Genomic DNA, 144,179 nt, shown 5'->3' with positions numbered 1-144,179 from the left:
CAATTTTTGTAATCTTAGATCTTATATCAGGCAGGGTTTTAAGAGATGTTTTTTCCTGCCCCTTGTCCCTCTCTGACTCCGAGAGAACCCACACAAAGAGACAAAGCAAAAACCTTCCCCCACAGATTTGAAAGTATCTTCTCCCCTTATTGGTCCTTTTGGTCAGGTGCAAACCAGGTTATTTGAGCTTCTTAACCCTTTACAGGCAAAGGAGGTATTTTATGCTACTCTTAGCTGAAATGTTTATGACAGCTCATCATCCCATACCCGCAAAACATGCGGCCCCACTAGTCAGTGCTTGTTTAACGGGACCAGAAATGGTGCTCAGAGTGAAGCTGCTCTGTGACTGCCATCAGTAACTGTGTATTGTTTTTTTCAATGGCTTGCAGCAGGGCTTCTTGCAGGACATCGCTATGTTTCGTGCGGTGGACCCTACTTCGGCTCTGGAAATACTGCAGGAGAAGGCATGAGGTGTTTGAGATGCTCACAGCTAGTAAGGAGACTCTCCATCGGCACAATGAGCATGGTGTGGCCATGCACAATCGACTTCATTAATTCGGGGGCTCGAGGTTGAATTAGATAAAGTCAACTTAATTTTGTAGTGTAGACAAGCCCTGAAGTAATCAAACTGAGGCTTCATTTAACTGCAACAGCATTGAGGATAAATAGATAGATCTATGCATTCTGGGGGACTACTGCTTAAATATGAGAGATTTTGTATTTATTTACAGTATTTGTTTTGGAAATTGGGTCTCCTTCAAGAATTTACAAGGAAGAAGCAAAGGAGTGAAAACTGGACGGTTTCTACATAAATAAAGCTGAATGCATAACAGTTCTGGGGGAAAAAACCCATCACAACTACACAACACATGCTACCACAAAGCATTCATAACCAGAAATAATAATTTATGTAAGGAGAGAAAAAAAGAAATGACAGAATATGGCACAATATTAAAGGCCTTTTAAAGAATGACTATATTTCATTATTAGTGTCATTTATTGGGGTAGTGCATAGTATGCAAACTTGCCAACAATAAAATCCAACTACATTACTCAGTTCTTAAAATTCTAACATCAATTGCACTTCAAGATGTCTGTGAAGCCCTAAATATTCAAGCTTGTGTTGTGAAATGGTAATAATCTGTATGGTTCTGTTAAATGTGTTCCCTAACTTGGTTTGTTGCTATGGTGGCTATTGATATGTTTGACCTGATCTATAACGCACCAGAGCAGTACAGCACAGTATAGAGGGATTTTTTTGTTCACCTCCATTGAAAAACAGTACTGAGAACCCTATTTGATGTGTAACATGGAGAAGACTGATGCTCTGTATACCTATTCAGGATACAAGACCTCATCACTTTCTACTACCCTCCTCTTCATTTTTGATCTGTACCTGCTCTTTCATGTTTTTTCTGACTTTTTTCTTTCACGTGCTTGTATCTTGCACTGGCAGACACTTTCCTTTCCAAGAGTAATTCAAGAGGATGTTAAATAGCACTTATTAAAGTTAGACATTTTTAAATCAGCAGGTCCAGATAACTTGCATCCAAGAGTTTTAAAAGAGCTGGACAAAGAGGTCGCTGGACCATTAATGTTGATTTTTCAATAAGTTTGGAACACAGGGGAAGTTCCAGAAGACTGGAAGAAAGCTAATGTTGTGTCTATATTTAAATAGGGTAATCAGGACAACCCGGGTAATGATCTGACATTGATTCTGAGCAAAATAATGGAACAGCCAATGTGTGAGAATCAATTAATAAAGAAGGAAAGGATAGTAATATCATTCAGTGTTTCCAAAATGGTGCGCTGAACATACCTTAAAAATTTTCCCCCTACCAGCATTCTAACTTCCTCATGACAACAGGCATCAGCATAGAGAGTGGGATATGAGCAGCAGCAGCAGCGTGGAGCCAGTGACGAGACAGTCAGTAGCCTGGTAGTAATCACAGCCCTGCCCTGGGGATGGATGGGCTGGCTGAGAACTCCAGGATGGGGCAGGGCTTACAGAACAAGAGCAAGGAGGCTGGTGGGAGCTGAGCAGGGGACTTGGGGGCTGAGATGGGGAGAGGAGAGCAGGGGGCTGGGGAGATGTGGGATCAGGGGGCTGACGGGCTGAAAAGAGAAGCGGAAGGAGGAAGAATGGGGCTGGGGACAAGGACCAGGAGGTCTGGGATGGAGGGTATGGGAGAGGATGGAGAGCTAGGGCTGGAGGGGGGAGGGTCAAGCAGGAATAATGATGGCTTCCCAAAAATCACAAAATGCAGTGTGGTGAACCACAGATATAGTTCATGCCAATCAACATGGGCTTATGGAAAATAGAGCCTGTCAAACTACTAGAGGTCTTTTTCTGATGAGATTACAGGTTTGATTGATAAAGGTAATAGTGTTGATGTAATATAATTAGACTTCTGTAAGGCATTTGACTTAGTGTCACACGATGTGGCATTCCAATAACTTGAAGACCACTCAAGTTTAAATGCAAACAAGAACAAACTTTTATGCGAGGTATTTTATGGGCACCCTCTTTCTAGGTCTTTCTCCATGACCTGCTGGGGCTCCTCCTCTTCCCTTTCCAGATTCTGTGTCCTGGTTTCTTAAAGGAACCATGCCTCATAAGCAGCCATTCCCAAATACTACACTCCCCTCCAACCACTTCTCTCCTTCTAAACATTTTTTTTTCGGTATAACCATACAATAGCAAATTACATAATTTAAATTCATAATTCCAGTAATTCCTTTGGATGTTACACTACAACATGCTTCAGCCAACATGGGGGCCTACAGGAGCATAAAGGTAGAACTATTTATTTGGAACTTCAAATGTGTAAGTCCAGAAAGACGCAATTGGGTTTATTTCTGTTTATTTCTTATGGCTAGTGGACTCCTCTGTGCTAACGCCAAATGCTTTTCATTTTGCTTGTAACCTTTAACCTGGACCTCCCTCAAGAAGCTTATTCTTGATATTTAAATTTTGTAAGTGGGTTTTTTAAATCTAACAAAAGCCTAAGTTCCAGATGTATTTTCTTTCTTTTCAATTTTAATAAAATTTACCTTTGTTAAGAACAGGATTGGATTTTTGGTGTCCTAAGAGGTTTGTGTATATGTTGTTAAATTAGCTGGAGGCAACAGCTGATTTCCTATGTTTTTCTTTCTCAGCTCTTCCCCGGGGGGTTGGGGTGGGTGGGTGAAAGGACTTGAGGGCACCCCACAGGAAGGAATTCCCAAGTGTGCCTTTCTGGTTTCAAAGGGTTTTTTTGCATTTGGGTGGTGGCAGCATCTACCCATCCAAGGTCAGAGAGAAACTGTAACCTTGGGAGTTTAATACAAGCCTGGAGTGCCCAATATTAATTTTTAGAATTCTTGTGTGCCCCCAACTTCAGCACTCGAAATGCCAGAGTGGGGAATCAGCCTTGTCATATGTGATTTATAAGTCTACATAAGAATTTTTACATAGCATACTACCTATGATAAAAAAAAATCTTGCATGTTCCAAACCCACCAAGCAGAAAATCCCCATCTTTTTTCTAGGCAGACATCTCTCTTCGCATTCACTTCTCTCTCCTCTGTCTCCCCCAGGATCACTAATTAATTTCGAGTAAACATCTAGAACCCACAGAGTGACAACAAACTAGATGTGGGAAAGAGAAATAAAGAATTTATCAGAAAAAAGATAATAATGAAAAAAGACTGGTAATCTGTAGACAGGCATTGAGAAAGTTAGAAAAACTAGCCTATATTCAAGCATATATAATGAATATTTAATAGCCTATAAATCATACATGTACATAGTTTGAAATAACTTGTTCACCAAGTACTCAGAATATTTTGATATATATGTATATCTTCCTTCATTTCTCTCAAAGCTCTCTTTTTATCCTTTCATCAGCACTCGCTGACATTTACTGTGAAGATTCCCAAAACTGATGGAGGGAAGCAAACACAAATTTGTCCTGCTCAGATCCACTCTACCCAAGTCCATAAGACGATCCCTGCAAACTCAATCATGTGAAACATGGATAGCACATGGAGCAGAAAGTGGCGTGTGCACTAAAATACATATGTATGAGATCAAAAGAAGAAAGAACACACTAGCACTTAAGAAATCAAAGAAAAACAGGGGCGAAGGCACTATATGACTGCGCGTGCTGGACCGTAAACAAAAGATGGCAGCCATCTATTACCAGCCAAGGGGGACACTATAGATGACGTCGCTCCTAGGACGAGGCCCATACGAGTATGAGCTTGGCAGGATTGCTTCACAACACTGCCCTCTCTGACCTCACATTTTTCCCAATTTTATCGGCCGTGAGCTGATTTATTTAAATAAATTATGATGGTAGTGTCAGAATTTTACCAGTAACAGCTGACCAACGAAGCCCTGCCTTAGGAGACTGATAGCGGACTTACTCATAGAAATACTAATTTTACAAGTGCAATTATTTTTTCTCAGCCCTGGTCTCCTGCCCGCCTCCTCACCCTGCTGTGGCTTGCCACTCACCTCCTTACTCCCCCACCAGACCACCAGCAAGAGCTGGTGGCCGCATTCTGAGGCCACCACAAACAATGGTGCGAGAACCCCTGCCCTAAACTGTAGCTTAGTAAGTTATGTGTTAATCCGGAACTGGTAACATTCTGAGAAGTCTTACTTCTTTAGCTGCACTTTTCTATTTCATTTTGCCCTGTGACTGGTGATATTCTTTCTGTAAAAAACAATCTATTTTTAAATCTTGCTAGACATAGGGGAACTCACAGTGAGGAAAGTGATTCATTTAGCTGGTCTGTGTGGGTGTGGGAACCTATGGATTTAAAAAGCCACAAGGGTCCAGAGAGATAAGGGGGAGGACAAATTGCACTGCAGCAGGAGTTTGTTAGTTTCAAAAGTAGTGCACCCAGTTTCAGCTCTGGGTAACTCTACCCAGCTATGCCAGTGAGAACTAGTATTAGAATGACAGCTAGAGGTTTCAGTCTTTGTAGGATTTCCGTCAGCTTCTTATCATATTAACAAATTATAGTAACTTCTCCCCATCAAGTGGTTAAACATTTCTGTGGTGTAAATGTCAAGAAATGCCAGGACAACGACAGCTTTTAGTTCTGAGGTGTGACATCTGTGGAGACCCACATGACTCACTCTGTTGAAAATACCAAGGTTATAAATTCTAGTGATAAACTGATTGTCTGGATAACAAACCTTAGTGGAAGACTGGGTAGAAACAGTGTATAGGTGTGTAACGATGCTGCCTTTGGTGGGACACTTCTGAGAGTACCAATTCAGGACAAATTGCTTAGAGCACGGCAGTCACAGCCCAAGGCTGGGGTTCCTTTGCACACCAAGGCAAACCAAACCAGCCAAACAGAGAAGACTTTGGTTTTATCCCACTGGCTAACCATAAGTCATATAAGCAATTCCCTTAGATACTCCAGTTTTCCAGTATTACCACCAGAGCCACTCATTATGAAGATGAATGATTATGAAAACCAATACCCCAGCAAAAGAAAAAGGGTTCTCCTGATCCCAAAGGACCAAGCCCCAGACCCAGATCAATATACAAATTAGATCCTACCCACAAATCACACTGTTGCCAATCCTTTGGAATCTAAAGTCTAAAGGTTTATTTCTAGAAAGAAAGAAATATAAACGAGAGCTAAAATTGGTTACATTGAATCAATTGCATACAGTAATGGCAAAGTTCTTGGTTCAGGCTTGTAGCAGTGATGGAATAAACTGCAGGTTCAAATCAAGTCTCTGGAGTACATCCACAGCTGGGATGGGTCATTCAGTCCTTTGTTCAGAGCTTCAGTTTGCACCAAGGTTCCTCCAGAAGTAAGAAGCAGGATTGAAGACAAAATGGATATGAGGCAGCTGCCTTTTATAGTCTCTTCCAGGTGGAAGGATGCCTCTTTGTTCTTACTGTGGAAAATTACAGCAGCAAGATGGAGCTTGGAGTCACAAGGGCAAGTCACATGTCCATGCATGACTCAGTTTGCAGGCCGAGTCATTGTTTACATGTTCATTTGAACGTTCCCAGGAAAGCTTAGATGTGGATTGGCATCTCCCAAAGTCCATTATCAGTTAAGTGTTTCTTGATTGGGCACTTACTGAGAATAGTCCCTTCTCAAGAAGCTGACCAAATGCATCACTGAGGCTACTTAGAATCAAAACACATTGATATACAAGTACATCGCCAATATTCATAACTTCAACTTCAAAATTGATACACCCATACAAATTGCATAATCATAATCAGCAAATCATAACCTTTCCATAGACACCTTACACGACAACCTTTGTACAATATTTGCTGCAACTATATAACAGTGGTTGCAACAATTATCTATACTGTCCTAGTTTATGTCAATAACGTCACAAGGCATGAAATATTTCCAGGTAAATGCATGCAGTGGTCTGTAAAGCTGACCAGTTCTGTAAAATCAGCAGCTCTGTTTTTAAGAATAAATTAGTTTGAATTTAATGTCTCTGAAAGGCACTATGTTGACAGCTCTGTGGGATGAATCCTTTAGTTATCTACATGTAGCAGCAATGCAAGCTTTCCCACATTGCATTGTTAATATGCCTGACTCTGATTGTGACAGCCTGGGGGGGAGCTGCACCTGTAATCGCTCTCTCTCTCTCTCTCCTGTGGCACTGTTTCCAAGTGACAGGTCCCTACGTGCTCTCCTCCCAAAGTGGCATTCCATAGTTCACACCACTTGAGATGGGATTACCAGGCTGCCACACCCCCTATTCCTACCACAGAGGTGACAACTTTTTCTGTTTTCACTTCTCTGAAGGTGGAACCCCGCCTGCACTCAGAGACTGGATCTTGGGGTGGCAGTGTCCCTGTTTCCAGCTGTGTTAACAGTACAGGCCAAACTGCAGCTGGTACCTGCAAGACTTCTCTTCAGGTGCTTATCACCAGCAGCTGATAAACGTGACTCAGAACAGCTCCTTCCAAATATGCATATTGGCACTGAAAATGATTAGGGGGCTGGGGCACATGATTTATGAGGAGAGGCTGAGGGAACTTGGATTATTTAGTCTGCAGAAGAGAAGAGTGAGGGGCGATTTGATAGCAGCTTTCAACTACCTGAAGGGGGGTTCCAAAGAGGATGGAACTAAGCTGTTCTCCGTGGTGGCAGATGACAGAACAAGGAGCAATGGTCTCAAGTTGCAGTGGGAGAGGTCTACCTTAGATATTAGGAAAAGACTATTTCACTAGGAGTGTGGTGAAGCACTGGAATGGGTTATCTAGGGAGGTGGTGGAATCTCCATCCTTAGAGGCTTTGAAGGTCCGGCTTGACAAAGCCCTGGCTGGGATGATTTAGTTGGTGTTGGTCCGGCTTTGAGCAGGGGGTTGGACTAGACGACCTCCTGAGGTCTCTTCCAATCCTAATCTTCTATGATTCTAAATTAAGATGGAGAATTTTAAGATGTCCACACCTGTCAAATAGGAACTAGACTGACCACAGAAAAGACTTGGTAACAAGTTTTTGTCCCTATGAGCCAATTCTAGATTTGACCCGAAGATGAAAAGGTCTGTTGCTCCTGAGCCATCCAGCCTCCCAAATAGCTGTATTACAGACTTCACGAAACCCTATAGTATTATTCCTGTTGTTTCCCAGTTACTACAGTAGACAATACAATGCAATTTAAGAGTATATGCCAATTGTTGCTCTTCAGAAAACCAAGGAGTGATTTTTCTACAACAGAGAACTTGAGGGCTGAATTAGAGGGACACAGGTCATATATTGTGTTTTGCTGAAGCAATCAGCCATATAAAGGCAACACTGTAGAGAAGACGACAGATCTGGCTTGGGAGGCTAATCTCAGCTCAGTGTGTGTGCAATTATATACACATTTTAAAATAGACAAAACAGGAAATAAATAATTTCTCAATCATCCTGCACAAAATATTCCATTTATCTCATGCTGCACATGTGCTTTTTAAGTAACTTTAACTTGTTTTAGGGCCAAATGCTGTTTTCCCATGCAAAGTTAGGGTAGATAAAAATATGGAACCATTGGGGCCAATTCTGGCCCTCCACTCAGGTCCCTAAACATGCATGGCCATTATAAAAGGGGATGCTATAGGCTGAGAGAGAATTCCCCCTATGCTGCGTCAATGTAGGGAGGATGGAAGTGGCATTATATTGCCATCCCTCACACATAGTCCCCAGCTGGGAGGAGGGCTGCCAAGGCAGGATGGGGCAACTGATCACTGCATGCACCTGGTTCTCTTTGGCAGCAAAACAGCTCACTGGTGGCTGGGTGAGTCTGCCACTAGTAAAAGCAGCTCCTGAGTTGGCCTAACTTACGCTATGCTCTTGGTGTCGGCCAAATCCAAGCCGCACAAAGTAGCAAAGAAGCACTGTATTGTGAAGGTAATGCTGAAGTTTTACAACCAAGTGGTTTAGAGGGTACTTTGCTCATTCTGAAAACTGTGGTTAGAGGACAGGTTTAGAGCATACTGTGTCTTTAAGTAAGTGGAGGGAAAAAGAAAGCTGGAGGACTGCCTCTGACATTGGTGCTTTTCAAAGTTTCTGGTGCATGTGTGGCTAATGCCATTTTTGGTAAGTAAAAATGGATATCTTGTCTTATCCTATTGCCATTTTTTTGCATCAAGCCCGGCCCTTTTGAGATCTTGGAATCAAATGGCTGTATTTACTTGTTTTGTTTGATTCCAAATTCCAGATACCTTTAAATTCATTCATTCTGATATTAATGGTGATGGCTTAACCTCAAAAACTTGCATAAGCCCCAAACATTCAAATGCTTATAGAAATATTTGGAGTGTTACCTTCTTTTTGTTATCTTCCATTCTTAATCCTCTCTTCTGCCCACTAAACCTGATCCTTCCCCCATCACAGCTGCTCATTCTTCTGACACACAGTTACATCCTTCTGTATCCCAACTATCTCTCCGGCTTTCTCAGTGTCTTCAGCTTGATTCCCGACTCCCGTGCTATCACATTAGGAGGAGCTTGAAGGCTTGCCGTTCCCTCTGCCAGGCTTGGTTTTGCTGTTCGGTTTAATTGCAGCACTCTCCATGCTGGAGTCTTGCCCCTGAACTAATTGAAAATCCCAGAACTTGCAAAAAGGCTGTAATTGGCCTGCGAGAGATTATCATACTTACCCAAGTGCTAAAATTGATTCCAGCAAAGGAATGAGAAGGGGATAATTATCCATATGACTTCAAAATTTAAAAGGGAAAGGGATGAGTTTATTTTGTTAAAATGGTAAGGTTTGAGATTTGGCCTGAGGTTTGGAATTGTTATTTATTCTGAATTAGCTCTTCATAATTATATTTTCTTGACCTTTACAGTCTGTATAATTTTGTAATTGTAGGCACATCCAAACCCTTTTAGTAGGCCTGTATTTCAAACCAGTTATTTATTTCAGCCTTATAACAAAGCTTATAGTTCTGATCTGTCATGCCCATTAACCCAGGTGATATCCAGAAATTACAGGAAGTGGTAATGCGAGTGAATTATAAGTACTAGAGGAATTATGGACTTCCAAATATATCATATAGAAACTTTCCCAATAAAGGAAAGTGCCAATATAAATGTTGGAGGCTCAACCCTTTGGTGATAGCTGGGCGCATGTGCCAAAGAATGCTATTATGGTCACATACCAGTTGCCCATGATGAACATTCTGGAAGTTTTCATCAGAAGAAAAGTCAGTTGAAGCAATAAGGATGGAGACTTCACGTGGAGTGTAAAGGCTCATCTGATGAGAGTATTGAAAGGCTGAGTGTTTAACTTAGAGGCTCCTTTGTCCCTCCTGGAAGCTAACAGCAGGTCAGGCTGTGGTTCTAGACACTGAGGCTACGTCACAAAGGGCTGGTCTACACTACCGTGATAAATTGATCTCAACTATGCTACTTCCGTTATGTGAATAACCTAACTGAAGTCGATGTTTCTAGATCCACTTATTGTGCTGTGTTGACGGGAGACGCTCTCCTGCTGACTTATCTTATGCTTCTCGGGGAGGTGGAGTACATAAATCGAAGGAGGAGCACCCTCCCAGCGATTTAGCATGTTTTCACCAGACCAGCTAAATCCATGCTGCTGCTCCATAGTGTAGCTTTGGATTTAGATCCATAGTGTGGACATGGCCTATATCTCCAATGATGACGAGTAATAAAAACCTACTTTATAATTTGATAGAGACATGTTGCAATCACCATTCAATAATTTTAGTTTGGTGTTTCTAGATCTACTTATGTGTTGGTTCTTATAGCAATTTCATCATTATATTCTCTCAGGCCTGGTTTTGTGTTTTTGTACATTGCTATATACCGTAGCCCATTATTAGTGTTAAACAGTTAATTTGATCCTTTTTATCTGTTTTTCTCTGGACTGCAGAGACTGCTTTTATTTAGAATGCAGTAGTAATATAAAAACAGTAGTAATATGTAATAGAACAGGGGGAAGACCTTCAAAGCCTTCTACTGAATGTTAAAACAAGAACCCGTGGGATGACACTTACTCAAAATGTAAACAATTTACAAAAGGGTGATTTTGGCAGTAGTAAGAATATAATGCGTTCAGCTCTCTCTTGACTAGATTAATTAAATTGCATTTTGTTGCTGACAAGGAAAAGGCTGGCTAGGGATTAAGTAACTGTGGTTTATTCACAAGTGTCTTTTATCTAACACCAGTGGACAGAGCCATTCACCCTACATTAAAATAATTACTAAAGTTCCCTTCAATATTGCAGATCCCAAATTAATGCTTCTGACTGCTGTTGTACATGGATCCAATATTTCTAGTAAGTTAGCCATGTGACAGAGTTATGTCCATATTCTCTTGGAACTAAATAATATAAATCTTAGTGTATTCATCACTGACAATGTTATCTTGCTTAATTGAGATGCTTTTTTTATCTCAGCTTGATACAAAATTGGTTTTTAGAAAATTATAATGTTTCCCATCACTGATACTCCTGGCGTCCTCTTTTATCACTTTATTGTGGCACAATGTGATTTGCCATTGCTTCCAACACAACAATCATATGTTCTAGCTTTTCCATACATTTATCCATACAAAGTCACCTCCAGTCCTGCAAAATTCTAGTTTTAAGTCTGATGCCCAGTTTATTTCAAGTCTTTGCCAAAGGTACCACTCTTCTCCACACAGAGCAGCCATTCACCAGCTGCCAGATCCAGAGAACACTTCCCAGATGGTTTCTTTTCTCAAAATGACTAACTTCTATGCCAAATTCATTCTTAATTTTGTGGACTTCATCACTGCCAATTGCGCTTTCTCTTCCAGGCAGTTGTTTCTTGCCAGTTGTCCCAGAAGCCAGTGTCATTGCCTTTGAAGAATACTTGGTATATTCTCTTTTTCTCACATATTTCTCCTGGAATATTTATCATTCCTAGCCAAGTTTCAGTATAACTACAGAATTGAGGAACTACAGAATTGTGAGTTTATGCATATTTGAAGTGGCCACCTCTATAATCTGCCAAGACTATATTCCCAACAGCAGTTGGATTAGGTCAGTAAACTTTATCAGTATGATGGGGCATAAGCGTAAAACTTATAAATAACAAGAGTGCCCACTGCAGGATTCTGTATGCATGCTGTTGAGGCTCAGGGCTACAGGCTGGCATCTACAAGGCTCAGAAAAAGGCACAGAAGGCATTCTGCTCCTTTGTGCATATGCATTACAATACCATCTTTAACCACATGGTTGCATACTATTTTTGACACAGGAGACCTTGCCTCATTTAGAGCACAGAATGGACACATGAGTTAAGGTTGTGCAGGGAATTGTAAATCTGGTTATATCGAGTGCTTGACTTTGCAACCTAAAACATTCTTTTGACACGCTCCAAGAGCACAATACTGTTCCTTTTAAAATTGTAATTTAAGCTGCTCCTTGGAAGTTTTTTGACAGGATGTTACAGGAATGCTGTTCATGCTGCACGTACATGGTGGGCCTGATTCTAATTTGCAGTGATCTCCTTTCTCTTCACACGTATAAAGGCTAATTACAGGCTGAAAACCAGTTGACCTGGTCCTGCATGACCTTGGAACAGGGGGAGAGATAGGGAGTGCGAGGAATCCTCAACTGTAGAAACCAAAGTAGGGAGAGAAATGGCAGAATTCACATATTTAAGACCATAGCATACCACTACCAAAAATTTACTTACAGACACCTACACAAATATATTGAGTCAATGCCTGCATGATCCTTGCCTAAAATGAGGAGTGCAGAACCACTGATTATCAAACGTAAATTTTTTTTTAATAATCAGTTTTCCCTTGCTATACACTGCTTTTTTCGTCTTTATATCAAGTTAATGAAGTTGCACTGTATTTATTTTGCAACAACCCATCATTCTACCATGGTTCAGTTGTGTTTTTATAAACTGCCTGGATAAGAAAGTCATCTGAGAACATGTCACAGCCAGTTACATGGTTTATTGCATAAACAAGATCAGGCGACAAACCTGGGCAGTTTGAAACAGCGTGGCCTATCACAACATGGGCCCATTAATGGGATCTTGTGGCTATATATGAAAATGTATCTCTTGGTTTTACTTCTTAAAATCGTTGTAAGAGGTATATATTCTTTCTTTATTAGACTTATGTATACTGCATGTATTTTGGCATATCTCAGATATCTATATCAGTGGTTTTCAAACTGCAGGTTGCGACCCAGTACTGGGTCGTGGAATGGAAGGCACTGGGTCGTGGCGGCTCTGGTCAGCACCGCCAACTGGGCCGTTAAAAGTCCCGTAGGCGGTGCTGCCCGGCTAACACAGGCTAGTTCTGACCTGTTCTGACACTGCGCTGCACTCCAGAAGCGGCCAGCAGAAGGTCTGTCTCCTAAGCGGGGGGGCCATGGGGCTTGGTGTTCTGCCCCCGCCCCGAGCACTGGCATCGCACTCCCATTGGCCAGGAACCAGCCAATGGGAGCTGTGGAGGCGGTGCCTGTGCATGAGCGCAGCGCACAGCCACTTGCGCACCTCCACCTAGGAGCCGGACCTACTGCTGGCCGCTTCCAGGGTGCAGTACGGTCTGTGATGCCAGGATAGGCAGAAAGCCTGCCTCTGCACCCCTGCTGTGCCGCTGACTGGGAGCCGCCCCAGGTAAGCCCATGCCCCACCCCCCTGCCCCAGCCCTGAGCCTCTGCCAAACCTGGAGCACCTTCCCAAACCCCAAACCCCTCATCCTCAGCCCCATCCCAGAGCCTGCACCCCCAGCCCTGAGCCCCTCCTACACCCCAAGCCCCTCATCCCCAGCTCCATTGGGTCGTGGGCATCAACAATTTTCTTCAGCTGCGTTGCCAGAAAAAAAGTTTGAAAACCACTGATCTATATCACTTTATTATCTGATAACACTCTCTCTGGGGACTGTCCCTTGTCTTGGCAGAGGGCTGGACTCTCAGATCTCTAATCAGTCTTTCTGAGCTCTAACTACTGTGATTAAATAAAATTTCCACTGCTTATATGTCAGTTATTCTTCTTAAGGTTTAACCCAAGAGACACTGAGGTGGCAATTACAGGTGTTGAGCACCTCTCAGTTAAGAGAGGTTTCAGAGTAACAGCCGTGTTAGTCTGTATTCGCAAAAAGAAAAGGAGTACTTGTGGCACCTTAGAGACTAACCAATTTATTTGAGCATGAGCTTTCGTGAGCTACAGCTCACTTCATCGGATGCATCCGATGAAGTGAGCTGTCTCTAAGGTGCCACAAGTACTCCTTTTCTTTTTTCAGTTAAGAGACTGACCATACCCAGTCTTTCCTGTAAATGGAAGAAAGAAGGGGAGAGTTTGACAAAAAAATAATTTTACTAATTTTGTCCTTGTCTTAGAAAACAGTGATATCTTTTCTAATCCAGAGATAGAGATGACTCTTGTAATGTGGGGCAAAAGGTATGTTTGTAAGGACTCATGGCCCAGAACCCAGGTCCATCAAGTCTGGGGTGGCTGATAGTCTCACAGGGCTACTGGAAGATCATACAGAGGTACAGCAAGGGAGCACTTTAAAGAGTAGGCACCACAGGAAGTACCTCCCATGAGATCCAGAGTAACAGTACCCTGCGGCCCTCTGATTGGCCAAGTGCCAATACTTAACCCCAGGTGTTGGCCCAGGAAGTTGTCTGGGCAACTTTTCAGACTTTGGCCTGCTCTAATGCTAGACTTTACCTTGTGTCCTGATCTCTGGTCTCTGACCCAGATTCCTGCCTCTTGATTCTAACCTAGTACCGCCCGATAGTCTGTCTTCCACCCGGCCTGACTCTGACCCTGACTCTTGTTTATGGGACCTGCGCTGTGATTCGTCCAACTGTTTCCTGGTGACTCCTGTCCCTGGTGGACAGACCTCAGCCCAGCTGTGACTGCTAGGCCAGACTGCCTATGCCATGGTCCCTTGCAGTATAGTATGTTCATTTTGACAATTCACAAATTAATTGGAATACTATCCAATACATTGCAAACTTTAGATCTAAGTCAAGAAACACTCAAGCATGTTCTTCAGTCCATCCCTGTTCAGGAAATCATGTACCTAAGTACCATGTTCTTCTACAGGCCAAAGCGTACACTTAGAGATAAGCGCATGTTTAAGCACCCTTCCTGAATAGGGATGATTTCCTGAATCAAGGCCTTGAGAGGTGGGGTTGTGGAATCTATGGTTATTAAGTGACAATGCTAACATTTTAGAGTTCAAATAACCATTAGATTTATATTTTACTAGAAATGGGCCTAAATCACAAAATTCAGATCCAATTTCCCCCTAAGCATGAGCATGATTGGAGCCAGTGTTTTTGGTTAAGTACATTAGATGTATAGGCCCAGCATTCATTGTTCAGATCTGGATTTGAATTTCACCAAAGTTTGGGTATGTTTGGATCCAGGGTTTTCATCTGAGCCTTTTCTAGCTGTTATGTCTTGCTGAATGTTGTGTCTGTTTATCATCTTGCTGTAACATCATATCTTTTTGGACCATTTTACTGTTTCAAATTTTTATATAATTCTTTCCTACTTGGCCTTTTTTTTGTTCCTAAACATCTTCTCAGTTTCTGGATATTTCTGTTTTTCAAAAGAAAAATAAAGAAACCAAGGTTGTGGCCCAGACATGCTCTAACATTTTTTTTGAGACACCAAGTCAGATGCCTTCAATGAATTTACTGTAACCTGAAAGATTGAACCTCTTCTTGGAACTTTTATGAATTAAGAATCTGTAAAATCATAACACAGTAACTACTGGCATTGTTGCTGAAGAAAGAATAGCTGTGGATCTGAATGCTAACTTGGCTTGCCAGTCTTGTCAATGGCCGTGAGAGTTATCTTGGATGGACTCTGACCGAGTAGAACCAGGAAGGATGGAAAATGAAGAAACCTGACAAACTTCCAGAAACAGAGCTTGTTTAATTATTTTTTTTCATTTTTTTCCTTTCATGTTTGTTTGTTTCCCCTGGTTTTGTCATAATAATAATAAATAATTGAATACTATCACATTGTTTACACCTTAAAAGGTAGGTTTTCTTTTTTTTTAAATGTAACAGAATTTAATACGAATAAAATAGTGGGTTTTTTTCCACACAGTGTCACTGACAAACATGAGAGACGGACTAAAACAGGGTCATGCTAATAACTGAGACCCTGAAATGTCAACTCACGTGCACGACCGCCGTATTTTTTCCATTGTAAAGGCTCGCTGAAATCTGAAAAAAGTAGAGAGACTATAAATGATGGAAAGGAAATTAGACTTCAAATACGTACTTTCACTTCTAATAATCTAACATCTTATTGCTAACACACGTAGCAAATTTTGTTTTTAACGGATTAATCTTTCTCTTGGAACTGTCCCATTTGGAGCATGTTACATAATTTACCTGCACAGGAAAAGAGACTGTTTTTACAATCTATTTAAGATAATGAATCCAAAATTAAGTGAGACTTTGCAAGTTTGTTACTAGAATGCCAGAGGTCATAGAACATTAACAGATTTGTTTAATGTATTCCACTAATGTAAACATTTATTGTTATGATTATATTTGTTTAAAAAAATCAGGACTTTCTTTTCAGTTAGATAGCGCACAACTCTAAATTGTTTTCATGCACAGTAGCTTTGATCAACATGTTAATGAATTACCATAGGTAAAGAAATGTAAGTAGAGTCATTCATACCTTATCTTGCTATTTACTGCATAATAGCTGCAAATGCTTCTTAAGGCATCATATGCAAACTCATTTTATGAACTCTTTTTGGTTTAGAAAGCATGATTAGCTGTGCAGGTTTCCATTTCACTAATTAATTTTTTTCTTATTTGTAACATTTTCTAATACTAATTCTGAATTTTATATTCAGAATGTAAAAAACCCTATAATATTATGATAAAGTACCCAAAATATTAAGTCCACTTTTGGGTAGGAGTGTATTACAGTAGCTTTTTGCAAAGGGAGAACTTCGCATCTGTGTTTGAAATTGTATTTTAAGTGATTGTAAAGGTTACTGAGACAAATCTTGTTGCCTCTTGACATACTGGTACCTTTGAAATATACTTAAAGAACAGAAGTTACCACCATCGTCGAAATGAGGATATTTACACATCATGGTTTATATGAGGAAAAATTAATCTTCACATTTATAGGACTAGGTATAGTAGCTATGCCGAGCAGTGCTATATCAAGCATTCAGCTCATTAAGCCCAAGGGAATTACATATTATGCCAAGGCATTAGATATAGCCAAAGGACAGCAGAGACCTAATGAAATAAGAGCTTGAAGTGAACTTTTGTTAACTGTAATGGAGCTTAATTAGACAAAAATGTTTTTTAGGACACTTCTTTTCTTCTTTAAATCTTTTTTTAAACATTTTGATGTCTATCTGCTCTTGTACTGTGAGACTTTTCTACCAGTTAAGTCAAAAGCATGAAAGGTGAATAAACTTTCCAGGCCAAGTTGAACATTCAGACACTTCATTTTATACTTAATACTTAGTTCATGGTCTCTACCAGAAATTGTGTTTCCTAGGTTATATGCAAAATGTTTAATTAAACTGAAGCCATCTGAAATTTAAATGGTTTGGGACAATTGACTTTAAGGCTATGTATGAATTGCTATATGAGAAATAACACCTACTCACTGCAGTCTGGTGTCCTGCTGCAGCACAAACTATGAACAGAAGCTGGCTCTGATTTCCTAAACATAATCTGAACTTGAAGCAAGTGCAAAACCTACAAGTCTGCTGCTGGTCTGCTGCACATTGAGGAGACAACAGACGTGACAATGAGTTGTAGTAGCATCACTGAAATAATAAGTAGGCACATGGAACAAACCAATGAATCCCACAGTGGGAGCTAGGTGAATTGGAATCAGCACCTTGAATTCACACAGACCTAGAAGAGCAGTGTGGTCCAGTGGATAGGGCATCACACTAGCTACAGTACATTCACTTTCAGTGTCCTTGCTTTTAAAAAAAGTAGATAACCATTTCATCCCAACCCTCTATGCCATATTTATTCCTCCATAGATTTTAATATTTCCTGAAAAGAACAGTTCTGCCAAGACTAAGGATCATCATAATTACAGCATTACACACCCTCTTTTCTTGTCCACTCTGCCCTTCGTGCCTTGTTCTACATGGATCTTCTCTGCAAGATTTTGCAAATAGTGTGCATATATTCATTTTGAGACTAAATTCTACCTTTCTTTCCCTTTTAATGGCATCCTGCTATGTATATTAAGTGATCTCTTTCCCCCCTCTTCCTATTTTATGGCCCGATTCTGCTTCTATTAAAGTGAATGGCCTGGGTCTCATTGACTTTAATGGTATCAGGATGTTACCTTCAATATTTAGTGGAACATTCCCATCTCATTTTTATCACTTTCCATAATGTGCTAACTGTACAGTAGAATATAGGTTTACATTAATCATCATTAAGTTAATCATATTCTTTGCTTCATTGGGAGGTTGTTCTAAGGCTTCTTCGGACATCCCCCTCCCAACATTAATATTAGAAGTTAGTTATATTTAATGTTGTCAGTCTTCCCTCTGACTCCTAATTCCTATCATTACTTCGCTATTGTGTATTTTTCACTTTACAATAAGATTGTATAATATTTGTAGTTGTTTGTTATACTTAGCTTTTTATTTCCTCTAAAGGACTTTGCAGGGACTTCAGTTGGTAAGGATGCATGTACTTTGTATTAAAATTTGACAGAACATCTTTTAGACTTTGTTCTCCAAGTCAAAATCACTTCACCATGAGGTTCGGATGTTTACTTCACAAGATGCTTACCCTGTGTTACTGTATGATTGTATTGTTGGTGATGCAAGCTTCATTATGACTATATTGCATCATCTTTGAAGATATTTTGGGACTGTGGTAAATGTCTTGTGTGCTAGGCTTGTAAGACATGGGACGACCCTGACAGAATTGTAACATCCCTAGGTTTCCAGTTGATTCAATTTACATATGAACACATCTGTTCACTTTCTCTGATGTGTGCTCTTCTCTTTCTGCATGTAAGAGCTCACAGAGATGCCTTGGAGCAGATCTTATGCTGTGGGAAGCATTGGATCTTATACTTTGATTCAGTGGCAGGTTGGCAGGAAAGAGAGAGGAAAGACTGGTAGTTCAAATGAACACAGGACACTTGAAAGGTATGATGAGAAACCACTGGTGTAAAATCAGCCTCTGGACAAAGCCCATTCAGTATAGACATGCAATGGAAACGTGTGTACTGAAAATATAACAGGTTTTTTAAAATAAAAATACAGCTTTCATATGATTTGAGCTCACTATCACTAAACTATAAAGCAAACACATCCCCTAGTTTCCCCCCTCACCTACACACTAGATTAACTAACCATTGATTAATACTAGAGCTGTGTGAAATATTTGCTTTGAACCTCAAGCCGAACCTCAAGCCTACTTGAACTTCACATTGGGTTTGAGGTTTGATGCATTTGCAAATCTTAGCTAATTCTTACATAAGCTTGAAAACATCAGCTGAGATTGTTCAAACAGATGGGAAACAGGTGAATTCCCTCCATTATGGTTGATCTCTCAAGCTCCCCTCAACAGATCCTAGAACCTCTCCTTAAGACCTTAGATGTCTACAAGAAGCATCTCTATGCTTCTGCTTCCATGACCATCTCTATGCTTCTACTTCCATGAGGGTAAAATGAGCGGGAGGAGTTGACTTTAGAGAATTTCTCTTGGAAGTGCAAAATTCAGTGAATGTGAACCTATAACCCATTTAACTTAGGACGCATCTACACTTGCAAAGTTACAGTGCCGCTCAGAGAGCGTCGAAGGAAAACCTCTGTTATGTGTTCATACTGTCAGCTGCCTGCACAATAGCGTGTTCACATTTGTGGCACTTGCGGTGCTATTCAGAGTGCTGCACTCTGGGCATCTATCCCACAGAGCACCTCTTTCTCTTTTGTCGCTAAGACTTGTGGGAAGCCAGAAGGGGTTGCAGGGCATCCTGGGTCCTGTACCAATGTCCCATGATGCATTGCTTCACATCCCAGCAATCCCTGAGCTTCCGTTCACATTTGGTGCCATCTTTCGATGGTCTATGTACTGCGCACCCTGCCCTGCCTCTTTCGGGCTGCAGGAATGGATACCAAACTGTTGACTAGTATGCTGCTCACACTGATTAACACGTCACGAGTGGCAGTGGAGTTATTCCTTAAAATACAAAGGCAAGAGGAGTGCGACATTCATCTCACCAAGCATATTCGCTACGATACGAGATTGCTTGTGGCATTCATGGAGGTGCTGACCACAGTGGAACACTGCTTTTGGGCTTGGGAAACAAGCACTGAGTGGTGGGATCACATCATGATACACGTCTGGGATGATGAGCAGTGGCTGCAGAACTTTCGCATGAAAAAGCCACATTCATGGGACTGTGTGATGAGCTCGCCCCAGCCCTGCCACACAAGGACACAAGAATGAGACCTGCCTTGTCACTGGAGAAGCACGTGGCAATTGCACTGTGAAAGCTGGCTACTCCAAACTGCTACCAATCGGTTGCTAACCAGTTCGGAGTGGGAAAGTCGATCGTTGCAGTCGTGTTGATGGAAGTGTGCAGGACCATTAATCGCATTCTGCTCTGAAAGACCGTGACTATGGGCAACATGCATGACACTGTGGATGGCTTTGCACAAATGGGTTCTCTAACTGCAGAGGGGTGATCGATGACATGCACATTCCAATTCTGGCACCAAACCACCTGGTCACCGAGTACATTAATCGCAAGGAGTATTTCTCAATGGTTCTCCAGGTGCTTGTGGATCACCGTGGGTGTTTCACAGACATGAACGGTCCAGAAAGATGCATGCCGCACGCATCTTTTGGAACACTGGCCTGTTCAAGAAGCTGCAAGCGGGGACTTTCTTCCCGGACCAGAAGATCACTGTAGAGGAAGTCAAAATGCCCATTGTGATCCTGGGAGACCCCACCTACCCCTTAATGCCATGGCTAATGAAGCCATACAGGGGCAACTTGATAGCAGCAAGGAGCAGTTCAACAACAGGCTGAGCAAGGGCAGAATGACTCTGGAGAGTGCATTTGACCATTTAAAAGCCTGCTGGCGATGCCTGTATGGGAAGCTGGATGACAATATTCCTATGCTTATAGCTATGTGCTGTACGCACCATATTTGTGAAGGGAAGGGTGAAAGCTTCACTCAGAGCAGAGGCTCAGCGCCTGGAGGCTGAGTTTGAACAGCCAGAGACCAGGGCTGTTAGAGGGGCACAGCGCGGGGCCATAAGTATCAGGGATGCTTTGAGGCAGCAATCTGAAGCTGAAAGTGACTAATATGTGTTGCTATGCTCAGGATTGCAGTGCTTGTAATGCTAGGAGGTGATGGGTGCACATGATGCAAGAAGGGGCCTTAACATAATTGTATGTTGCTTTGCAGTGCTCTTTTTGCTTTCACTTAATAGAATAAAGATTGCTTTCAAACAAACACAATTCTTTTATTGAAAGACAACAACCAGCGGAGAGAGTCTAACAAAAAAAATCAACAGCGGGGGGGGGGGGCAGGGCGGGAAGGTCTCAAGAGGAGGAGGGGTCCTGGGGCAGCTACAGATTTGTGTATGTCCAGGGATCATACCCAACCTTCTCCTTTGGAGTACAATGCAGCGGGTGCTGTACTTCAGCAGGGCCAAACTGCAGATATAAGGGTGTTGAGTGCAGCGGGTAGTGGGCGTCCACACTGCTGGACTGTGAGGAGGGAGGAATGGAATACTGCAGGTAGAGAGTGGAGCCAGGAGGTTGATAAGAGTGTGTTGGCAGTGTGTGCGTATGGGGGGGTGGTGCATGGTAAAGAGTTTTGCGACAGTGGCTGCAGGGGAGGGCGGGCACAGAGCTGCTCAGTTTGAAGAGCTGGTATCACCTGGAGCGTGTCTCCTTGGTGATCCCTAACTGTTAAGAGCTGCTCTGTGGCTTCTTTCTGGTGTGTCGTGTTCTTCTTTCGGTCCCTCTTCTCGCTGTCCCACCACTCCTTCAATTCTTTTTTCTCCACAGTGGAGTGCATCATAATCTCACAGAGAAAGTCCTCCTTAGTTCTTCTTGACTGCTTTCTAATTCTGCACAGCTATTCTGCTGCCGATAACAAAGAGGGAGGCTGTGCTCCCAAGGTCATCTCTGTGAAGTTTAAATGCAACATTTTACAGAAGCAGTATTGTTTTCAACACAGACAACACTGTTTCAGTGCTTTAAACCACAGCCAGTACTCACACATCTGTCACTAACTGGCTGACCCCAGGCAAGCACACATGAGCCACAAGACCCCCAAAATGGTGAGTAGCCACAGAGGCAGGATAAATCACTGTTCCCGGACCCTGCTGTACACATGACTCTTGGGGAGAGACAGCATTGTAGGGTGGGCCTGATAATCATTCCTGTTCCCACACTTTCCACAGGAGGTGATCATTATGGAAGATATCTTGCTGCTGAGGGTGACCAGGGAATCAAGGGAGGGTCTTCTCCAAGCCTGCGGCTTCCACTCTGGCCTGTGTGCAGCAATGATCCCCCCCACCACCAGTCATGGCAAAGTGGCACGGGAAAGTTACTATTAATGGAGCAAGAAACAAAGAAGCTCTGTCAAGGAACCTGCAGCAGCAGATTGCCAAGTATCTCCACCAGAATTTCCTGGAGGTCTCTGAGGGAGATTCCCGTGAAGTGAGGGAGTGTATCAACAGCCTGTTCTGCTGCTCAGACTAGGCATGCAGTGGGAGACGAGCTGGCTTTCTGCAACCCTCCTGCCCCCAACAACTCGCTTCAGCAATTCCCAAAATCAGATCCACTTACCAAGGGCCTCCTCTCCTGTTTGCGCTTCTCCAAGATCCACCTGCTGTGTCTGGCTAGGCTCCCCCGGGGTAGAAAAGAGCTCCTGACTGCATGCATCTCTGGCCTCCTAGTCATCCTCTGCCTCTGGGTCCCCTTCCCCCACTTCATCCAAGATTGCCTCCTCCTGGCTCAGTCCGCTCTTGACTGGCACATGAGCCAACAAAGTATCCACAGGGTCCTTCGCAGTGAAGGTGGGATAGCCTCCGAGTATCGCATCCAGCTGCTTGTAGAACCGGCAGCTCGTGGGCGCAGCACTGGAGTGGCGGTTTGCCTCTCGTGCCTTGTGGTAGGTGTTCTGCAGCTCCTTCATTTTGATCCTGCACTGCAACGTGTCCCGGTCATGGCCCCTTTCTGTCATGCATTTAGAAATCTGTCCGTAGCTATTATAATTCCAACGGCTGGAGCGCAGCTGGGACTGTGCCGCTTCCTCTTCCCAAATGCCGATGAGGTCCAGCAGCTCGGCATTGCTCCAAGCGGGGGATCGCCTGGTGCGTGGAGCAGGCATGGCCACCTCGAAAGATGCCCTGAGACCACTGCATGCGTCACTGAGCAAACAGGAAGGGGACTTCCAAATTTGCAAAGGAATTTAGGGGGTGGGGATGACAGTTGGTCACCTGAGGGCAGGGCAGTAGAGTTCAAACCGATGGCCAGAGAGGTGAGAACAGGCACTGTGGGACACCTCCCGGAGGCCAATCGCAGCGCTGTAATCACCCTGGTGTCTATGCTGGCACCACAGCACTGTAGCCCCAGCGCAGAAAGCTCTACGCCTCTCGGCAGGGTGGCTTTTTTAAAGCACTGCATCTGCACAGTTTCTGAGCATGAAGTGGCTTGGCCGCGTGTACATCTTGGGAGTTACAGCGCTCAAAGCTGCTTTACGCCACAGAAACTTGTCAGTGTAGACGGGGCCTTAGAGAGCTCTTCTCCAGTCAGAGCTTGTACAATACTTTTCTCTATCTGGGTTTGATGATTATTTTATTACTGTTGATGTTATTATTATTTGTATTATGGTAGCAGGAACCGCCTTGGACTAGGTTCCTATTGTGCAAGGCACTATACAAACACAACAAAAGAAACTTGATACATGTTAAAGCTGGGTGAAATTTTTTGTCTGAAGCTTTTGGGGAGGGGAAGGCAAAAATGCAATTACAGCAACACTGAAACGTTTTGCAAATTCAGGTCGGTTTCACCAATATGTTTATGTCTTTTAAAATATTCTGAAAACTCCAGCCGATTCATTTTGACATTTTTGACATGACATATTTCAGGTTGTCAGTGTGAAATGACTTTTTGTTCAGAAACTTCCTTCAAATATATTTTTAAATCATTAAAATGTTAAATGCTCCAAATCTAAATAAAATGTTTAATTTTGAACAAAACTTTTTGTTCAACACTGAAACAAAAAAAATCAATTTTTGATTAACTGAACATTTCAAAAAAATAATTTTTGGTTTGACCCTAAATGCATTTTTTTTCAGTTTTTCAGATTTTCCAGTGAACCAGAAAATATTTAATTTTCACAGCCCTATTCCTTGTCCCAATGAACTTACAGTCTAAGTAATTGATGGTGTGTACACATTTCATTTGCTTTCCCAAATTCATTAGTCTTGAGTCCTGACCTATGCTGAGGTTTTCCGTGGCCTGGTGGAACTTTCCCTGACAGTTTCTGAGTGCCTGTGATTTCCACAAGCAGCACTGCTAACAGAGATCTTTAATTAGGCATCTTTGCTGCATGCTTCCTTGTAAGTTACTTAATATTCAGCCTGAAGAGCATGACAGTTTCGCTAGTTGAACATATAAATTGTTTGCATTGTTGAGATTCAGCTTGTAGAGCTTACACAATCTGCTGGCTTTGCCAGTGTATTGTAATATCACATCCATAGCAAATGTTTCAGGAAAACAAGTTTTTTAATAAAGAAAGAGGAGTTCTAGTGTGTATTCATGAAATTACCAGCTTTTAACATTCCTTCCTTTAGAACGGCTAAATAATGCACAACAAGATGCTGGAAAGAAGGATTTTCTGATCTTACTCATGCCCACTTCTCCTCCGATCTCTCATACACACAAAACACATCACCCAGTCTCCCCTTCCAACCACATCAGATTTAAATATCTTGCCCTCCCCTTCAAGGCACTTCATATCTCTGACATTTCCTACTTATCTGATCGATCGTGTTTCCTGTTGCATCATTATTTCCCCTTCTGCTCTGCCAGCCTCATCTACAGCTTTTCACGCTTGTCTCTGTACCTTCTTCCATGCCACTCTTTACTTACAGAATGCCCTCCCTGAACTGATCCATAAGACTGCACTTTTTACTCCTTCAAACATAATCTTGTCACTGTCCCACATGAAACAATGTTAAGCAGGTTCAGGGTTTGGTGTACAGAGAACTTAGTCTGCTTAGGACCAAAGCAAACACATTATGATATTCATGCCAAAGATTAGCAATCTATTAATTGAAACACACAAATGGAAAAGAAATAAATCAAGGCACAAAGCATTGAAACTGGAATTGAGTGATTATGCAAAACAAGCTTAATCAAAACCCTTGGAAGTCTCTTGTTATAGAAGGAATATTGGGTAAAGTCTCTTGTTCTGACAAACTTATTTTGGGTTGGAAATGATAGCCACTTTCCTGCTTTAGACCAAACATACAGACAAAGAATGGGGAGAAGAGAGAGGATCGTAAAGATGGGGGAAATACAGCATTTTGTTGATGTTCTCAGGATACTGTGTGGCTGGTCAGTCATGAGTGGATGCTTTAGGCTGGTAGGTCAGCCATAACAGCTATTGCTGGGACCTTGGCTAACCTTCCATTCAGGGACATCATCTGGTTGGTTCTTCTCTGGTCCTTCTAAGGACAGGCTGTCTCATCTCCACCATGCTGGTGCCATACAGTGCAGTTGATTTCTGGATGAGGTGAAAAGTGGAGAGAGATAGGGCAGGAGGAAGATTGTGTAGGGAACGGAAAGGAATACATGAGAGAGGTGAAAACCGAGCAGGAGCTCACATTTACCAAGCTGGTGCAGCAATGGTGGTCAAGCACAGGAGCAGCAGAAGTGCCCTAAAAGTGTGTGTGTGGGGGGGGACATAGGCACCTGAAACATGGCCCCGCACCCCTCTGTGCTGCACTGTGCTGTGCAGCGCCCAAGGTGCCACCCCCACACCACCCCTTCTCCCCAAGCCCCCGCCCTCACACCACCCATTCCCCTTGAGGCCCTGCCTTCGCACCACCCCTTCCCTCAAGGCCCTACTCCCATGCCTCCTCTCCATTCGCCCCCCTCCCATATTGCTCGCCCTTACAGCTGGTAAAAAGGGGGGGCATGGCCCCCTGGCCCTCCCTGTTCTGGTGCCACTGGAAGCATTCCCACTGGAGTATCGAAATCTGGTGTCACAGAAACTATACTTCCACTGCAGCTACAGTGAAAGTAAAAAGTTCCCCTTTTCTCCCCCAAAGCTTCTTTTCAAGGGCCCCCAGAAGGGCAATGGATGGAATGGTCCATCTTCTTCTTATTTTGTCCACCAATAAGGCCTAATTTCTGAAGCACCAATTTTGATCCATTGACTTCCACTCCTCTTGTTTACTAGTCCTAATCTTATCAGAGTCCTTGAGTGGTGTCAGTAAAACCCATTCTGTTTAAGTTAGTTCAGTCTTTGCCTCCTTCTTATATCTTTTCTTAAATAATTTTATATAACAGGTCATTGTGACAATTATTACAACATCACTAACTTGTCACAATTAAGTATTTCACTCAGATTACAACTAGAGAACAGTACAGAATGGCAATGTGGTGACTGGCAAGAGAAGAGTTTTTGGACATATTTAAAAGTTAGCACTGAAGCACTGATACTAAAATGTTTTGAGATTAACAAATTTTAAAATCTCATTTGATGCAAACTCACATGAATATGGGGGCTGAACTTCTGAAAAAGGATTGTCCAGTTCCCAAAACACTGCCTAAAACACTGCAAAACACTTCAGATCACTAGGGCCTGATGAAATGCATCCTAGAATACTCAAGGAGCTGACTGAGGAGATAATCTGAGTCATTAGCAATTATCTTTGAGAAGTCATGGAAGACAGGAGACGTTCCAGAAGACTGGGAAAGGGCAAATATAGTGCCCAGCTATAAAAAGGGAAAAAAGGACAACCTGGGGAATTACAGACAAGTCAGCTTCACTTCTGTACCTGGAAAGATAATGGAGCAAATAATTAAGCAATCAATTTACAAACACCTAAAAGATAATAAGGTGATAAATAACAGTCAGCATGGATTTGTCAAGAACAAATCATGTCAAACCAAGCCGACAGCTTTCTTTGATAGGGTAACAAGCCTTGTGGATAGTGAGGAAGCAGTAGACGTGGTATATTTTGATTTTAGTAAGGCTTTTGATACTGGCTCGCATGACCTTCTCATAAACAAACTAGGGAAATACAACCTAGATGGAGCTACTAGAAAGTGGGTGCATAACTGGTTGGAAAATCATTCCCAGAGAGTAGTTATCAGTGGTTCACAGTCATGCTGGAAGGGCATAATGAGTGGGGTCCTGCAGGGATCGGTTCTGGGTCCAGTTCTGTTCAATATCTTCATCAATGATTTAGATAATGACATAGAGAATACACTTATAAAGTTTGCGGATGATACCAAGTTGGGAGGGGTTGCAAGTGCTTTGGAGGATAGGATTAAAATTCAAAATGTCTGGAAAAATGGTCTGAAGTAAATAGGATGAAATTCAATAAGGACAACTGCAAAGTACTCCACTTAGAAAGGAACAATCAGCTGCACACATACAAAATGGGAAATGACTGCCTAGGAAGGACTACTGCGGAAAGGGATCTGGAGGTCATAGTGGATCACAAGCTAAATACGAGTCAACAGTGTAACACTGTTGCAAAAAAAAGCAAACATCATTCTGGGATGTATTAGTAGGAGTACTGTAAGCAAGACATGAGAAGTAATTTTTCCTCTCTACTCCACATGGATTAGGCCTCAGCTGGAGTATTGTGTCCAGTTCTGGTCACCATATTTCAGGAAAGATGTGGACAAATTGTAGAAAGTCCAGAGAAGAGCTACAAAAATGATTAAAGGTCTAGAAAGCATGACTTATGAGGGAAGATTGAAAAAACAGGGTTTGTTTAGTCTGGAGAAGAGAAGACTGAGAGGGGACATGATAACAGTTTTCAAGTACATAAAAGGTTGTTACAAGGAGGAGGGAGAAAAATTCTTGTTCTTAACCTCTGAGGATAGGACAAGAAACAATGGGCTTAAATTGCAGCAAGGGAGGTTTAGGTTGGACATTAGGAAAAACTTCCTAACTGTCAGAGTGGTTAAGCACTGGAATAAATAGCCTAGGGAGGTTGTGGAATCTCCATCATTGGGGATTTTTAAGAGCAGGTTAGACAAACCCCTATTGGGAATGGTCTAGATAATTAGTCCTGCCATGAGTGCAGGGGACTGGACTAGATGACCTGTTGAGGTCCCTTCCAGTTCTATGATTCTAAAACACAACAGCACTATGCTCAGACTGAAGAAAAAAGAAAGCCAGCAGTTGTTTTTGGTTGTGAGCACTTTCACAAATGTTTATGGGCAGAAATCAGTAAAGGAAGAGACAGCTGATGAAACTGTTACAGAAACCCTTAAGCAAAGCGCCAACTAATGTAATTAAACTGCAAAAGTACTCATTAAGCACTGGATCCTGCCACCTTTACACTGAGTAGTATTCTACTCCTTGTCTCATTAAGTAGTCTCATTAACTTCAGTAGGACTATTGGCAAAGTAAGATACTACTACTCACTGTGAGCAGGAGAAGCAGAATCTGGCCTTAAATAAATTATTTCTGTGAATGAGGGGAATTAGAAGTAAGATACCATAGGTTTCTGCAGGGGGATAATAGCTATGCTTTTTCACCTCATGTTACCTATAAAATGATCTCAGTTACAAGAGAAAACATGGGTAGGGCCACCCACTTGGTCTGATTATTTTTTTTAAGCAACAAGCTTGAAAAGAACAGATTTGTTTGCATCTGTGTGCCTCTGTACTTATGTTGAGCTACACAGATTGAAGGGATTGAGAAATACTACTGGACTAAACACAAATAATTTCTATGCTTTTTATAGATGCATGTGATCTAACTACTCAGAGTGGAATTCTTTTGCATGCAGGAAATCAGGGGGATGTGGTGTGGGTTATAATAAGGAATACAGTTCCAAGATAATTTTATCATTTCTCTCATTTTCATATGTGAGTTTTATAAATATTATGCGCATGCATCCGTGTGTGTTTCTGTGTGTATGTGTATGTCATGCCCTCAGTGTGGAAGAAATTAAATTGAAAGTTGTACAACATTCTAAATACTGGTAATACTGCCTGCTCTTAGGACATTTGAATACCAAGGAAGTCAATTAAATGCATACAAGTAATAATATCATTAATGGCTACAGAAATATTATATTTACTTTTTCCAAAAATTTTGGACATAAATCAGGAATGCATTGGCAATGAGGGGATGTCCATTTGTTGAAAAGTCTGCTCTAAGTCACGTCTCTATACAGAATGCTGGTTGACATTAGAAGAGTTCAGATTATTTTTTCTTTTCCATTTGAATGTCAGCACATATTAATCAGTGAAGTATGGCTTGTTACATATACATCATGCAGCTTATACTGATTACAGCCAGCAGTTACAATAAAGCTGGAATGGACCAGAAGAAGTTATCTGACTAGCATTAATTTAAATAATCAACAGTTTCAGAATCAAGATTAATGTCACTAATCACTTGTGTAAAAAATGTTGTTATTGTAACAACTACTGGTAAGGCCATAGAAGGATATCCGCTAGTCACAGCCAGACCTTTATTTAGGCCAGGGCTATACTAGGAAACTAGGTCTGTATAACAATGTCGAAATGAGTGTGAAAAATCCACAGCCTGACACGACACAGTTAAACCAAACCAACCCCTGGCGTAGACAGCACTAGGTCAATGGGAGAATTCTCCCTTCAACATAGCTACTGCTGCAGGGGAGGTGGAGTACCTATGCTGATGGGAGAACCTGTCACCTGTCGGCTTCGGTAGTGTCTCCACTGAAATGCGACAGTCGCACAGCTGCAGTGATACACAGTATATGCAGAAAATACCCCACCCTTTTAGTTTGTTCTCAAGTTTCCTTTACAACAAAGCCATTGTTTTTAGCTGGTTGCAGGGGGATTCACACCTGGGGAGAGGCAGATATTTTTCCATGCATGCCTCCCCCTGAAGGTTCTACTGAGAGAGGGCAGTTTTTAAGTTTCACCAGATGATCTTTGCCATTAAAGTGCCACTGATGGGTGCTACCAAGGGAGATTGTCCCCTGACCACCAAATTATTGTCCCTCCTTCCCCCAGCCTCCATTTTTTCTGGACTGCACTGACTGGCTGTGGAGATTGGAACAGCTTGTGTTGCTACTAACCACCCTACTGCAGACTTTGCCTTAGTGGGAGTCTCTATCAGGTCCTGTGCAGGCTTTCCTATTTGAATCTAGCTCTGTGCGTGAAATAATAGTCTCCATCAGTCTGTATGCTTCTACTGAAATTATGTTATATTTTCTTTTCTTTAGTGTTTATTTGGTTTTTCTTCCTTTTCAGCCTCCTAAGGAGACAAATTTCTCTAAATCCTCAACTACTGTCATTCCCCATCCTCTCTTTCCCAATCACCCTTCACTCTGACTCGATGATCACTTCATCTCTCCCCTGTCCTCCATGCTTGTTTTCTTTATGCGTTGTCTACCCTATAATCTAAGGTCATGGGATGCAATTCCAAACCTATACTGACTTCCTGCTCTGGAAGTTTGTTCTTTCACTCTTTCTTCATCTGTGCTCTGTTCCTGGCTAGGCAGTTCCACTTCTAATACCCTTATCCATCCCCAGGCTTCCACCCCTGCTCCATTTGGGTCTCCGTCTTTATCTGTCCTTATTTATCTATTTAGACTTTAAAAAAAAAACAGTGCCCAACACAGAGGTATCTATATTGTCATTTGCACCATGCCACTAATACTTCTTGTGACAGAATGGAAATTTTCTGTAACATTTTGTTTGAATACTGTGTATGACCCAGTTTCCACTATATGCTGTTTTGTTAACTAGGTGGTGGGAAAGGGTTGTTTACTCTCTGCAGAGATCAGAGATACAGGTGTGACTGATACCTAGCTGACTGCAGCCTAGGCCCCATGTCCATGGAGAGTCAGAAGGCACTGGCCACTCCAATTGCCTGGACATTTGGTACCTAGCAACTGATGATACTGGATGGCCCACCCCTCTGCAGGAAGCCAGCCATGTTTGCTCATGAATAACAAAGGACTGTGGACTGGCAAGGTGGGGGGTTGTTAAGTGTGGGCTGCTCGAAGGTTGAGTCTCTCCTGAACTGGGACAAAAGAGTCGTCAGAGGGCTCTTGGTTGACCAAGATAGACCATGCTGTAACTTTCCACTCTCTGTGCTAACCAAGGACTTTTTACACTCTGTTCCAGACATCTAATAAACCCTACTGCTTTTACAACACTGGCTGAAAATCAATACAGATGCTGAAGGTAGGGTGCATTGCTCTCTGTGGGTGTACAAGTCTCTCTCAGGTGCCCAACTCAGGAGGAGTTGCTGGAGGGAGCTCACAGTGTGAAGCGGGGGTGCTGAAGGCATTTAGGTTCAGACCAAGGAGAATGCGAAGCCAAGTGGCTAACCCTAGTGAAAGAGTGATATACTAAGGGGGAGGGGGATCTGGAACACTACAGGAGTCCTCCCAGGGACTGTCCCAGAGTATCAGACCTGTGGATCCATGACTGATTCAAATGCTGTTTCCCAATAATTAAGCAGTTGAGACAATCCTAAAATATATGAGTTAAACATATAGCATATTAATCAATTCTGAAATATTAGATACATTTGTTTTAGTCTATCCATTTGTTTGTAATACAGATCATGTCCTGACCTGTGTTTAGTAGGTATGAAAATCTTTTTAGTTAAGAGAAAAGGTAACACACTTATTTGGGGAAGTAATATTGATTGGGAAAGCAGTTCCCTGTGTGGCAAGACATATCAGCTTTTGAGACATACATTCTTGAAGAATTGGGTGTGCTGTTGCACCATTCTAAATCATTTCAAAGAGGTTCTGATTATCAGGAAAGTCTTAATGGGTCATACTCCTGTGCATGAAGAGAAAAGTGGCCATACAATTTTTCATTTTTAACTGCTGAAAAAGTTGTTTATCCAGCAACATTAATCTTTCAGTCAGTTGATCAAAACATTTGTCTTGAGAAGTATATCTTGAAGGAATGTGTGATGGGTTCACGGGTCTTGGTTCAAAGAATCCAGGACACAAGATGTTTAGCCAACAAACACAGACACTTTATGGTGTTACCAACAGCATGGGCATAGAGATAATACTGCTGTTATACACTTGAGAGTATATAAGTGCTGTTATATACTTGAGAGTGTAATCAGTGGCAGATTAGCCACTGGGCCAACGGGTCCCGTGCCCAGGGCCTGAGCCAATTGGAAGGCCCCAGAAAAATAGGTGCTCCAGCGCTCCGACCTGCTCCGCACTCCCAGTGCTCCTGCCGGCGAGCAGGGTTGTGGCACAGGGGCTTGCCTTGCTCTAGCTGCCCGCTTGCCCAGTGCTCCTGCCATGGCAGGGCATGGGAGCACTGGGAGGGGAGGGGGTCAGGGCATGGGAGCACTGGGAGTGGACGGGGAGGGGGGCTGCAGGTGGAAGGGATGGGGAGGGGCCCCACAAAACCTTAATCCACCCTTGAGTGTAATTTATCCTGGCTTTATGGGGTCCAGCTCCTGGTCACTATTTTCTTCCATCAGGGTCCCACCTTGCCACAGCTACAGCAGATAGGAACTCTTTTCCTTCTGGCAGACTCCCCAGCTTTTTATCAGCCTCTCCCTGACAAGCTTCCATAGCCATGTGAAAAGGTCATCTGTCTTTCAGCCAGCTAGTCAAAAGGTAGATCCCTCCCTAAAGGTGCTCCTGGTTTCTCTTTCCCAGTTGCTTTCTGGGTACCTCTAGCAGTCGAGGGTTTGTCCTCTGAAGGTCTATGACTGTCTCATTAACTTCCGGAGGTAAATGTATACTTTGAACTCCTAGGGTCTGAAATTTCTATCCAGCTGCATGAAGGCTTTGACCTTTTATCTATTTATATACACACAAACTCACTGTTATTCAATGTAATCCATCCTTGAGGGCAGGAAACCTCTTGCATGACAAAATGAATTTTAAGGCTGAATTCCAGACTGTAGTTATTGGGATAGTTTGGAATGTTACAATGCACATGATCCTAGTTACTTCTTGCCCCTACTCAATGGTGGGGAATCTTTCTCTCACAAAGTCACTCCTTTCAACTCCCATCCCTTGAATGCAACTTTTTGAAGAACTTCAGGTATGTTAAAAACTACTCTCCCTCACAGAAGAATCCTAAGAGCGAATCCATAATAAAAGCAGATATGATACATTTAAATGCTTATAAAGTTCCTTACTATTAAGTGTTTTTGAGAAATTTCTCATGATTGTGTTTTTACATGAATTTATGAGCATCCTTGGGGAAAATTATCAGGATTAATATATTGCGGTAACTGAATGACAGTGCATTTTTGAGAAAAGATGAGAGAGGTCTCAGTCTACAGGTCAAAAGCAGCCATGAAGGTGCCCCACTACTTCCTTGTCTGCGTATGCTGCCAAATTGTCACAAAAGATCACAATAGAAAATAATGCTATATATTGTATATAAGTTATAGACTCACATAAAGGCAACCATTTGGGCAACATATTCACTTTATCACACTGATATATCCTAAGAACGGAAAGTTGAAGGTGGCCTATCTAGTTAGATCTTTGGTTATTGCATATATTAACTATTTTGTAAGTCATAATGTTGAGATAGAAGTCATCACAGATCTATGCCCAATTATCTGAAAGGAGATTGTCACTTATAGCAGGAATACAGTGGCATCCACCCGAACTGTTAAAATAATCTGTTTTCTTCAATTTGTCTTTGAACTAAAGATATTGCTGAATCTGTTGTCTGTGACTAAAATTTCAGGTCAGAAGATACTGAATTAATAGAGCTCTATCAGCAGCATAAAGAAAAATATGATGAACAGACTCATTATTTGTAGTTCCACATATTTATAAGGCCATTGGGTAAAACACTATAGGCTACAGTGTTGTTAATATACCTATGACTCCTAGATCTACATCATCTTCTCATTTAGCATGGATAATATTGTCTTCTTGATTTTGTAGTCTAGAGGGAATTAGGAGACCAGATGAAAAATAGGAGGCTCACACTCAATCTTCAGAAAACAGCATTGACCTTGAATAGAGAGAGGAAGTATGACAATCTCACAGAAGCAGTGACCTCCCTGCTCAGAGTACCTGGCCTCTGGTTTTCAAAGAAAGAGGAGCGTAACCTCAGGGTTCTTTTAGACTCATTCTCAAAGATACCCAGTGACAAAAAAAAGAAAAGAAAAGAAAAAGAAAACAAACAACCTCCCCCACTTTTTCCCCCATCTTTTTTCCTATGCTGTAATTTAATTGTTAGCAAAAACACTGCATGGAGTCTGAGAATGAGGTAGAGTAAGACTGAATGATGCAATATAGTAATTAATTACAGAACAGACTGACTCTCTTAACTGTTCATTTCCAGACATTCTAATATTTGGATTTTTTTGAAAAAGAAGTGTAGAAATTGCGTTGGTGTATTAGCTGGATGCTAGCACATTTTCTTAAGTCTCTTTTAGTTATTCCACCCCACAATATATAAACACTTTGATTATGGAACAAAAGCTTTAATAAACAGATGGTTCTCACAGTGTGTTTTCAGTTTTTCTTTATATATCCTATAGAAATTTTTTAAAGGACAAAACATTTCTTTTCTTTTTTTCAGGTCAACTTTAGAGGCCTGGAATGTGATTAGCTCATTATGGAGTTTATGGTCTACTTTATGATATACATTACTATACTTTGGAAATTTCACTATTGGTGAAATTATATGGATTACTAAATGATAGACTGGACTCTTTATTCTATTTTGAATACATAGACTGCTGCAGAAACCTTCAGAAAATGATAGAAAAGGAGACACTAACTTCACTAATTGATTAGTACACATTAGTCTGGACATTGACCCCGAGATTAAAGATAATTTGAATTAGCAAGCAACAAAATAGTCTGGCTATCTGCTTTATTATATATTAAATCCTCTCTTAAACGTTTGTGTCTAATTTCTACCGTACAGCTAATTCTTGAAATCACACTTCTCAAATAAACATTGAGAGTCCACATTGAAACCAGTACAACTCATTGTCCAGTGATGCAAAGAATCAGGAAAATCATGTTAGCTGCAGCTGGGCAGTTGAAAATTCCTCTGCTGTAGAGATATGTGGATTAGAAGGCGGCCAGTGACTGATTACATGGGAGAGAGTCAAAGGACACGATGGGTAATGAACAAACTAACCTCAAACTACACTATCTGAACAGAGGGTGTGGTATTATAAAGATACACCCATCTGTGATGAAAGTATACACCCATCTGTGATAAAAATTTTGGTATTAATGTAAAGTTTTGTGGATAAGAATTTTGACATGGATGTTTAACCGTATGATAATACTACTTTTCAATTAATACCTGTAAACAGGTTTAAAGATTATCACAGCAGAGAAACCATAAAAAACGTGGTTTGCCCTGTGTGAATGGGGAACCAAGGCACACTGCCTCATGGCCTTAATGGCTGGATGCCTAGAGAACTATAACACAAACTGCCTTTGAGCTAGTCAGTGACTAACTCTCTTGCAGTTAACTAATGGGGGAGGTGTGACATTCTGTACCTCATGGGAACACTCTATATCCCCATGTTCATCCTTATAATATGATTGCGTGGGATCTAATGCAAAGTTTGTCATGTCAGGTGTCTTCAGAAGGCTCATGATGTACTGAGCATTGTTGTTATGGTAATGTTATAGTAATCATTGTTATAGTAATATTATAGGTTGTAATTTCATGTGTATAATTATGAGGCTGAAAATGTGTCCTCATGGCTTAAAGCAAACCCAGGCAAAAGCTCCCCAAGAGCAGAGGGGCAGTTCACACCTCTTCAGGGCATGTATGCGACAAACCCAGCCCAGCCTGACAGGAACAAAGGACACTGGCCTAGGCAACAACAAAGGATCTGTTGGACTCTTGAGTGAGTCACCCTCCTTCTTTTGGTCAGTTTGGGACTGAGATGAGGTAATGCTCACCTGACTCTGAAGGGTGGGGGGCAAAGCCAAAAGGGAAGAAAGAACATGATAAAAGGGAGAGATATTTACCATGCTCTTCCTCTCTCTTCCACCTCCATCTACAGGCATCACCACAAGAGACTGAAGCGCTGATCAAAGGGGAGAGCCTGGCTGAAGGGCAACCAGCCAGCCTGTGGTAAGAAGCGTCTAAGTTTGTAAGGGCATTGAAAGTGTTAAGATCATCTTAGAATGCATTTTGCTTTTATTTTATCTGACCAAATCTGACTTGTTATGCTTTGACTTATAATCACTTAAAATCTATCTTTGTAGTTAAAAAATCTGTTTGTTTATTTTATCTGAAGCAGTGCATTTGGTTTGAAGCATGTCAGGGACTCCCCTTGGGATAACAAGCCTGGTACATATAAATTTCTTTGTTAAATTGACGAACTCATATAAGCTTGCAGCGTCCAATGGGCATAACTGGGACACTGCAAGACGGAGGTTCCTAGGGTTGTGTCTGAGACCGGAGATATTGGCTAGTGTCATTTGGTTGCACAGTCCAAGCAGCTTACGTGCCGGATGCTGTGCATGAACAGCACAGGAGTGGGGGTTCTCACAGCGGAGCAGGATACGGCTGGCTCCCAGAGTCAAGGATTGGAGTGACCTAGCAGATCACTGGTCCAGATAACACCACAGGGAAACATCACTAAAGGGCAGCTGCATCACCTCCATTTTGTCTTCAATCCTGCTCCTCAACTCTGAAATAACTTCTCTGCAAACTGAAGTTCTGAACAAAGGACTGAATGACCCATCCATGCTTTGGATGTGTTCCAGAGGGACTGTCAAGCTAGCATACTCACCAACATTGCTAAGAACCTGATATATGCTCTGTGAAGTCTTATGCATGTATCTGATTGCTTTGCCATTGAACAACTCTCTCCTTACTCTTTTCTTTTTTAATAAACCTTTAAATACTAAAGGATTGGCTGGCTGAATGCTATTTTGGATAAGATCCAAACTAATATTGATCTGGTAATGTGGCTGGCCCTTTGGGGTCAGAAGAATATTTTGTATAGTGAGCAGAATTTTTAAATAACTTCTCACTGTATTGGACCTATGTTCTGACTGGGAGCCAGAGAACTGGAATGCAATAGAGGGTGTGTGTGATTCCTATTTTAGCTTCTTAATAACCAGTGTGGGAAATCAGGAGCATAGTTTGTGATTGATTTGTGAGTCTAACTTCAGTGCTAACCACCACTTTTGGGAGAATCTGCTTTTCCTTTTTCAGCCTGCCCTGACCTTGGCATTTTCAGTGAGGGCTATCCCAGGCACCATGGATCACTGTACCCACCATCCATGCCAGAGAGTAGCCCTACTGTACAAGGTACTATACATACACAAAAGAAGGTCCCCACCCCAAAAAGTTTACTATCTAAAGAGTATCTTCTTTTCTAGAGTCCCAGTTATCATCTTCAAAAGTTCCAATTACACCTGCCTTTAAACAAAATAGTTATTCAGAACTGACGGATCCATGGACTTGACTCCATGGTGATTCTGATACCTGAGAATTGTTTTTCTCTGTTCCTAAGCAGGCTGTTTCCTCTATTCATCTTCTTCAAGTCACTCTTTCTTGGCACTCCTCTCAGGTAGGTAACACACTGAGTACACTTACCATATTATAAAATACCAATGTTTAGTTAGGTTTTAGGGCTGGTCCCTATGGATTACATCTTTATATCTATACAGTATGCAGTGTTGTAGCCATGTTTTCCCCAGGATATCAGACAGACAAGGTAGGTGAGGTAATATCTTTTACTGGACTATCTTCTGTTGGTGAGAGAGACATGCTTTCAAGCTTACTAGTTAAAGCTTGTTTCTCTCACCAACAGAAGTTGGTCCAATCAGAGATATTAGCTCATCTGACTTGTATCTCTATGTCTATATTGTCATTTTCCCCATATTCTCACTTTGGATATTTACTTGTTTGGTTTCATATGAACTCCAGTAGAAAACAGACAATGTTTGTCATTCATACATTACCTGCAGTTTGTGATACTTCAATTAACAAAATTTTACTATAATGGTAATCATGGTCAGGTTAAAATTCATGAACCTATACTATAATTAGTTAAATTAGCTCAGGTTTGTTGTTACAGAAATGAAACACCAGGATATTAACTACTTTGTCATTTCTAATTTAGATAATTATTTTTATATAATTAATCTTGCTGTGTGTTATACACTTGCCTCTTAATGAGAGCAGAAAGGAAACTGCAGCCCACTAGTGGGACATCATAAATGTAAGCTTGTGTTAAACTCTCTAAGACACATTTTGTCAAAGTTAGAAGCCTACTTGGCAAGAAAGCCTTTTTAGTCAAAGTAATTCAGCAGTATTTTTAAAGCACAAAATACAAATAATTGCCATTACTGATGTATCTTGTTGTACAGGTTTTTGGTACAGCAGCGCCTGAATCATATGTTGCTCATTAATTGTTGATAGGCCTAATGATTTTACTGTTGTGATCAAATGCTTCTGGTTTCCACACACAACTAAGGCAGTTGTCTTCCTCCCAATAAGGTGTCTTCAGCCCCCTGGTTCAGGAGTCCTCAGGACAGATCTGTCTTCCTTCCCTTCTAACTGAATTGCTCACTTTTAAGGTTCCTCTCCAATTGACACATGCTCTGCGCATCTGCAGGGGCGGGGTTATCTGGGCCCAGTATTTAATTCCTTCAGCACTACTGAGGGATTTATACATCCCGTCGTGCTCTCCCATCCTCTTACCCCATACCTCTCCTCTCCATAAGTATGCTACTTAGGGCTTGTCTTCTCTACTGGGGAGATCCACGCTGCTGCATTCGATGCAGCAGGGGTCGACTTAGCGGGTCTAGTGAAGATCTGCTAAATCGACGGCAGAGCGCTCTCCGGTCGACCCCGGTATTCCAGCTCTCCGAGAAGTGTAAGGGAAGTCGACCAGAGAGCATCTCCCGTCGATGCAGCACAGTGAAGACACTGGGGTAAGTGGACCTAAGCTATGTTGACTCCAGCTACATTATTTATGTAGCTGGAATCACATAATTTAGGTTGACTTACTGCAGTAATGAAGACAAGCCCTTAGTTTTGAAGACAACAGACATTATTTTAAATATTGGCATATGGGAACTGCTTTTCTCCTGTGCCCACAGAAGTGTGATTATCTTAAAAATTCATGACTATATAACTTACACAAAAGTTGCTTATTTTGCAATCTAACTATTATAAGAGATTCTATAAGGGAAATAGTCATAGAGCAACACAGTACAGTGTAGTAGACACATCAGTAAACTTGTTTGTTCCTTCACTTAGAGAAATCTTTCTACCTTTAGATACACATCTTTTTCTTTTTTAATTTTTAAAATTAAAGGTTCTAGCCACATCCCAGATGACTCAATAAGCTTAGGGCTTCTGGGCCTGGCTCTCGGTTACATTAAGGGTCTTTTACAGTGTTTGGGAGTATAAAAGGAACTAAAAGTGTTTGTAAATGGCTCTTGACAATCCTCCTTGAACAAAGGACCTCCCTGGCTAGTGCAGAAGTGGCATAAAGGTTCTGGCCTGGCCCTGCTTCCAGCCCATATCCCTGCTCCTTGAGTTGGGTGTGTGTCAAGGGAGTGACCAGAGCCCACCACACTATAGAAATTCTCTGTTTCTCAGGTTCCATGGAGAATAGAACATAAGTCAGATATGTCCCAAGATAGCCCCAGCATACGGGGAGCACAACGGTGGCTTAAATTCACCTTGGACCTCTCTCCCCTACCCGTTTCCTATGTGCTTAGTTCTCCCCACCATGGCTAAAATGGATTAATTTCTATAGCTTGCATTATGCTAGCTGGAAGAAACAGATATTTGAATGTGGCTTGGATAAGTAGGACAAGGGTTACAGATGAGTCAGTTACAGGTTTGAGTAACATGGAGAATGGTAGTGATACTGATGGTGACAGAGAAAGCACAGCAGACAGGGTTTTGGAGGCATGATAAGGAGTTTGATTTTGGACATTTTAAGCTTAAATTGATTGTACTCCTTTTCTTTTTGCGAATACAGACTAACACGGCTGTTACTCTGAAAATTGACAGTATGCTTAGTCCTGTACAAAACAGAGGAGAAAATATAGACCTCGTACTGATGAAATTGCGATCTAAATAGCACAAAATACATGAGTCAATTATCAGTCTTTTTTGATGGCTCAATTGTTTACCTCTCAATCTATGTCTGAGGCAAAATATAGTGAAGCCACTATATTGATTTGATTGCTAAAATAAAATGAAAAAGAGGCAGCAAATTCCAAAGTAAGTTATAAAATTATGTTTAGAAAAATATATATATGGCAAATAAAGCTTGCAGAAACTTAGTTTAAATGAAGTATAACAGAAGAAAAAGTGTTTCCTGAGCATAAGTTTGTTCTCATCTCCATTAGTTTTGTCATATTCCTAGCCAAACAGACCTATTTCTCCACTCAAATTGATTGCCATGTCCATGATAGCTGTTTCCTATTTACCACCTTCTACTTCCTCCTCAGACCCATTCACCCATGTCTCTCTCCACACAAGATCTTCCCAAGATTTTTCAATGAAAAGGTCAACAAGATGCACTATAATCTCCTTCTTTCCTCGTCTCCCACCTCTTATACCCCTTTCTCTTTCACCCCGTGACCAAAACTGAGGTATCTTACCCGTTGTTGTCCTTTAAACCCTCTATCTATCATGAGCCACCCCATTCCTTTCAGCCTACTAAACTCCAATATCCCCCTTACAGCCTTCTCCCTCATCATGAGCCCCCCCATTCCTTTCAGCCTACTAAACTCCAATATCCCCCTTACAGCCTTCTCTCTCCTTAACCTTTCATTATTATCTAACTCCTTCCCCTCTAAATACAAGCATACTGTGATCTCCCCCATCCGCAAAATAAATTCCTTGACCCAACCTACCTCTCAAACTACCACTTTATCTTCATTCTCCTCTTCAACGCTAAGCTGTGGTTACAATCATTGCCTTGAACTCCCTTCCTCCAACTCTTCCCTTGATCTCTTCCAGTCTATTTTCCACACTCACTCCATTTAAACTGCTTTCACCAAAAAGTCTCTAACACCCGCTTCTCAGCTAGGTCCCAAGGTCTGTACTCCATCCATGCCCTTCTTGACCTCTTCGCTACCTTTGACACTGTCAATCACACCCTCCTTGTCATCCTTCATCCTAGTCTTCTGCAATTCTGTTTTCTCCTGGTTCACCTGCATCTGACTGTTCCTTCTTCATCTCTTTGAGTGAATCCTCCTCTCCCACTGTTTGTAACGGTATCACAGAGCTGTGCCCTGCACCCCTACTTTTATCATTCTTATTTTTTTTCTTTTTGGGTGATCTCATGTACTCATATGGTATCAGCTGCCATGTCCATGTAGACAACTCTCAAATCTACCTCTATACTCGTGCCTCTTTCCATCCAATCTGGCATCTCAGTCTCTCTTACATTGCTGGCACATGATGGCATATATCACATTGGTGGATGTGCAGGTGAACGAGCCTCTGATAGTGTGGCTGATGTTATTAGGCCCTGTGATGGTGTCCCCTGAAGAGATATGTTGGCACAGTTGGCAACGGGCTGTTGCAAGGATAGGTTCCTGGTTTAGTGGTTCTGTTGTATGGTATGTGGTTGCTGGTGAGTATTTGCTTCAGGTTGGGGGGCTGTCTGTAGGCAAGGACTGGCCTGTCTCCCAAGATTTGTGAGAGTGTTGGGTCATCCTTCAGGATAGGTTGTAGATCCTTAATAATGCGTTGGAGGGGTTTTAACATCAGCCACACTATCAGAGGCTCGTTCACCTGCACATCCACCAATGTGATATATGCCATCATGTGCCAGCAATGCCCATCTGCCATGTACATTGGTCAAACTGGACAGTCTCTACGTAAAAGAATAAATGGACACAAATCAGATGTCAAGAATTATAACATTCATAAACCAGTCGGAGAACACTTCAATCTCTCTGGTCACGCGATTACAGACATGAAAGTTGCGATATTACAACAAAAAAACTTCAAATCCAGACTCCAGCGAGAAACTGTCGAATAGGAATTCATTTGCAAATTGGATACAATTAACTTAGGCTTGAATAGAGACTGGGAGTGGCTAAGCCATTATGCAAGGTAACCTATTTCCCCTTGTTTTTTCCTACCCCCCCCCCCGACATTCTTGTTAAACCCTGGATTTGTGCTGGAAATGGCCCACCTTGATTATCATACACGTTGTAAGGAGAGTGGTCACTTTAAAGAAGCTATTACCAGCAGGAGAGTGGGTTTGTGTGTGGGGGTGTTTGTGTGTGTGTGAGAAAACCTGGATTTGTGCTGGAAATGGCCCAACTTGATTATCATACACATTGTAAGGAGAGTGATCACTTTAGATAAGTTATTACCAGCAGGAGAGTGGGGTGGGGAGAGGTATTTTTTCATGCTTTGTGTGTATAAAAAGATCTTCTAGACTTTCCACAGTATGCATCCGATGAAGTGAGCTGTAGCTCACGAAAGCTTATGCTCAAATAAATTGATTAGTCTCTAAGGTGCCACAAGTACTCCTTTTCTTCATACTGTCAATACTGAACAAATATTGTACCAACAATCAGCTACAGGGAAGCTGTAGGATTACTGAAACATAACTGTGCAGTCTTGCAGTTATGGAATTCCATGCATTGATTGGTTCTGGCTGTCTGATTAGCATAATCATTGTATCATTATTTCTCAGTAATTACACAGCATATTAATACCTGTACTATAGCTAATTACATCTATCAGCCAATCCAAATAGAAGGATTTGCATAATCTTGTATTGTTTTTAATAACCATCGAGTGAATATGCAGTTGTTGTTACTGGCTGTTTTTGCCCCTTACACTCTGGCTGGTTCTTGTAGTCAGATTTAAGCCATTTATCCAGCACACACACAAAAAAAGACATTGCCTCAGCTTCTCACTCCTTGTAGCTGAAGTAGAGAACTCCAAGATGAATAGTGCTGGGGAAATCCAAAGGCAAAGAAAATTTCCCTCCAAGCTGCTAAAAGGGAAAACGTGTTTCTCTTTGACTCATTTCCCTCCTTGGGGCCCAGTCATACTTCCACTGAAACTACTGAGAAATTTACAGGTGATTTCAATGGGAGCAGGACTGGCCTCCTCTTCTCTCTCCCTACAGGTCAGCAGGGCTTTTGTTTCAGCAAAGACTTGTATATATTTTGTTTTACGTTGGGAGATTTTTGCCCCTGCCTCAGAGTTCTGACACAAACTGTATTGTTACCTAGGGGGAGAAGAACCTTGCTGAGCTTTAGCGAATGAAAAGATGAAAATGAGGAGGAGGGAAGAAAAAATGATCAAAGTTAGGGCTCTCAATTAATTGCAGTTAACTCAAGTGATTAACTGAAAAGAAACTAACTTAACTACAATAATTTTTTAATCAATCAGTTTTAAACACACTGTTAAACAATAATACAATACCAATTGAAATTTATAAATATTTTGGATGCTTTTCTACATTTTCAAACATTAATTTCAATTACAACATAGAATACAAAGTGTATAGTGCTTACTTTATATTATTTTTATTGCAAATATTTGCACAGTAAAAAGATAAACAAAAGAAATAGTATTTTTCAATTCACTTCATACAAGTACTATAGTAATCTAGCAATAATCTCTTTCTCATGAAAGTGGAATTTACAAATGTAGTTTTTTTGTTACATAACTACACTCAAAAACAAAACAATGTAAAACTTTACAGCTTACAAGTCCACTCAGTCCTACTTCTTGTTCAGCCAATCGCTAAGATAAAGAAGTTTGGTCAAATTTACAGGAGATAATGCTGTCCACTTCTTATTTACAATGTCACCTGAAAGGGAGAACAGGCATTCGCGTGGCACTTTTGTAGCCAGAGCTGAAAGGTATTTACATGCCAGATATGCTAAACATTTGTATATCTCTTCATGCTTCAGCCACCATTCCAGAGGACATGCTTCCATGCCGATGACACTTGTTTAAAAAAAAAAAGTGATAATTAAATTTGTGACTGAACTCCTTGGGGGAGGATTGTATATCTCTGGCTTTGTGGTTTTACTCACATTCTGCCATACATTTTGTGCTATGGCAGTCTCCGATGACGACTCAGCATATGTTGTTCAATTTAAGAACAGGTTTCAGGGTAGCAGCCGTGTTAGTCTGTATTTGCAAAAAGAAAAGGAGTACTTGTGGCACCTTAGAGACTAACCAATTTATTTGAGCATAAGCTTTCGTGAGCTACAGCTTAGGAACAGTTTCACTGCAGAAGTGACAAAATGCAAAGAAGGTGAATGTGAGATTTCTAAAGATAGGTACAGCACTCGACCCAAGGTTTAAGAATCTGAAGTGCCTTCCAAAATCTGAAAGGGACGAGGTGTGGAACATACTGTCAGACGTCTTAAAAGAGCAACACTCCAATGCAAAAACTACAGAACCCTAACCCCCAAAAAAGAAAAACAACCTTCTGTTGGTGGAATCTAATTCAGATGATGAAAATGAATGTGTATCAGTCCCGCACTGCTTTGGCACATTATTGAACAGAACCTGTCATCAGCATGGAAGCATCTCCTCTGGAATGGTGGTTGAAGCATGAAAGGACATACGAATGTTTAGCATTTTTGGCATGTAAATACCGCCCATGCTGGATACAAAAGTGCCATGGGAACGCCTGTTCTCATTTTCAGATGACATTGTAAATAAGAAGTGGGCAGCATTATCTCTCATAAATATAAACAAACATGTTTGTCTTCGTGATTGGCGGAATAAGAAGTAGGAGTGAGTGAACTTGTAGGCTCTAAAGTTTTACATTGTTTTATTTTTGAGTGCAGTTTATGTAAAAATAATAGTGCAACTTAAAAATGTAGAATTATTTTCACGCTAAAGAGACTGCACTACAGTACTTGTATGAGGTGAATTGAAAAATACTGTTTCTTTTGTTTATCTTTTACAGTGCAAATACTTGTACTAAAATAATAATATAAAGTGAGCACTGTACACTTTGTATTACTGTGTTGCAGTTGAAATTAATCTATTTGAAAATGTAAAAACAACCAAAATATGTAAATAAATTGTATTCTATTATTAACAGTGAGGCCAAAACGGCAATTAATCATGATATTTTTAATCTCACATTCATGATTATTTTTTTTTTAATTGGTTGACTGCCCTAGTCAAAATGCATGATGATTCTGACTGAACAGCGGGACTTAGCAGCACTTTAGCAGCCCACGTCGCTTGTAATTTTGTTTTTCCTTTAAAATGTAGACCGATAATGGCCTTCCCCCTTAGCAAGACCGTAACCATATCCTGGGCTCTTATCTTGCAGAATTTCATAGGTGCAGTCACGGGTTGCTCGTAGGGAAGGGCATGAGCCGCCCCCACACTCCTCCTCCTCCCCTCAGGGCAGGTCCAGGCCTCACCAGCACCCTGCTCCTTCCTCCCTGCGGTGGGCTCACACCTGCTGTCCCAGCGGCGGGCGGCCCCCGAGTTAATGTAGGCGGGGGTGAGGAGCGGCGATGCGGCTCTCCCCTTGCACCCAGGCAGCGCCGGTGCCTGTCTGGACGGGAAATGCCCTGATTTCTGTTCCTTCCCTTGTTGTTCTCATTGACGGCGGTAGCTACTCTGCCGGGCGTCGGGGCCCGCGTCTCCCACCTCCCCCGTCCCGGCGGCCTGTCGCTGGGCGTGACCTACCCAACATGGCGGCGCACGCCACCCCCTCACGTAGGCAGCCGGCGGAGCCTCCCCCGCGGGGCGGGGAGAGCAGGGGGAGGCTGGCTGGCTCTGAGACCGCAGCGGCCGGGGGCGGTGAGCTGCGACAGACGTTTGCCCGACCTGCGGCGGCCGCTCTGGGACAGAGGGATCGTCGCAGCTGCCGGCAGCGGCAGCAGCCTCGGGGTGCGGTGGCCAGGCCCCGACCTTCCCAGGCAGGAGAAGCCGCCGCTGCCGGCGGCCGGGCAGCGGCAGCTGGAAAGCCCCGGCCGCCCCCGCCCCTGTTTCCGGGGGCACAGAGGCGTTGGTGGGTGTCGCCGGCGCTGATCACCTGGGCTCCCCGCCCTCTCTCGGCCGTGGGAGCCGCGCCGCAGACGGGCAGGGCCGGGCAGCTGCGGGCTGCGGTGCCGAGCGGGCTCGCCGGGGACTCGCAGCGGCTGCGGGACAGGGGGCCGCGGCGGCGGCGGCAGCAGCAGCAGCAAGATGAACCCCAATATCACCTACGCCAATCGCAAGCGGCGGAAACCCGTGCAGAAAATGTAAGAGTCGAGCTGGGGCGCTGGGTGGGGTGGGGTGAGCTGCCGGGCCGGCTTCGCTACTGGTCGTTGCGGGGCGGTCAGCGGCTCACCCAAACCGGTCCCTGGCTGCGCTCCGCGCCCCCAGCCTCCTCTCCCTCTAGCCGGAGTGTCCGCTCTGCAGCGGCTCCCCGCTTGTCCAGCGCCGGGTGGGTGTCTGCAGCCCCCGCCTCTGCTTCCTGCCGCAGCCCCCGGCCTCCGCACAGCCCCGGGGCTCTGCGCTTCGCTCCACGTGGGCCTCGGCAGCTACGGGTTTGCCTTGTTTGTCCAGGGCGCTGTTTGGGTTTTGCCCGGGGACGCGGCCCCAGAGGCAGGGGGCTGTTTGCTGCAGTGCTTGGTGCCCTTTCGCGGGGGCTTTTCTTGTCTGTCGGCGGCTTTGGGTTGGGAGCCCCGGCAGCAGCGCTGGGCGTGCGCGCGACTTGTGGGGATCCAGGAGGTCCCTTTTCAGACTCCTCTCGCCACCCCCCCCTCCCCCCAGGGAAGTCTGTAGTTAGCTATGTTCGGAGTCCTGTTGTGACCAAAAAGAACGAGGAGTACTTGTGGCACTATAGCGACTAAAATTTATTTGGGCATAAATTTTCGTGGGCTAAAGCAGATGCATCCAGTGGAAAATACAGTAGGAAGATCTGTACAGAGAACATGAAAAAATGTTCTCTGTGTGTGTGTGTGTATATATATATAAGATATCTATATAAGATATATAATCTGTATAGATAGAGATATAATCTGCCTACTGTATTTTCCACTGCATGCATCTGATGAAGTGGGCTTGAGCCCATGAAAGCTTTTGCCCAAATAAATTTGTTGGTGTCTAAGGTGCCACAAGTACTCCTCGTTCTTTTTGCTGATACAGAGTAACAGGGCTATCACTCTGAAACCTGTTGTTAACAGGCACTGATGACCCAGTTGTATAAGGATGGTAATTAAAAGGCAGAATGAGGGCTTGGGGATGGGAGGGAGGAAGGAAGAAAGAAAGAAGAAATAACTAGGTTTTATTGTGGCTGGTTTACCTGATCTAGACTAGGAGGCATTTAAGGTGGCAGTTCCCTAGCGATGGCTACAAAGCCCCCCACCAGCTAAAATAATTGTTAAAAGTAGTTAAATGACAAATGCAGCTTTTTAAATGTCTTACTGATCATAGTGCAGTGCTTAGCTGTGCTGCTTAGGACTTGTGGTGGGAGTCTGTGCAGAAAGCACATTGTGCTGGGTGTACTGCCCCTGACTGGTTGTCCCCATTTGGATGGGCTTGTAGGTTACTATTCACTCTCTGCAGTAGAGTATTTCACAGTCGGTACTGTGATTTTTAACTAATAAAGCACATTTTATTACTTCAACTCTGTATGAAGTCTTACACATCAGATCCTGGACTCCCCTAAAATGTAACATTCCTGGAGTGGTGTTTCTGAATGTGGATGTCTCTGACAAGGTGCCTGGGACATTTCAACAAAGGGCATGACAGTAGATTATGTATAATCGTGTTATCCTGTTTGGGAATATTTAAAAAACAATTTTTCTTAATATTTTTATTCTGTCAAAAGTTTGATTATATTTTATGGTACTTATTCATTTAACTCCAAACAAACACAAAAGTCAGAAATTACTGCCACATCTTAAAAAGAAAAAAAATTACCTCTTATAATAGGGCCTAATTTTGAAAACCCTTAGTTGCATGAGTAAAGCTAATTACATTACCCAAGTATAGATAGGATTGGGCCCAAGGCTGTACCTGCTTCACTAAAAGATTACTTTAAACTGAAATGACTTTCAGCCTAGAGGAAATCATTAACTTTTACATTTATCTATTACATAAAGATGCATACATTAGCTGCTTTTATAAGTGGTCTAATTAGCTGCTTTTTTCCCCCAACAGCTTATTTCTTATTGACTCATGGCCAAAAATCATTTTTCTTCTTTTTTTAATTGCACTTGTTTTCAAATAGCATTACTGAAAAAAACTGTATTTAAAAAGTAAAATCATACACTAAGTTTGAAAGAGTTGTTCCTTGTAACATACTAGTAAAAGAGAGAAACATTTTGGGACACTGCGTGTAAGCAACTTCCTTTATATCATTCAGCTCCCTGTTTTAGATCAGTTAATTGAGTGCGTGTTCAATCACAGCTGTTGCTATTAAAGTATTTGTACAAATGGGTATTTTGCTTTAAATGAAATTTTACTATGTTTGTGAAGTGAATAAATCAGTAAAAGCAATATATATAAATGATGGTTTCTATCAATGCTCTGCAGAAGCTGCAGTAAATGTGAATATAACTTGTGGCTAGCCTCTTCCATGCTAACGTATAGAAGTGTTAAAACAGTTCAACAATATAAATCTATGTTTTAGAAAGAAATAGTTTCCCTATTTCAAGATATACAAGTATATAGGAAATGCTTATTTTTTCTACAGCTATGTGCAAGCACAGATAGCTTCCCCACTCTGTTTACATACTTTCTTAGACTAATCCTTTTTAAAGTACACAGAAATCTTCATTTAAGGAACTGTTGTGTAGCTATTCACTCTTTCTGATCACAGTAGTCTTAATGCTTTGTTTCCTAATAAATTCTGGTCAGATCTGAAAACTGTTTCTGTTTTTGTACCTTTATATAAAAATGTCTGACTTTCAAGCTGCTTAGTCTTTAATATTCTTTATTTTTAATTTGCCACACTTACCTTATTTGAATCTGAATATTTTCTTTTTTATGTCTATCAACATATGGGTGGAAACTAAATTTAAAAGTTTAATATTGGTCTTGAGGTGTCCTTGTCATAAAATAACTTCTCTTTTTAGGACTGAAAGGGAAAAATAAACCTTTCTTAATTTAAGGTAAATATTTTTGTTTTTAATCTAGCTGTAATTTTGGCTTCACCTATAACAGATTTAAAAAAAAAAAAACCCTCCTTTTAATCATATTATTTGCTACCCGGCTGGATTGACCAATAATTTGTGCAGGCTTAATTTCTATTTGTTCAGTGTACCATACTTATTTCCCTCTCTTTATGCTTAGTTTTACATTGATTTTGCATTTATACTATGATAGCAGTCCTGGGAGGCGCATTATCTGCAGGCCTGAGGGTTCTGATTTGCCCAGTTAAAAACTGATCATAGTTCATACTCTTGGCCAAAAAGAGAGAAAATGCTATAGTAACAGCAGATTGTCAGATCTGACTTTTAAAGCGGTTATGAAGCTTGTTAATTATTGTAAAAAGATCTAGTTTGCCTCTGATTCTCTTCAAATTAATATATAGGACACTTGTGGGATAACTGCCTTGAAGTTAGCTTTTTTCCAGGCAAATTTCAAACCTCTTGAAAAAATAGTTTAAAATAGAAGAGCTGACATACTGTTATGTTTAGTGAGGTAATGTAGCTTTTTTACTTTTTTTTCATATAAGGAAGAGATTAAATTTGTGTTGAATTGTGTATTTGTGCTTCACTTGCTGTATCCAAAATTCTGAGTGGAGCATGAGTGATATATTGTCTGTAATCCAGACAACCCATTTGTGTGAACAACTTTTTTTGTCATCTATATAATGATGTAATGTTCACAAGAAAATCTAAATGGGAAAAACTCTGATTTTTATCTGGAAAATAACTAATTGAAAATCATGGTAATAATTTGAAGCCAGTTCAGAAAAAAACACTCCTATTATCTGCAGTGTACAGGACAGAAGCCCACAGGAAATCTTGGGCTATTACCCTGACATTATAAAGTATAAAATATAATCCTTTCTGTAGAGAGCTACTCTATCACTTTAATGTGTATCAAAGGAAAAGATACTGACTGCATTTTTGGAGAAATACAATAGATAGTTTAAATGTAGGAATATCCACGTCTTTTGTTAAAGAAGAAAAATGCATGGTAAACAAAGTGTGATTTCACCACCTACACCCAACTAAATCTTGCTATGCATTAGGGCACACGCAGTTTCTTAGAACCTTTTCTACTTTTATGTTTATTTTCCTCCATGTAATTCTTTCTCTTTTATTGATTGAATGATGTGGACACCCCCCTGTGGTCATTTTCCTATGGGTGTTAACAAAGGTTTACCAAGGCTTGTATCTTTTTTATTTTTCATATACATTGAATTCAAATTATCAATTTTCCTGGGTTTTTATTAATCACTGGAATCTCATTTATATATAACAAGCCATAGAGTTCATTTAATGCCAAACAGGATGGAATGCAAGATCCACAAAAGTTAGATTTTAAATAGATCATTGTAAATAGATCATTATGTACATTTAATGCCCATCCCCTGATGTTATGAATTTATATATATTTAATCCTTATGTTTTAGCTCAAAATATTTTTGTATTTAATATACTTTAACATTTTTCTTAGTGCTTATTGTGTATTTTATTTCAACAAGTGGGAAAATGGTATGTTGGTGTGGGGGCGCTTTAAGAAGTTTAATTGCCATATATACACAAACTAGAATGCCAGTTAAAGCTAATTGCATGTTAGATAATGAAAAATGAACAAGAAATATAAGCGATTGGCTTTGTCCAGTGCTTACTTACATGGATTCTCCATATACAATGTACCTGAAAAATGTTTGCTTTATTTGGTTGTCTGGGTGACCCTTCAGGCTAGGATTAATATACAGTGGTTCAAGAGGCAGCATAGAGATCATTTCCCTGTCATTGCTTTTTCTTCATGTGTAGATAGGTGTTCACTTTCCAGGCTCATTCTGGTACCTTTCATTCTCTCTCATTGCACTTAATATAAAGAGTTAGTATACAGCAGGTGTGGCCAAACTTACTGGCCCTCCACATATGACAATCTTCAGAAGTTTGAGAGCCAGAGCACGCCTGCTGGTAGCCCAGTTTCAGCCCCACTCCTCCTGAAGCCCTGAGCCCCAGCAGGTGCCCTCCCGTAGGGCTGAAGCTCCGAAACCATCCTCCCCAGTGGACAGAAGCTCCTACCCCACCACCCCACTGCAAGGCAGAGGTCCCAAGCTCTTCCCCCAGACTGGTAGGTGGAGAATGTGGGGAGGGGTGCAGAGGGGGCTTGCGAGCAGCACTTCAATGATAAGAGTGGCATGTGGATCGCGAACCACAGTTTGGCCACCCTGGGGATACAGTCTTTCTATTTAGAAACAATGTACATTCATTTACGGTTTCAGTACTTTAGATGGATGGTTTGTAGCAGATAGCATTTTAAGATACTTCATATTTTTAATTTCAGATTTATTATGTACTCTGCTTCTTTCAGAGAGACATTAAAAAGAAAATGTACATAGCATATTAAGAATGTTTTCTAAATATAGCGAAAGACACTATGTTGGGAAGCAAAGAAAATTCTTTCCTTCATACGCAACCACGGTATATGATTTTAAAAGCTATATATTGCAATCTGTTGAACTTGGCACAAAACTTCCATTGTCAGTACTCTAGTAGTCTCTCCTCTTGCTCTGTCTATTGCAGGCAGTCTTTAAATCAAAATAAACTGTTAAGATGAAGCCAACAGAGTGGGCTGGTGTTGAGACATAGCCCCTAGCGGAGGACAAAGGTTACAGCCTTGGTTCTCAAACTTTTGTATTCATAACCCCTTTCACAGAGCAAGCCTCTGAGTGCAACCCTTCTAGCTTATACATTAAAAACACTTTAAAATATATATTTAACACTATTATAAATGCTGGAGTTGAAGTGGGGCTTTTGGTGGAGGCTGACAGCTCACAACCCCACACATAATAACCTATTGATGCACTGAGGGTCCTACCACACCATTGACAGAAGAGTTGGAACAGCCTGATCCTTTAAAGCTACTTGGAAGCTCATTGGTTCTGTCACCCCCTGAGGGCAAACCACAAAACAGGTTTGTTGCACCATTGAGACAGGTGTGCCCCAACTTCAAATAAAGGGGTCAGCAGTCTACAGAGATGAGATAACATCCATCCTATCATTCTTTACTCCAACCCCACACATCAGAACCAGTGTATTATTAATGTTGAATATGGTGGTAGGGAGAATAAAAGAAGTAAATCATGCTTAGTTTTCAGTTCCTCTGAGTGAAGTGGTATTGTCTGAGAATGGTGAACATGCCTCACTTTTGGTAATAGACAGATGTGGTGTGAATAACAATTTTTGGGGAAAAAAACATGTCTTTGCATATGTGGTTGAGACTATAGGGAGATGACATCCTATTTTAATTTAGAAGGGCTTTTTTGTTTTATTTAAATATAGAGTTTTTTCGATGGCCATGCATTTTATGTCCATTTCAATGCTGTTTATTCACGGTCCTCAAAATGTCTTGCTTGGTTTCATTTCTAAAATAAAATAATGATGTATGTACCTGACACATTTCTCTCACGTCCTGAATTGTCTGCGCTAAATAATAATGACAGAAATAACACCCCCATTTTTGTAACGTTAAGGATGGGTTGAAAAACATCTGCAGCACATACTACCCCAAGGATTAAGTTTGTCAGTTATATGACAGATGCCTGTGCTATCAATCTCCTTCAAGGCCCTCTTTCTTTTTTTTTTTTTGAGGGGTAAAACAGTTGTGCATTATATTCAGGGATCCCTTTTTTCATGACCAAAAAAAACCAAATGAACAAAATTCTACAATAAAAATCCATGGGTTTTTTGCTATTTAAAATGAAACACTGAATTTCAGGTTCCCTAGCCACAATATACATAAGTATCCTTTGAACACAATGTTTTATTGATATACAGTAGAACCCCATTTATTTGAGCCTCCATTATCCAGCTCTCCAGCCTCGGGCTAACAGCAGCTGGGGGATCCGGTGGTCAGCTGTGGGCAGCTGCAGCTCCGAGTCCCTCCCACCCCATATAAAATAAGGGATAGAAAGCTCTTTGCCAATTCTCCTGATTATCCCAATTTTTCATTATTCGATCTGGCATTGGTCCCAATTAGAACGAATAAACTGGGTTCCACTGTAAATTTAAAATGTACTCAAAAATAGATCACGAGGGGGAGGTTGTGCACATTGAATAAGTGTAAAATAATTAATAGTTATGTGTTTACTTTTTCATTTTGTGAAAAAATAAAAGATTCTCTGTAAAAACGCAATTTCTGTGTAAAACAGATTTTTAGGATCCCTGCTAATATTCACTTATCTTTAGGTGCTCAGCAACTGATTTTATTCAAAATTGTATTTTAATTTGCTTTTATTCTTAAATTAGGAAGTATATACCAGAACTGCTTTGGCCTCCTGGTAAAAATTAAGGCTACAGCGCTTTGGTTTTATTGTGTATGTATATATTGTGTGTGTGTGTGTGTGTGTGTTTATATATGTGTGTATTAAAAAAATAAATACCTTACTATGTGTGAGTTTAGACTGTATGTGATTAAAGACTCTGCGGCATAGAAGAACAGTGAAAATACAGTTCAAATCCTGCTTTGACAACTCTGTTTTTATTTTGACTTTCTATGACCGCACTTTCGTCTGCCTCTCAAGAATTGAAATATTGAAAGGTTTTAGTTCAGCTGTAATAGATATTAACTAAACAAGGACCTCTGGCCATTCGCTTTATTCAGATCTACAGTTGTACCTAAACTGTAGAGTAGAGTAGCAGGACTGGAAGGGCAGTCTACTGTTAAAGTAGTTTTAACAATCTGAAAATCTGCCCCCGCTTTCTGGACTGTTTTTGTATAAAGCACATATACAAGGATTAATTTTGACATAGCATTCAGTTTCACTCAGGTTTCAGAGTAGCAGCCGTGTGAGTCTGTATTCGCAAAAATTTCACTCAGGTAACTTGCTGTAATGCATAGAGTGCTGCACCCTCTATCTAAACCAGGGGTTCGCAAACTTCATTGCACTGTGACCCCCCTTCTGACAACAAAAATTACTAAATGACCTCAGGAGTGGGGACTGAAGCCTCTGCCCACCTGAGCCATGCTGTGGTGCTGCCCCAGGCAGGGGGGCCAAAAGTGACAAAGTGCTGTTCAGAGGTTTTTTTTTTTCCACCCCCCTGAATGACAGAAGTTTTACCGACAAAAGTCCAATGTAGACAAAGCCTGACTACCAGGAATCGGAGGCTACAAACTATTATGCAGGAATAGTAGACCTGGTTGATTGACTTAAAAGTGTACAAGTGTATGAGTGGGATAGTTCAGTCCTGCTGTAAATGCAATGGTTGTACTTCAAGAAATAAGTTTTTTAATCTGGCTCTGTATTAACTGATAGTAGTGCACGTTAACAACTCACACTCAGTGAGGCTTAGTGTTACTAATAGGGATTGTTAAGGAAATGTTGGGTGACTTATTTGTTGTTTGGCCAGTATTGAAATCCAAGCTTTTTGTTGTGTAGGCTGTTTTATTATTTTATTTTTTTAAAGAATTATTCCAGTTGTCATGGTCTGGGTACACAAATGCTTCCTTAGAATAAGTAAACATTGTTTGGTTTCTTTTATCTGAACAAAAGCTTTTCAGAATGACTTCTAAACTAATATCTGGGGTTGTGGTGAGCTGCAGGTATCTTGACATCAAATGGCCTTAGAGAGATGTCGGGCTCAGAGTGGCCCTAAGAAAGTCAAGGTTCATAATTGAGGTAGTTCTAATACTGCCCTTAACCAGATTTATTTCACTGTATATTGTAATTGATGGCACACGCATCTACAGTGTGCTGTTTTTGCTTTGGATATACTCTCTATTTAATGGACATAATTTTCATAACCGTTTTTATTTTTCTATCACTTCCGTTTTGCCCATTTCTGTACCATTAACCTCCATCAGAGCGGTGGGGAAGCTGACCCTTTACGTCTGCAACAAACTTAGCTTTAATGGCAGTGAGTTTATAAGTGTGATGATGGTTGTTATTCCTGGGGCTTTCATGTGTGTGTTGTCAACATTTGGACTGTAGCCCCTATCAGATTACAAACTCTGAGTAAGAAAAGGGGGGAGTGTTTACACCCCTTCAGTGTATAACAGCAACACAACATCATTTTCATAGTAAGAGTGAACAGTTAAGGAGACAAATTCAAGTTTTCCCCAATCAAGAGGTAGTGGACAAGTGATACGGGTATAAGAAGACATGATTCTTAAAAGTAGATTTGGAAGGTTTAGATTTAAATAAATACTAACAATTTTTTTCCCCTCTATTAAAAAAACTCCACCCCCCTCCAGCAGATACTTAGTAGTTGGAACTGGAAGAAAGAGAAGTCTAAAAACACATGATGTATTTCACTATTTGATGTCAGTTCTGTCTGTCATGCATTTAACTGGAAGTAATGAAATCGTTTTACATAGTGGTATCTAAATTTCATTACGGGAGGTTTTTTAAATTTCTAGCCAGTGAAAAATATGCATTTGATTGAATATAATACTTAGAAATAAATACTGCCAAGACTACTTGGACTAAATGTAGGCATGAACAGAGTTTGCAGACAGCATATCATACACAGCCAACATTCATGTAAAGGTAATCTAAGTAGTAGCAAACTGACTTTATGAATTTATTACACAAAAATGAATCAATGATTGATCCCTTTGTAATTAGCTTTGCTCACGTGCCAGGTATGCTTAAAATAAACTTTTCTAATCTGTTGAAAGACTCGGAATGTATTTGTTTCTAATGATCAAGTATGATTTCAGGTAAGATTAATGTTCCCTATTCACAGCCTTGCATGTAGGAAACTTTGGAGTGAGCACTAGGAATTTATGGTGGGTGTTTATGTAATCTTGCTTCTAGTTTCCATTAACACCGTAATATAATTCATAGAAGAACGCTATTGCTTTGTTTTGGATAGTATATTTCACCAATTTGTCATGCCATACTTACTGTAAATGTTGTGATTAGTTAAGAGTTAAAGAGTATTTTAGTGCTCAGTATGTTGTGAACTGTAAGTGGATTTAATGAGTTGATCTACGTATTCCCACCCTCAAAATCTCATTACAAGCATTCATAGTGACGCCTTCCTCAGGAACTCCCCAACATATCTTGGACCTGTCTCTCTCCCAGATTGCAAGATATCTGGGGCAGGGGCCATCTTACTATTGGTGTCCAGCAAATTGTTAGAACTCTTGCAGTGTTAAGCAGAAAATAAAAAACTGTACAAAAATTAAGCATATGTTGAGAAATGTTGCACTAAAAGTGAACAAGTGTAAATGCGAGAGTACAATTTTACACAGAATATTCATACTGAAATACCAGTATTAATGTACACTATAAAGTATTTGGCACATTCCAAGTGACATTTAATTATTTTTTCTGAACAATAGAACAGATTATTATTAAGTATCTCTAAACTTTCAAACACTTTTAACTAAATGCTCTGGTGCGCGAACAGGGCTCTTAGATGCCCACGTGACGTATGTTTTTCCTAGCTTCAATCTATGCTAATTTTTGCTGAGGAATATGCAAGTCCTTTTGGGGAAGTATATTACATGTTAAAATGTAAAAGATTTGTGCTGGTGGGCATCAGTTTAATGGCAAAGCTTTACTACCTTTCTGTTTTTTTTAAAAAAAAAAATATATAATTACTAAGACAATATGATCATTTTGAGAAAAAATGTGCGTTTATACTGTGTTTTGTCTTTGCCACAGAGTAAAGCCGTCCCCATCTGAAGGAGCCAAGTCCAATCCATCCAAGAGACACAGAGACAGATTGAATGCAGAGTTAGATCGCTTGGCTAGCCTCTTGCCTTTCCCACAAGATGTTATCGCCAAACTGGATAAACTGTCTGTGCTTAGGCTTAGTGTGAGTTACCTGAGAGCCAAAAGTTTCTTTGATGGTAAGAGATTAAGATTTAATTTCTCTTGGAGTGCTTTTAAAATACTGTTTGGTGCTGTATATTACTTTCACCTGTTCTCATATTTAAAATTGTTGAATGTATCTATACTTCAGTGACATGTCAAGTTGTGCAGCGAGGTACAGTGTAACTGTACAAAATCAGTTGTCCAGTTTCTTGAGAACCAAATGTATCCATTTACATTTCACTTAACTCATCAGCTTGCGTTTCGAAGTAATATTACCTTTAATGAGTCTTCCAGACCTTTTCCTCACTTAACACTTTTTCAGACGGATTTCCCATCAGTTGGATGTTTTCCTTGATGCTGCAAAGATAATTTTGTTATGAATAAAATGATTGAACACCTGCAACCCCATCACATAATTTGTTTTATCATCTAACATGCTTGAGGAAGCTAATTACTGAAACTGATGGAGGCATATTCTCTCCTGTGCTCAAGCTGTGCTTGGCAAAGGAAAATGGAGGGGAGAGGGAAACATAAGGAATTAGTTAAGATTCCCTAGTTCTGTGGGCCGGTCTGCATTGACCCTGGCTCTGGTTTGAGTTATAGCATTCTTGGAGCTGAGAGCTTCCCGTACTGTAGAAATTCTTATCTGTCCAGTTATGGCCAGAATCTGGCTCTCTTGCGGCAGTGCAAAAGAACCATGCCCACAAAAAAAATGGTTGATTGTTATATCACTTGCTGTGATAGTATTGAAGTTCTGATTACATGTAAAATTAAAGTTTATCATCCATATTAATATAGGAATTGAGCTTAAAATGGCGCTAATCTTTTAGTTGAAAGCCTTTTCAGCAAAATTGTGTGACATTTTAACGTCTGTCTTTAACACCACACGACAAGTGTAATGTGGTCAGATATGATTGCTCACTACCATTGATAATCATGCTACTGAAGTCTATCTTCCAAATAGTTTTGCCTTTTTCTTTTCATCAAAGTACTTCCTCTAGGTCAGTGGATCCCAAACACTTTCTCTGTATAACCTCATTTTCAGATGTATTATTTTCTGCGACACCAGACAGCACTGAGGACACCATTTTCAAATGGCATCCTCCATGCAGCAAGACCTTGCACACACTGTACACCTAAGATCAGACTGCATAAAGGGTGCCATTTTCCTTTACAAAATGGTGTCTTCCTCACAGCATGGCCTTGCACGCGCACACTGTGTGCAAGATCACACTGTATGGAGGGTTCCATTTTGTTGAGCAAAACCGCATCCTCCATGTGGCATGACCTTGCACGTATTTTGTAAAATGCTGTTCTCCACCCACTCGGGATTGCTGCCACCCTATCTGCTAATGGAGCCGGGGTCGTGACCCACAGTTTGGGAACCACTGCTCTAGGTTGTCTTGACTGATTGTTAGCAGTCCCACATATAGTGTGTGTGTATATTATTATTGATAACTAATCCTGGTAAATTTTGCAAAGTGTCCTCTTAAAAAAAGTTGAGGTGTTGTTTTTCTTTTTCTGAGTAAACAGTCGATGCAGTGCTTTTTGTGGTAAATCAGGACAGTACAGCATATGACATTTGTTCAGCACTACAGGTTGTCGAAAAGTTTGGTGGAACAATTTCTCATCCTATCACGGGGGGCTGGCCCCTTTAAGGGGAAATGGTGCCTCAACCCACCTGTGTTAAGATCAGTTCAACTTTCCAGGTAGGCATGAATGAGGTCATGTGGTTAACTCAGGTGAGGGCTGGGGAGATAAAGGAGGAACAGACAGACTCCAGGAGGAGTCTTTGTGGAAGGGAGCTCAAGTGGAAGCTGGTAGCACTCCAGCTAGGAGGCCCAAGTGCAACAGAAGTTTGGAAAGCTGTAGCTGGCTTGAGGAAGCAAGTGCGTGCTTCAGGGAATGAGACGGACTCTAGGGGAAAGTAAAGGAAGTTGGATTGGGTCCTGGAAGACCAAACTCCTGACTCGGAAGGAGACACACTGAACTGAGAGACAGAACTGAATTGAACCCAGCTCTGTGAAGGAAAGCTGGGGACTTCTGATTCAAGGAGAGAGACACTGAACTGGGGTGGGGGCCTAGACGGCCAGTGCCTTAGGACTAAATAAATTGGAAACCAGAAGTGGAGTGTGTATATTACCTTTGGACTGTGGTGGTGAGCTATTGAGGAGCCCTGTGAGAGAAGGGAAACTGAGGCACCATGTGTCTGAAGAAGTGGATTTTTTACCCACGAAAGCTTATGCCCAAATAAATCTGTTAGTCTTTAAGGTGCCACCAGACTCCTTGTTGTTTTTGTGGCTACAGACTAACATGGCCACCCCTCGGATACTTGAGGCATTATGCCATCCTTGGCCATGAGAGAGTGCTTGGGGGGCAGCCGGTCTATGACATATTAGAAAATGCTGTTTAGATTAAATAAAGATCTCATAGGACATACCAATTTTCATTGAAACTTTCACAGCAGTTTTTTTGAAATGCTTCGTTTTGATAAGGTAGAAATGCTTTGTTTTGACTTTTGTTATTATTTATAATATAGAAGTTGAAACAGAACACTTCAGCCTCATCAAAACAAAATGTTTCTGAATATTTTGTTTCACCCAAAATTCCAGGATTTTGGCTTTGTCCTGATTTAGGGCAAAACCAGATTTCAGAATTTCCCATTGCAGTTTTTGCAGTTTTCTGCCTGTTCAAGAACATTATGTGGTCTTTCGAGGTCCAGAGATGAGTGCTGAGGTTGCTGCTGTTATTGCCCAGGATTTTTGTGAATCCTGCACAGACTTCAGGGTCTTAATCCAAGTTCACACAGTATAGTAGTATGCCAAAAGCCTCATATTCAGCCCCCACTTTTGTCTCATATATGTTGGTTGTGTCTGACTAGCTTGGATATAGAGGTAGTTTCCATCCATTCAAGTGATTAATTGGAAATAGTTTTCTTGGCACCAAAAAAAGCCTGCATGCACTTTTGGATGTAACATGTCTATAAATAGATCCAGATTTGTAGCAGGGTTGTATATCACTGAACAGAAAATCCCATCTTTTGGGATGAAAGTCATTTCACACAACAATATATATTCAGCACATTGTACTATATTTAGAGATGAACAGTTGCAGGTATATGCTTTGTATTTAATCTTGTTGCATAGTAGTGGGTTCTTTAGCAGAGCTTTGATTAATTTGCCTGTCTGTGGTGAATATGAATTGTTTGTTTTCAAGCTACAAGAAATATGTGCATGTACTGCAAGTTACAGCAGTAACTTTGAATTAGTTTCTTCATATTCGGAACTAGAATTATCTGAGACTTGAAAAATTTGTGCACGTTGTACAACATTAAGATGTCCTGAAAGAAGTCTTGAAAAAATTGATAATGGGAGATAAATTTGAAAAGAGAGGAATCATTTTTGGATATAGATTAGCTTTATTAAGAACAAATTTAAGGATATCTGCCTATACTATAAGGATGGTAACACTGAAAAATGGTATCTTTCATGAAATCCAGGTAACTCCTATTACTCTTATGCTGGTGATTTACTGTTGCAAAAATTTATTTTTATGCAATCTTACCCCTCTTTCTGCTCACCTTAGCTTCACGTGTGTTTTATCACTGAATATCTTGCGGCTTCCCAATAAAGGAGTAGAGTTCACACTATTTGGATTTTAAAGCTTGAAAAGGCTAGTGTGGCTGCTATTTGTTGCATTTGATATGTTTTTTAAAAAGTTTTCCAACTCCTTTCATGTATTGTTAGACAGACTTTAGGTAAACTCCTCTGGCTCAACTAGTTGGGTATTTAACTCATTGTCCTAATTGAGGAGAATAGAGGGGAGGAGGAAGTGTCATCTGAACAGTGTCTGATCTAATTTCTGCTGAAGTGTGTAAATCTCTGCACATTTGGAATGTTCATGACTATCTCTGGTGACGAAAATAAATTGTAGTTTTACTTACATTTCTCTTTGTTAGAGAAGACTATAGAGATATGTACATGGCTAATAAAACATTGTCTTTAACCAATCTGAATAATAAGCACTTATTTTTTTTGTAGAGTCCTACAACAGGGCAATTAGTGTTACTTTTATAAATGAAGGGCTTTGTGATATGTGAAATGGAGTGTAGGCTCTTTTGTACAAATTGCATCTGTGTGTGTGTGTGTATAAAAAAAACAGTTCCTTACATTACAGGATTTAAAAAAAAAACAACTAAATTTTCATCCTGTTGTGCTTGGCAGTCTGTAATTCCAGCAACTAAGTGAACAACAAAGAAATTCTGACATTCTCATCTTCAACACAGTTGTTTGTAAATGTGTAGCACCCATTTATTCTATAGTTTAAACTCTGTTAGATGTGAAAAGAGAAGCAAGACCTGTGTTAAGAATATTGCTCATCTTTTGTGGTGGTTCATCTTAAATTGTGACAGGTGTCTTCATTTATCGCTCCGGATGGAATTGTGAGCATAGGGCTTTTCGTACCATTTTTGTTAAGACTCACTGACTGACTGACTGAATATATCTTTAAGACATTCTAAGAGCATTGTGTGGTTGGTAACTCAGAATCTGTCTCAAAGTATTTAAAGGTTTACACCTATAGTTACTAATAAAAGTGAAGAGTACAAATAAATCTAACTGTCTAAGATTCAGACAGATGCAATATTAGGAGTAGGGAACAACCCTAATCTTTTCACTGTTTAAAAGACTTCGTGTGTATTATTATAGAAGTTGCAACTAGGGTGACCAGATGTCCTGATTTTATAGGGACAGTACCGATTTTGGAGACTTTTTCTTATATAGGCACCTATTACCCTCCACCCCATCCCGATTTTTTTACACTTGTTATCTGGTCACCCTAGTTGCAACAAAGATTGATCCACCAAAGGAAAAGGTCAGGATTTCTGTACCACATGACAGGTTTCAGAGGAACAGCCGTGTTAGTCTGTATTCGCAAAAAGAAAAGGAGTACTTGTGGCACCTTAGAGACTAACCAATTTATTTGAGCATGAGCTTTCGTGAGCTACAGCTCACTTGCTCACGAAAGCTCATGCTCAAATAAATTGGTTAGTCTCTAAGGTGCCACAAGTACTCCTTTTCTTTGTACCACATGAGTTTTTTCTGATGTAAAGTGCAGTTTAAAACAATGGTGCCCTTTATAGTGTCTCATAGAATATGAAGAAGAACCAATCTTTGTGCAGTGAGCTGAAATACTCTGTGTATAAAACAAACCTGTTAAATGCAAAAGTTAGCATTGTGATTGTCATGTTATTAACACAGCATGCTGAAGTGAAGGGAAACGTTAAATGAATAACAGGATGCAAATGGGGGTGTATGTGAATTCCTGCGGAAAGTAAAATATAAACGTGTAATCATATGATCTTGCTTGAAAGGAAACCCAAGTTTTTTGCTGTAACAATAGATATTTTTTCAAAGAAAACACTTGCATTTTTCCAAGTTTAAATAATCCAGAGTGGATGTCTGTTTTCTGAAGACGGAAATCTGTGAAAGATGGAACTATTTTTATACTTTTTTAAAAAGTCATCTTAAGTAGAAATAAAGTATAAAAGATCATCTTATTTAACTTTTAGACTGTTCAGCCATGGCTTTGAGAAAGATTGAGGTCAAGAAGCTTTTAATGTACTTGTTTGCTTCTCAGATATTAAGGAGATGCTTCCATAATTAAAGTTGTGGGAGTCATTCCAATAGTCCTGAAATTAAGAAACCATTGAACTCAGCAGATTTACGTAAAAAGGTACTCTATTGCAGAACTAATTGAGAAGATGCACTTAATTTCTACAGTATTATAATTAGAGGGTAGTCTCCCGTGCCTGCCTCAGTGATGATGATTTTATTTCATCTAAACAAGTGGCACTGCAGCTTTGTAAATGATGATATGATGATATAATTAAGTCTGATGATATTCAGCAGTTGGTCACATTCACGTAATGAGCTGCCAGCAATCTGAATGGAGAACAAGTAACCCACTAGTCATAACCAAAAATATCCAAAGGCAATTGTTGACTGCATTATCTATAATTAAATTCATTATAAGGGTGAGACAGTTGCATAACTTGGAACAAGCTGCCTATGTTGCCAGCATAATACAAAAGCACTGTGCTGTTGGTTGAATTGTAATTTTAGATATGTATATCAAAATATCTTAGAAACATTAGCATGTTGCTTATATGACTGGTGTCTATTTCATTTTCCTATAAATTCCTGTGGTTTTTAATAGGCACTCTTTTTTTTTTGTTGCTCATTGGACAGTATTCTGCTGTCACTGAAGAAAGTTTCTGTTGAAAATTAGTTTCTTATGCAAGTCATATGCATAAGAATTAGTTTCTTATGCAAGTGATTTTGGCAAGCCCAGCACAACATAAAGTAACTACTTCAAGGTGTTTTTTCATTAAAGTTGCATTTCCTAATTTTACTCTGAAATGTAATAATTAACACACACATTCTTTAGTGTAGGATGACTTCATCGTTCCTCATCAGCAAGAGGGCTTTCAATCTAAGATAAGAGACAACAGATGTGCACAACAGATATGGGCACAAGGTAACAATGAAACTATTAAGAGCATCATGATGAGCGATCTCACCACTTTAGCTGCTTAACTGGTAGATATAACACTTTTGTCAGGTGTTAGACTGTATAAAGGGCTGATTTCAATATGATGTCTAGGATTACTGCTAGGGGTCCTTTTGAAAATATATAAAACAATTGGTTCAGGTCTCCACCTTTCCCCCACATTCATAGGGTTTAAGGCCAAAAAGGTACATTAGAACTTGTCTGACCTTACGTATATCACAGGCCATTAAATTTTACAGTTATCCCTGTATTGAGCTTAATAACTTGTGCTTGATTAAAGCATAACTTGTACTTGGCTAAAGCATATCTTCCAGAAAGGCATCCAGCCTTGATTTCGAGACAAAGAGGTAGAGAATCCACCACTTCCCTTGGTAGCTTGTTCTAGTGGCTGATCACTTTAACTGTTTTAAAAATGTGTGCCTTATTTCTAATTTGAATGTATTTGGTTTCAGCTTCTAGCCATTGGTTCTTGTTATGCCGTTCTATCCTCAATTAAAGAGCCCTTTAGTACCCAGGATTATCTCATGTGAAGGTACTTACACACTGTAATCAAGCCACCACTCAAATCGTCTTTGATAAACAGACTGAGCTGGTTAAATCTGTCACTAAATCATTTTCTCTAGCCCTCAAATATTTTTCGTGGATCTTTTCTCTACCCACAGTTTTTCAAAATCCTTTTTACAATGTGGACACTAGAACTTGATGCAGTATTCCAGTATTGGTTTCACCAATGCCATATACAGAGGTAAAGTCATCTTGCTGACTACGCGTGTTTATACATCAAGGATTGCCTTGTCCTTTTTGACATAGCATGGCATTAGGAGCTCCTGTTAAGTTGCTTGTTTACTATAACCTCTAAGTCCTCTTCAAAGTCGCTGCATTCCAGGATGCAGCCCTGAACTCTGTAGGCTTGGCTTGCATTCGTTGTTCCTAGATGGATAACTTGGCATTTGTCTGTACTAAAACACATTTTGTATGAATGGGCCCAGGTTATGAAATGATCATATTGCTCAGTATGACTGCCCTGCCCTCCTCATTATTTGCCTCTCCACCAATCTGTGTGTCATCGGCAGATTTTATCAACAATGTTTTTACATTTACTTCCAGATCATTGATGAAAATGTTGAATAGTATCAGGCTTGGTACCAATCTCTGCAGAACCCCACTAGATATGCCCCGATTTGATGATTTCCCACACTTCTGCACTTCAGATTCAGGAAATCAAAAGCTAAAACTTTGGCCACCTTTAACAGTGTATCATTTTTGCTCTTACAAGCGCACACAAGTCTTGTGGGAACCTGAAACACAACTACTTATATTGGGCTAAAAAAAAATGAATTTTAAAATGAAATTCAGCAACACCAAACACTTCTGAGAGCGAGGAGCTTCTCCAGTTCCATTTGTTATTTATTAGTAAGGCTACGATTTTATCACTGAGGTTGTGGAAATCACGGAATCCATGCCTTCCAGAGACCTCCATGACTTCAGCCTGTAGCGGTGCGGAGCTGCGAAGTGCCATGAAGCTTCCAACTGGGACCTGCAGCTGCCCAGCCTCTGGAGCTATGGGGTGACCCCAGAGCCCCAGCAGCAGCCATGGGTGCTGGAGCCTTGTCCCTCCCCATTTTGTCAGGGATATTTTTAGTAAAAATTACGGACAGGTCATGGACGTCCATGAATATTTCTTTATTGCTCATGACCTGTCTTGACTTTTACTAAAAAATATGTGACAGAATCTTAGCCTTATGTATTAGCTATTTGTTAAGGCACTTACTCAAAGCACACCCATCACAAATCTAAACCACATTCTCAAATATAGTTTAACTTGATAGTAGTCAAAGGGGTGCAATATGGACAGTCTCCCCTCTGGTCCACCTCTACCAAGTACAGCCTAGACTTTCTCTAGCCTACAGCAATCGGCCACCATCCTCTACTGCCAGCTCTTGTCCAGTCTGCAGCTGCCATTTCACCAGGTTGGCTCCAATCCGGATAGCTTTAATATGATGCTGGAGTGGAATAGAGCCTCTCTCACCAGAACAAAAGCCTCCAGAAGAAGTGTCTCCTCTATCCGTATTGTGCCTGACTTCCAGATCAGGGTTACATAACACTTTTAATACTATTTCTAAGAATGAAACATAAATTCCAAATAAAAGAACTGTAAGCACTTCATAAACTCCTTAGGTAAGTAGCCCCTCGATTTCCTCTTTTTTTACCTAGGCGGAAGCCAGAGAGCCTAATGAGCAAACTAAGCGGGTAGGAGGTTCACACTCTATTTTTTCCTTCCTCACTGTAGAGGAAGCCCAAAGAGCTGTTCCTAGCAAGCAGTCCTCGACTTATATTAGCATCTGTTCATCTTCCTTTCTTAGTTACAGCTTTGGATTTTATTTGTAATTCTGGAAATGTTTTAAAAATAAACACTTTGTTTACAGGCACTGTTCAGGTTGTTAGGCCTAAAGTCCCATGACTGTGTTCCCCTTTTTGAAAGTTAATTTCCTGGGTTCATTGATTAAATTTAAAGTTACATCCTAAATTCAAGTTGATTTGTTTCTTCTTATTTGAGTTTGACACTTTACTGCCTCTGACATCAGCACTAGCATATGCTGATGCCCTCTTAAGTCCAATGCTGTAAAAACTAGACCTTTCAATTTGTTCCACAACACTCCTTATGCTCTCCTTTCCTCACTGGTGACAAATTAAGTATTCTCCCTTTCACCCAAGCTTACAACCTGTTTTCTTTCATACTCTTTCCTCCCTCAAACATCCAGCCTCTCTCCAGCTCTGTTGCTTCTTCCAAAGTATCTCCTCTTCAGGCACAAACAGCCTTGTCTATTTCTAAGTCATCTTCTGTGTCAATTACTGTAGTCCCCTTTCTTGCACCTCATTTCTCATCTTGCCTCAGTCCAATATTACCAAAATGCTGCTATGAAAATCTTCTACTTCCATGGCATTGATGATTATAGTAGCACCTAAAAAACACAACCAGGTTAGCTCTCCTTGTGCTTGTTGGTCAAATCATAATTGACAGCCCCTACTCCAAAGAGGTGTAAAATCTAAAATGTCATGGTACATAAAGATCCTTGTTGAAATCCTGGTCCTATTGAATTCCATGTCAAAACTCCGCATTGACTTTGTGCCAGGATATCACACCTTGAACTTTTCGTTGAATACTGTTTTAAAAATAATTCCTTGTAATTCTAAAGATCACTCTTTGCGGGGAGGAAGAGAAGGCAGGAAAAACACTTAATAGTGTTAAAAATGCTAGTATCTTATGTAATTTTAAAGATATAATAAGCAGTTAAGGCTGAAACACCTTTTCATGCTTTGCGTTTCTGTTATGATTCAGCATTTTCCTGTCACACGTACTTGTTAACCGAAATGTCTGAGTTTTCCTGTTTGATTTTTATCGATACTCTGATAAGGAAATAAGACATTTGCTTGTATGGTTGAGCTCTGTAGTTTATAACTCTGGCCATTTATAACACAATCTATTTCCCTATGAAACAAAAACTTCAACCCTTAAAACAGTTGCTACTCAGTAAATGTTTTAATGAAGCTGTTACTGGTTAAAAAGTGGTTGCTTTGTGAAAAATTTTAAAAGTTTAGAACAATCCCAGACAAGTACTTCATTAATTAAGATGATCAAAAACATTAATAAACACTTTTAGATCAATTTATATGTATAGATTTTAGAAGTATTAGTTTAGCTAAGTAGTAAATAGTTATGGGTTAGTTCATAACACATATCTTATCAGCAAACCTCAAGGTAAAAGATTTCAGCCATCCAAGACATCTAAAATAGTAGAAAAAAAATAAAAAGTGTTCTTCCAGTATTTCTAGACTAAATTTTGTTGCTTAGCCTGGGTTCATTTGTTTCCTACTGCAGAGATTATAAAAGGAAGACTTCCATCCTTGTGAGATGATGGATTGGATGTCAGAATAGCTGCAACTTTTTCCACAAGGCATTCTGTTCAAAACAAAAATTTACCATTAAGACTAAAATGAGATGAAGTAATCTTTTTAAATTTGGACAAAAAGGGTTATCTGAAACTGCTCTAGGAAATTACAGCTAGCTTACTTTGTAAATAACAATTTAATCATTTTTAGTCATATTTGCTGGATGCCACCTCTGATTGGGCTAAGAGGTATAGTACGTGTTTCTAAAACTCAGATACCATAAATGACCTTCCTTTCAAAGGTGAGTATTTGTAGGCTGTGGTGACTGTATAGGTGTTCAGCACATCTGAAAAATCAGACCAGTAAAAATTACATGTTGAGTTTCTGTAGCACCTTCAGTTCAAGGATTTCAACAAGCTTTACAACAGCAAATGGCTTATGTCTCACAAAACCTTTGTATGGTACAGTAAATATCTTTATTTTATTAACAAAGAAACTGAGTTACAGAAAGGTAAAATGATTTATTTGCTCAAGGTAATACATGGTATATTGTAATACACATCCTCATTCAGTAATGAATTTATATTGCAGCAGCATATAGAAATCCTAATTTCTTTCTCTTCATGGAAAGCTTTAAAAAAAAAAAAAAAAACCCTCCAAGGAATTGAGTAGTTCTGCCTGCCCTAATGTCTATTCTTGTTTGTACATTTTATTGAAGTTTTGTAATAGATCTGAAAAAATCTAGTGACTGCAAACCTGATCAGATACCAGATCTAAACTAATACTACATTTAGCAGTACTACACACTCTCAATGATTAAAAAATGAACACTACTCTTACCAAATGGTATCCAAAATATTAGTTTCCTATTTTAATTACGAAAACACTGCAGTATTTTAAATACCATATTGTGATAAATGTTCTCCTTTTAATGGAGACTGTTCCTTAAATAAGCATTAATTGTAGAGTTCGATAGTTATTAATACTAGCTACATAAAAACCCCCACACATAAACAAGTGTCCATAATGTTCATTTTAAATGAAAGTCTCCTCTGTGTGCAAGAGTTATGCACCAGTGAAGTTCAATGTAAGCCATATTGCAAGGGCTTCAGTTGTATATGAGCCTTGTGTGGTCCTCAGCACATAGGTGAATTTCACCTGTTTTACATTTTAAAAAAATAAATATCTTTAAAATACTTACCTGCTTTGACAGTTTTTGACTCAAGATTTGTGTCCTTCTAGGAGTGAGTCAAAGGAAAGAGTATTCTGCAGACGAACATATTTACAACACCTGCTGTAGCTTCAGGTTTTTATAAAGCCCTTGGAATTTTCAGAATATTTGCATTAGTAAAGCTTGCAAAATCCCAAAATACACTCCATGGGGGAAAAAAAAAAGTCAAAAGTTAATTCTTCAGTCATGTCTTGTCAGTGGGTTTACATGACAGAGGAATTTCATAGCTGCTACATTTTTTTTCTCTCTCTGTAAAAATAAGGTTCTAGTTACTGGTGGTGATATAAAGAAAGTGATTCACTTCCCCTACCATTTATTATAATATTAGTGCAGCATGTTATTAAAACTTCAGTATGCATTATTCTGTAAACCATCAATGACGGTTGCAGTTATTTGTGGTATAAATTATAAATCGGGGGGGAGGGGGAGGGAACTATGAGATTTTAGTTGGATAGAACTGCCCTTTGCCTTACAGACCTGACTCAGTGATATTTAGAATAGAGGAAAAGATATAGTATGAGAAATGCACTATAAATATGATTATTCAAAATCACTTATCACCAAAAATTTGTATTATACATACATAGTAGGAAGCATTTCCCACTGAGGTGAAACTGGCACAAAATGCCAAACTAGTTGACAGGTTTCAGAGTAGCAGCCGTGTTAGTCTGTATTCTCAAAAAGAAAAGGAGTACTTGTGGCACCTTAGATTGGGTAGTCTCTAAGGTGCCACAAGTGTTCCTTTTCTTTTTGCAAACTAGTTAGAATACTCGTCTACAACCTGGTGGTGCCAAATTCAATTACAAGTGTGGCATGACTCAAATAATCTCAGCACTGGGGATATGGTCATAACAATTCTTTTCAGTTCTGGTGGCAGAAAGATTCTCAGGTTTGTAACCATGTGGAAACCCAAGTCTTGTATTCTTGGCCATTCTTCTCCATCTTAGCAGATCCAGACAGTCTTGGAAACTTCCATCAAACTCACAAGAAATCCAGTGCCTGATTTAAATGTCTGGTTTTTAGGCTAAAAATCTGACTCTGTTGCAGGTAGTTGCACAAAAACAAGTATACAGCTTTTTACTGAACAATATCTTACAAGTATATTCAATCTGATTTGTGTATTTTTTTTGTGGTTTAACTAAAAGCAAAACTTTTGAAGTGCCTTTAACTCACTCTTTCATTCAGGAATGACTGGATGTCTGTTTTGCAGGTGACTAACATTTTTTTCTTGTAATAAGATTTAAATAGAGTTTCAGTTCATAATAAGCTGTTATGTTGCATTGCTGTTGAAGTTCCTATATCAGTGATCTAGAAAGAAATACTCATTTAGGAGAAGATTGTGGCTGATTGGACTTCTGAGCACTGTGCTAGACAAGTGGTTTCCTTCTCAGACACTCTCCTTTTGCTTTGTTAAACGAAAGTGTTCACAAAAGTGTAGATACAGAAAAATCTCGTAGGAGGGTCTTTTTTGTTTGGGTTTTTTTTTAGACATTGAATTGGCTTGAGGAGCAAAACAAGGACTTCAAGTCTAATGCTTTGCCTACACTTTGCAGCTTTAGCAACGTGACTGTGTCGTTACAGCTGTGCTGCTAAAAGGTGCGCAGTGTAGCCACTGTTTGTCAGCTCTCCTGCCGACAAAAATCTTAAACCCCCAACGAGTGGCAGTAGCTTTGCCGATAAAGCGCTGTTCACACTGGCACTTTTCGTCTATAAACTTGGTCTTTCGTGGTGTTTTTTCTGTTTTTTTAACACCTCTGAATGACAACTTTTGTCGTTCAGTTGCTAGTATAGATAAAGCCTAAGTGAGATTGATAAGATGGTATAAATTAAAAAGGGGGGTTAAGTTTATTAGGCAGTAGGAAACAATTGGGGAAGAAGGAGCCTATTCAGTCTCCATCAAAACAGAATCAGACTGCTGGAACAAAAAACAAATATATTTTGGGGGAGTGTTTAAACTAAGAGCTGGGGAGACATCCACAGAAGCTGAGAAGTACACAAGTTAGTTTTATTACTGACAACAGATATAGAGCTCACTGGGAGATTTTTACTGAAATGGTTTGTCAGAAAATGCTAATTCATCAAAACATACTCTTTTTAGGAGTGTACCAATTTTGACCAAAAAAACCAAAAACCAAAAAAACACCTGTTGGGAACGGTTTCTTAAGTATAGGATGAATTTTCTGATCAAAATGATAGATACAGATCCACTCCACGCAACACTTAACAGCTTGGTGGCTAAGGCATTTACCTGGGTTGTGGGAGACTGAGGTTCAAGTCCCAGGTCTGAATCAGGCAGAGCAGAAACTTGAACCTGGGTCTCCCAACTCCAGATGTATGCTTAGATAGCAGTCTATTAGCTGTTCTCGGGACAGGTGTTGTCTCTCTTATTTTGACTAGATATTCCAGGCTGGACATGAGAAACCATTTCCTGACGAAAAGTTTATCAAAAGTGGTACAGTCTAGTGAAGAAGTTATATCAAAGAGAAACCATTTAATTGAAAAATTCCCAATCAGTTTTGATTAGATGAAGGTGTTTGGGAGGGGTGAGGGGAAGTGAGACTGGTAGCTCTGCTTATGTTTTCTGACAATTCCCACCATAAGCCTCCTTTTAAAGGGTTTTTGCCCCTTTCTCTGAAACTTCTGGTGCTTGCCACTGTTGGAGGCAGGACTGAACTAGATAGACCTCTGCCCGGTCTTGGTGCATTGCCCTAGTCTGCACACCTCAGGTTGAAAATGAAAAAGTTTCTCGCCTTTAATTTTCCTCTTGAGCATATGACATCTTAAAAAGGAATCCAACTGTGCTAATCTTGCCCCTCACCACTACAAACAAAATAATTTATTACTGGGAAAGGATCATTTGATCAAGGATTGTAAATGGACATAGGGAGGAAAGAAAAAGTGTGCACGGGTGAGGAGTGGAACTTTTTATAGGTAATAAATTAGCAGGTTTTTTCAAGAATTATAGGGTAATTGACCCATATTAGTTCACAAACAACTTACCTTTCCTCCTTCAAATCTGTCAAATAACCTCTGCAAAGCTTTTCAACAATATCTGTAAGATTCCTGCTCTATCTCCAACTTTTATTAGAATCCGATCTGTTCCTCTAAGCCAGTGGTGGGCAGCCTGCTGCCTGTGGGCCACACACGGCCCATCAGGTAATCCACTGGTGGGCTGCGAGACAGTGTTTACATTTACCATCCACTGGCATGGCCGCCCGCAGCTCCCAGTGGCCGCAGTTCGCCGTTCCCGTTCCAATTTCTTGGAGAAATTCTCAATCTTCATTCCCCTGATTCTCTAAAGGTTGGTCTGCTGTCTTATTTTTGATTTACAAGCTCCTTTGGGCTGCTAGCTGTAGTAGGCATAGCTGCTTGCAGCTCCCAGTGGCCACGGTTCATCGTTCCCAGCCAATGGGAGCTGTGGGAAACGGCATGGGCCGGGCCACTGCTTCCCTCAGCTCCCATTGGCCAGAACGGCGAACCACAGCCACTGGGAGCTGCAAGCGGCCGTACCTGCAGACGCTCAGGTAAACAAAGCATCTTGCAGCCCACCAGGGGCTTACCCTGAACAAGCCGTGAACCAAGTTTCGGAACCCCTGCTCTATTATTATTAGGTGCTAATAACAATTCATGACAGAAACAAAGCTAACTATGGTTGCATTATATGGATCAAACGAGAAGTCTCTGTATTGGGCAGAATGCAAATTATAACATTAACAGTAATATCTCAAGTTGTGGCAATGCTTCCTTTGCCTTCAAAAGTATACTTTTTATAGCAATAGAGAGATAAACAGCAAAGATCACTTACAGTGCTAAAAGTACCTTGTAATACAGGAGAATTATTTCTCCTTTACTTAGTAAGTTAATGCTTGGCATATCGTGTGGCTCATTTGACAGTCTTAATATGTAAGAATGTACCAGTTAGCTGGGGAGCAAAGGTGACCAGGAGAGCCCAATTAGTACCATCATTTGTGATGAAATTATTATTGCAGTCATAAGCCTATTATTGTACAGCCATAATAAAACTTTGATAGGTGCCACTCTTTTTTACCAATAACCATGCAAGTAAATTAAATTCCTCCTCTTGTGGAAATCCATATCTAAATTATAAACTTGCATAGTTTCCAGCAATTCAAGAAAAATAATGAACTTTTATCAAGAAAAACATAGATGAAACTATCTAATCTACAATGATCACATCTTTCAGTGCACTTTTTCTAAAAGTAACCATTTCCACCTTACCTATATATAACTAAAAGTAATCAGTTCAGTGACTGGTAAGTCTAAAAGATGAAATAGAGACACATTCAACACAGTGAAGTTATCCAAATGTATAAAGTTTTATCCATAAATGTTGAACGGAACAGGCAAGATGAACCATATAACTAATTAACTTACAAATGAAAACCAGCCAATAAATCTGCCTTTGTATTTTGACAGATGACAAATTATTCTTGCAGAAAATTCATAAAGTAATTGAATGTGATTCTGAAGGGTAGATTTTGTTTGGTTGACTGTTTTTCCTTGTTATTACTGAAGTGGTTTAATGAAAATTGTTACATTTGTCCACAGGGTCAGTTTTGTTTGAAAGCCTGCTAAGAAAATAAGTTGAATGTCAACACATTGTATATAGTATTTGTGTTACGTCAGTTGCACTGGTTCCAGAAAGGTACCATCTATGGTTTTTATACCTTTTTTATATAAAGGTTTGGAGTGAAATAAATTGGTGTTCTGGCACCAGGTTCTGAGGGAGGAAATGCAATCGGGTACATAAATGTAAGAGTAAATTATTACTGAATTTTCCAGACATCCAAGCATATTTTTTGTGATTCTAATGGAAAGCATTGTTTACCTCTATCTAGTTTGTGTATTTTATCATTAAATTACCTTAACCCATGTTAAATGTATGTTTTAGAAAAGAAGTTGGCACCTGTGTTTCCTGCAACCTGCCCTGCCCTGGTAGATTACCTGCTCCTAGCTATAGGAGGAGGAAAACAAATCTGATCCTATAAATACAGCCAAAGATAGAGATAATCTGGAGCAGCTCCAGCCAGGCTTATAAACTAACCGGCTTATGATCGATATTTATGGTCTGAAAGAAAAATATTCGGTATTTTTCTTCAGCCACAAAATAGAGGCAGTGATCGTATGATAGCTAATGTTTTCAACAGAATAAGTTGACAACTCTTTCAGCTGACTTGGGAAAGGTTACCTGTGGAAAAACAAGAGTCCATGCAGGGACCTCACCCTGGTAAACCTGAAGTACGTTTTCTGGGAGACAGCTCCCACAGCCTAGTTTTCTGTTAAAGGTATCTGGGACTTCTGTTTTAGCCGTAGAAAAACAGAGCTTTTTGCCTTTGTCTACAACATTACATTGGCATACACTGCATGCCCTAACAAAGGCGTAAATAGCAGTGTCTCCCATCTAAACTGCTGTTTTTAGCTGTGAAGTGTGCTGCTGTGGGAGCCTTTCACCACTACAGGGACCTGACGGAGTCTTTCTCCCATTGTGAGGAAAGGCTCTGGCATCTCCTTACTGCCTCCCCCTCTGCCAGAGCCTTTCGCTGATGTATGTAACTACACACCACAATGTGGACGTAGTCCGCTTTTCACTGTGGAATGTAGCTATGGGAATTCTATGCACCGCCACAAGGGGTGTGCAGTGTAGACATACCCTTTACTCCTTCCGAATGGCTATTAGCCTATCACTATGGTTCTACAAGACTTAATTGTCTTTTAAGGGATTGAACATACTTTTTTTTCCCCCCTATTATATGGTTTTGGTGGCCATATTTTGTCACAAGAATTAATGGTAGATAATTGATTTCTGCATTAAAAATCCATTTATGCAGCTCAGTTGTGATAGTCTTTCACAATTTTATAGGCTGTCCATATAAGGTCTAGTCATGCTTCCGTTCTAAGCAAGAAATAGTTTTATTTTACCTTAACAGAAGGATTATAAAATTTTAAAATATCCCATTCCTTTGAAACGATGCAAGTTTTTCCTGTTTTTCTTTGTTGATGTCAAGTAAGAGGGACAAATGAATTGACTAAAATGTATGAAAAGGACTAATATAAAAAGTCATAGTATGTTTGCCTAAAGTACTAAAATGTAATAGTGAGAATAGATTTTTATGCAAAGTTCTTTACAGTGTTTTAGGAACCTTACTGTAGTTTTGTTTCACCATCTATATATATATTTAGAGGCAAATTAGAAGAATTTTCAGCTGCTAGTGTAGTACTGGGTAATTACTTCATCAAATGCTGTATGTCTCCTGCAGGTCAAGAGGGCATATCAGTGTAACTTATTAAAATGACATGACTCTTTTCTTATTTGCAAGCTAATGAAATCCAGACTCTCACCCCACGTCCCCCACCACCACGTACGGAAATAGCTGATCAGTTTTCTTTTCCTTTAAATCTGTTCTAGTCAAGTTGTGATACCAGGCAGAAAGGGGGACCAAGCTAGTTGCTGGCACCCCCTGTAGCTGGTTGAGAGAATAAAATGAACAGTTCCCAGAGGTAAAAGACTTGGGGTTTTCTTGATGGGCCTTTGGCTGATGTGATAGGGTAAGACCTTGTGGCTTTTGTGGCCCGAGGTCAGACCTCGGGGGCAAGAGCGGGCAGGGAGGGGAAATGCTAGGGTGCAGAGAGAGTTGAATCCTAACGGGTAGGTTAAGGAGAGCCTGCCTTGCTTTATGGGTTATACGACAAGGAGCCCCGTAACCCAGGTGCCAGTTACGGGTTATATGGTATGGAGCCTTGTAATCCCCATACTGGAACCAATTAAATACCTTATATAGGAGAGAATGGGTGATGGGCTTGTAGTGCGTCTCGTGCTAAAAGTTTTTAACAGAAGTGATGGCTTGCTGCTTAATTCCATACATGTGTGTTGTCCACATCAAAAGCTCTTACACTTACTGGACTAACTAGGGAACTCCTGCCATTAACTGGTATAACTTTAGCTGACACACTAACTGTAATGGCAACATTCAGTCTTTAAATTCCTATCAAAAACTTTCTTACAGAAACAGCAGTTTGGGAGCCAGGAATGCAGTTAAAAGTTTGTGCCCCTTAACATGGTTTAAGTGCATTAAAAGTACAAACACTGTAAACATTGTAGTGCTCAGGCTCTCAGTTAAGGGTCCACTTTTCTCTGCAAACAAAACTAGGTTTATATCTGGAGAATAAACACAGGGTTTTGTAGAAAGGGCTCGTCCCTTCCACGTTCTGTTTTCTCTGCTAGATCAGCATTGCTGTTGACCTCTAGTTCAGCTCTCCTTCAAGTCAAACTTAGATTTTTACAGTACATAAGTCACCATGAGAAAATCTTCGTTTGCCAGTACTGTTGTGAGACGCTGCAATCGTTTCCTGTTTTAAGCTTAGGGAAAAACTGTATGCTAAAAGTTGGGAAGTGTTGACGTAATTGTGTCTACTCGTGCTTTAGACCATCCTGAAGTGTTGTGTGTAATGCACAATGTTCAGTAAGGCTTCAGACTGGGAAATAAGTGTTATTTTGAACCCATGAGTAAGTCAGAGAGCAATTCATAATTCTATACAGGAAGTAGTGTTAGGAGCTATTATCTTTAAAGGGTACATCTACATTGTAAAAAAGAAAGAAACCCCCCATGATAGCAAGTCTCAGCCTGGGCTGGAGCCTGTGCTCTGAAACCTACCACCACCTTGCTGGACTTCAGAGCTGTTGTTCCAGCCCAGGTGGGAAGGTCTGCACTTCTATATTTATCCTTGTGTCGTACGTCTGAGTTGATTGACCTGGACTTTGAGACTTGCTGATGGAGGGTGGATTTTTTTTGGTTTTGGTTTTGGTTTTGTTCCAGTGTAGATATAGCCGCAGACACTAATTAAAAGAGATTCTTGGACATGGGAGTGAGGGAAGGAAGTAATGCAGATTTTCCTATTATAATATTCACTTTCTGATTTTTCCTATTTGTATGCAATTTTCCTGACTCTCTTGTATGTACTTACGCCATCTTTTTTCTTTGTACTATAACAAATTTTAGTGTTCTAAGAACACCATTGTTTTTTAATTTTTTTAAATTCATACCTCTAAATGTATTGACAGTCAGTTTGAGAGCAAAAAACTCTAAATATTAAATCAAGGAGTTAAACCTAATTTCCATTAGCTAATTATAAGTAGTGAATGAATAAGTGTAATTAAACATTCTGGTTGGATTGTTTCACTGTCAATGAAAAAACAGTGGAATAGAGTGCATTGTTAATGTTTTTAAAGGTGTTTGTAGGACTATAGAACCAACAAAGTGAAATTGACAGTGAAATATTTAGAAGCATTATGTATAGCTTTGTTTGTGCTATTATCGTTTTAAATAGCAGTTGTGGGTTAAAACTAGGTGTAGTTTCTTTGAAAATGTATCTCTTGCATGTTAACCATATTCCTATTCACTTCTGAAATGGATTTTTATACATTAACTTAAGGCTTGTCTACACTTACAGCACAGTGGTGCAGCTACAGCGCTTAGTGATGATGCTATCTACACCAGCTGGAAAGCTTCTCTTCTTGGCATAGGTACTACACCTCTCCGAGAGGTTGTAGCTATGTTGACAGAAGAAGCCCTTCCATCGACATTGCGCTGTCTACACCAGGCGTTCAGTTGGTATAACTGCATCAGTCAGGGTGTTCCACACCTTGAGCAACATAGTTATATCCATATAAGTTTGCAGTGTATACAAGGGCTCAGTATCCAGCAGAAATGTTAAATAGAGACTTTAAAGAACTGTTGTCTAAAGATAACTTTATACCTAGTTTGTGAGGAACTGCTTGACTACGCCTATTACTTTTATTTTTCTTCTTGGCTGAATCCCACATATTCTTAGCATTTGGAACGGGTTACTAAAATATATAATTATTGAACAGATCTGTCTTTGCCCCCTTGAGTGTTGTTCATTGTGGCAAGTGAAATGAAACCTCATGTTTGGATTGTTTCATTTGCTTTGCTTTTTTGTGTATTATCAGCAAGATTACAAAAAGAATGGCAGCACCCTTAAAATTCAAGTTGATTTGCACTTACTCAAATAGCAATCTGAGTGCAGTTGATATGGACATGGACCAGATTTTAAAAGTGAAATATAAAGCAAAGCAGCCAAAATAAAACTTTCTGGATCCAATCCTTAGGAATACAAAATAATGATTTTGATATATAAAACTATGCTTTTGACAGTGTACTCGGATAAATTCATATATACTACCGTATTGATTACAACTAAAACTGTAGTTGAATTTTGACTGTAAACTTAGTTTGTCATCCTTTTTCTCCTATAAAAGCCAAAATCTTTGATGAATGCTGTTCCTCAGATGATGCACATATTGCATATTTACATTCCTAATACGTCATTAATTATATTTCTTTACAAAGTGAGAAAACAGAGAAATCTTCAGTGAGCTTAAACACAAAAAGGAAGCTTTTAAGAAGTGGAAACTTGGACAGATGTCTAGGGAGGAATATTAAAATATTGCTCGAGCATGCAGGTGTGAAATCAGGAAGGCCAAATCACAACTGGAGTTGTAGCTAGCAAGGGATGTGAAGGGTAACGAGAAGGGTTTCTACAGGTATGTTAGCTACAAGAAGGTGGGTCAGGGAAAATGTAGGATCCTTACTGAATGGGGGAGGCAACCTAGTGACAGATGTGGAAAAAGCTGAAGTACTTTAATGCTTTTTTTGTCTCGGTCTTCACAGACAAGGTCAGCTACAGTGCAGCAGCCTGGAGCAGCACAGTATGGGGAGGCGGGGAGCAGCCGTCAGTGGTGAAAGAACATGTTAAGGACTATTTAGAAAAGCTGGAAATGCACAAGTCGATGGGGCCGGATGCAGTACATTCGAGGGTTCTGAGGGGGTTTGCTGATGTGATTGCAGAGGCATCGGCCATTATCTTTGAAAACTCTTGGCGATCGGGGGAGGTCCTGGACGACTGGAAAAAGGCAAATGTAGTGCCCATCTTTAAAGGAAAAGAGAGAGAATCTGGGGAACTATAGCCTCACTTCAGTCCCTGGAAAGATCATGGAGCAGGTCCTCAAGGAATCCATTTTTAAGCATTTGGAGGAGAGGAAGGTGATCAGGAAGAGTCAGCATGTATTCACCAAGGGCAAGTCATGCCTGACCAACCTGATAGCCTTCTATGTGGAGATAACTGGCTCTGTGGACATGGGGAAAGTGGTGGATAAGATATACCTTGACTTTAGCAAAGCTTTGGATATGGTCTCCCACAGTATTCTTGCCAACAAGTTAAAAAAGTATGGATTGGAAGAATGGACTATAAGGTGGATAGAAAGCTGGCTAGGTTGTCAGGCTCAATGGGTAGTGATCAACGGCTCAATGTCTAGTTGGCAGCCGGTATCAAGCGGAGTGCCCAGGAGGTCGTTCCTGGGGCCGGTTTTGTTCAACATCTTCATTAATGATCTGGATGATGGGATGGATTGCACCCTCAGCTAGTTCGCGGATGACACTAAGCTGCGGGGAGAGGTTAGATACACTGGAGGGTAGGGATAGGATACAGAGGGACCTAGACAAATTAGAGGATTGGGCCAAAAGAGATGTGATGAGGTTCAACAAGGACAAGTGCAGAGTCCTGCACTTAGGATGGAAGAATCCCATGCACTGCTACAGGCTCAGGACCGACAGGCTAAGTGGCGGTTCTTCAGAAAAGGACCTGGGGATTACAGTGGACGAGAAGCTGGATATGAGTCAACAGTGTGCCCTTGTTACCAAGAAGGCTAATGGCATATTGAGCTGCATTAGTAGGAGCATTGCCAGGAGATCTAGGGAAGTGATTATTCCCCTCTGTTCAGCATTGTTGAGGCCACATCTGGAGTATTGTGTCCAGTTTTGGGCCCCCCCCCCACTACAGAAAGGATGTGGAGAGAGCCCAGTGGAGGGCAATGAAAGTTACTAGAGGGCTGGCACACATGGCCTGTGAGGAGAAGCTGAGGGAAATGGGCTTATTTAGTCTGCAGAAAAGAAGCGGGGGCGGGGTGGGGGTGGGATTTGATAGCAGCCTTCAACTACCTGAAGGGGGGTTTCAAAGAAGATGGAGCTAGGTTGTTCTCACTTGTGGCAGATGACCAAACAAGGAGCAATGGTCTCAAGTTGCAGTGGGGGAGGTCTAGGTTGGATATTAGGAAAAACTATTTCACTAGGAGGGTGGTGAAGCACTGGAATGCATTACCTAGAGAGACGTTGGAATCTCCATCCTTTAGAGGTTTTTAAGGCCTGGCTTGACCAAGCCCTGGCTGGGATGATTTAGTTGGTGTTGGTCCTGTTTTGAGCAGGGGCTTGGACTAGATGACCTTCTGAGTTCTCTTGCAACTCGATTCTTCTATGATTCTATGAAAATGGTAAATGTTAAGATCCACTTTCAGTGAAGTGACTTGCTAAATTATATATGTTCTATATTTTAAAAGAAGCTTACTTAGTCTACAGTCCATAAATATTGTTTTTAAAAAAGAGAACAAACATGAGAGAAATGCAAAGCTTTTCACTAAGATGATAGATGTGTAGACCTTTTGTTGTTGTTTTAATCCTTTTCTCTATGATTGCTGTGTTCTTATGGGTAAGTATATACTTTGTTTTACAGAAGCTTTTTGGAGTGTTTACCTGCTGATTGAAAAGGAGTACTTGTGGCACCTTAGAGACTAACCAATTTATTTGAGCATGAGCTTTCGTGAGCTACAGCTCACTTCATCAGATGGTTAGTCTCTAAGGTGCCACAAGTACTCCTTTTCTTTTTGCGAATACAGACTAACACGGCTGTTCCTCTGATACTTGCTGATTGCAAACTGGAAAGGCCAGTCTTTGGTAGGCACCAAATCCAGTTTGGCCTGCTAAGGAAACACAGTTGGTAAACAGGAGTTTGGTAACCTAAAATTGAAAAGTGGAGTGAACTATGGGGATTCCACTTGCAGAGAAGTCTATTGGAAAGGGTGCCCACAGAGAGCCTGATAGGAGAGGTCAAAGGCACAGCTAGCCGTGGAACCATAACAAATTGTAAATACTTTACATTAAACTTGGAATGCTAGATAAAAGTATCTTAAAGGCAGAGTATTTAAAATCCACACTAATGTGCCAAACGCTATATATTTTGTTGTTGAATTATGCAATCCTTTATTGTGCTGTGGCTTGGAGCCACAGCAGACTCCCATATTATAACAGTATTCCCTGTTTTATGTTTGCTTTTTAGGGATGAGAACCACATTAACTATTTATGTTCATAGCTTTTATGAATGCCTTTCATTTTCAAAAAAATCAAAAGCCCCAGAGGATCATTTATGTTCATACATTTAAGTGAAATGCATTTCTATAATTCTGTCTCAACTTTTATGATGTCGAACTACGAAAAACGTACTGGGTGGAAAAGGATTACACATCAATTTGGACCAGATTTCTCTTGTTTCTTCCTTCTTGTGCACAGAATAACTGTTGGGAGTGTCCACACGTGTAGTTGGAACCTCTGTTGCAGACTGAGTTGGGTGCAGCGTTAGATGGCTCTGCTTCTGTGTAACCCTAAAGAAATGTATACTACTGGCTTTAAAGTTAGTGTTTTCAAAACAATTCTCTGTGTAGATTGTTTTGAAATCACTTGAACTTCAAAGCTAATGTTGTACATTCACAAATACTTAGGTCTTGTCTACCGTGCAGAATTTAGTGCAAAATAGGTAGGGTGTGAGTTTAAAGAAGACTAGCCATTCTGCCCTAACTTCCCATGCTATTATTCCATACTAAGGCCTGATTTACACTTAAAAAATTAGATTGGCCTAGCTATTTCACTCAGGGATGTGAAAAATTCATATCTATGAGTACTGTAATTAAGCTCACCCAGCCCAAGTGTAGATACAGTTAGGTCAATGGAAGAATGTTTCCATCAACCTAACTACCTCTGCTCATATTATCCACTGTGATGGGAAGAACTTTTCTGTTGCTGTAGGAAGCATCTGCACTACGGTGCTACAGTGGCTTTGGACAGCGCTGTTGCTGTGCTGCTTTAGCACCGCTAGTGTAGATGCCTTAGCGTGCCTTTTTGATGTTTAGGTTAATCCACTATTCCACACTAGATACTCTGGGCTTCCCTCCCCCCCCATAAACAAACTCTTAAATTTGTTAACTCCAGTTGTTTACTGTATCGTATTGCAGTAATGTGAAGTCATTTAAGGGACTTCCTCTGAGATGGTACACTTTTGATATAAAGGATTGTAACTACAGTGGAGTCGCATCTTACGCGGGGGTTTGGTTCTAAAGTCAGCACGTAAGGTGAAAATCGTGTATAGTCATAATTATCCTTGAAAATCCCTTAAATGGCCCATAAAGTACAGTATACGGTACATGGTTTTGTGTATACAACCCTGTATAGTAATACGTATAAATGTATAATGTATACACTAATGTACAGTATATAAGAGTACATATGCAAAATATAATTTTACAGTACTGTATTTTTAATTACAGGGGGTAATTACAGGAGGAGTAATTACAGGGTTTCAGGGCTTGATGTCGATCCAGGAGACAGAAGGGACAGAGAGCTTGGGGATGGAGAGTGAGCCGTATATGAAGTGGTTGGCTTCTGGAAGTTGATTGCGTAGGCTTATCTGCTGCTGGTTGTTTTTCCTTGAAAAACATGGTGATTGGCAACTGTTGCTGTTGTCTCTTGAGGCGCTCAAACATTTCTTGATACGGTCTCAAATCATCCGTAATACTATTGATTTTTGAGGCTTTGTTCCATAGAGGGATCGTATTCAGAAATTAAATAATTCAAGTGTTTCACTGCTTGGAACACTTAAGCAAATTTGTGAAGATTCCAACTTGCTGGCTCTTCCCGTTTGTCGTCGTCATCTTCGTCTTCTGTAGATAATTTTATCAGTTCCTCTAACTCTTAGTTAGTCAATATTTCTCTATGGCTCTCAATTAATTCTTCAATTTCTTCCTCAAGGATGTCAACGGAGCCATCACCACCCACTTGCCTGGCCACCTGAACAATGCATTTCACTTCTTTGTCAATGGTCGGGAAACCCTTAATATCTTTCACGCATTCTTTCCATAGGTTTCACCAACATGCATTGACTTTTCAGGCTTGATTGCATTCATTGCTTGTTTAATATAAGTGATGCAGTCGGCAGTGTTGAAGGGCTTCCAACACTCTATCGCATTAAGATTGGGATCAGCATCCATAGTGCTACGTATCTGTGAGAACACAAGCCTCGTGTACGTGGCCTTGAGACAGTAAATCATGCCTTGATCGAGAGGTTGGAGGATGGAGATGGTATTGGGGGGAGAAAGACTACCTCGGCGTCATTATGTGCAAACCGGAGTGCCGCAGGGTGTCCAGGAACATTGCCTACGATCAGCAACACTTTAAAGTCAAGTCCTTTTTCTTCGAGGTACCGCTTGACCTCCGGAATGAAACACTTGTGGAACCAATCCAGAAATAATGCTGCCATCACCCAAGCCTTTTTATTTGATTGCGAGAACACAGGCAGGAAATTTTTGTTCTTGCCTTTTAGGGAACGGGGATTTGCAGCCCTGTAGAGCAAGCCCAGCCTTATTAAATGGCCAGCCGCATTGCCACAAAACAACACAGTCCTTAGCTGCTTTGAAGCCAGGGGTTTGTCTTTCTGATTTCGAAGTGTAAGTGCGATTGGGCATTTTTTTCCAGAACAGCCCAGTCTCGTCAGCATTAAAAACTTGTTCCAGAAGATAGCCCCTTTCTTCTATGATTTTCTTTAATTGTTCGGGGTAAGCTTTTGCTGCCTCTTCATTGGCAGATGCAGCTTCACCAGTAGTCTGCACGTTTTTGAGGTTGAAGTGGTTCCTAAAACTGTTAAGCCAACCTTGGCTGGCTTTGAATTCCTTCTCATCAGAAGGCTATCCATCTTCAGTGGGAGGTTTGAACAGCACATAGAGGCTATGAGCAATGTGTTGCCATCAATAGGCACACGTTTAGGGTTCATGTCTTCCAGCCATAAGTTTAATGCCTTTTCAGTCTTCACTAAAGTTTTATCATGCACTTGGCTCGTCACCTTAGCAGTTATTGGAGCACTTGATGCCACGGCTTGATGAATTTCTCTCTCTCGAATCTTGATGGCACGGATGCTAGATTCGTTGCGGCCATATTTACACACCACATTGGAGAGCGACATACCGTCTCTCAATAAGTCCAACACAGCCAGTTTTTCCTCCAGCATTGGAACAGATCACTGTTTGTTCAGTTGAGCACCAGATGAAGTAGTTGGCTTGTGTTTAGGGGCCATGTTGTACGAAAAATACGTACAGTATCTTTAAACACTAGAATCACACTCAGCGCGGTGAGATGCTCTCACTATGAGAGGCACGTGGGAACTGAGACTGACCGAGGAAACAGCAGATTCACATCTCCCATCTCATGCTCGCTCCGGGGCATATGCTCATTCAGTGGAATAGTGGGCGGAATCGCCCGCACTATTTACAGGTGTCTTCTTGTTGGTGGTTGTTTTTTTTGGCCGAGCGTGTATAGTTGAATTTGCGTAAGTTAAATGCGCGTATGATGCGACTCACCTGTATAGCAAAATATACTTTTTTGCTGTGTCCAGACTCTCAACATTCATAACTGTTGCAGGTTCTCTAGTCTTGGTAGCATTGTATTCTCCTCTTAAGCCACGATCAGTTTGGTACCAAACACAGAGAGAACCTTTTGTAAATAAGCTGCTCCTAAACCTAATGCATTATTCAGCTATAACTATCATGTCACTATCTTTTTATTTTAATTGTTTAATTCTGGTGGGAAAGAAGGAAAAGGTTGTTCAGAAAATAGGCCAATTTCTTTCTGAACTCCAATGTTGAAAATGGGGATTGATATTTTTTCTTTAGTCGAAATCTTAATCTATTTTTTCAAAACTTAAGAATCTATCACATTTGACTTGGTAGATAGCTATATAGTAATAAATAAATGTCACCTCTTATTTTTTAACTTTGTCCGACAATTATCAGTCTATAATGTAAAGTTGGAAAACACTGAACTTAGTTATGAAATAGTTTTCCAACCTCATCCACCACTTATTTAAATTAAAACATGAACATACATGTTATCAACAAATTGCTCTACTATATTGAAAACGCAAAGATTATTTTTCAGTTCCCTTCACCCCCCCCCCCCCCAAATAAACAAACAAAAAGCACAGCAGATTTACAGCTGGGTGAATTTGAAGTGCATGAGGGTCAGAAAAGGCCATTTACAGTCTATCCTTTAAGAAGTACTCTTCAGTATTCTCAGAAGAGTTCATGTGTATAAATCAAATGTACAGATTCACACAGCTGAAGACAAATACTGAATGATGATTCAGTGTATAACAGACCAGAAAATTCATCAGAGATAAAGACGTTTAACTTACAAAATTTACAGTGGCTCTTACCACATATAAATTACATGTATTGTTGAAAATTTTGCTTTAGCATACTTTGGAAAGAAACTGGCCCTTCTAGCTTAGCTTTCTACCAACCACTTGAAATGGTATTCTAAAACGGTAATTCTTTCAAAAGAAAAGTACTTGTGTTCAGGTTTTCCAATATCTAACAACTTCCTTAGAGGTACAAATGCCAATCATTTCTAGGCATCATGCACAAGCAGATTAAAAATTCTCATAGAAAACGCTGTGGCAGATTTGAGAGACTATATGGGAATCTTTTTGTAGAGTGGTATAGAATGCATAGTCCTTCAGTCATAACTTAGATGTGAAGGTGTGGGTGGCTTCAAGAGGCTCGAAGGTACTGTGTAATGCTGTCTGTTTATAATCACACTAGTTTATAGAACTCTTTCAAATCCCTATTAAAGAAAAACCCTAATTAAAAAAGAAAAATCTGCAAGCCCATGCAAGTCAAATATTTTCTTTGCGATGAGAAGTGAAACTAAAACAAAATCCAAATTAACAACAATGCTTACTCTGGGCAATTATCTTGTTTTACTTTGTGTTTGTTCTCCAGGCTGTTAACTTCTCAGGCAGATGCTTTATTTATTTTTGTGTATTGTGTTATGCCAATCAAGTTCCTGGTGCTTATTAAACAAGAATGAACATTTGGTTGGTGGGTCTCGCAGCTGATTCAGATGCTATATTAACCAACTACAATATTGCTTAGATTTAGAATGGAAAGTAATAAAAATATTTGGGGATTTGTGTGTAGTTTCTGTTCATAAGGTGAACTTCTAGTGGGGAAATAACATGTATTTTTCCTTTTTAGAGCTGAGGAATAAAGCCTTCTGGGGTCTTTAGGGTAGATTTATTTAAATCAAGGCAACTGAAATTGGCAATTTAAATCATTAGTAAAAAAAACCTTAGATTTTAAAGTTTAATCTCTAATTTTAGGTTTTCTAAAGAAAAAATGATCATCTGCTGATGCAGCCCCCAAAATTGTTTCTGTTTGGTACATTGAAGCTGTAGGCTGCCTGCCTAAAAGGCTAACGCTGCTGTCTGCTTACATAATTTGTTTAAGCAGTAAGTTCTTAGTAAATAAGTTTTTTCCAACTTTTTACAGTCAGAGTTGATGAATATTATATTTCTGAATGATTAATCATGGATGTACTCATTAATTTATAGTACGTATAAGCTGTATTGTTAGAACTAAACAAAAAAACCCCTCTCCCAACATATTACAATTTATAGACAAGCTTTGCAAAGCTTCTCACCTGGCTTGCCCATTCATTTTTTCTTTAAAATATAATTGACTGAACATGGAGGCATTTGCAGATTCAGCACTTAACAGCAGATTGCTTTGAGTGCAGGACTCCATAAGAAGCTTTCCCTTTGGGAAGAGTGGATTAAGTAGTCAGAGGTTCCAGTTCCCCTTCTTCCTCTTTCTAGGCTTCCTCCTGTAAGTTCACCCTTAACTCTTGTTCTCGTTCCCCAGTGTGTTTTTTCTTAGGGTAGTTGTATACAGCACCCAACTTCTGCATGTTGCAGGCTGAGTAGTAAATTGTTAGCCCTGCCTTTGTTGTCTGTAGTTCAGTCAAGAAAGTACCCTATTAGGCTTTCCAAGCCCAGCCTTCAGCAAAGCTGCTGCCTTAAGCTGTGATGCATCACATGCTTTTCTTTATCTTATACTCTGAATGTATAAAGATACTGATGTTCATATGTATTTTGTATAATTGATTTAAAAAAAAAAACAGGATCTTGGGGGAAAAAAAGAAAAGGAGTACTTGTGGCACCTTAGAGACTAACCAATTTATCTGAGCATAAGCTTTCGTGAGCTACAGCTCACTTCATCGGATGCATCCTGTGGAAAGTGTAGAAGATGTTTTTATATACACACAAAGCATGAATCCCACCCCACTCTCCTGCTGGTAATAGCTTATCTAAAGTGATCACTCTCCTTACAACGTGTATGATAATCAAGGTGGGCCATTTCCAGCACAAATCCAGGGTTTAACAAGAACGTCTGGGGGGGGGTGGCAGCATAGGAAAAAACAAGGGGAAATAGGTTACCTTGCATAATGACTTAGCCACTCCCAGTCTCTATTCAAGCCTAAGTTAACTGTATCCAATTTGCAAATGAATTCCAGTTCAACAGTTTCTCGCTGGAGTCTGGATTTGAAGTTTTTTTGTTGTAATATCACAACTTTCATGTCTGTAATCGCGTGACTAGAGAGATTGAAGTGTACTCCGACTGGTTTATGAATGTTATAATTCTTGACGTCTGATTTGTGTCCATTTATTCTTTTACGTAGAGACTGTCCAGTTTGACCAATGTACATGGCAGATGGGCATTGCTGGCACATGATGGCATATATCACATTGGTGGATGTGCAGGTGAACGAGCCTCTGATAATGTGGCTGATGTGATTAGGCCCTGTGATGGTGTCCCCTGAATAGATATGTGGGCACAGTTGGCAACAGGCTTTGTTGCAAGGATAGGTTCCTGGTTTAGTGGTTCTGTTGTGTGGTATGTGGTTGTTGGTGAGTATTTGCTTCAGGTTGGGGGGCTGTCTGTAGGCAAGGACTGGCCTGTCTCCCAAGGTTTGTGAGAGTGTTGGGTCATCCTTCAGGATAGGTTGTAGATCCTTAATAATGTGTTGGAGGGGTTTTAGTTGAGGGCTGAAGGTAACGGCTAGTGGCGTTCTGTTATCTTCTTTGTTAGGCCTGTCCTGTAGTAGGTGACTTCTGGGAACTCTTCTGGCTCTATCAGTCTGTTTCTTCACTTCCGCAGGTGGGTATTGTAGTTGTAAGAATGCTTGATAGAGCTCTTGTAGGTGTTTGTCTCTGTCTGAGGGGTTGGAACAAATGCGGTTGTATCGCAGAGCTTGGCTGTAGACGATGGATCGTGTGGTGTGGTCAGGGTGAAAGCTGGAGGCATGTAGGTAGGAATAGCAGTCAGTAGGTTTCTGGTATAGGGTGGTGGTTATGTGACCATCATTTATTAGCACTGTAGTGTCCAGAAAGTGGATCTCTTGTGTGGACTGGACCAGCTGAGGTTGATGGTGGGATGGAAATTGTTGAAATCATGGTGGAATTCCTCAAGGGCTTCTTTTCCATGGGTCCAGATGATGAAGATGTCATCAATATAGCGCAAGTAGAGTAGGGGCATTAGGAGACGAGAGCTGAGGAAGCGTTGTTCTAAGTCAGACATAAAAATGTTGGCATACTGTGGGGCCATGCGTGTACCCATATAGCAGTGCCGCTGATCTGAAGGTATACATTGTCCCCAAATGTGAAATAGTTATGGGTAGGGACAAAGTCACAAAGTTCAGCCACCAGGTTAGCCGTGACATTATCGGGGATAGTATTCTTGACTGCTTGTAGTCCATCTTTGTGTAGAGGGCTTCTACATCCATAGTGGCCAGGATGGTGTTATCAGGAAGATCACCAATGGATTGTAGTTTCCTCAGGAAGTCAGTGGTGTCTCGAAGGTAGCTGGGAGTGCTGGTAGTGTAGGGCCTGAGGAGGGTCTGATAGCCAGACAATCCTGCTGTCAGGGTGCCAATGCCTGAGATGATGGGGCGCCCAGGATTTCCAGGTTTATGGATCTTGAGTAGTAGATAGAATATCCCAGGTCGGGGTTCCAGGGGTGTGTCTGTGCAGATTTGATCTTATGCTTTTTCAGGGAGTTTCTTGAGCAAATGCTGTAGTTTCTTTTGGTAACTCTCAGTGGGATCATAGGGTAATGGCTTGTAGAAAGTGGTGTTGGAGAGCTGCCGAGCAGCCTCTTGTTCATATTCCAACCTATTCATGATGACAACAGCACCTCCTTTGTCAGCCTTTTTGATTATAATGTCAGAATTGTTTCTGAGGCTGTGGATGGCTTTGTGTTCCACAAGGCTGAGGTTATGGGGCAAGTGATGCTGCTTTTCCACTATTTCAGCCCGTGCACGTCAGCGGAAGCACTCTATGTAGAACTCCAGTCTGCTGCTTTGACCTTCAGGAGGAGTCCACCTAGAATCCTTCTTTTTGTAGTGTTGGTAGGGAGGTCTTTGTGGTTTAATATGTTGTTCAGAGGTATTTTGGAAATATTCCTTGAGACGGAGACGTCGAAAATAGGATTCTAGGTCACCAGAGAACAGTATCATGTTCGTGGGGGTGGAGGGGCAGAAGGAGAGGCCCCGAGATAGGACAGCTGCTTCTGCTGGGCTGAGAGTATAGTTGGATAGGTTAACAATATTGCTGGGTGGGTTGAGGGAACCATTGCTGTGGCCCCTTGTGGCATGTAGTAGTTTAGAAAGTTTAGTGTCCTTTTTCTTTTGTAGAGAAGCAAAGTGTGTGTTGTAAATGGCTTGTCTAGTTTTAGTAAAGTCCAGCCACGAGGAAGTTTGTGTGGAAGGTTGGTTTTTTATGAGAGTATCCATTTTTGAGAGCTCATTCTTAATCTTTCCCTGTTTGCTGTAGAGGATGTTGATCAGGTGATTCCGCAGTTTCTTTGAGAGCATGTGGCACAAGGTAACCATTCATAATACCTTGTTCAGTGCAGCTAACCAAATTAACCAAGAGTGCTTAAAAAGTTGTATTGTTCTCTCTACATAAACTTTTGGTATAATTTAAACTATTTTCAAATACCTATCTTAGGAACTTAGATGGCCCCCATATCTGAGCACCTCACAATTTTTAATGTATTGCTCTCTCAACTCCCTGTGAGATAGAGAACTGTTTTTTTTATCTTCATTTTACAAGTGGTAAGCTGAGTCACAGAGCAGCTTAAGTCATTTGCCCAGGGTTACCCAGGCAGTTGGTGCTGAAGTAGGAACTCTTAAGTCCTAAGCTACTCCCCTAACTACTGGACCATGCTTCCTCTCTATTCTGATAAATATTCTTGACTGTTTCATAACTGGATTCATATACAAGTATTTTATTTACCACTGTGACTGCTATAATGACACTTGCTCTGGCAACATTTTTTAATTGCTTAAAATTGATTGCCTAGATACTTATATTTAAGTAATGTCTGATTTTTCTATTCCATTGTATAAAACATTACTTATGCTAATGTGGAAATTTGTGGGTTGAGCAACAATATTTCTATTATCTGTTTCCTTTTTTCAAGTACCTATATATTTGGCCTGCAGCCATGCTATCTTCTGTTCTAATATTGTCAATCTGAAACTAACAATGTCAGGAGAAGTCTAGTTTTTGAGTGGGAGACCGGCAAGTGACTCAGGCATATATATGTATGCCTGCAGTGTAGTTGTAGCCATGTCTGTGCCAGTGCTATTAGAGAAACAACGTAGGTGAGGTAATATCTTTTATTGGACCAACTTCTGTTGGTGAGAGAGACAGGCTTTTGAGCTTACACAGAGCTCTTCTTCAGGTCTGGGAAACTAACTCAAGGTTTGTATACACTACCACTTACTTCAGTATAATTTACGTCGCTTGGGGTGTGAATAATCACACCCCAGGAGTGACGTAAGTTACACCGACCTAAGTGCTGGTGTAGACAGCGTGTTGGCCGGAAAGCTTCTCCTGCCGACATAGCTACCGCCTCTCATGGAGGTGGAGTAATTAAGTCAACAGGAGAGCGCTCTCCTGTTGGCTTAGTGTATTCTCCAGATGCACTGATAGAGCTGCATCATTGTAGTGCTTTTAGTGTAGACTAGCCCTCAGTGTCACAGCTAAATACTAGATGGAACATATTGTTTAGCATAAGTAGTTAACCCATTTCAAGGGACCATTCAAGATGAAGTGGCCTATTAACACTCTTCCAGTCACAGGGAGGAAAGGGTGGGGGAGCAGTACAGTAAAAGCTGTGTTATCCAGCACTTTTCATAGAATCATAAAATCATAGAATATCAGGGTTGGAAGGGGCCTCAGGAGGTCATCTAGTCCAACCCCCTGCTCAAAGCAGGACCAATCCCCAATTAAATCATCCCAGCCAGGGCTTTGTCAAGCCTGACCTTAAAAACTTCTAAGGAAGGAGATTCCACCACCTCCCTAGGTAACGCATTCCAGTGTTTCACCACCCTCCTAGTGAAAAAGTTTTTCCTAATATACAAGCTAAACCTACCCCTCTGCAACTTGAGACCATTACTCCTTGTCCTGTCCTCTTCTACCACTGAGAATAGTCTAGAACCATCCTCTCTGGAACCACCTCTCAGGTAGCTGAAAGCAGCTATCAAATCCCCCCTCATTCTTCTCTTCTGCAGACTAAACAATCCCAGTTCCCTCAGCCTCTCCTCATAAGTAATGTGTTCCAGACCCCTAATCATTTTTGTTGCCCTTCGCTGGACTCTTTCCAATTTATCCACATCCTTCTTGTAGTGTGGGGCCCAAAACTGGACACAGTACTCCAGATGAGGCCTCACCGATGTCGAATAGAGGGGGACGATAACGTCCCTCGATCTGCTCGCTATGCCCCTACTTATACATCCCAAAATGCCATTTGCCTTCTTGGCAACAAGGGCACACTGCTGACTCATATCCAGCTTCTCGTCCACTGTCAGCCCTAGGTCCTTTTCCGCAGAACTGCTGCCTAGCCATTCGGTCCCTAGTCTGTAGCTGTGCATTGGGTTCTTCCGTCCACCTGGGAAGCTCTAGAAACTGGCATTTTGGGGTGCCAGATCCGGGCAGTGCTCACCTTGGGTAGCTCCCTGTGCTGCCCCCACCCCACCCCGAGTGCTGGCTCCACAGCTCCCATTGGCTGGGGACCACAGCCAATGGGAGCTTCAGGGGCAGTGCCTGCAGGTGGAGGCAGCACGCGGAGCAGCCTGGCTACACCTCCGTCTAGGAGCAGCGTGTTGCCACTTTCAGAGAGTCGCCCAAGGTGAGCGCCACCAGTTTTTGGCGCCCCAAAACCCCTACCACGCCTCACCTAACCGCCCTGAGCCCCCACACACCCAAACTCCGTCCCAGAGCCCGGACCCCATACCCCCAGTTCCCTCCCTCCATTGGTAATAGTTCTTAGTTAACTGGAATTTTTGACTAACTGACACTAATTGCCCCAACATACCGGATAACAAAGCTGTTACTGTATCTGGGTGGGTGGGTTAGTGGGTTATAGATTTCTGTAATAAATCCAGTGCTTATTCAGTCCATGATTTTTATTGTCTAGCAAAGTTATGAATTTAAGCTCCCAGGCTTGTCTTTTGAAAGTGTTGTGCAGGTTTCCTTTGAGGATCAGCTATAAAATCTGTCAGCTATAGAATGATTGCTTTGTGAAAAGTGTTCACCACGGTTTGTGGTGTTTTTGCCTTTTATCATTTTCCTGTGTGAGTTCATTCAAGAGTGTAGTGATTGTCTGGCTTCGCCCACATAGTTTTTATTAGGGCGTTTAGTGAGCTGGATGAGGTATACCACATGTGATAGGATTTTGGATCCATGGATCTTGAAAAGTGTGTTGATCACTGTAGTGGTGGAGACATGTCTGCAGGTTTTACATCTTTTGTTCTGGCAGGGTCTGGTGCCGCTTTGAGTTGGTGTCTGGTCTGTGGGGAACTTGCTTCTGACGATGAACTTGAAGAGGCTGGGGGGTTGGTTTGTTGTTTTTTGAAGGCCAGAACGGGGTGGGGGGGGAGGGCTCAAAAGATTTTTTTTTTCCTGGGATGGGGTCCCCATCAAGTATGGGTTGTAGTTGTTTGATACCCCATATGGATTCCATTGTGGTGTGGCAGGTGACAACTAGGGGTGTGCAGTCAGAGAGGCTTTTATTTCTGTTTTGAAGCAGGTTCTCTCAGGGTATTTGGTTGTCCTGCTCCATGCTGCGATCTACTTTTCTGGTGGAGTGTCCTTGTTTAGCGAAGGCAGTTTTGAGTGTGTTAAAGTGTATATCACAGACTTTCTCCTCGGAGCATATTATGCGGTGTCTGATGGCCCAGCTGGAGATAAGATTTCTGGGTTTGTTTGGGGTGGTTACTGTATCTTGAAGATAGGTGTGGTGATCCAGGAGTTGCTTGCGTACGGTTGTCAGTAGGGTTTGGTTCTTGGAGCTGATGGTAGTATCCAGGAAGTTGATGCTGGTGTGGGAATGTTCCAGACACACTTTAATGGGTGAGTGGTGGTGGTGGTTAAAGTTGTGGTGGAATTCTGAGTGAGTTCAGGTCGTTTGTCCAGAGAATGAAAATATCCTTGATATGTCTCAGGTATTTCATTGGTTTCATGGTGCATTTGTCCAGAAATTCTTCTTCAGTGTGGCCCATGAAGAGGTTGGCATATTGGGGAGCCATCCTAGTACCCATGGTTGTTCCCATGGTTTGGACAAAGTGTGTTTTGAATGTAAAATTGTTATGGGTGAGGCTGAAAGGGATGAGTCTGGGGATGTGTTTAGGGTGGATATCTGAGGGTTGTCCATTGTCTTGTAAATATTTGAGGCAGGCAGCTAAGCTGTTATTGTGAAAGATGTTAATGTACAGGGAGGTGACATCCATGGGGGCAAGGATGATATTCTGAGGGAGCTTGTTATGTTGTGGAGTTTGTGGAAGAAGTCGGTTGTGTCCTGTAGGAAGCTGGCCCTTTGTGTGGTGAATAATTTATAGGAGTCTGAATATCAGTAAGAGTACCATGGCCAAATACGATGGGTCTGCCTGGGTTGCCTTGTTTGTGTATCTTGGGAAGCATGTAGAAGGCCTCTGAGTAGCATTCTTTTCAGAGTCAATATTGAACCACTGCTCTATCATTCATGGTCAGCTGCAGTATTTTACATGTAGTCTAAAACCTATTTTTTGACCGTCTGTAGCTATTATATCTGTGGCCCTTTTCATGAAAATAAAGGTGTTATAACCCTGCTGTCTTGGCGAAGTTCTGATTCAGAAATTTACTTTATAATCTGCCTGAATAATTTAGCCCATACTTTTATTTGAATAAGGTTCACTTTCTGTCCAACCTTGTGTGTTGTAACATTTGCAATGTTTCATCCAAGAATTAGTTGTGCTGCATTTGTGAGTGAAGATTATTTTTGTCTTTGAGTTGTGTTAACTAAGAAATTTTCCACTGCAGGAAAGGGTACTGAGGCAGCTGAAGCATCTTAATATGAGAAGTCTGCAGATAGCTTATGTCAGTGGCTCTCAACTGATCCAGATGCTATACCCCTTTCAGAAATCTGATCTGTCTTGCATACCCCCTAAGTTTTACTTCACTTTAAAACTACTTGCTTACAAAATCAAACAACAAAAATACAAAAGTGTCACAGCACACTTACTGAAAAATTGCTTTGCTTTTTTTGCCATATAATTATTAAATCAATTGGAATATAAATATTGTACTTACATTCCAGCGTATATAGAGCAGTATAAACATTTCACTGTATGAAATTTTAGTTTTTACTGACTTCACTAGTGCTTTTTATAAAGGCTGTTTTAAAACTAGGCAAATATCAGCTAGATGAATTGATGTGGCCCCAGAAGACCTCTGCGTACCCCCAGTGGCACATGTAGCCCTAGTTGAGAACCACTGGCTTAGGTTGTTTGAAAGGAGGAGCTTATGCTTCTGGTTTTCCCTCTCTTTCAAAACATACCCTCATGTAGCTATGTACTAGCAGATGTATGTATTCTGGTCAATACAGGAAAACGTTAACGCATATCGCCCACCTGTCGCTTCTCTACTAGTCTAATGCTAAGTGTTTTTTGACTGAAATCTCAGCTTTTTAATGAAGATATGGTGTATATTTGAATGCTTTTGGTTTACCTATGTAAATAAATGTCTTTTAATATGAGAAAAGAAGTGTTTATAATCTTGGTCAGAGGCAGTTGTCAAAATTTTCCAACATTGTGCCTGTTTTTAAGGTGGAATATATTACAGCGTCTTATTGATATGGAAATACATCTTTCAGTAAGCTTTCAATACTAAGATGAAATAAAGAATGAGAATTTGAAAAACAGAGTGTAGAAGGGAAGACTGGGAAATAAAAGCACCAGTGACCATTGTAAGATAAGGTTGCTTATTAGCTCTCTAAGAGTATAGAGTAGTTAATCAAAACCTTTTAAAAAGGCTTTTCTACTTCTATTAATGCAGTGGTTCTCAAACTTTTGTATTGGTGACCCCTTTCACCTGAGCCTCTGAGTGCAACCCCCCTAATAAATGAAAAAAACTTTTATAATGCTGTTATATATTAAAATGCTGGCGGCAAAGCAGGGTTTGAGGTGGAGGCTAACAGTTCGTGACCCCACAGGTAGTAACCTCATGACCCCCTGAGGGGTCCTGACCCCCAATTTGAGAACCCCTGTATTAATGTTTCCTCATTTGTGTTACTAAGCCATATCAAGTAGAATACTTAATAAATGAGGATACTGTACATAGAATGAAACACAAGAGTTTTTTGAGTTCTGTTTAGTAAAAATGCATGTTATTACTGGGATTCTTGTGATCTTGAAATGTAATTTCTGGGAAATTGTGGGCTGCTTTTTGGTCTTAGCCAGTGAAATTCAATGGGGAGTGGGGTGGGGGTGGGGAAGGTGGTTCCTTCTGCCAAGTTCTTGTCTCCTGATTTATAAACCTACATGTTCCTCCCATAGACTTGGAAACCAAGTAGCAGTGGTTTGAGCTCACAAACACGTAAATTTTGAAAGGGCAAGCAACAGACTTCCTTATGACAGAAATAGTTTTTGTGCTAAATTAATTCTGTTTGATTTCAGCTAAAGAAAAAATATTAATTTTACATTTTCTTTTGACCCAAGGTTATCTTAAAATTAAACCATTAGTAGTATATGACTCTAAAGCACCACAAAAAAACTATTAGCAGTCAGCTTTCATGAAAATGTAAGCAGTTTTAAAATATATTTTTATGCCTGGGTCATGAGTCTGTTCTATTTTGTTTTCTGTGTGTGTGTGTGTGTGTGTGTGTATGTATGTATGTATACAGTGTGCATATAATGAATTAAGTCAAGGAGTATTTTTTGCTGACTCTGAAGTAATTTAAAGAGTGCCTACTCCTTTTCCATGTTAATTTAAAATATGTACAAAGACATGTTTTTAAAGTTTAAGCACTTGGGACCTTGGGGGTTTTCTGTAGCTGTATGTTGAGTAATTTTCAAGACAATACTGACAAAATATTTACTATTTTATTTGTTTTGTAAGTCTGTTTCCATCTGTATTCTCTAAAACGTTCAACAATTACTAATAAAACCTTAATATTGGCAGTGCTTTATCCTGACTAAACTGCCAATATGCAAAGCACTTTTTATTTTAGCAACCAAATAGTGCTTTATTTTAGTGTTTGTTTTTAGTGACAACCCCTATAATCAACATTGCAAAATCGTTTCCATTGAAACCCTCTGTGTTCACACACTATTAAATATCTGATTCTTTCACTTTTAGAGCTAAAATTTTCCTTCTTTGTTCTGAGTTTGAATTTTTTTTGCAAAGTTTGAACAAATTCTCTAGCAATTTTTACTATGGAAGAGTGACAAAATACATGTTTCCCATTTGCAAAGAGAAAATTTTGCTTTTCTGAGTAGAGTATGTGCTCATAACTGGCTATACTTCTATTATAATAAAAATAATAAGGCATGGGCATAGTGTTCACTGAGGAGTATGTGCTTTACTCAGTTTTAGAGGAGGTTTTTTAAAAAAATGTTTTGGGTGAATGAAAATGCAGGACTGCACATATATCGCAGACATTTCAGTTTAAACCCCAGTTGCAGTAGCTGAGAAGCTATGCTGCTGATTGAGAGAGGGATTAGTTGGAACCGTATACTTTTTCTTGAATTCTGTAAGTGCATGCCCAGTGATACACCCTTCATTCCCCCAAAGTGAATTTCTAGAGCTTTCACCATTTGGACCAGTAAAAAGCCAGATAACTTTTTGAAAGTGTCTAGCACATTATGGGTGATTCCAGAAATAAATAATGATGCCCAGCTCTGACACCCAGTAACTGACTCAGACTGTCATTGTCTTTCATTGATACTAGACTAGCTGGAAGCAAGTTCAGGAGCCTCTGTGCCATGCCACAAGACTCTTAGGACACAGTGTTTGTTTCCAAGCCCACTAACACTGTTGGGCTCCAACCTGTCTTTTCTTACTGATACCCGAAGGTCTCTGATTCTATTTCCCTCCCATCAGATCACAGCCCATGTAGTTTTGACTGACCACCTATTGGCCAATGACAAAATTTCAAGAGGGAGACCTCTATCCTCCTCCCACCAATCCTTATTTTTAAAACTATACCTTATACAGTCCATTCCCAGACCAGGCAGGCGCATGTCCAGAATCAAAAAGTTATGCCTTAGGTGGCTCGCTGATTGCTTTCATTACTGATTCCTTTACCTTTAATTGGAAGCCATCATGACGATATTAAAACATGGCTGCTGCTACTGAGAAGTTTTCATTGCAATATGCAATGAGTGGAAGTTTTAAACAAACAAAAAATAGTGTGTTGTACTCCACTTTAAGGTTAAGTCAAATAATCAGGGTGGATTTTATTTAAATCACTAGTTAGGAAGACTTGATTTAATCATGGTTTTCTACATAAAAGTGCATTCTTGTTGGTTGTTATAACCTTAATACATATTATTGACAACTCAGAGATAGATATAGGTTTCATTTTTAGAATGTACACACTATACATTTTTAAAGTGATTTTATTTTGAAAACTTTTCAGATTAGTTTTACAGCTATATCAGAAAATGAATGATTGGTTATTTCATTTACCAAAGGTAAATGAAGCAGATATTTATGAAGTCATTGGGAGGTGAGCTATCTCCAGTTCAGCAGGTTAATCATTAATATTTGGGGGATTTTCTTGCCATGTTGTACTGGGAGGAGAACATCACCAGACAGACTTTTAAATTATTTTATTTAACTGAAACAACATTATTATGTATTCTGGATTTTTTTCTTCAACAGAAAATATATAATATTTTAACAAAACAAGCATATGAATTTTTGAATTTAAACATTCAAGTTTTTTTAAAATCAGATTGGTTTTTGTTAAAATTGTTTAAAATAGTTTTTTTTTAAAAAAAACAAAACAAAAATTAAATGGACTGTTAGCCAGGTCAACATGAGAAACTTAAAATATTGGGTTCTGCAGCTAACTTGGTCGTCTTCACCTTCATTTTCCTGTTTGTTCATAATCTGGAAAAGAAAAACAAGCTTTCCTGCTTTTTCTCAATTTAGAACGAATTATTCCAAAGGAAGAAAATATTCTGTCTATACCAGCAGAAGAAATTACTGCTGTTAAAAGTGAGATTATCACTTCAACAGTCTCTGAATCCAAGTGCTTTGGTAACTTTCACCAGTTCACTGGTGTGACTTCCTTTAAAACGTCCTCAGCAAGCATATATTTCTTGAATGATTCTTATTCCCAAACTGGGTCTCTTTTACGGCCTGCTGCCATTATAGGTTTTCCCTTTTAGTGAGAGAATGGTATGGTAGATCTCAAATCAAAGAAGGCTGCACTCAGAAAGACCTCAAGACTTTTTAATATGCTGCTCAGCAGTTTCACTATTGTTTCAACTGTCTGTCCCTCCCGTCTCACAGTTATCTCCAGACTTCTCCTTGTACAGATCTATTCCACCCCCAATAATCTTCTATTCATTGTATTTTTTGAAATTTTGCACTTTTTAGAGAGCGGTAAGGGATTGACTCTGTGTACACAAATTTGCAGCAGGACAATAGGGTTGAGGTCTGTGATTTCTCACCTCTATATATTTATTTATTTATTTTTAAATATTTTTGCTGTTAACACAAATCCACAGTTTGAGAACTGCAAAACTAAGCATCTGTGATGGTATCTTCTAGACTGAGCACTGAGTCCCATTGGGAGATAGAATGATTAACCTAAATAACGTATACAGAAGCCCCTGGAACCCCATAAGATTGGGTCCCTGATCTATGAACTATTGGAACTCATTTACGTAACTTTTTTTTTAAACATTACATGAATATATTGTCTCATACTATAAAATTAGAATTTATAATTCCTATTCCATGATGAGATATCATGTATATTAAAGTATTTTCATAAACTCCTTTTGTCTTACATGGATTCAGCAGTAGAGAGTAATTCAAAATGCTCCATACATCTCTAAGTTAAGGGGCCATAGTTTAGCTTCCACGTGCAACCTTAATTTTTGCATTTCCTACATTGTTGCATGTTCCTACCTAATACACTATAGTTTTACACTATAGATTTACATTTATTAACAAGGGAGATTGAAAATTATTTTCAATAAAATTGGAGATATATATTAAAAATATAAATAAATTAAAAAAAAAACTATTTAAAGTTAAATCTGAAAACATGACAAACTATTTAGACCTAAAATTACTATAATGCAGAGTCAGTGTGGCTTTTGTGCTGGCTGTGGATGCACATGATTTTGGCAGTCTGACAAATACAAGAGAAGGCTCATGAACAGAGCCAAGGACCTCCATTTGATGTTTGTTGATCTGACCAAGGCTTTGACATGGTGAATCACGGGAGCCTATGGAAACTCCTTCATAAAGTAGAACCTCAAATTACGAACACCTCTGGAATGGAGGTGGTTCGTAACTCTGAAAAGTTCATAACTCTGGACAAAACGTTATGGTTCTTTCAAAAGTTTACAACCAAACACTGACTTATTATAGCTTTGAAACTTTACTATGCAGAGGAAAAATGCTGCTTTTAACCATTTTAATTGAATTGAAACAAGCACAGAAACAGTTTCCTTACCTTGTGAGTATTTTTTTAAATTTCTTTTTTTTGTTTATCTTTAGCACAGTACTGTACGGTAATTGCCTTTTTTTGGTCTCTGCTGCCTGATTGCATATTTCCAATTCCAAATGAAGTGTGTTGTTGACTGGTCAGTTTGTAACTTTGGTGTTCATAACTTTAAGGTTCTACTGTAATCAAACAGCTATCAAGAGAGCTGTTTGTTGATGACTGTGCCCTCATTGCATGCACTTTTGAGGATATTCATCTTATTGTGGATCACTTTACCTGTGCCTCAAAATGTTTGTTTCACAATTATCCTGAAACAGATGGAGGTGGTGTACCAGCCAGAACCAGATCACAAGCATCATGATCCCATTGTCACTTAGTAGAATTTCCTGACGGAGCTATCTGCGTAGCGTGCTTTCCAGCAACACCATGTTATATGTATCATTCAGCGACTGTAAAGGGCAGTTTGGCATTTGGCAGGCTCTGGAGGGCCCATGAAGTCTGCCTCAGGACTAAGATAAGTCTACCACACTGATGTACTCATCTCACTCCTTTATGGTTGTGAGACATGGACGCTGTGCCAAAGCCACATCAAACAGCTGGAAGTCTTCCACCTTCACTGCCCAAGATCTATCTGCAGTGTCAAGTGCCAGGACAGATCCCCAACACCAAAGTCCTTGAGAGGTGCCAGACCCCTAGCATCAAGAGCATGCTCATCAGAGCTCAACTTTGGTCCACACACAATCCACATTGAGGCTTCCCATATATCAAAAGTGATGTTCTACGGCCAGTTGAGCATAGGAACCCACAATAAGAGGCGACCCATTCTCTGATACAAAGACTCCTTGAAGGCCAGCATCAAAGTGTGCAAGATAGACATTAAAACTTGGGGGATAAGTTGCACAGGATAGCCCCGATTGGAGAAGTATGCATCATAAGACTGTGTCCAGTTTTGAGGAGTGGCACGCGAAGTCTTTGCTTGAGAAGAGAGTGAGTGCATCATTAGGTCGATGCCTCAAACCCTCCCACTACCATATGCAGTTGCATTTGAAAATCGTGGATTGGACTTGGTTTCCATGTGAGAAGCCATAAAAACAAATAAACCCAGAACTTAATATACTAGCTGAATGCTCATCTGTCAAAGCTACAGGAGAATCCATCACCATCACTATAATCTGTTAAAATAATATAAATGAAATTAAAAAAATTACAGTACATATTTGGTGCTAAAGTTAGGTTCAGAGAGCACATTTTCTTCATTTCAGTTGATTGAACTAGTTCAATGCAATGACTAGTGCAGTCAAATTTAAGAATTTGAGTGAGTCGAAAAAGCAGGAAATTGTTTACTTTTTTCTATCTGTGAATAGGAATTAGGTGTGAAAGGATGAGATGTGCTAGTTCTAAAATATTGAAGGACTGCTCAGAAACAATCATTCAATTCATTAGCTATAGAGTACTTTTTTATTCAATAAAACAGTTAATGTTAAGTGCAAAATGTTTTGATAACCTTATTTTTCTCTCGTGCACATTTAATATTAATAACAAATACCTCTTCTGTGTCACATTAACTAACGAAAACAATTTTAAAATGCTAATTTTGGATTTTTAATTGGATTCTAATTTCCGTACAGCTGTCACAAATTACAAAGGAAAATTTAAGAAAAGCATCATTCACCATTTTCTAGCATACTACAAAAAGTAAAAAATTAAGAATCTGAATATATATTTTTGCTTAAGTAAATGTGTATTGATACATTCTGTCTTCCTGGTTAGCAAAATGTACCATATGTAGTTGCAGATCAATGTGTTTTTAACAGGTAACAACCAATGATGATCAACCTTGCTTTAGGAAAATAACTAAAAAGTACAAATGTAAATCAAGATTTAAATCAGTGTTTCCTGCTTGCTGATTTAACTCAAGTCAGCCTGGTACTTAATGTGAAATCGATTTTTAGTATAGCCTTTACTGGAACACCTTGAAAAGATCAGTTTAAATTAAAAAAAAAAAAAAAAAAAAAAAAAAAAAACTTCAGTTAGCATAAATTGTTTAAAGTATGTTCATGATTTAAGCAGTTGTTTAATATTAACTCAGTGTTCCAAATAGTGTCTTCCTTTAGGTCTTTTGAAATAAGCCTGGTTTTGATTGATTAACTTTATTTTGGGTGTTTGGTGGTAGTTACTGAAGCAACTAAGAACCTCCCCTTCTTCAGAGCATTTTTAAAAGTGATCGTTAGTTGAACTGGTGACACTATTGAAAGGGTTATGAAACAGACTAAACTGGCTCTCACTATAACTTTGACCTTTTTTATCAAATTGTGAGAGTTGTGCCAAAATTTGATGATAAACAGTTCTGGGAAGTTCTTTTGTATTGAATTCCAGGGCTGCATGAGTGATGCGCTAAAGATCTACTTGTGATTGATGTAATACTTGCCTAATACGTTTTTAGGCTTGAATAGATCATTTGCCTAATAGTAAAATTGCATAGACTCAAACTTAAGCAGAAACTTGGCAATGACTTCTAAAAATGCTCAATTAGGAGTTAGCAACTTAAGACTTTTCTTCCCACCTCAATGCGAGTAGTCAGGCTGCCTCTAGTTGCATCTTCATCTGCAATAATAAGAAAAAGCTCAACTCACAGAAGGGGTTTTGTATGATTGTCATTCAGCTTTTCAGCCAATGGTTGCAGGATCAATCTGCATTCACAAAGCTTTTCTGGCTTTGGAAGAGTTTGAGATCAGAGATCTGTTTAATCCTGACTGACTTCCATAGACTGAAGGCCTCTGTTTTCTTCAGCCACTCAACACTCACAATTCTGTTATTCCTAGAGGTTATTTCTGGTGCCTTGCAAGAACATATCTTTCTTCAAATTAAGTATTTAGACTCAAATTTAGGACTGCCTGAAACAAAAAATGGCTTGTCTGAGCTACTGCAAAGGTGATGAGATCTGTCCAAGAGGCTGAGATTAGTGATTTGGTGCTAAAGTTTCTCACAAATCCCCTGTCAGGTATGTAGGTAGGTTTTTTCAGATGGGGAAGTGGAGACAAATTCAGAAACATACCCAGATGCTGAGTCAGGGGCTGAGCTGAGCTTGTAATTTAAGATTCATTTTCATCCAGTCCATCAAACCATGCTGCTTCTCTGGTTTTCTGGATCTTCTCCGCATAAGTGTGGGCAAAATAAGCAATACCCTGTTTTACTAACCAAAAAGCCTTGTGGTCATTCTTCCAAGGAGGAGTATGTCTTCATACTGTTACTTCTGATTAAAAGTACAGAGCAGGCAGAGTTTAAGGTGGTACATCCATCATTGAATTTTGCCATAGTACAACACGTTACAGCACATCTCAGCATTGGTAGACTCTCTTCCAAAATGGTGCGAGGGACCTGACTCCACACAGTACAGGGGGAGGTCTTTTCACTATCACATAAGTTTGGACTGCCTTTAAATCTGGTCAGTTTTCGAAGCTTCTGTGACGGATGTAGAGTTGCTTTGTAATCACTTAGGAATAGGGCTCTGCTTGTCTGACAGTGGTAAGGGGTCGGACTACAAGGAGTCAGCACGAACAAGGTAAATATCTTCAGAGTGCCTCCCATTTATTTATGCACTTGAAGGACAATATTATACTCATTTGCTTTGATATCTGACTTCTAACCTCCTGTTGAGCTCACTGGGCCAATTTGTTAAGGGGGAGAATCACAGTTTGTAATCATAGGAGTATCAAAAGCCCAAGAAGCAAGATAAAGGGCTGCTGGTGGGGACATGAGACATTCTTGAGGGAGAAGGAGAATGGTGGTTGGGGTTGCTCTAGAGGCCAGGGATCTGAAGGAAATGGATGCCCTAGGGCCTTCAAGGGATGGCAAGCCACTGGGAAGATAGGTATGTGAGGGCTTTCGTTGTTTTTAAATACTTTTTCTCTTATGCTTTGTGTTCCTACTGTTAAGATTAAATAATAACTTGCTTTATGGAAGTTTTCAGGTCACTGTATTAACCATTGGCCACACCTCCCAAAGGGAAGACTTGCAGGTATTGAATCCATTTGAGCCTGGTGAGTTATCAGGATTGGAACACAGAGCTCTGTAGTCTGGGGACCCAATCTATAAGTCTGAGACTTATGGGATTCCATGCTGAGTTAAGTCAGCTCACAGGGCCTAACGCTTGAGGACAGGTACTCAGAAATCAGAGAGGGGTCAAAAATGCAACTGCTCTTTAATTGTGATAGCCCCCATACATGCCTCTCTCTTCTGAATCATAACCAGTGGGTTACAGTTATGATAGGTGAGGCTACAATTTATGCAATGTTTTTCTCTGTGGTGTCTGACTTCTGATTCTGTAAGATTCTTTTATCTCAAGCAGTACAAGAATTTACCAGGAAGCAAGGCTTTTCAAAGTGGAAATTCCATTGTGAAAATAAAGAGCCAGTTCATTTTTTCATGGGTACTTCTAGCTATGCAAATATCTGATTTTAAAACTAATTTGCCATTTACCATTTAAATCAGCATCTACCTACAACACAGTTTTATCTAACTTAAACTCAATTTCCTCCATATACTTAGAATTAAAGATAAGAGGTTATGGTTGCTAAACATGGGCATTTTAATTACTTCTCCTATAAAGTGTCTGTATTTAACTTGCTGTCTTCTGTAGACATAGTACAAACTGAATCAAGTTAATATCTTTTACATTTGCTGGTATGAGTGTGAGCAGATCGCATTTCACACTCAAGACAAATGCACACAAAATCATGAAGCTGCTGTGTTTTAGAAAAGCCAGAAAAGGTCACTACCTCATTCTGCTACATCTAGGGTTTAGTGTTTACCGGCATTGGAAAATTCCTGGCAATGGTAGGGTGATTTATTATTGGATGATAAATCCAGGATTACGTGACAACCAGTGAAGTTTGAGATTATAAATAGGACCTATTTTCTTATATAAAAAGAATCCTGTATGCAGATATTATAAATTGTATTTACCCGCTTGCATAGCTTATGTTTACAGTTTAGCTTCATATGAAAGTAGAAAAGTGCTTAGCCTGAAGCCCAATTGTTAAAAAGAAAATTTGGATGATTTATTTTTGTGCTATTTGTAAAGTTGTTGAAGGTTTTCATTAAAAGTAAATTGCAGAGAAGCACATTAATTGTGCTCTTGTTTGTTCCTTTTTTAATATGTAAACATTAGTGCATAATTTATTTTTTCTATTTTTTTCTTTTAAATCCATGTAAGAATGATCAGGTTTGATTTCTTTTTTGCTGGAAGATTGGAGTTGGATAGTCAAATTACAATAAGATGAAACGCAAACTACAGTCTGTCATTTAATGATTTGGAGATTATAGGGATGATTGTGGTCACCTACTCTGACCTCCTACGTAATACAGGCCATAGGCCTTTCCTGTTTGAATTAGACTATGTCTTATAGCAAAACATCCAACCTTGATTTAAAAATTTCCAGTGATGGAGAATCCACCATTACCCTTAATAGATAGAAACCAACCACTGGAACAATCAGTTACAAATTTGCACCTTATTTCAAGTCTGAATTTGTCTAGCTGTAACTTCCAGCTAGTAAATGAAGGTGGTCAGATTTGATGATCACTGTGATCCCTTTGGCCTTGGAATCGATGAATCTAGATCTTGTAATACCTCTGTATGCTACGCTGAAGACTCCTCGTTTCTATTCCCCATGTAGGTCAGGCCATGACCAAGTCACCCCTTAATAGACTTTTGATAAAATTAATATAGTGAACTCCTTGAGTCTCACTATAAAGCAATTTTTCCAATGCTTGAATCATTTCTTGGAACCCTCTTCTGTAGACTTGGGAAGACAACAGTGCATTTGGAAGGTTATCCTCACATATGTGAAAGCTAGAAATTTATACCCTGGCCCACAGATCTTAATTAAACATGGAATTCCACTCTCTCCACAGGGTGAATGACACCTGATATTATGAACTCAGGGAATAAGTTGCAGATGTATAACCTCAATAATAGCAGCAGATATAATTTCCACGTAATCATCCATCTGTTATTCCCAGCCTACCAATCTCTCTTTTGTCTTATCCAGATAGAAACTCAGGCAGCTGGCTCTCATTTATGCCCTGATGTCCACCAGGACTGGGGTCCTAGTTCAGGAAAACACTTAAGCATGTGCTTACATATAAACACATGCTTAAATGTATGTTAAATGAAAACTGCCACATATTGCAAAGATGCATATTGCAAAGGTGGTGAAAAATAAATGTCTTAAATAACAAAACAGGAAACTGCCATTGTGACAACTAGATTTTGATTTATTAAAAAAGTCCCATTGATGTGCAGTGTAAGTTTCTACTCTGTAAATAGCCTTTACAAAACCTGAAAAATCTACGTTGTTTTTCATATTATTACTTTGTGCCTTTGAGAGGATAGAAACGGACAAAGGTATTAAAACATAAGAACTTTTCATTGTGTGTGTGTTTTTTTTGTTTTGTTTTTAACTACAGTTTAACACTTTCATGGCTTACTAAGACCTTCAAAGAAAAACTGATTTTTATTTTTTGTTTTGTTTCCATAGTTGCATTAAAATCTTCCAACTGTACCAGACCTGAGATAAATGGCATTCAGGACAGCTGCAGAACAACTAAGCCTGGAGAAGGCATACATCTACTAGAAGGAGAACTTTTATTACAGGTATGTTTTACAGCAGATATAATAATTGCTGAAGAAAGGCCTTTTGTTACGTTTACAAAAGTTAACTGATGGGGTTTAGGACGAAACTTCTTATAGTCAAATTACTATGTAATTGTCATTATGGGATTTCTTGAACCTTCCTCTGAGTTATCTGGTACTAGCTAATTTTAGAGACAGGCTCCTGGACTGGATGAACCACTAGTCTGATCCAGCATAGCAATGGCTATTTTCCTGCTGTCAGCCAGTAGTCTTCCAGTTCTTTCTTACCCCTTAATCTCTAACAGATTATTTAAAATAAGAAAAATCCCAACAAATACACAAAACCATGCCTTGTATTGATGGAGGGTTAAAATGCTAGCCATCTGTAACCCAGCTTGGAGGCTGTTAACTTGAGAATTTATTTAAACATTTCATTACTTTTTTAAAAGCACATTGTAGAACACTTTTTATATTTTTGATACCTTCATACTCAAGATGTTTGAATTTATTTTGGGTTCAAACTATTTTGCATGCCATGTTTTATGAACAACTATAGTGTTCTAAGTGCCGTTGTAATTAGTTTTGATTTGTATTTCTATTGTAAATTCACTTGTTGCTAAATTACTTGGCTTATAATAGAATGAACAGGGAGAAAATACAGTAGGTGTCTATTAAAAACCATCTGGACTGCAGAAACTCAAGAATGGAAATTTTCTATATCAACTCTTAAGGTATTCAAAACCACAGAATACCACACTGATCCAAAACTCTGCTCAGATTTTTGTTGGGTAACTAATAAAGCTAAACTGGTCAGTGTTAAAAACAAAAGAAAAAAATAGTTCTAACTGATCAAGGAGGCTGATGTGGACCTATTTAAAGATGCATGGTGGAGAATATGTGAATAATAGCATAAGATACCATTGCTAGTTATTGAATACAATATAAAGCAGGGCTTTAATTGTACCTTTAAGTGGCACACATAAGGAATAATCCTAGAATCATAGGACTGGAATGAACCTCGAGAGGTCATCTGGTATAGTCCCCTGTACTCATGGCAGGACTAAGTATTATCTAGACCATTTCTGAAAGGTGTTAGTCTAATCTGCTCTTAAAAATCTCCAATAGTGAAGATTCCATAACCTCCATAGGAGAGTGCTCTCCAAATTTTAGAGGAATGAGGAACTATAAGTAATTTGGTGCAATGAGACTAAGTTCTAGAAGCAAAAAAGAGTTAATGGAAAATCCAGAAAAGATGCTGTGGGTGAGATTCCATGCTGTGCTTCTGTGGGGATGTCAGCAGTACAATAAAACACCGCTGGCTGGCCCGGATCAGCTAACGCAGGCTCATGGGGTCCCAGAGCTCAGGCTTCAGCTGACAGCTAAAAGCAACCTTCCAAATTCTGGGCTGATCTAGGGGCTGAAGTGACTGCCTGTGTAACTTATTACCCTGGTGGGTTTGTCTAAACTATGGTAGTTTGTCCCTGGCTGTCTATGGGCAGCTGTGCTGCCCAGGGTCTATGCAACATTATGCATTGTGGCTCTGGCTCCGGCTCCACCTCCCCCACCCCCAGCAGACTCCACCAAGTTGAAGTCCCACTCGCAGAATCCCCCCTACACCACAATTTGCAAAGTAGCCCTCAGAAGACAGCCTTCAGCTCTCTTCTCAGTTCCAGTGCAAGGGGAACTTGTTCCCAGACTAAAAATGTGAGTGAGAAAGTAAGGAACAAACATAAGAAATGAGGGGAAGGGACAAATACATTATAGATGCTGTAATGCATAATCTTTCCTTGTTTAATTCTAAAGGCAGAAATTGGCCAGTTGGGAAGTATTAGTTTTCCAAGTTTTTTACTAATGTAGAAATCAGCAGGCCCATATGACACACATAATTGGGTATTACGGAATTAGATAACAAAAGTTGTGAACCATTGACACTTACTGAAAATTCACATGACTGATGTTACCAGAGGATTGCAGAAGAAGCCATCATGGAACTGAAAATGTCTGTTCCCAGTAAAATAATGGGACAAACGTCCTTATATATAGAAGATTATGGGACTACAAACAGAAAGCAGCATAGCTGTATAAAGAACAGATCTGACCAGAAAAAGCATTTTCTTTTGTTAAGCAGAAATGCAAAATTATTTCTTGAAGGGAATGCAAAACAATTAAAGAGAATAGTGCTGACTAAAGGTTAGAAAAAGAACTGCTACAATTCTCTGGTAAAAAAAGAACCAAAAGATCAAACATAGTTCTTATAGAAAGAACTGTCTGTTTCCCTGGGGCTTCTTCCCAAATTCTTTGAACAACTGGATTAATACTAGAAGGAATGGGGAAAGGGCTGTGAGAATGTCTTTCTTTGGAGATACCTATGAAACTTTTAGCGCTACAATTTCATCAGTTTTGGAACAACAACTATATTCAAAGAGTCTAGGAACAGTGTTTTGCTTTTTTTAACTATACAGTTTAGAACAATTTTTATCCATATGTATTTGGCTGTGGGGCTTGGATTGTTTGTCTGATGTAGATGATCCATGGGTGCATCTTCAAAGCCAAATTACTGCGATACACAGGGCCGATTTCCCATTAGGAACTGTAGGCCTGTCGAGGGGGTGCCTAAAAATTCAAATTTTGTTGCTCCCGGGTCCCGTCGTGGCAGGGCCAGCTAAGAGGGAGACAGCTCCACACAGCCCTGCTGGAGCACTCCTCGCTCAGCCCGGCGGACACAGACACTTCCCAGCAGGACGGGCGAGTGCGGCCGTGGGGCAGGGCATGGGAGAGTGGATTTGTGAAGGGGGCTCTGGAGAGTGTAGGGTGGGGGAGGTCTATGTGTGTTGGGGTATTGGACAGTAGGGGGTGTGCAGGGGACACTAGGCATTGGGGGAGGGGGGCGCGGCGGGGTGCCTAAAAGTTACAAGTAGTACCTCCGCAGCATTTAGGAGCTCTGAGCTGCTGTGGACAGTGGGGGTACCCCACAGCTCCCTCTGCCACTGGTTGGCAGGGGCACCCCCGCAGCTCCCGGCTGGTTCCAGGCCCCTGTAGACGGAGGGAGCTTGGAGCTGGGGCCCCACAGTTGCCCAGCCACCAGGGACGGTGTGGGGACCACAAAGTATCAATCCGACCCTGGTGATAAATGTCACTTGGTCGTACTCTTTCAATGACTGAAAAGCTTGTTAGCATAAAAAGCAACATCTTGTCTCATTTGGTTCAGCCTGTTACCACAAAAAGAAAAGGAGTACTTGTGGCACCTTAGAGACTAACCAATTTATTTGAGCATAAGCTTTCGTGAGCTACAGCTCACTTCATCGGATGCATACCGTGGAAACTGCAGCAGACTTTATATATACACAGAGAATATGAAACAATACCTCCTCCCACCCCACTGTCCTGCTGGTAATAGCTTATCTAAAGTGATCATCAGGTGGGCCATTTCCAGCACAAATCCAGGTTTTCTCACCCTCCAACCCCCCACACAAATTCACTCTCCTGCTGGTGATAGCAGCACTTTATCACTTTAGATATCACTTTAGATAAGCTATTACCAGCAGGACAGTGGGGTGGGAGGAGGTATTGTTTCATATTCTCTGTGTATATATAAAGTCTGCTGCAGTTTCCACGGTATGCATCCGATGAAGTGAGCTGTAGCTCACGAAAGCTTATGCTCAAATAAATTGGTTAGTCTCTAAGGTGCCACAAGTACTCCTTTTCTTTTTGCGAATACGGACTAACACGGCTGTTACTCTGAAACCTGTTACCACAGAGCACCAGTCTTCTGGACCCAGTCCTGACTTCCTTTGTGGTTCCAGGTGTAGTTCAAAGTATTGGTTAAAACCTATAATAATTTGTGATCTTGGACCTAGCTGTCTAAAACTTACACTCTCGAGTTGTGTAATGAAATATACCATCTGCTGAGCTGCTCTAGGCAGTACTTCCTGTGACTTAAATGTTTATAGGTGGTGGTATAGAGTGAAAGATCCTGTCTTCTCTGGTGGTTTGAAAAAGCCTAAATTTGGCAATACAAGTTCAGCTCACATTGTAAAACCTAAAATTTGTGATTCACTTTTTTAGTATCAGGGAGTAGGTGGAGGCAGGGGGAAGTGTTGTGAACGAGACTGGGTTTTTTATATACTACTTTGAATTTTGATATTTTTATTTTATTTATAAGAACATAAGATGTCCATACTGGGTCAGACCCTTGGTCCATATAGCCCAGTATTCTGTCTTCCAGCAGTGGCCAATGCAGGGTGCATCAGCGAGAATGAACCAGACAGGGCAATTATCTATTGATTCATCCCTGATCATCCAGTCCCAGCTTCTGGCAGCCAAAGGTTTAGGGACACACGCAGCATGGGATTGTGTCCCTCACCTTCTTTGCTTATAGCCATCAATGACCCTTCAATCTCCATGAATTTATCTATTCTTTTTTGAACCCATACTTTGGCCTTCACAACATACACTGGCGGGGAGTTCCACCGGCTGACTGTGCATTGTTTGAAGAAGTACTTCCTTATATTTGTTTTAAACCTGTCACCAATTAATTTTATTGAGTGATTATGTTAATGGGTAAAGAGTACTTCCTTACTCACTTTCTCCACAACATTCATCATTTTGTAGACATATATATCCATCCTTAGTTGTGTCTTTTCTAAGCTGGTCAGTATTTTTAATCTATCTTAATATGGAAGCTGATCTGTACTGCTAATCATTTTTGTTGCCCTTTTCTGTACCTTTTCCAATTCTAATGTATCTTCTTTGAGATTGAGTGAACAAAACTGTATGCAGTATTCAAGATGTGGGCACACCATGGATTTATATAGTGACTTTATATAATTTTCCTAATGGTTCCCAACATACTGTTACATTTTTTTTTGTTTTTTATTTTTTATTTTTTTTGGTCTGCTGCTGCTGCACATTGAGCAGATTTTTCCAAGAACTATCCAAAATTACTCCAAGATCTTTCTTGAATGGTTACAGCTAATTAAGACCCCATCATTTTGTATGTATAATTGGAACTATATTTTCTAATGTGCATTACTTTGCACTTATCACCATTACATTTCATCTGCCATTTTTTGGCCTAGTCACCCCGTTTTCTGGGATCCCTTTGTACCTCTCTCCATTGTGGAAAATTGATCATTTATTCGTACCTGTTGTTGCTTATCTTTTAACTAGTTACTGATTCATGAGAAGACCTTCCATCTTATTCCATGACTGCCTACTTTTTAAAGAGCCTTTGGTGAGGGACCTTGACAATGGCTTTGTAATAGTCCGAGTACACTGTTCACTGATCACCCTTGTTTACATGTTTGTTGACACTCAAAGAATTTTAATAGATTGGTGAGGCATGATTTCCCTTTAAACAAGCCATGTTGGCTCTTCTGCCAGCATACCGTGTTAATCTTTGTTTCCGATAATTCTGTTCTTTGCTGTAGTTTCAACCAATTTGCCTGGTACAGAAGTTGAAAGGATTGCCTCCGGAGTCTTTTTAAAAAAATTGGCGTTTCCTCTTCACCAACTTTTTCAATAGGAACATCAAGAAAGATGACCCCCAACATTTTCCCTTTCTTTACCGCTGTTTCTGTCTATACTGTCTTGGATATTGTCGTCTTGAAAACAATCCCTAAAAAAACATGAAAGTGAAAGAGAGAATCCTTAAACAATGACTATAAATTAATATTGATGAAAAGTAATGTCCTCAATGACTAGAAAAGCTAATCAAAATTGAAGGTACTTCAGTATATTATTGTTTTAACTCTAAGCAGATATAGTGAACAAATGTGGAAGTATTAAGGCCACCAGTTTACCTTTTAAGGAGCAAAACACACCCATACGTAAAGGACTTACTTATACTAGAGACATCCAGTTGTTAGGTTTAAAGTGAAATTCGTTTTATTTTATCCAGTTTTTAAAAACAGATAAATGACCTGATTAAACTGTTGTAACTAAACAAGAAATAGAAGAGTTCAAATTTATGTAGGGCACCTGTATGTTTACAGAATATTAAGTATTATTTTTCTAATAAAAGCTTTGGGAAAGTGACTTATTTTGTATTTTATAGAAACTGAAGTTGCCACTTACCTAACATAACCCATTTTTGGCATGAACAGCCATTTTTCTCTGAACTAAGCATCAGAACCACTATAAAATCTGACAGGTTTCAGAGTAGCAGCCGTGTTAGTCTGTATCCGCAAAAAGAAAAGGAGTATGAGCTGTAGCTCATGAAAGCTTAGGATCAAATACATTTTTTTAGTCCCTAAGGTGCCACAAGTACTCCTTTTCCTTTTACTATAAAATATGTTGCTCCAAACTGGAGAGATGACCTCTTCATATTACAGTGAGCAAAGAATCTTACTTTGACTTCTGGATGAAAAGGTACAGAATTACCTTTTAGCTGCTGGGCCAGAATTACTAATTTTACTAAAATTACTAATTTTAGCTGCTGGGCCAGAATTTAATCACTGTACAGTTTACAGCATTTTTTAATTTTAGGTGTATTAGTACTGTATAAATCAAATCAAAAGAGCACCCAAACAAAGGCCATGACATTTTTGCACTGTATTCCCTTTTAATTTATATTATCTTTTAACAAAGGCACTTTACATATATCTCATAGCTGACTAAATGACAGCTATATGAGATCTGAAGACCTCTTGGATTGGCTGTACTATTAATTTAACTCTGGATTCTTTTGAACTCATACTGTCACTTATTCTTCCAGGATTAGAACTGCAATATCCTGTTTATAGGTGGAGGGCACTTCATTTTTGAAAAGTTTTTAAACGTGACATTTCTGAATTTTTCATTTTTTTTTTAAATGTAAGGTGTTCAGAGAGCCTTCGAAAAGGTAATTTAATGGACTATTTAACCTGACCTTATTAAACCCTGGTAATGGGAAGATCAAATTGAAGTAGTAAATGCACCCTAGGAGGGTGAATTCATGAAATAACAGTTGTGCCGAGGACCACAAATGGGTAGGGGTGGTGGATAATTCTTTGTAGTGAGATTCGTTCTCTTACTTTAGTTTGTAAACATGACAGTATTTTATCGTTCATTTACTTTGTAATCCAGAAGTTGTAAATAATAATTTTTCACACTAAACAAAGTTTTGAAATATACTTATTTGAACACATTGACAAAGTCTAACTCTAAATGCAACTATGGTAATTAAATGGCAAAACATACTTAATTCAGTCCCTTGAGCCAGCCTTTTGTTAAAATCTTGACTGGAATCCATGGAAGTAAATCAGCACCTTTTAGATGAGCTGCCAAGTCACAAATGTTCTGTTTGCTGTCACAACAATTGCTGTGAACCATATTGATTGTGAGCTCAGATAAATTACCCTTTGCATGACTTTAAATAAGGAGCCACTTTGTCTACTTCTTCATAAAGGGGAAACTCTCTTTAAAAACATTGTTTGCTTGCAGCGTCTGCTAGTACAGAGGTTTTCAGCTGCATATTTTAAATGATCTGCAAAATGCTTTTTTAATCATATAGAGCTTGTTGATTTACTTGCTTCTCCATGTGAGGCCTCTATGCACTATAAGTAAAATAGATTTGGTTCCATTTTGTACTGCATATGGGATTTTATCTGTTAATTGTGTAAAAGGTTTGGGCTATCTAAGCCTTACTAAAGTTTCATCTGCACCACCCGTTGGTTGGGAGAATTGTGTTGTAACTAGGTCTATATTGGTTTTATAGTACTGCCCATTACCATAGTAACTCAACATCTTCAACAAAAAATCAGTAGCATTAGAGAAGTTACTAGTGAACTTCTTTCTGCTTTGTGCTTATCCCTTTTGGGGTTAAAACTCTGAGATAATGTGTTCTTTTTGTTTTGTTTTTATGTATTTATGTCTTTATTTTTAATTCCTCACTCATTGTGGTACTTGTGGTGTGGACAAGCCTATAAATAAGTAAAAGGTAATTTTTAAATTGTTTATCTGTTATGCACTTAAAATTGAGAATTTGTTATGCAGTCTGAGCTACCCTGCATTATTGCCTTATTTCTTCTATTATTGGGACTTTATTTAAAAAAAAACACATCAAGAACAAAATTCATCCTTGGTGTAAATAACTTCAGAGGACTTACTTTAGTGTTTTCCCTCAGTGGTGTTTCATCAGGAATTAATTAAACTCAAATATATAGACTATATAAGTATAGTATTTCAACTAACCTTTTAGAAATTAATTTACACTTACCATATACCTATTTGGGGTGCATGACTCATCGTCAGTACATGATTTGAAGAGGTATGACTATCTTGTGATTGGTGGTGTAGGGTAGGAGGGATCTATGGACAGAGTTAGAGGTGACCTGATTATCTTAATCCTGCATTTATGGACTTTTGAATATCTGAGGTTTTAAGATGTAACTTAAGTTAATTTCCTGGCTTTCAGGCATTTATTTTCTTTTGAAATTAGAGTGGCCTATTAGTTTTCCACTCTGAAGTTATTTGATAAATATTTGCATCCTTAACTACAGTTCATTACTATAGCACCAAGTCCTCTCAGTTTATAAAAACACATCTCTACATTATTATTTTGCGCAATAATAAAAAGTGCTAGATAGGAACTAGGTGGTGGTGTTATGTGCTTGGAGGAGGATGGCTCTAAAGCTATTGCATAAAAAGTCAATATGCAGAAATGTGTACTTAAGATTTTTTATATGAAATCTTTTCTTTTAGATTCAGAATTATACAGAATTGCATAGTTTTGTAAGGTACTGGTAAAATCAGGACTTAATTGTCTAACAGTGTAAGTAGGGAAATTTTTTATTTCTTTTACAGTGATACTTTGTTTTAATGCATTGCAGTTCAAACTAAAGCTGGAGATGAAAAAGCAGCCAGTAGGTTTATAGGAACACTGGAATTATGGAAACACTACTTAATCTGGAATTCTGTCTTTCGAGCTAACAGATTTGGTGTTTTTTTCTTTCCAGGCATTAAATGGCTTTGTGCTGGTTGTTACAGCAGATGCGCTAGTCTTTTATGTCTCCTCGACCATCCAGGACTATCTGGGGTTCCAGCAAGTATGTCTTTTTTTCTTTTTCTTTTTCCTCTTACTACTCCCTTCCCCAGCCCTGACAAGTTTTTATTCATTTCTAGAAGATTTTAATTTCCTAAAGCTTCAGTGCTCATATTTAGTCTTTGATAATTTACATGGAAAATCTCTAAGTTGAATATTTTGAGTTGGATTACTTTGGTACTATACTTCTTTAGTATTAGCTGATATAGGAGAGAAGGGATCTTGCACCAAGCAAAATAGGAATATTTTTCCAACATGTTAAGCAAGTCAGGGAACTTTCACAGTTAAATTGTCTGTACTGGAATAAATGTTTGAAGTCATATGAAATGCTGCACAATTTACGGAGCTGAATGGTATGTAATTCACTAGAAAGGTAATTTCAATAGAAACTTTTGTTATAAAATGAACTACATATGCTTTAAGGTTAGTTTAATTATATATTGGGTTAGCTTACTGGGGTTTTTTTAGTTCCTTTGAGTTTTTGTTTTTCTTTTTCTTAAGTATAGTACCTTTTTTGTAAACAATTCACTGTGTAAGTGAAGGAACTGAGTTTTTGTTTAATGATAATATCACTTAATATATAAGCCAATCAAATTAAGTTGTGCTGCAGAATAAAAAAAAATCCTGTTTCGTGGAAAATGATCGCACTGATATCTGGAAGGTACAGTTGTACTTAATCTCTTCACCACCTGGGATTAATACAGATCTCAGTCTTGCGGGGTGCTGGATATACAGGAACTCCTCACTTAGTCATCCAGGTTAACGTTGTTTCGTTGTTACGTTGCTGATCAGTTAGGGAACATGCTCGTTTAAAGTTGTGCAATGCTCCCTTCTAAGTTTTTGGCAGCTGCCTGCTTTGTCCACTGCTTGCAGGAAGAGCAGCCCGTTGGAGCTACCTGGTGGGTGGTTGGAACCAGGGTGAACTGGCAGCCCCCCATCAGCTCCCTGCTCCCCTAAGTTCCCTATGCAGCAGCTGCTCAGCAGGCTATCAATTGCGGGCAGTTCAGCTGTCCCTCCCCCCACTGCCATGTTCTGCTCCTGCCCTCTGCCTTGGAGCTTCTCCCGGAGACTGAGACTCCTGCTTGCTGTGTGGGGGGGAGGGGAAGAAGAGGGGGCTAATGTCAGGGTGTCTTCCTCCCCCCTGCTCCTGCACCCCGCTTACCCCATCTTCCATAGAGCAGGGGGGACACCTGGACAGAGGGAGCTGCTGTCTTAGGCAACAGCTGCAGTCAGGTCTCAGCTTGTTGAGCTAGTTAACAAAGAGTGTACTTCTGACCTCACTCTTCATACTTAAAGGGGAAAAGTACATCTTTGTCTCTCAAACGCACACAGGGTGTGTGTCTCTGGCTCTGTCTACCCTCCTTCCTTTCCTCCTGCCTTGTAGAGTGTGAATGTTAACCCATGAGGGCTCAGCCAATTGCTAGTTCATCATTTAGCAGTAAGGCATTCCCTGGGAAATATCCCACCCTCTGACTCCTCCACCTCAACCAAGCTTCGCAATCATCATCACTGTATACCAGTATTAAATTGTTTGTTTAAAACTTATACTCTGTGTGTGTATATATATATACTTTTTTTATAAAACATGCATAAATCAAAGAACTAATTAGTTTGAGCTAAACTGTTGCTTCTGCCAAAAGCATCTTATATCCCTTATGTCTTTGTTAGATACTGTGAGTTGATATAATGGTTGGTACCACAGAAAACAAACATTTTTCTAAGAGAACCTACAGCACAGAAATTTATCTTAATTTACTGATCCTGCTTTTGAAATTATTTTCTTAGCTTTAAAGTTTTCCTTCAATTCTTTCTCACCCCCTGATGCAGGAAGTTCTTAATTTTTGGCTCACGTCCCATTCTTAAGCACCATTACTGCAGATAAGGCAGTTTAATAATTAAAGATAAAAATGGACCTTAGACAGGGAAAGATTTCAGGCAAACAAAACCAACGTTCATAGTTTATAGTTGTCTTATATTTGTGAGTTTCTTCGGAACCTTGTCTCCTAGCGCAACTGTGCTCAAGTCCTGACTGGCACTGTGTTTATTTTAGGCTGTCATGGACAATGAAGACTGAAAAGTAAAACCTTGATAAATTAAGATATGCTGAGCTTTTGTCAGAAGAAAACCAAAATATAACAAGAAGGAATTCAATTCTAATGGGCAAGACTGGATTCTTTTGAGCATTTACAAATGATTTAATGAAACTTTTTCTTCTTAAATACAAATTGATGATATTGTACCTCTAGTGAGATGGATTGTAATATCCAGTTCAGCAACCAGTCATGTCATTGAAGTCAATAAGATGACTACTTTGGTACCGTCATCAGAGATGTCTTATTCTCTCAACTTTTTTCTTTGTGTATAGTCTGATATTATACACCAGAGTGTATTTGAATTGATTCATACAGAAGACAGACCTGAGTTTCAGCATCAGCTTCATTGGGCGTTAAACCCTGCACAACCTTCAGATTCTGCAGAGAGAATACAAGGTGAGAATGCAATCAGCTAGCTTAGTTGCCTTTCATGTATTTGTATTCTGAATAATAAATTCTTATTTCTGATAACCATTTATAGCATTTAACATGACACTTACATAAACAAGATTTTAGTTTCACTTTAAATGAAAATTACAGGTGGAAAATCATTGTTTTGAAGTGCAGATCCCAAGCCTTGTGCATCGCATCACTACTCGTTAATTTCATATTGGGGTGAAATAATGTGATGCCTAGGATGGATACTATGTATCCAAAAGTGCCCAAATGTGATTTTATTTCATAAACTGAGGATACGAACACACATAACAACCAATCAATTTATCTAAAGATCTCTGTCAGGAGGGAGTAAAGGTCTTAATCATCTCTCTTTAAATGAAGTGGTGTCCCTTCCATGAAATTATGCATTTATTACACATCCTCTCCTGATACTGAGCTTGACATCAAATTTGTTAGCTCAGTTAGGACGTCACTGAAATTGTGTGACATCCCTTTTTAGCACTTTTGACCTATCTTCTGTGATGGCTGAATCAGTGCATTTGTCACATCTTAGCACTGGAAAAGTGCATTGGTGGCTGTGGAAGAGTGGCTTTTTATTCCCCATACATATATGAAGTCTCTCCCATGTGCACCCCCTCCTGGGTGGGAGCAGGCAAAAGAACAAAAGGTAGCTGAATACACAAGAGGGATGGCCCTTAAGACCAGAGACTATCCTAACTGGCCTCATGGGGTAGGTGCCAATTTGATCTGTTGGATTGAGAAGCAATTAGTGAGTAATATATCTCCTACCTATAGGGACTGGGAGAGCTGCCTTTATGGCTGGCTTCCTGTAATAACAAAGGAACTGAATCCTTCCTAGTAAAGCCACCAAACTAGTCAGTATACAGGTAACCATGTGGTTTCATGGAATCACAGGCGATTAGGGTTGGAAGAGACTTCAGGAGGTCATCTAGTCCAACCCCCTGCTCAAAGCACAACCACCCACAACTGAATCATGTTTGGAGATACTTTCTTTGGTGCTAACATTTTTACAATTTGTATTATTTGGAAAACTATCCAAAAGTTGTATTTGAATTATCATATATACTAGCTTCAGTGATACTCTTAGATTGAGCTTTAATAAGGCTTTCGTACTGCTCTTCTTATAGCAATGAAAATGGTATTTGGGCCTTCACCATTGAAACTGCATGACAAAGAGGACAAAGACCATTGTTAGGTTGAAAACATTTTGGAGAAGTGTATTTTGGCATTGTAGTTTTATAAATGTGTGGGCCAGGTCCCCTCGTCCTATTTATTATTGGATTATTTCTACTTTGAATCCAGCAAACAAGGAATAACCCATATTGTGGTCGATCTACCTACATAAGGAAATTTGATTTAAAATTTTCCAATTTCCCTTTAACCTTCTTCAATTGCAAACAGATGGCATACTTAAATGTTTAATAAGATAAATGTCCACTAAGCTAGGTAGGAGAAGACCAAATATCCTTGACCTATGGTCTTGGCTCATTTAAAGCTCAGTGTGCCTCACAGTTGTTCTTGTGCCTAGTACAAAACAGTTAGTTTGTGTTTGTGACTCAACTAGGTTTTTATAGTGTTTATACCAGATCTGGATCAACTTATACATCTAGCTGAAAACATTCTACAGTGAACATGTCTTTTGATTTAGTGTTGGGACTTAATTTAGCAAACAGCTGTTGTCAGAAGACATATTTGTATAGAGTGGTTTACTTTAGAGTGAAAAAGCATTCCAAGATTAAAAATGCCTTTTAACAGCACAGAGCAATTTATAAATAATGTGTGAAAATGTGTGAAAAGGTAAGACAATAGCTTAACTCAGCATCAATTTTCACTTGAATGATGGAAGTAATGCAAGAACAGAGCAGGAATATTAATGCTATGCAGTACTTTCTAGTTTACTTTAAATTTTAACGGTTTTCATGCCAGATTACTTGTAAATTGGGAAAATACAACTTTCGGCTCTTTGGTCTTTTTTATTATTATTTAATTCAGATACAAAACAGATGTCACTTTTATGATCACGAGGACCCCAAAATGTTAGTGAAAGCATTTTAATTCAGTCATCTCGTATACATATATTTGTCTTGATTTGTACTTTTAGTGACCAACAGAATAAAACTGCTATGGACACCGAACAAACATTTTACCCATTGTGAGGCATGGCTGGAATTAAGGGCAGAATGGAAAGGAAGAGTTCATTCAGCTAGCCATCCATTTACTGGACGTGTAAATCAGAAAATTTAGTTTGTTAGAAACCATTAGTTTTCAGTGTAGTACAAACATTTCACGTTTAAATTGTAAATTGTGTGTATAGCGTGGTAATCTGGATTATTAACACGTTTTCATGGTTTATAACATTTTCTTCTTATATGGAAAAACTGAAAGCATTCCATGTATGCCATTTTGCTGTTTTTACTTTCGCTTTTTGTTTTGTATTCATAGAGGGAAATAGTAGGTATGACAGTAAGGAAGACCGTATAAAATTGAGTTTTCCATAATGAAATATGTTCAAACTTTCAGATGTAGTTCTGCTGTGGAGGGAGCCTGCTGTGTTAGTACTAAGAGTAAGATTAAGTAAGAAATAACAGGACAGCAATTGACTACCCCAGACCATACTATTCAGGTTACGCTGTGTTGATTTCTGTTACAGAATGTTTCGATGAATTACCTGAGTTGTTAGTGTTAATGTTCATATTGCCATTTTTGGCATTCATAGTTAATTATAAGGGTTTTTTTTAACGCCTTGAAATTAGAGTCCAGATTTCATGACCTTTTAGATGTCTGGATCCAAAAAAGAAGTGCCAATGTGTACGTTTGGGTCTTTTCTATTTCTAAGGAAGTTAGAAGAAATGTTCAGACGTTCTTGAGTGCAGCTGTACCATGGATAGTTAAATGTGGATTGTCGAACAGTGTTTCAAGACTGTCTAAAATTACTCCCAAAATAGTGTGAGAGAGAATGGTACTGTAGCTAATGTGCAACCCATTTACTTTATTACGTTTGATATATGAGAAACAACAAATTAGATCTTGCTTGAGATCTGGAATTTAATGTTTGGCTTTTTTTTCATACATCAAAATCAGTTCCCTCACTTGACTTTGTGTAATTTTTCATTGATACCGTTAGTTATTGAATTTCTATTAGAGTAAATGCCAGAGCAAATTTTGTGTAGGTTTTACGCACCTGATTAGTTTATTTTAATCAAGCTGTTTGCACAGCTCCAAAGCTACGGCATATATACGGCATAAGAGATCTTGTAGTTCTTACTGTGGCAGTTTTCTCAATTTCACCTGTACATGCATATGAATGGGAGGGGGGGGTGTATTGCCTGCAGAGAGTGCTTCATTAACTAGCATTGAACAGACATAGTACAGTAATTGTAATGTGTAACATCATGCAGATCATATGATCAGTTTGCAGGTTACTGATGCAGTGTTTTGTGCATTATGTTTCTTGGACCTTAACGGTTGAAATATAAATTAATGCCTGAATGTCACTTCAACAGCAAATAGTTATCCTAAATTGCTAACACAGTATCGTTTTACCACCTCAGTTACACATCCTAAAGTTGCACACGCTTCTGATGGGTAAAATGACACACTGATTTCATGATCAGCACTGTACATAACAAATCTTGCTGCTTTTCTTGTTTCTGTTCTGCACATGCTATTAAGACATCACAATATATGAATATGAGACTGTTTCTATAAAAATAAACATTTAACAAGTGGCAGTATGCACAACGAACAGAGCAGCTGATCTGTGGCACTTTTCCTGTTGGATTTTGTTAGATGCGTAGAGAGCTGTGATTTCTTAACGCAATACTAGGCGTCAACAGGAAATGCTGTAGGATTTTCAAAAGGACTCAGTGGAGTTAAGTGCCTAATTCCCAAGGAAATTAAATGGGAGTTGACTGCCAAACTCCCTATTGAAAATCCCACCTGTAAGGCAGTGTGGACACTCCCCATGGAGAAATCTAATTTTCCAAGACTGCTTCAAAATCTGAATCATAAACTAAAAAAAGGACTACTAAAGAACAACTAGGAGGTGTGTTAGACACAATTCTACAGTATGATAAACAGTTAAACACGATCCTATCAAGAGAACTGATATTTAAACCATTTCTAGTGGTACAGTCAATGTAGGTCTTGAGGATGTTTCCAATTTACATTGTTCATGTTCAGGTCATGACCTGCGATTTTGTTTATGGGGCGGAAGATCATTTGTTTTAGATAGCCTTGACTAGGTGTTGCTCTAAAAATAACCCTTATAAATAATCTTTTCCTGTAGGAGATAATGGCTTTTCACAGCCAGCAGCCTATTATAAGCCAGAACAGCTTCCTCCAGAGAATTCTTCCTTTATGGAAAGAAATTTCGTCTGCAGATTACGGTGCCTCCTGGATAATTCATCTGGGTTCTTGGTGAGTATACAATTATATAAAGGCTTCCACTGTTGCCTAAAGTGTATAAAACTAGAGAATGGTGGTAATGGTGCCTAGGAATAAAATAAAAGGTTCTTTGAATCCATCTCTGCTTACATAGGGTTCAAAACAATTCAGCTTTTTTTTTTTTACTAGTGATGTTCTGTTTTACACTGGGTTTTCTGTATTTGCTTTTTGAGATGGGTTTATGGGGTAATAGATTTCTAAATGACAGACATCTAAGTATAGCAGCATAACTCTATTTAAAAATATATATATATTAATAGCAAGGCCCAGAGCATGAATTTAATGGACGTTAAAATAAGTTAAAATCTGCCACTTTTCAGAGAGGTGTTTTTTTTTAAATAAATAAATAAAGTTTGAATTGTAAATATCTCTGTCATCTGTGATCACTATATATTTTCCTCATCTGAAGGCCATGAATTTTCAAGGGAGATTAAAGTTTCTTCATGGACAGAACAAGAAAGGGAAGGATGGCTCTCCTGTCTCTCCTCAGCTGGCTCTATTTGCAGTGGCTACCCCACTGCAGCTTCCATCCATCCTTGAGATACGAACCAAAAACTTCATTTTCAGAACTAAGCACAAACTGGACTTCACACCTACAGGCTGTGATGCAAAGTAGGTACACGGTCATCTACGTAGCATGTTACATTTCCCTGTACACTTGCAGCTGAAATGGATCTCTGCACCTTTAAAGTGTTTAAATGGGTACCTTTAGGTGAGCATTGGATGTGATTTTGTATTCGGGTGGTAAGTAGTATTTTATCATTAGGTTTTTCTCCTCCACTGCTGGAAGATATAAAGCACTTGTAGATAGAAGGGGTACTGTCTATGGGTATCCGCTCAGAAACTCTTTGATACCTGTCTCCTGAGCATTATCAAAACAAAAAATTGTTCTTCAGAAGTATTTTTATGAATTAGAGATAAAAGGTAACCCCTGGGAGGGATGATTTAGAATACTCTCCATTGATGAAGATGAAGTTCACCCAGATCAAAGCATCTTTCTCACCACTTCCTCCTCCTCCTGCTCCTCCACTACACCTTTTCAATTCAAATAGATGTAAACTACTATGGAAATGTGATTTGTTGCAAATTAGCTATAAATGAAACTAAATTCTACAGAAATTAACCACATGAAATAACTATTTTTCACAGTGCTTTGGACCAGTTCCCAAACCATTCTTTTTTCTTCATTTAAAAAAAAATAAACCCTACTACATTTCTAGATCAAAGTAGCACAACCATGCCCCAAGCATGGCAAAAAGCCCACTAAGTTGATTCCTCTTACAAGATAAAATCCTCTGGCCTCTCCTAAGTTTTTTTCCCTTCTCCCTTCCTTTCTGAGGTCGGATTTTCAAGTGTTGTCAGTGCTTTAAATCTTCACTTCCATTTATGATTGGGTAGCCCTGGTCAGATTCCCCTGAACCCATGCTGCACAATGTACAGCCAGACTATCCTCCACCCTTTCGTCAGTATATGAGTGTGTTTTTCCCATGTTCCCCCAACTACTGCTAATCCCAATAAAGAAAAGTACATATGTGAATAAATAAAAGAGAAGTAAAATTTTACTAGCCATGAGATTGCTAACTTCCTCTCTTCCTCTTTCCGTTTTTGTTTTTGTATTTATTCTATTGTCTTACCTTCCATCTCCCATTTTTCTTTTTTCATTCACAAACCATTTATTCTTTATTTTGTCTGTTGTTTCCTTTCCTTTTTATTTTCTCTTTTTTTAATCCACATCTCTTTCCCTTTTCCTTCTTCTGCATCTTCCTTTATTTGCATCTTCAATTTGTGCCCCAGATGTCTTCCTCCCTAGTCTTTCCTTCCACTGAGCTTTCCACTGTCTAAGTCGCTGGGAGATACTCCCAGCTCCTTCAAAATTCTTGCCTCTTCCATTCTTCCTCCCCCATTCCTGATAATATCCTGTTGATCCTGCTGTGGCCGCGAAGGGCTCTTATAGAATCCTGTTGACTGCTATGGAGCATGGTGCTACTGCCAGCACAGCTCTTCTGTGGTCCCTTTAGTACAGTGGCGCTCACCACCACTCCCATATTCAGCAGCTCGGGTGAGTGGCAGCTGGCGTGAAATGCAGGAGATAGAAGCGGTGTTTAATAACTGGAGGAAGGAGGTGCTTCCATTTTTTTTAAGAGAAGTGGGAGGTTAGAGACGATGTGGGCTTGTGTGCTGCAGAACTAGAGCACACGGTGCCAGCCTCCTTTTGCTCTGAGCAACCACCTAATTGCACTATGAGCATCCCCAGACTCCTCAGTCACATAAGTGGCATATTCTTGGACACACTTTTGACTAGAATAGATGTAGAAAATTGCCTAGAATACTTCTCTAACTAGCAAGGAAATGTAATGCCATATTTAGGCACCTACCAGTAAAAACATGGCTTGATTTGCGCGCACACACACATAAAAGTGCCAAGCAGACTAGGGGTCCCTTTGCAGAAAGTGGGAGCCACTGCATGCACAGTAATTCTGAAAATTAGCCCACTTTGCATATGTAACAAAATACAGAATTAGGAGCCTAACTTTAAATGTCTGTTTTTGGAATATCCCAATTCATTTTGTGGAAGCATTTCTGGATTCTGAAGGTAAATAGGTAAATAATAAAGGCCTTATGGCTCATGATGTATTTGCTAAATTTTGTAAGAAGAAATCACATTAAAATCTTGTATAAAATCTTTATTGTAAATACTGATGACATACTCTGCTGTAGCAGAAATGTTTAGCCCAGATTGATTAGTTCCTGTGCTCATACTGTACGTTGATACATCAGTAGTGCTACAGTTTGTTTTCCTTTTTGTCTTACAGAGGAAAAATTGTGCTGGGATACACTGAAGCAGAGCTGTGTATGAGAGGAACAGGATATCAGTTTCTTCATGCAGCTGATATGCTTTATTGTGCTGAGAATCATATCCGAAGTAAGTGTAATTTGGCATCTGTGTAAGGCAGGCTGCTAAAACAAAGCAAAGATTACATTTATACTAAATGTTATGAAACACAACCAAAATTAATCTAGTCATTTACAAAATAAACACTTTTCTTTATACATGTCCTTCTGCTGCATATAAGAGTTTATACTGGAAGAAGAAATATTTAATATTCCTATCTGGACCCATTTTGGTTAAATATCCTGGTTCCTGTCATGTCCTGCTGTTCACAGTTCTTGTTCTCCACAGTCCAACTGCTGCTATTTCAACAACTTCTCCTAGGGAGATGGATTTTAAGATAGTTCTCAATTTAGCCTCTTACAGGAAAACTTTCTATGATCTACAGGCACTGTCTCTTTTACTCTTCTTTGGAGGTAATATTTAATAATTTCCTGCTATCCCCTTAACACATCTGTAGTAAATCACCTAGACTCTGCTCTCCATTGATCATTTGTAAAGCAAACTGTTTAGCTATCCCCCACTCTATATACCAAAGGGGTGACCAGTAGGCACACAGTCCTCCCTGACCTGTGAAATCTCACATGTGTAAGTGGACCCCTGTGTCTGTTCAGAGCCCCATTAATAATCTGTCAGATCTGCCCATGCAGATCAGCTTGCAGGTTTGGGAGCCTTAAAGAACAATTTGGTGGCACACTCAATCACCCCCACCCAAATCCGATCATGCAATGAATGTAAATATTACAAAGGTAGCTTCATTACTTCCAATTTCTGGCTGAGACCAGGATTGAAAATGGTGGCACCGAAGGGAAATTTATCTCAAACATTTCAGAACCTCAAAAGATGGGAGGTTTTTTAAAATTTTTAAAATGGGAGAAGGTTCAGGGAAGAGATGGAATAATTTTTTCCCATTGGTTTTCCCCACTCTGGTGCGAAGTATATTAAATGCCTCCTTACAAAATAGATTTTTTCTATTAGGGACTCTTACAAACTTTTACTTTTTTATTTTCAGTTCAGTTTGTGTCTAGGAATGAAATTATTTATTGTGTCTAGGAATGCAATTATTTCATCACTGTAAGTACTATAAAAGTGACAAAGTTGGACTGCAAGATGAAGCAGTGGCAGATAGACTTTTTGAGATAGCATCTGAAAGCTACAATTGCTATTCGAAATACTCACTGTTATAATATTTTCATCATATTAGAGATCTAAAACAACTAAACATTTTCCATCCTTGACTCAAAGCAAATGCCCTGTGTGTGGTGGTGGTGATCATTTTATTTTGTGTTTTTGTATTTGCAGTTGCCTTTCTGCTAGAACAGTGGTTCTCAAACTAGGGCCGCCACTTGTTCAGGGAAAGCCCCCAGCGGGCTGGGCTGGTTTGTTTACTGGCCGAGTCCGCAGGTTCAGCCGATTGCGGCTCCCACTGGCCGCGGTTCGCCACTCCAGCCCAATGGGGGCCGCCAGAAGGGCGGCCAGCACATCCCTCGGCCCATGCCGCTTCCAGCAATCCCCATTGGCCTGAAGCGGCGAACCATGGCCAGTGGGAGTTGCGATCAGCCAAACCTGCGGACACGGCAGGTAAACAAACCAGCCCAGCCCGCCAGGGGCTTTCCCTGAACAAGCAGCGGCCCTACTTTGAGAACCACTGTGCTAGAACAGAGTTTAGAATTTTGTCATTTATGTGCTGTTGTATTTAGCAGTCCCTGCTATTGGTGAGATAATGGACCACGGTGCCATTAAATACTGGGGGGGTTGTACTGAATTGTTAGTGTCTGGAGTGACTCTCAGCAGATCTCCCCTTGGCATTCCAGCCCCTACTTACCACCCAGGGAAACTGGACTTTCTGGTGTAAGGTTATTAAAACCAAAACTAACACACACTAGGTTTTGGTCACTCACCTCAGGTTACTGGATACTTCAGGTTCTAACCAAAAAACAATGCAGGTAGCCAATCCTTAGTAAACTAACTACAGATTTATTAATTAATAAAATGTTACTAAAAAGGTTAAAAGCAGATAAAATACATTACAATTGAATCAGAATATATGAGCCCAGTTGATAGCAGAGATGTAATGTCTGCTAATGGCGGTAAGAGTCTCAGGGCTTTCCCAAAATTAGCTTTTTGGGGATCTCAGTCCAATGGCTCAAAACTCCCCAGTTGAGAGTTCAGCAGATCAGAGAAGGCAGGATCATTCCCAGTGCTGCTGCTTATAGCTGCAAACAGCTTGGTGAGTGTCACTGTTGCAGCATGGGTTTTCGCCTGCTGAGCAAGAATAGGTAATGCAGACAGCTCGTGAATCTCCATTGTTAAACGAAGGACCCTTGCTTTGAAGTTAACCTTTTACTTCCCATCCATACAGAAATAATCAAGTTACATTGATTTATATAAGATAATTACCGGCCACTCATTTTAACAGAGATAGATAATTGAAGACAATGCAGGTAATATCATTAATTTCATGCTGTATATACATATCTTTGATCTTAAGGTTGACTGCGTACAGGATACACTCAGACAAAAACAATTCCATCAACATTTTCCTTGATCTCTTATCAACATAACTGAATGGGCTGGTGTCTGCTAGCCCATTTAACATCGCTTTGATACTAGCACACACTGAATTGACCTGATTATATTGCAGTGCCTCTTGACATGCCTTTAAAGGTTAAATGCAGGTGGACTGGCTAGTTCATTTTAAACTGTGCTGGTTTGTCAATGTCATATGAATATCTTAGAATTCATTGTGATTTTTGTTCTTGTATTTACCCATAGCCTAGGTAAAGCTTTTTGGCAGGCAGATCATATATTCATTTTGTTTTTGTTTTACTTTCTGGGTCCAAATGGGTTCGGTTATTGTATGTCAATGGGTTTATGGAGAACATAATTCTGTAATATGGAAACATACTATTAAGTACTTACCTTTTATACTAGTAGGTAATTGGAGGCTTAAATTGCTTTTGAAGTGGAATTATTTTTATAACATGCCAAGTTTTCTTGCTTATTTCTTAATTGGAAAAAATATTAAGCAGTATATTTGACCTTTTTAATTCTAGTGATAAAAACTGGAGAGAGTGGCATGACTGTGTTTAGACTTCTTACCAAAGAAAATGGATGGGCCTGGGTTCAAGCAAATGCACGCCTGATCTACAAAAACGGAAGACCTGATTATATCATTTCAACACAGAGACCTCTTACGTAAGTAATTGTTACAATATGGCAGCTTAGCTTGAAAACAACCAACTTACCATCTGACATAGATCTTATTAAGATGCAGGGATTTGGGGGTTATGTTTTTGTTTTTGAATGTTCTCTACCTGCTGCAAAAAGCTTTGGTTTTTTGTTGTTGTTTTCTTTAAAAGAGTTAAAAATTGCCAGTGTTGCAGTAATTCCATCTGTAAATCCCTCCCTTGAGATCTCAAATTGTATGTAGCACTGATTATGGCAGATGCCATGGTGTTCCTCTCAGGAAGTAAATTTAATGAAACAAAGGCACAAAATTGTTCCATCCGCCCTACCTCTATTTTTCTCCCTTTTTCTCTTGGAAGAAATCCAGCTGCAGAGACCTCATATATTACTCATAGGAATTAACTTGAGTAGAGTACCTACTGAATTCCATTCCACTTATTATTTAGCATCATCCAGACAAACCCAACACTTACTTGACACGAGAAATGAAAAATATTGAGAGAATTCAGTGCTGAAAAGATCCATACTCCCAGCAAGGCAAGAATAGTAGAATATGAAGTATGTCATTTAGGTTTATTGAATTGCACATTATATTGATTAACCTATGTAGAAGTATTACAGTAAATAAACTCCTTCTACCAAGATCTGTTGCTCATTTTACCCACTAAAGTTAAGTTTTAATAGATTCCTTCATGACTGGCACTTTTCAAGTGCCTACAAATAGAATAGTTCACTTTTTTAATGCATCAATTCGAGGAAACAAACTATACTATTTTATTGTAATTACTACAATACTGTAATAAAGTACTGTATTTTTTTTTTGTCAATTTCAGAGAAGAAGAAGGGGAAGAGCATTTACGGAAGCGAAACATGATGGTGCCTTTTATGTTTGCAACTGGTGAGGCTGTGTTGTATGAGGTAACTTTCCCTTTGCCTGGCCTAATGGATCCCTTGCAGACAAAGGCTAAAAGCACCAAGGTGAAAGGACCTCCTGCCAAAGCTACACTACATAAAGAATATGTTGATCCAAACTCACTTCTGGGTGTCATGTTAAGACAAGATGAGTCTGTATATCTCTGTCCTCCCGCTTCAGATAAACTTTCTTTTGAGAGAAACTTGTTTACGGACACCAGCGATGAATTGGGCAACATTGTTACCAGTGACTGGCAAGATAATCTCTTACCAACTGGAAATAACATCCTGAAACAGGAACAAACCAACTGTCCCCAGGAAAGCAACTTAATGCTTACTGAGGACAGTGCAGAGCTCTTTCAAGATAATAAAAATAGTGACTTGTACAACATCATGAGAAGTCTGGGTATTGACGTTGAAGATATAAAATGTATTCAGCAGGATGAGGAGTTTTTTAAAGCTGAATTTTCTTGTGTGGATGATATTGGAGACATCAACATAACTGATGAAATCCTGACCTATGTTGAGGATTCTCTAAATAATAAGCCTGACTTCTTGTATTCAGGTTGCCATCAGCAACAGACAACGGTTCAGAACTCTGTCTGTTTGGTACAGCAACATTTGGATAAGCAGCAACTTAATCAGCACCAAAAACAAGTGGTTGAGCAGCAGCAGCAGTTATGTCAGAAGATGAAGTATATGCAAGTCAATGGGATGTTCACAAATTGGAACTCTGGTAGTAGTGTGCCTTTTAGCTGTTCACAGCAGCAGCCAGTGCAATATGTTTTTTCTGACATGCATGGTACTACTCAAGAGTTCGCTTACAAATCAGAAGTCAACCCTCCACCTCATGAATGTAGGCAGGAGTTTATGCCTTATAAACAGCCCACAACCCCTGTAGCACAGCTCTCTAGTTTTACCCAAATAGATTTCCCCATTGGACATTTTGACAGATCAATCTATCCTGGTTCTTCAAGCATGGAGGATTTTCTCAGTTGTTCACAACAAGTCCCCGAGAATCAAGAGTGTGGAATAAACTCTCAGCCAGTTATGGTAACTCCTCAAACATGCTATGCAGGTGCTGTGTCTATGTACCAGTGTGTTCCAGAAACTCAACCCAACCCTATGGATCAAATGCAATATAATTCTATGATGGAGGGTCAACTATTGTTAAATAAGGTATGATAAAGGGCATTGTTAAATTTTCTTCCATGTTCTAATAGTTTTTAGCAGGAAACTAGATGGTTTATGGGATACAGACCTTATTGTCAACTAAGTCATTGGATCTGAAACTGATGCAGTTGTAGTAATGAATGAGAGGTACTGGAACTTCTGTTCATTAGCCTGACATGAGCCATGCTCAGTCCAGGTCCCAGGGGATGTGTCCATATCACAGGAACCTCTACAATTGGTATCTGTCAAACTTATACTTACAAAATATGCTTCCTCTCAAACCTAAAATTAGTTCTTCCAGGCCAAGGCTGAGAAGTGTGGCAGAAGCTTGGAGTATGTGTGTATCTATTTTGTAGGTAAATAGATTGCTGACTGTACAATTGTCTGGCACATTTAATTGTCAATTCATTACTTTACAATAAGAAAGGTAAACTTTCATTGTTTGGATTCTTAAAATACAAATCTTCTCTTTAAATCAACAGAATCTCACTGCTTAATTTAATATATTTTAAAGATCACATTAACATACAAATTTTGATTTTACATAACTTGCATGGAATCATATGAATCCCTGTCCTACATATGTGGAGGTATTGTGAGAGTGGTTTCAAACTGTGGGGCAACATGTGGTACACCATTAAGTTGAGAAACTGGCCTATACATATTTTACTCATGAAATACCACAACATTTTTAAGAACTAAGACTTATAAATATGTTATACATGTACTTTTGTAAAAATTTAAAGTATTTCTTTTGCAGCATTTAGAGCAATGTTAAGAATATGAGAAAAATTAGCACAAGCTACATAAATAGGGCATACACACAAAAATAAAAATTAAATATTGGTTAGGCCTTGATTGGTGGGACTAATTATCTTAGTGCAGGAAGTTCAAAGCAGAGCATGAACATAAATTATTTTAAGATACACCTGTCTATAAAAACACAATTTTCCTTTCTTTAGGAGTATACAATTTTTAGTTTAAAAAACTTCCAAAAGAGAAAACTGTTAAAAGGGTTAAAAGGTTATTCAGAAGCATACCTTAATGCTACAGAAAAGTTTGCTCTTTAGGGCACATTCAAGCAAAACCAGACTGAATACTGATTTAAACTAGGAGTTATGTGCTAATTGTTTTGAATGTGCAACGTCGCTAGCTATATTGCACCTCAGTGAAAGAGGAATGATACGGCAGCAGAAAAAGGTCAAAACAATTATTTCCTGTTCCTCAAGTTACTGATTTAAAAACCCAGGTCTTCTCTACCTTTTTTGTTTTGTTTATCTGCAACAGAAAGGAAGAATTATCTGAACATTGAAAATGGTAGCCATATCCATATTTTGCCAAGGAGAGTGCAAAACAAAATAATGTAACACATTAAAATAGTGTAGCCATTCTTCAGAGGACATCTTCAGCAAAATTCTTCCTGGGTAGAATTGAGTACATTAGCAGCTTTGGAAAAAAACCTTCCAATTTCAATACAATTATTTGACTGTAATAGCAGCAAAAATACAAAGGCATGATTCTTTTTCCAAAGAGTGTACATTCTAAGGCCATGATCCTACAAATGCTTGTGCACATGCGTGTAGGTATTTGCAGAATTAAAGCATTAACTGGCATGTAACATACACAGAGCAAGGAAGAAGAATACAATCAGAAAATGTACAGTCTATATTACATCATATCAGAAGGAAAATGAAGACTTGTTACGTTTCTTAATTCTTTCATTAATTAAATAAAATATAATTATAGAATTATAAAACTTCCTTTAAAATGTAGCATGCTTCTGCAAGGTTAATAGCTTTTGCTTGAGAGACCCAAGACTGGAATAGCATGAAGATACTTTGGCAAAGTTCAGTAAGGAAACTTACACAACACTTGGCTGCACTGTGTCTCACTCTAGTCGGTGCTATTAATCCTTCATAGTCCTAGATAATAGTGTTGGAAAGCATCTCCTGCATCATCCAAGTTAATCTCCTTCCAATAGTACAGGATTGTCATTTACACACATACTCTTGAGCATTGTTATGTTGATGCCTATTTTTAATAACCAATTTAAATTTTCTTTTTTAACTTGTAGGTTGTTAATTTCTCACTATAATACTCATAGCCATTCTAATTATTTCCCATTTTTGTAACTTCATTTTGAAATTTTTTCTCTTCCCGCTTCTCAGCAAAGATATCATGCCAGAGTACTCTAGTGGATTGTCACAGTACTAACAAAATGTACTGTCATACTTAATAGGATATTATAAATAGTTAAAATTAAATCTAGTTGTTAGTCCATGAAAATGGTTAAACCGCTAGAATACTGTGTTCTGCTTTCACCTTTTTGTAGTAATGTTAATGCATCAAAGGGAGACGAGCAACCAGGACAGTCTTATGTTAAAATATATTTATATCATGTCTGTATTTACTGTGGCTGTCAGAAGAGTGAATGATTCCAAACAAGTGTGTGTGAGAGAGAAATGGGTGTATACTTGTAGTCGTAATGACATGAAATAAGTTCCGTTCCAAAACCATGACTGTAAATAAAATGAATTTGAGACATGGTTACTGTAGATAGGGAGAAGTTATTAATGGTTACAGTAATAAAACAGGTGGGAAAAAGTGTATGGACAAGCATTTTGTGTCAGTTACCCTTTTTATGATCCTTCTATCCCTAGTTAGTTTCTATATGACAAGATTTGTAGTTAAGGTCCAGAAGGGACTGCTGTGTCTATGTCTACACTGCAATAAAAGCCATGCAGATGCATGGCACAGCTATGTTTGGCCCAGGGCAGCTGACTCAAGCTTGCAGGGCTATAAAATTGCAGTGGGGAGTGTCTCAGAGCTTGGGTCCCAGCCTGAGCCCAAATGTTTACATTGCAATTTTGTAGCCCCTGCCCCCTGAGCCTCATGAACATGAGTCAGCTAACCTGGGGTCTGAGACTCAGTGCCATGGGTGTTTTTATCACAGTGTAGACATACCCTGAGCATATCTAGTCTGACCTCCTGCATAACACAGGCCATAGGAGTTCTCTGAATTAATTCCTGGTTAAATTAGAGCATGTCTTTTAGAAAAATCTTCAAACTTGATTTTAAAGTTTCTAGTGATTAAGAAGCTACCACAACCTTTGGAAAGTTCTTCCAATGGTTGTAAGACCAGTGTCCTTTTAGTAAACAGGGACTACTCCCCCTTACTAATTACTACTATATGCTCAGCAAAGTCTGCCAGACAATGCACATATTACTAAGTGATCTCACCACAAAATGGATTTAGTAAAGAACATTGAAATAATCCTGTCCTAGTGACTTAGTAGATATTTTCCATCTCTGACTTAAGATTCTGTGAATATTTCTAAAGAGAAATGATGCGTCTGTCTCAGAAGGATTTGTCACAGTCAGAAAATCAGCTAAATCCATAGCTACTGCCGGTAGTCATTAGAAACTCGAGTAAAAAGAGCTGTGTACACTTGCATGGCTTGTAGTATCAAGTATGTGCTATTTTAAGCCAGGCCTTAACTAATTTGGGTGCACCTCATGCCCTGTTAAATCAAGGCTAGTTTGTAAAGAGTTCATGTAATTTTTAAAGTAGTTTGCTTTATTTTCCACTAATATATGGAATATTTGTGCATATAATGATTTTTTTGCATATAAATGATTAAAATAATCCAGGGGGTGAGGGGGAATGCTTTTGAAGAGAATTGTTGAAATGCAGTATGTCAAGACTAATAAAAAACATTCAGCACTCTCACTTGATTTTGTTAGATATGGTGATGATCATCGTCAGTCATTCAAAAAACCCAACTGCATTAAGTGGGGTACGTTCCAATTTATAAGTGAACTGAATACGCACTCACGGAAGAACCATAAAAGCTGACCACCACCACACACTCAAAAATAGGACCTTAGATTGATTTTGAAATTGTAACATTCTTGACAAGGAAATTGGTAGTGTTGAGGTGAGGGGAAAAAATCACACTAAAAATCTGATTTTGAGAAACTTTCAAGACCTAGGTGTCTGCTCTTTCTGTCATTGATGTCCGTGACAAAACTCCCATTAACTTCAACGAAAGTAGGATTGTGCCCATGATCTTTGTTTAACTTTCCATTTCTCTCACTAGTCCAGTGTGTTCTGTTTGCAACTGACCACAGAAATCAGGATTTATTATGATTTTATTATGCAACATGTGCAGTGTTAGTATTTACTATTAACAAAAAGTTAGAACTGAACAAGTTTCAAGGCATACTGAAAATTTTTTATTTTAAAAAATGACCGCAGATTTGCAGTGCAGAACCAAAATATATTTATATATAGGAACCCCTTTTAATATTTTTCTAAAAAAAGTCCCCCAAACAGTCTTGAGGATATAGGGGAAAATAAACTTTTAACATCTTAAATATCTATTATTTATAAAATGAAATACTTGAGTCTTGTGCCATTAAGAATGCTTTACATTCAAAAACCACTAAGCTTATTTTACTACTTCAGAAGTTTGATAATTAATTCTTCAGAACCAGTTTCAGAATTCCTGGAACAGCCAACTCCTTTTTAATTTTAGATGCCAGAAAAGTTTTCATAATCCTAAAATATTGCCTGTGATCTTTGTGTAATCTTAATTTGGGGGGAAGAACAAGAGAGGTGGGGGGAAAACATAAGTCCACAAACTCTGTCCTAAGCAAAAGCAGTTCTTGCCCCTGAGTAGGGTAATCTTTGAGATGTATGGAAATATGAAAAATGTATTATTGGGGGACCGAGTTCTTTTCTTTTCCATAGATAGCTCTCATGGATTCACATGTCCAATTCATAAGGTGACACATAGTTGCTATCAGACACAGTATAGGATTTTTCTGTATACAGTATTAAGCTTTTAATCCTTTATTGGGTATCGCATAAAAACTTTTATTGAAAGGTATGATTGAAATATTTTACTGAGTTCAACAAAAAGAAATAGCTAGACCATTCCCTTTAGATATCAGACATAACCAGTGTGGTGATGGTTAATTTACTATTTGTATTGCAGCAGTGCCTAGAGGCCTCAATTAAGGGTCAAGATCCATCTGTGCTTGAGGTTGTACACACCTGTAGTAAAGACAATCCCTGCCTGTAGCTTATAGACTTAAGACTTGTTGACAGGACCATGAGTTTGCCTTCTGTGCTGTGACTTCTGCTTATGTTAAACATGACTGTTTTACTGTGTCTGTACTTCCCTCTTTACCCATCCCAACATGTTGTATCTCTCTATTGGCCCCAGCCATAATGCAAAGGGCTTGTCTACAAGCGTATTTAGTTTGCGGTAAGGTATGAATCTACTCTGCACTAGCCTACTGTGCTCTAGCTGTGGTGGGTACCATGCTGATGCACATTAATGAAAAGTTAATGTGCCAGTTAGGACTAGTCCGCTTTCAAAGAACTAAGATCTAGTCCTGTCTTAGGTCTGAGATAGGCATCCAGTCACGTACAGAAACTTAGGCACCTAGGGGACTTTTACAGAAAAAATATAGTCCTCAAGTAAGTTTAGACACTTACATGGTTCGATAGCCACTTATCGTGGGTTTTGTGGATTGCAGTGGTGCCTAAATCTTGGGTTTAGGCACCTGAGTCACTTTGTGGACCTGGAGCTAGGTTAGCTGATTATGACTAGTTTCTGCCCCTATAGAAGAAGCATTTCTTTCAGGATTGTAGTGGGGTTTGGGGGGAGGGGGGGTAAACACCACCAGAAGCTTAGGCAGAGAATGCAGAAAGAGTCCCTTTTTATTTTAGGATTAGGAATCTCTAATCTTCCTTGTGCATTTCACTAAATGCTTTTGAAGTTTTTTAAAGAAAGCAGTCCATAATCCTTGTAATTTTTTTTTTCCAGTTCCAAAATGGTTTCGGTGAAATAAACTTACATGAAGCATATCCCTCTCAGTTAGATGTCATCAATAACACACAGACTGCTACACACCTTCAGCCGCTTCATCATCCAACAGAATCCAGACCTTTCTCAGATTTGGCATCCAATGGATTTATGTAATTCAGAGCCAATATCCCATTTGTGGTTTTTGATGGCTGTCACTTTGGCCTGTGAAGGAGAGCTTGATAAGGCTATGGACACTGGGCTTAAAAGCCCCGAATACATTTTGAGTAGTTGAGGCTGGTTGCACTATATACCAATTGGACATGTAATCCAAAACCTGACTTTTGGGGTAGAAATAGGAACTATACTTTGACTAAAAGTGTGCATGCGCTGTTGTCAGTCAGATTGAAAATGTGATGTTGCTGCAATATGGATTATGTACTACATACATCGCGTTGTAGAACATAAGATAAGGTAAATGGTTTTATTATTTAGAAAATAAATGGGCACTTTGACGACCTACCTAGTAATGGCACAAAGGAAAATGTTTTCACGCTTGAATTATTGCCAGATTTTATTTTTTAAAAATTGAAATTTAAAAAGAATGATCTAAATTTGAGCATCAGAAGCACTTATTTTTTACTGCATACTAAGCTTTTTCCTTTGATTAATTGCTTGTTATTTTAGCTCCTTTTGTTTTAATTTCCAGTTCTAGCACTTTAATAGATGGATTAAAACAAGGATTTGATATGCAATTTGAGGTTTTATATAAACAAATCCATTGCATTCCTCCTTTACTGACAATCTTAAGTGCCTCACAACTTAGCTACCTTATTTCTGAAAGGAAGCTTGTTGTGGAAAACATTCACCATAAATTAGTCATCGACATTGTGTGAACTTTTAAGTAACATATACAGTGCTATTGGCTTTCTTTTTTCTATAAAGTTTTTAGCAATTGCTGTTTCGAATTAGACTCAGTTCTGAGTCTGCAGAGTTGTAACACTTATCTGGAGATGTAAATGTTTTACATTTAGTTCAAGTAAAGGGTTTTGTTGTTCTGTACTACACATCTGCTTTCTTAAGGTAAAACAGGGTAAAAACAGAGATTTTGCATGGGGGAGGATTCCTCAAGATTAGTTTCAGATTTTCAAGGCTGAAAAACATGTGCCTTATCTTGTGTTAAAACACTTGTAATGTTCTTTGGAAATAAAAGTACAAGGCTGCTCTATGCAAATACTTTCACTAGAATGGTTATCAAAAAGGATTAACTTTTAAATTATGGGGGAAGAGCTGTCTCAATAGTAAATAGTATTGAGGTTTACTTTTGTAAAAAAAATGTCTTCACTGATAGTCAAAGTTCGATTGACTGCAGTTTTTGACATTGCAGGGGGGAAGGGAGGGTCTGCTATTATTAAATGTTATCCCTGATAAATTGCACTCTAAAGAAAGTGATCATTTTTTCATTTGTGAACCCACTTGAAAAGAGCTATGTGCAAAATATAAAATTGAAAAAAAAAATTAGTTCAAATTAGAGATTATCCTAGTAATGAAAAAGATGTTTGTATTTTTTGTTTTCAGAAAAGCTAAAAATATTGCTTTGGGTTTTTTATTTGAGAGAATTGCTAGAATTGTAGACACCAATGTTTGGTGCAAAACAGTAGCATAATGGAAAAATACAGAAACATGTATATGTTCAAATTATTGCATACTCTTGTGTGCTGTATTGTTCATATGTAATGTCTTTGTAAAATATTTTAAAACAGTTAATTTTAAAGTGTTACATCATATATATAAAGATGAAATGTTTACATTCGTTATGTATAAATATAAATTACAGTGTAGGCAGTTTGTTAAAAAGGAAACAAAAATAAACCACCTTCCTCCTGGTTGGTGTTCATATGGTTTAATACAAGGACTATTGGAGTTTTTTAACTTGAGGAGAGAGAATATTTTGCAAAATTGTTGAAAATATGATGCGGGAGCTTTCATTCCACCATTTGTGCAATCTGCACTGAAATAACTACAAAGCTAAATACTGTGCATTAGATTTTCATCCCATTTCTTTGATTTCTTCTTTGAAACACACTCTCCAAAAGTAAAACTCATTTCCTTCTGTAGTGTAATATGATCTGCTAGACAGAATATCAAATTCAGTTGTAGAATTTCAGATGCATGACTCTACCAGTTCCTTTAAATAAAGTTACCAAGGGAGAAACGGATGTCAAGGAAATAACTTGTATTAATACTCTTCATTATTCAGGAAAGCCCTAAAAAGAAATTGGCTTGGGACATGAAATTAAAATTTTAAAAGTTTCAAACTTTGTGATATCTCATGCTGAAAACAAAAAGTTTTGATTTTAATAGCATCTGGATTCACATTTTAACATTTAAATTTTTAATTTAAGGTAAGTTTTAACCAATTTCTTGCATTTCTAGTTAGTGTATCACTTTTTAAGAGAGTGAATTTGACAATCTGTTATATAAATTCTGTAAAACTGAAAGATTCAAAGGGATAATGTACATTTTTACATCAGTATAAATAAAAATGTATCTGATCAGTCTAGCTAAACCAAAACCTTCTTGTTCTATCACTAAGTGCCAAGGAAGCAGCAGTACTAGTGTACTACCTTATTATAAACATTAGTTTTGTGTTATACATAATATCAGTTTTTTTCTGTAGCTGTGCCTACAACAAACCCATGATTGACTGTGTATTAGTGAACTATTAATCTACACCAAATTACTTCAAAAGTGCACAGGAAATTTTGAATGTCTTCATTAGCCCTCCAGTTCTGTTATGATATAAGATATAACCCATTGTTAATCAGTATTATTACCCATTTTTGTACCAGTTTTCTTGGCTTGTTTTGCTTTAAGTTCTTATTTCTGATTTGCTATGCCTGCACATGCCACGCAGTACGTTTCTTGGCTTAGGGTATGTTTTTTGTAGTGTTCTTACTAACCTTCAGCAATGTTTGTAAAACATAATATATGGTAATAAAATAATCATATGAATGTAGCTGATATGTATGTTCTTTCACTACAAACAGTTCTTTGTCTATGGCAAAAGCTTTGTGATTTCACCACTGTGGACTTTGGAATTTCCAAAGTGTTAGACACAAGCACATGGAGACAATTTGGTGCTGTATATAAAAACATACATTTGAACTGTAGTTCTGTATCAGAATGACACAGAGAATGGTAACTGGCAGCTTATCAACATTTTAAATAGTCAGCAACAATTAACAGTTGTGTTGGATTAGACACCACTTGCTAACCAGATAGTCTGATACCAGGAAACCTGAGTTTGATAGGCCCAATATTTGACTTAACACTTTTGTATTCACTTTGTTTTATAGGGCTCCATATTCGGAATGAAAAATGTGTAAACATTTCCTCTGAGGGGAAAAAAATCAGGTTTTTTTGAGTATGTACAAAGTGACAAGCAGTTATTTTAAAGTAAGAGATATGTGCATATGAGGAAAGAGTTTAATAGGAGAACAGTTGTCTTCAAAGAGATTATAAATCAGTCAGAACCTTTTAATAAATATAAAACAAAAAAACCCCTTGATCTTGTGCTCTTTTAATAAAAAAAAAATACTGAACAAAGTCTGCTATAAAAGGAAAAATGCATTTATTCTTCTGGAATATGCCTTTCTTTGGTGAGTTAGAGATGGCATGACCAACTCATGAGTTTTCCATTTGTGAGTCATGTAGTCATCCTTGCCTCCTTTTAGAAAAAGTCACTTCCTTCCTCCTCACACAGAGGAGGGCTTAAGTGATACACAAGCCTTGTACTTTCCCTCTTCTGCTTCTCAGTACATAGAGGAATATGGCCCTTAGCATTAAAGGGAGTTATCAATCGCTATCAAAAAGAGAATATTCTGTCCATGCTCTGTAGTATTACAACTAGTTGAATAGTGAAAGTGATCTCAAATATTCCTGGAGTAAGGCTGTCTGACTATTTGGATGGCTGCTGAGCATTTTAAAATGTTAATGAATCTCAAATGTCTCACTAATTTTAGCACAAATGATTATTCATCCTAACATGTTCCAGTCATTGCTCTCCTTGTGCAAATTAAGGATGTCTAGTTGGCGTGAACAATTTGCAAATAACCCACAGTCTGAGTATTTTAACACAATTTTTGGCTAATTTAAAATGAATACACTCAAAGGCCATCCATCAGGTTACTAGATTTTAAGACCAAAAGACTTTCAATAAGTGGTTCTTGCATCAAGGCCATAACTTCAGGGAGAGCTAAATCATTTCTTTTAGAAAGACATCCAACCTTGATTTAAAAAATCCATCTTAGACAAATTCAGGCTAGGAATATCTTCAGAGTCTAGTATCAGAAATCTTCACATTGTGTAACTATAGACTGATACCAAGTCTGAACCTTTTTTTAAGTAAATCCAATAGATTGCGCTTTTTTAATCTCTTCCTGTAAATTAGGTTCTGTAAGGAAGTCATTCTTATCTCTTTTCTGAATACTTTCCAATTTGTTAACATCCTTTTTAAAGTGTGGACACAACTGGATACAGTATTGTAGTAATGGCATCAGTGTTGATAACACCCTCCTACTTCTGCTTGATGTTTCTCTATTTATACATGCACGGATTGCATTTGCTTTCTTAGCCATCACATCACATCACACTGCGTTAATGTTCACCTGTTTGTCAACTATGTCCTCCCTAAGTCTTCTCTGAGTTCCTGACATCCAAAATAGAGCCTCCCTTCCTAGAAGTATGACCTTACATTTAATTGTATTACAATCACATGTTCTCCAAGTAAGCCCCAGCTTACCATGTGATCCAGATCACTCTGCAGAACAGCCCTGACCTTATGATGATTTTCCACTCCCCAACTTTATCAGCAATGCTTTTATATTTTCTTCCAGATCATGGATAGAGATATTCAATACCATTGGGCCAAGAACAGATCACTGTGGAGACCCCACTAAAAGCATCCTCATGAGATAGAATGCAAATCATCAAAAGAGAATATTCATCAGCTAGACCACTTATGTATTGACTTTGTATAGTGCAAAGTCAAATGTCTTACAGAAGTCTCTTATGTTAATGCACTTTGGCAACCAAACTCATAAGCAAAAAAACTGACATGAGTTTCAGAAGACCTATTTTCCATTAAATGATGGCAAGTGGTATCAAGTATGCTACCATCCTTTAATTCTTTACTGATTGTGTCTGTGTTAACCTTGCCATGGTTTTATCTGATATCCATGTCAAGCTAATCAGCCTGTGGTTACCTGAGTCATTCCATTTATCCTTTGTTCCAGGCACTGCAGGAAGACGCACAAGATGCTAGGCTTCACTTTATTATGTAACTACTGGGAACTGTTTGGCAATAACTTGTCCAGGTACTGGTCATTTTCCCTCTTGTCATCTAGTCCTCTGAGTGGAGGGTTTCTCTCCATCTAGATGGAGCTAGGCTGTTCTCAGGGGCGGCAGATGATGGAACAAGGAGCAATGATCTCAAGTTGCAGTGGAGGAGGTCTAGGTTGGATATTAGGAAAAACTATTTCACTAGGAGGGTGGTGAAACACTGGTCACCTAGGGAGGTGGTAGAATCTCCATCCTTAGAGATTTTTAAGGGCTGGCTTGACAAAGCCCTGGCTGGGATGATTTAGTTGGTCCTGCTTTGAGCAGGGGATTGGACTAGATCTCCTGAGGTCTCTTCCAACCCTACTCTTCTCTGATCTCTCCTGCTTTGTATAAAATACTTGTGTTCACTCGAGTGTAGACTGGAAGCTGGGTCTCCCAAGAGAGTGTACTAGCCACTCAACTATGAAGTTACTCCTCCTTAGTGCCCAATTAGTATTTAACTATTTTATACAAAGTAGAGCAGCTTCAGCAGGGGAGATTTGCAAAAGATCCAGCCCAACCTGTCTGAGATAGTCCAGTAGTTGGGGCACTGGGTTGTGGATATGATTTCCAGTCCCTGCTTTAAAATAAGGCTGGGCAGGAATTTCAACCTGACTCCCCGTGTCTAAGGTGAGTGTCCCAGCCACTGGACTGTTGGAACACGTACAAAAATTCCCAACCTGCTCTTTACTGGATGGTTTTTGTTGGGAGCCCGAGCCTGTCTGCAAGCTCGGAGCACACCTATGGGATCAGACCCACTGCCTTGTTTCCCAAGCATTTCAAGCAAAGCACACTGTTTTAGGCAAAATATAAAACCAGTTTATTAACTACAGAAAAATTGATTGTAAGTGGTAGGCATAAAAGGATCAAGATGCTCACCAAAGAAAATAATAAGCACCTAATCTGTATTCTAGAAACTAAACAAAATTTGAATCAAGTAATAGTCTCACCCGCTAGATATTATAGTCCTTAATGCACAGACTTCCCTCCTGAAGTCTGGACCAGTCTCCTCAGCTGATCGTCATCATCTTGGCATTGTGATTGTTTCCAGCATAGGTGGTAGAGGAGAAAGTCCCCCTTATGCTGCACTGTTTCTTATTTTATACCCTTGGCCCATGTGCCTGGCAGACACTAGCCCAGGCATGTCCTGGTGGGCTTTGCTGAGTTACAGTGAACAAGCAGCCCCTGAGTCTCAGTGATGGATCAGTTCCCATTATGTGGGGCTTGCCTACTTGAGTCTCTCAGATGATTAATGGACAGTCAACACCTATCTGGGCAGGGATCCTTGGCATGCTACTAGCAAATGTACAGCATTTTACTAATAACCATAAAGCATAATCTCATAGCTCTATACACACTAATGCTATACATATTTGGACAGAAGAATGGGCTTCAGCAGATCATGACCTTTCATAGGATAGCTTACATGGCAGGCTTTGTATGAAATATTACAACCGTATATGAATAATGAATATAGGGGTTGCAGAGTGCCATTCTGAGGTACAGTGTCTCACACCTTCCCAGGGGCCTTGGGATCCAGATATGAGATGTTCCAAATCCTGATGATGATTAGGCGGGGGGAGAAACTTCAACTCAGAAATGCTCTTGAACAGGAACCATTTGATCAGCTGGACCCACTTGCCCCTGCAGGGTTATCATCATCCTCACCAGATGAGGCACTCATGCCAGCCTCACCATCACTGCCTAACTACTATAGACAATTCCAGAACCTCCTGAGGAGAATCATGAATATGCTCTAGATCCCCCTCAAGGAAGCACAGCCAACCCCTCCTAAGCTACTGAATATCTTGCAGAGTGCGGGTCTTTCGTACAGTGGCACTTGCAAATCAGTGAGGTCATCTTAGAATAGGTCATCATGGTTTCTCACACTCCAGCCACCTGTGCGCTCACTCTGAAAAGAGCAAAGAAAAAATACTTTGTACCAGCTAAAAGGGGTGGAATACATATTCTCCCTCCTTGCTCCAAACTCTTACATGCACATTGTCACTGAAAGAAACAAGCAGCACTAACCTAGATCTAAACCCACAGATAAAGAGGCCAATGTCTAGACCTCTTTGGGGAAAAGAGCTTAACTTTGGCAAGTTTACAGTTCTGCTTAGCAAACTACAAGGCTTTGATGGTCACAGATGATATTAAGATATGTTTTCTGGAATTCACCAACAAAGGGCTGCAAGAACACAGACGTCAATTCCAAGCAATCATCAAAGAAGGTAAATTGATAGCCGGCTCTGCCTTCCAGGTTTCCATCAGTGGACGCATCAAATACAGCTTCCTGCTCGATGGAAGCATCCATGGTTATGAAGCAGACCTCGTTGCTCCAATTCTCTGGATTTCCCAAAGAAATTCAATCCACCACGGAGGATCTGACTTCTGAGGGAAATAAACTTAATGAGCAAATATGAATCATTACACACCGTCAAGCACTCAAGAACACTTCTTTGCTCTCTGGATATCTTTATCTCAGCACTTACAGACAATGACTAGCTCCCCAACCATTTTGCTACCAGAGGGCTTACAGAACTCCTAGGAAATACCAAAGAATGCAGTTCAGTAAGCAAAATGTTCTCCCTTCATTCTCTTGTCATCCCCAGTCTCCCTGCAAGATGGCCTTTTGATGTGGCCTTTGAGAGCAGAAAATCAGTGCTCCTACCAAATCCACTCAGACTAGATTCCTTCACCCCCATTTGTTGGCCACTTAATTCACTCTTCCTCCGCCATATAGGATCAGACAGATGGGTGCTGGAGATAATCACTGCCAGTAACACAAAATAATTCCTGTCTATCCCTCTTCAAAAAACTCTACCCCTGTCCCTCTTCAGGGATCCTGTTAATGAGAAGATGCTCAGACAGGAATTAGAAGCCTT

General features: G+C 39.6%; 1 protein-coding gene across 1 annotated transcript; it reads left to right on the top strand.

The window, feature by feature from the left end:
* Nucleotides 1–45,408: 45,408 nt before the first annotated feature.
* Nucleotides 45,409–138,931, top strand: AHR (aryl hydrocarbon receptor). The gene is made up of 11 exons (XM_048838324.2): nucleotides 45,409–45,876; nucleotides 56,427–56,614; nucleotides 105,857–105,972; nucleotides 114,888–114,977; nucleotides 117,339–117,462; nucleotides 121,775–121,905; nucleotides 122,342–122,544; nucleotides 124,746–124,855; nucleotides 127,879–128,020; nucleotides 128,845–130,102; nucleotides 135,934–138,931. Exons 1-11 carry the CDS (start codon nucleotides 45,821–45,823, stop codon nucleotides 136,087–136,089), a joined length of 2,574 nt encoding a protein of 857 aa, XP_048694281.1. The 5' UTR covers nucleotides 45,409–45,820; the 3' UTR covers nucleotides 136,090–138,931.
* Nucleotides 138,932–144,179: the final 5,248 nt, after the last annotated feature.

Source organism: Caretta caretta, chromosome 2, assembly GCF_965140235.1.
Source record: "Caretta caretta isolate rCarCar2 chromosome 2, rCarCar1.hap1, whole genome shotgun sequence".
Classification (NCBI taxonomy): domain Eukaryota; kingdom Metazoa; phylum Chordata; order Testudines; family Cheloniidae; genus Caretta; species Caretta caretta.
Note: the sequence above shows the minus strand (reverse complement) of the source record. Positions and strands in the feature narration are given on the sequence as shown.

Bases quoted from the DNA above. Each gene is read 5' to 3' on its own strand.
- AHR (XM_048838324.2), top strand. From the start codon at position 45,821: ATGAACCCCAATATCACCTACGCCAATCGCAAGCGGCGGAAACCCGTG. The intron at 56,615-105,856 runs GTAAGAGATTAA...TTGTTTCCATAG, and splicing joins AGCCAAAAGTTTCTTTGATG to TTGCATTAAAATCTTCCAAC. The intron at 130,103-135,933 runs GTATGATAAAGG...TTTTTTTTCCAG, and splicing joins GTCAACTATTGTTAAATAAG to TTCCAAAATGGTTTCGGTGA.